Raw genomic sequence first — 107,861 nt, 5'->3', positions numbered from 1 at the left:
ACGCCTTCGTTTCACCCACTATCTTCACAAGGATCATGAGATGTGATTCTGCAAAGGCAATATGGGATTTCTTGAAGGATGAATACGAGGGAGATGAGAAGATAAGAGGCATGAAGGTGCTGAATCTCTTGAGGGAATTTGAGAGACAGCAGATGAAAGATTCATAGTCGTGAAGGAGTACTCGATAGGTTGGTTGGGATAGCTGAAAAATCAGAGTTTTAGGGACTGACTTGAAGGATGAAAGGCTTGTTCGTAAGATCCCGGTGTCTCTTCCAGAGAAGTTCGAAGCCACCATAGCGTCTCTCGGAAAATACAAGAGACTTACCGATATAAAGCTTGTAGAATTGTTAAATGCTCTGCAGCGCAGGAGCACAGAAGACTGATGAGAAGAGAAGAGTTTGTAGAGGGTGCGCTGCAAGCTAGAGTAAAGTCAAATGATGAAGGCAAAGGGAAGAAATGGATTCAGTCCAGAGAAAATGCTGGTGACTCCAAGTTTGTAGCAAAAGAAGGAAATTCTGGTGGGTCTGGCAAATGGAAGATGAACAAAAAGCCTTGTCAATACCGTGGTGGAACTAATCATCGTTTTTAGATGTTGGAGAAAGCTCGATGCTAGATGCGTAAGATATCACAAGTTGGGTCACATGGAAGCCATCTCGCAAAGAAAAAAATTACCAGCAAGCGTGAAAAGCCCTGTAGCAGTGAATGAAACCGAGGAAGAGCACTTGTTTGTAGCTTCTTTTTTCTCGAATCTTTCGTTGGGAATGATGCATGGCTGGTGGATAGTGGCCGTACCAATCATATGACTGGCAATTCGAAGTCGTTTAGGAGTCTAGACAAGTCGGTCGGGTCCGAGTCGAATTGTAACGGACAAGTATATCGAAGTGCAAGGGAAGGGTACAAAGTGGCTATTGAAGGAAATCGAGGTGAAGCGATCGGTGATGTTCTCTTTGTGCCAAATATTGACCATAATCTGTTAAGTGTTGGTCAATTAGTTGAGAAGGGCTATAAAGTGAAGTTCAAGGGAAGGAATGTCTTATTAATAATGCAAGATAGCCAAGAAGTGCTAAGAATTCCAATGGAGGACAAGAGTTTCATGTTCAAGCCACAAGAGATGCAACAAATGGCTTTAAAGTGCAAAGAAGAAAATGCAGAGATATGGCATAAAAGACTTGGGCATGTTCACGGGAAGAGCATGTTGTTTATGCAGAAAATAGCTTGCGATGACTTGCCAAGTTTGGAGGAGGAATTTCCATGCTGCGGAGTAACTTGTCTTCTTGGCAAGCAAGCGATTTCCTTTCAAAGGAGGAGGTGGAGAGCGTGTGAGAAGCTGCAATTAGTCCACACAGATTTATGTGGACCTATGTCCGAGTCTTCTTTCAATGGTAGGTGTATTTCATTACCTTCACCGATGATATGACTAGGATGAGTTGGATTTATTTTCTGCGAGCCAAGTCTGAAGTTGCTGATGTGTTTGTGAAGTTTAAAGCCTTAGTTGAGAATCGAGTGGGAAGAAAATTAAAATGCGTGTCCGATAATGGTTCTGAGTATACCGCTCACAAGTTTAAGTTGAATTGTGAGCAAGCAGAATTGTGCAGTTCATCAAGCTCCCTATTCACCTCAAATGAATGGGGTCGGTGAGAGGAAAAATGAAGTATTATGGAGATGGCCAGATGTATGATGCATGAGAAGATGTTGCCTAAGAAGTTCTGGGGCTGAAGCAGCTAATATCTTGCAGTGTTCCGTTGAACGATTGCCCACAAAGGCCTTAGAGAGGTCAACACCTTTTGAAGTTTGGTATGGTGTTAAACCTTCTGTGAAAAATTTGAAGGTTTTTGGGTGTTTGTGTTATACTCATGTTCCTCAGGTCAAGAGGGACAAGTTGGATAAAAGAGCTGAGCTTGGAATCTTCATCGGGTATAGTCTTCAATCAAAGGCTTACAGGATTTTTCACCCTATCACAGGAAATGTGACTGTAAGCAGAGATGTTGTTTTTCTAGAGGAAGATGAGTGGAATTGGATGGAAGGAAAGAGTGCAAAGAATAGTTCAAAAACAACCCGCAATGATGTAGAGGTTGATGAAGTTATAGATGGATTGGAAGACAGTGTGGATGATTTACCGGTGAGAGGCACAAGGTCACTTGCTGAAATCTATGAAAGAAGCAATGTGGCAATGCTCGAACCATCTAACTTTGTGGAAGCTAAGGAGGATCAAAGGTGGATTGCAGCAATGCAGGAGGAGATTGCAATGATCCAGAAAAACCACACATGGGAGCTTGTTGACAGACCATCTGATAAGAATGTAATTGGGGTTAAGTGGGTGTTTAGAACAAAACTTAATCCCGATGGTTCTCGTTAATAAACACAAAGCTAGACTGGTGGTGAAAGGCTATGCACAAATATGGGGAGTAGACTATCTCAAACATTTGCTCCCGTTGCACGACTTGATACAATAAGGTTACCTTGTTAGCTATTGCAAAGCAGAGAAGGGTGGCCTATATTTCAGTTAGATGTCAAGTCTGCATTTCTGAATGGAGAGCTTGAGGAGGAGATTTTTGTTGAACAACCTGAAGGTTTTAGTATCAAAGGGCAAGAAGAGAGTGTATACAGTTGAAGAAAGCTCTATATGGATCGAAGCGAGGCTCCAAGAGCTTGGTATGGGAAGATAGATCGATATTTGCAGGATTTTGGTTTTGTGAAAGCTTAAGTGAGTTCACTCTTTATGTCAAGAAGGTGAATCACGGTGTTGTAACTCTGTCACTTTATGTAGATGATCTATTAGTGACGGGAATGATATGGAATTGATAGAAAAGGTGAAGCAAGATCTATTTGCGTTTTTGAGATGTCGACTTGGGAAAGATGGCTTATTTTTTGGGTTTGGAAGTCAAACGGGCTTCATATGAGATCTTCATCGTCGAAAAAATACATGAAAGAAATTCTAAAGAAGTTTTAGATGGAAGATTGTCAAGTGTAAGCACTCCTATGGCTGCTAAAGAAAAGCTGCGAAGAATGATGGAACAGATGCAAGTAGATGCTTCTATGTATAGAAGTCCGATTGGGTGTCTCATGTATCTTACAGAACTGAGACCAGATATTCTATTTGCTGTGAGTGTTTTATCCAGGTTTATGAGTAGTCCTAGTCGTTACATTTAATTGCAGCAAAAAGGGTCTTGAGATATCTCAAAGGAACATTGTTCTTTGGTGTGAAGTTTGAAAAAGGTCGAAGTTTAATTTGGAAGGATTTTCGATAGTGATCTGGCTGGTTCAGTGGATGACATGAAAAGTACATCTGGGTATTGTTTCAGTCTTGGTTCTCGCTTGTTTCTCCCGGTGTTCTAAAAAGCAAGAAATTGTAGCTCGCCACTGGGCAGAGGCTGAGTTTATAGCAGCTACTGCAGCTGCAAATCAAGCTTTATGACTGAAGAAGATAATGAAGGATCTGTGGTTGAATTCTAGTGATTGCATTGAAGTTAATGTGGATAATCAGGCTGCTTTAGCAATATCACAGAATCCAGTTTTCCATGGCAAAACCAAGCATTTCAAAGTCAAATTTTTCTTTCTGCGTGAGGTGCAACAAAGTGGCAAAGTTAAGTTGGTCTATTGCGATCTGAAGATCAGCTTGCAGACATGTTCACAAAACCACTTCAAGCTGGAAGATTTGAAGTATTAAGAAAGAAAATTGGAGTATGCAGCAGCAATCGATCCAAGGAGGAGTTTGTTGGATTATAATGTCTCAAGTTGCTGTTTTCTGTTTTGTTTTTTTACTCTGTTTTATGCTGTTTTCTGTTCTGTTTTCTGCTCTGTTTTACTCTGTTTTTTTTATTAAAAAACAGCCAAGTTCAATTTAGTTATTTATTTAGTGTTTTTGTTATTTTCTAGGAAGTTAATAGCACGTTTGTGTGCAGTTATGTGTTGCACGTACGTGAGCAGTTTTTGCTTTGTTTAAGTTGTTCTGTACTTGACAGTTTCCTTTAGAACAGACGTATGCAAGTTTGTGTTCTGTTTCTCTGCGTTTCTCTTCCTCATCACAAAAATATAGCTTCTGGTTTTCTATTTTCTTGTTTACTGTTTTGATCAGTAACAACAGTTTCACACACAGGTGGGAAACATGAAATCTTCAGAACGTCTCTCGACGGTGACATCATTGCCTCCGTCTTCTTTGATAGGACCACATCTCTCTTGTTAATATCATAAGAAATCCTAAATTAGTATACATACAACAAATTTACCTATTTTCAAACGACAAATGGAAGGTGAAACTCCAAATTGATACACTTATCATGTCATCTAATTCAAAAATTTGATGGAAGTTAACATAGAATAAATTATCTTAGATGTATAAGTAGTTTCATGTAAATTTATCACGTGTATCAGTGTATAATTTTTTGCGATAGTAATTCTCTTTTTTCCTCTCTTTTATTTTTTGGTTTTTGTGTTCCTGGAAGTTCACGTTAAAGTCAAGGTCTAAGTCAATGAATTATTATTAATTTAGTCTGATAACATCATCGAGAATTGCTGGCAGCGATGGAACATTTTAGCTATGTAAAACAGCCACTGCAGAAACCATAGTCACTGAAAACAATCGTTTGCCGAAAGGGAGTGCATAATGGATCTTCCATACCTTGAATTCCTCAACTGAAAATTAATCTCTCCACAAATACACCCTACGCACATGCAAGTACCCAACTACGCTCTAAAAACCTAATATTCTAGAAAGGGTACTTCACTTGTTCTTGTGCTCACAAGGCATAATCAACCTTACTTAGTCAATCCTCTCCGGTGCAAAAACCAAGTCCTGATTCGGTCTGGAAGCGCAAAAAATTTCAACATATGACACAATTTGGGGTCCCTTCTGGGGGCACACAGTAATGTGTGACCGGCGTAGGACAGTATGCTTGATAGGCTTTTATGAGATTGGCGACTTGATCGTCCTTCTTGCGCTCTTCTTTCTTTCCCTCGTCTTTCTTGCCATCGTCTTCCTTGGCTGGTCCAACACTGACAATATCTGTGTGCCAGAATTCCCTCAGTTTGTTCGCAACCTTGACCAGGTTGAAATCGCCGGATACTGTTAGTTTGTTGTCCTTCGAGTCCATAGCCAGAGACCCAATCCCTGGAAAGCATAATGGGACAAAGGTTAGTGAAAAAACCGAACATTTCGAGCATAAGATGATTAGTTATTACAGTGGCGATTTGAACATTCAGTGGGAGAATGAAGGAAAAAAACAGAGACAGAGAGAGCCAATACCTCCAAAACTAGAAACTACTGGCATGGCCTTGCTCCTGTCTCTGTCATCATGTAGATCCACTCTCACCACCAACTTCTGTAGAAGTTTGAGGAAAGCAAAACCCAGTTAGATTTTGAGTAAATATCAACCTCTCGAGGTGACGACTGAACTCGACATTCACAAGTGGTGTGATAGACAGGCGTTTGAACAAGTTGGCCACAATGAATAAGAATTCAACACATCATTTGATATTGCGAGCATTATTGTTCACATAAACAGATACAATCATGCTATGCGATAAACAGTTACGATAGCAAAGAAAGAAACGTCATGAAGCTTGAGACGGAGAGAGACCAAGAGAAGTTTTCAAGAAAACCCAGCAGAGAGTAACATCAAGAACCCCATCTCACAGAAGTGAACAAGGTACACATAGTATGCGAAAAAAGAGATTGACTTCTCGAAGGACTTCGAGAAATCGCACCTACATTTCTTTTGGGTTTCGAGCACTGAGATTGGTAACTGCTCTAACTTCTGATTTTTCTTTCCTTCTTTTTCTTTTTCCTTCTATTTTGGCCGGGAAGGGCCATTGCGGCCTCACTAGTTGGGAGGGAGGGCCACGATCCTAGCTAGCGGCTGACAAGGGCTTGTTGGCCCTTGCTGTCCAAAAAAAAAAAAAAAAAAGAGAGAGAGAAATGATAATAAAAAACAAAAAGAAAAGAAAAAAATTAAAATATTATTAAAAATACTCATATTAGCGCCAGCCTAACGTGTGCCACGTAAGATGACTGTCACCCATATCAATGATATCCTACCAAAATTTGTAAATCCTAAAAAGATTTAGGAATAAATTGACACATTGTGATAGATTTCGAATTTTTTCCTCCCTTTTACCCATGAAGGTTGCAATTTGGACCACATTGCTATATCAGAATCACCGCTGTTGCCGGAAATGGTGTTGCTCATGTGATTCCTTCCATGATATGTTTACCAAGCACCAATATACATTGAGAGTGAGCCACCATTCAACCACCAGCTTTGACACCATTTATCGGGTGCGCTTCGCAGAAGCCTAGATTGCTCTTTCTGGTGGTTGACTTGAATGCTAATTAAGGCATATTATCTGCTGCTTTGGTGTCATGTTGTGTATGAAGGAATGAAGCTTAGGTAGATTTATGATCATGCACTTCAGATGAGGTCCGAATTTTGTGGGGGCTCTTTCTGGGGTTGACCTGAATGCTAATTGAGATTATGTAGTTGGGTCATTTCAGAGGCGAGAGTCAGAGGACAAGATGATCAAGACAGTTCCACTAACAAAATTCTAGAATAATGTTTTAGAAGGTCAAAGTTATTTTGGGCGTGGTATGGTCTTGATCCTTTCCCAGTTTGTTTAAAACTGCGGCTCTGTGTTGTTTTGATGTTGTGGCAATATGTAATTTCTGATTTTTCAGTTTGTTTAAAACGTCTTCTCCTTATCAAGTGTACTGGAACTGCAGATACTTCTATTGCAGGGATAGTAAGAGTTAAGAACACAGGTACTTGCCAGATAATGATCTTACAAGTGTGTAGTCTTGCCCTGCAGAGGGCTTTATATTGACGTAGGAATGGCACTAGCCAGCGGTGGCCCTTTTTGGTTACTTAGTCGCACTGCAACTTTAAGCGTCATGGGTCGATGATGAAAATCTTCACAGTTGCCCATAATCTGCTTAAAGCAAGTATTTCATTCATTGTTCATAATTACCTGTGTCATGTGGATTCAAGCACTCCTCCCTGCAGCTTCTGATAGTATAGTCAGTGTATTCCACCGCCTTGCTTTCGGTTTGTAAAGATAAGCAATTTAACCTTAACCTTGTCAATTTGTGTGATGTTACCCTCCGGTTCAGCTTGTGCATGAGGCAGGTTATGAGGTTAGAAACTCGGATGCCAACTTGATTCTCCAGAGACCAAAAGTCAGCCCATATGTGGAAGCTGTCAGGAAAAACTTAAGTGAGTTGCTCGGAGCAGATCTAACAGCTGTCAACCTTAAAGCAAAAACTCATGAGAAGGTCGACAGCCTTGGAGAACACCGGAGTATTGCAGTTCATTCTGTGGTTCTCCTTATGCGGAAGTGGAGGGTATGCAGATATCACATGCCATCGAACATCGGCAGCTCTTCATTTCTGGAGCCTCAAATGGTAAGTTGAGTCCAAGAGATTAGAATGCTAATTACACTCTCCCTAAGTGAGCAACAAAGTCCTATCTTTCCTGAACATGTGCGGTTCATCAATAGTGAGTCTGCAATATACGTCTCATCATATCTGCAGGCTGCAGCTCATGTCCAAATGTTTTAACTTATTGAGGAGAAGTCATGTGGATCCAGCATCTGGTGTTGAACCTATTACTTACATGATTTGCTGACCGACCCTGCAGACAGGCCATAGCGAGCTTGTAGCCATTCTTTCACACACCCTCTTCCTGAATGAATCTGTAATGAGGATCTAGATCATCGACCGAGGAAGTGGATACGTATCTACCAAAATTCATTGAAGTTACCTGGTAAGATAAGATTATGGTCTTACTGGCTGTGATCGTCATAAGCTTTGCTTAGTTATAAACAGGGTGAAGAATGCTAGAAGGAAAAACTTGAAAGATCCACCACTAAGCCAAAGGCTTTTGATAATCTTGGGCGTAATACGTGTACTTCTCAGCCTCTTTCCAATATACCTGGCTGGTATGACTCGTTGATGACATCCATCACTGCTGGTCCAGAGAAGATTGAGTGAAAATGATCTGCCATTATAAGTAATGTCTTCAAAGACGAACAAAAGAGAATCCCAACTGTGGCTAGCACATCGAGTCCGCAAACAATGATCATATGAGCTCCCTTTTTTACTTCAACTTTAGGAGAAAATATACGCAATCAAAGATGAGGGTGGTAGCAATGTCATCAATTACTTACAAACAATGCAAAACAGAAGTTTTCTTTTTCTTCTCATTTAATTAGATAAGAATGGCACTGATTAGTTAAATGGCTCACCTGTTGTTGACGCACATGATCAAATTTAAGAAAACAACACAAGAAAATGACAATAATGTTTGGCATGCAAGGTCCAAGGCTACACTTTCATATCTTGGTTTGGTTAAGAAGTTTTTCATGAAGTTTCAACAGAGTATGTCCCGCTTGCTTGCAGCTTGCCTGAAGTCGTTTGACCTGACCAGTCACTAGAATTTGCCATAAGCCAAAGCAATTACCGAGCCAACGAGTTCACAGCATGGATCACATTTAGAAGTTGACCTTACTCTTTCTATGAATTTTATTATCCAGCAGAATACCCTTTCACAAGACTGTGAGGCAAAATTATGACAGGAAGCTGCTAAAGAAATACCGGGTATGTTTCATCAGCTAACCGCAACTACTGCCACAGCCTAAGGACATAGGATGATAGTGCGATCGAAATGAACGATATCTGTTTTTGCCTGCAGATTGTTCAATATATCAAGCAAAAAAAGATTTAAAACATCCACTGCATCTGCATATTCCAGTCGCTGAAAACAATCGTTTGCCAAAATGGAGTACATAGTGGATCTTCCATACCTTGAGTTCCTCAAGTGAAAACCAATCTCTCTACAAATACATCCTAAACACATACAAGTACCGAATGACACACCAAAAACCTAATATTCTAGAAAGGGCACTCCACTTGTTCTTGTGTTCATAAGGCATAATCAACCTTCCTGATTCAATCCTCTCCGGTGCACAGACCGAGTCCTGATTCAGTCTGGAAGTGCAAAGAATTTCAACAAATGACACAATTTGGGGTCTCTTCTGGGGACACATGGTAATATGTGACCGGTGTAGAATAGTATGCTTGATAGGCTTTTACAAGATTGGCAACTTGATCGTCCTTCTTGCCCTCTTCTTTCTTTCCCTCGTCTTTCTTGCCATCATCTTCCTTGGCTCCTCCAACGCTCACGATTTCTGTGCGCCAAGATTTCCTCAGTTTGTTCACCACCTTGACAGGGTCGAAATCACCAGATACCGTCAGTTTGTTGTCCTTCGAGTCCATAGACAGAGACCCAATCCCTGGAAAGCATAATGTGAGAAAGATTAGTGATAAAGCCGAACATTTCGAGCATAAGATGATTTCTATCACAGTGACGATTTGAACATTCAGTGGGAGAAAGAAGGGAAAAAAACAGAGAGGGAGAGGGCCAATACCTTCAAAACTAGAAACTACTCGCATGGCCTTTCTCCTGTCTCTGTCATCATGTAGTTCCACTTTCACCACCAACTTCTGAAAAAGATTGAGCAAATAAAAAACCAGTTAGATTTCGAGTAAATGTTTATCTCTTCCAACGACGACCGAACTCGACATTCACGAGTGGTGCGACAGACCAGCGTTAAACAAGTTAGCCATATATAACCAACAATGAATAAGAATTCGAAGCATCATTTGGTATTCCGAGCATTCTTATTCACATAAACAGATACAATCATGCTATGCGATAAACAATTACAGCAGCAAAGAAGCAAGCGATAACTCATGAAGCTCGAGACGAGAGATACCAAGAGAAGTGTCCAAGAAAACCCCGGAGAGAGTAACATTGAAACCCCATCTCACAGAAGTGAACAAGATACACATAATATGCAAAAAAAGAAAAAAAGAAAAAAAGAGGGAGCTTCTCGAAGGACGGCAAGACATCTACCTTCATTTCTCTTGGGTTTCAAGAACTGAGATTCTGACTGCTCTAACTTCTGATTTGGAAGCTAAAGACACTAGAAGGACACTCGGAGCCAGTTGCAACTGAGTGTGTGCACGTATGGGGGACGAAAAGGGTTGCTAAATATAGAGTGGCGAGCAAGAGAGGAGTGCGTGAAGAGGAGCAAGTATCTTGGAGGACGCGGTGCGGAGAACAAAGGACAAATTATTGACCAGTCAATACAATAACGAGTCAAGGGAAAGAGCCACCCGGTTTCTCAGTAAAGTAACGAGTCGAGGCGATCGAAAACAGAGGATGGCCACTTTAGGAAGGAGAGAGAGGAGAGGGGGAGAGAGGCGAGTCGCCCCTCACGACTCTAGGCTTTTGAAGTGACACGGTTGAGTCGCCCCTCGCGACTCGGTGACTTTTGTTCTTGGCAACCGACTCAGTTCAGGTAGTTGACGGGTTCAAGCTTTTCATTGGATAGAATTGCATTGCGATTAAGCCGTAAATCTTTTTCACAATTTATCAATTAAATCATTCCGGTTATTTTTGGTGGGAATTCGTCAACATCCATTTTACATGGCACATCCGAAATCAATATTGACAATTCTTACAATTTTTTTAAAATATATCAATATTTTTATCTTTTTTTTTCCTTTCGTTTTGGCTGGTGAGGGCCATAGTGACCTAGCTAGCCGTGAGCAAGGGCCACGATCCAAGCTAGTGACTAGCGAGGGCTTGCTGGCCAAAAAAAAAAGGAGAAAAAAAGAGAGAAAAAATAATAATAATATGGGAAGGAAAAAGAAAAAGAAATTATTATTAAAAAATATCTACGTTAACACCAGCTTGACGTATCGTGTAGGATGACTAGCATCCATATCAATGATTTTCGATCAAAATTAGCAAAACATAAAAAAATTTAAGAATAAATTGGCAAATTACAATAGATTTAGGCTTTTTTTTTTTCTTTTTTACTTCCCCCTTTTGCGCAAGAAGGTTGCAATATAGACCGCGTTGTTATACCACAACCACTGTTGTTGCTCGGAAATGGCGTTGTTCATGTGATTCCTTCCTTGAGATGTTTACCAAGCACCAATGCACATTGAAAGTGAACCATCAATCAACCATCAGCTCTAACAATATTAATTGGGTGCACTTAGCATAAGCCTAAATTTCTCTTTGTGGCGGTTGACTTGAATGCTAATTAGGGCATATTCACTGCTGCTTTAATATCATGTGTTATGTATGAAGGAATGAGGCTTAGGCAGATTTATGATCATGCACTTAATATGGGGTCCGAATTTTGTAGGGTTCTGTCTGGGGTTGACCTGAAGGCTAATGAAGATTATGCAGTTAGGTCATTTCAGAGGTCAAGATGATCAAAACTGTTCCACTAACAAAATTCTCTCCTTTACTGCTAGAATGAGTTTCTTAGAAGGTCAAAGTTAGTTTGGGCGTGGCATGGTCTTGATCCTTTCCCAGTATCAAAGGGAATCTGTGTTGTCTCGATGTTGTGCCAATATGAAATTGCTGACCTTTCAGTTTGTTTAATTCGTCCTCTCCTTATCAAGCGCACTGGAACTTCATATACTTCTATTGTAAGGATAGTACGAATTAAGAACACAGGTAGTAGCGAGATGATGATCTTACAAATCTGTAGTCTAGCCCTGCAGAGGGCTTTGTATTGCTGTGGGAATGGCACTAGTCAGCGGTGGCAGTTTTTTGGTTACTTAGTCGCATTACGACTTTAAGCGTCATCGAAAATCTTCATATTTGCTCCTAATCTGCTTAAAGCAGACATTTCATTCATTATTCAAAATTACCTGTGTCATGTGTATTCGAGCACTCATCTCTGCAGCTTCTGATAGTGTCATAGTCAGTGTATTCCACCTCCTTGCTTTCAGTTTGTAGAGATTAGAAATGTAACCTTGTCCTTTTGCGTGATGGTACCCTCCGGTTCAGCTTATCCACAAGGCAGGTTATGAGTTTGGAAACTTGGATGCTGCCTTGATTCTCCAGAGACCAAAAGTCAGCCCAAACAGGGAAGCTATCAGGAAAAACGTGTGTGAGTTGCTCGGAGAAGATCCGACCGCTATTAAATTTAAAACAAAAACTCACGAGAAGGTCGATAGCCTTGGAGAAAACTGGAGTATCGCAGCTCATACTGTGGTTCTCCTTATGCAGAAGTGGAGGGTATGTCGACATCACATGCCATTAAACATCTGCAGCTCCTTATTTTTGGAGCATCAAATGGTAAGTTGAGTCTGAGAGAATAGAACGTTAATTACACTTCCCCAAAGTGAGCAATAAAGTCCAATCTTTCCTGACCATGTGCGGTTCACTGATAGCAAGTCATCTGGATTCAGCAACTCGTGTTGAACCAGTTACGCACACGATTTGCTGACCAGCTCTCTAGACAGGCCATAGTGAGCTTGTAGCCATTCTTTCACGCACTCTTCAAGAATGAATCTGTAACTAGGATCTAGACAATCAACCAAAGAAGTGGATGCATCTACCAAAATTCATCAAAGTTACCTCCTAAGATAAGATTATGGTCTTATTGGCTGTGATCACTGTAAACTTTGCTTAGTTATCTTTACCAAAAAAAAAAAAAAAAAAAAACTTTGCTTAGTTATAAACAACGCGAAGATCGAATTAACGGGAGAGAGGGGGGTGGGGACAAAAGACAAAAGGCGGACGATCGAACAGGAATCAAAGTGGAAATCACTGTGTGCATCATCCCTGTCAAAATGCCACCACTTGGCTATACGATATTGACATTTTTGCTCGTGCAAAGAAGCTTTTTCTTCAATCGTGAAATTTGAAAGATCGAAAAAAGCCAGAAGGGCGAGAAATATGAGAAATGTCCAGGAAAGTACGCATTACACACGAGCGCGAAACATGAAATTTCCACAACAACTCTCAACCGGCAAGTCGTCGCCTCCGTCATCTTTGATAGGACCACATCTCTCTAGTTAATACCACAAGAAATTTCAAATTAATATAAAAGTGACAAATTTATCGAAAATTAATATTTTGACCATAAAAAATTCTACACAACAAACAAGGGGTATACCCATCAATTGTTACGTGTCACTCTAAAAATTCGACGCGACATGATTGACGACCTGATCTTCGTTGCGAGGCTTTTACGCGATTGGCGACTAGAACTCCGTTCTTCTTTCCCTCTTCTTTCTTGCCATCATCTTCCTTGGCTGTTCCGAAACTCACGATTTCTGTGTCCCAAGATTCCCTCAGTTCGTTCACCACCTCGACCGGGTCCATAATGCCAGATACTGTTAGTTTGTTGTCCTTTGTGTCCATAGCCAGATAATCAAATCCTGGAAAGCATTACATGACAAAGGTTAGCGAAAACGAACATTTCGAGCACAAGGTGATTACTATCACAGTGACGACTTAAACATTCGGTGGGAGAATGAAGGGAAAAAACAGAGAGGGAGAGGGCCAATACCTGCGATACGATTAACTTCTTTCCAGGCATCTTTCCTGAACACCTTCCTGTCTTTCTCATCACGTAGATCCACTTTCACCACCAACTTCTGCAAAAGTTTGAGGAAAGCAAAACCCAGTTAGATTTTAAGTAAATATCAATCTTTTACGACTATTGAACTCAGACTTTCACAAGTGGTTTGATAGACTAGCGTTTAAACAAGTTGGCCATATGTAATCAACAATGAATAAGAATTTGAAGCATCATTTGATATTCCTAGCATTATTATTCACACGAATAGATATCATCATGCTATACGATTAACAATTACTATTGAGAAAACCAATTAATAAAATTTTGAAATTGATAAAATCTTCTTTGGCTTGTCCTGAATCTGATAAGTGCATAACAGTATCTTCTTACAGGAACTACTCAAGAAGAGAAGTTGTTTCAGATTCAATCTACTGCTATTTGAATATGGAGACCATGAAGAGAAGTCAATATCTTGACATTTTTCAGAACCTTTCCGTTGTTGTTCAAATATCTTTGGATAGCATCTCAACAACAACATGAATATTGACCATATGGATATCGGCAAATCTTATACGTGGAGATCATCAAAACCTTGAAATATTTACAGAGTCCACTACAGTGGAACAACATCAGAATCTGAAGATCAACGCCCACATAAACATTCAGACGCAACCGCCACTATTTTGAACAACACAACTAGTACTCTGTCTTGGATTTAAAATATAGAAATTGATGATTAATTTCCAATCTTAAGGACAGTTTTGCAACAAATCTTCCGATTGATAATCCTTATAAACACAAGCTACTTTCCTTAAACCAAAGAACTCTACTTCTGGAAACTGGAGATCCGTTTGTATAGGCGATTGATAATCCTTATAAACACAAGCTACTTTCCTTAAACCAAAGAACTCTACTTCTGGAAACTGGAGATCCGTTTGTATGGGCGACAAAATAAACGGAGATTCAAAATTTATCTCAGGGGCTAGTCAATCTTTTTTGCACATTTAGGATTGATTGGAGAATGATCAATGGGTAGGTTGGAAGTGGAGAAGTGAAAAAAGGAGATCAAGGTGCCGAAGAACACTGGCCTATCCAGGATAGTATGCCTGAGACGCTTTTACCTGACTGGTGACTTGATCTTCGTTCTTCTTTCCCCCTTCTTTCTTGCCACCGTCTTCCTTGGCTGCTCCGCAGCTCACCATTTCTGCGTGCAAAGATTTCCTCAGTTTGTTCACCACCTCGACCGGGTCCAGAGTGCCAGATACTGTTAGTTTGGTGTGCGTTGTGTCCACAGCCAGACGCTCAAATCCTGGAAAGCATTATGTGACAAAGGTTAGTGAAGCCGAACATTTCAAGCACAAGATGATTACTATCACAGTGACAATTTAAACATTCAGTGGGAGAATGAAGGGAAAAAACAGAGAGGGAGAGGGCCAATACCTGCAATACATTGAACTACTTGCTCGGCCCTTATCTTGTCTTCCTCATTACCTAGATCCACTTTCACCACCAACTTCTGCAAAAGTTTGAGGAAAGCAAAACCCAGTTAGATTTCGAGTAAATATCAATCTTTTACGACTATTGAACTCAGACGTTCACAAGTGGTTTGATAGACTAGCGTTTAAACAAGTTGGCCATATGTAATCAACAATGACTAAGAATTTGAAGCATCATTTGCTATACCTAGCATTATTATTCACACGAATAGATACCATCATGCTATACGATTAACAATTACTATTGAGAAAACCAATTAATAAAATTTTGAAATTGATAAAATCTTCTTTGGCTCGTCTTGAATCTGATACGTGCATAACAGTATCTTCTTACAGGAACTACTCAAGAAGAGAAGTTGTTTCAGATTCAATCTACTGCTATTTGAATATGGAGACCATGAAGAGAAGTCAATATCTTGACATTTTTCAGAACCTTTCCGTTGTTGTTCAAATATCTTTGGATAGCATCTCAACAACAACATGGATATTGACCATATGGATATCGGCAAATCTTATACGTGGAGATCGTCAAAACCTTGAAATATTTACAGAGTCCACTACAGTGGAACAACATCAGAATCTGAAGATCAACGCCCACATAAACATTCAGACGCAAGCGCCACTATTTTGAACAACACAACTAGTAATCTGCCTAGGATTTCAAATATAGAAAGTGATGATTAAATTGCCAATCTTAAGGACAGTTTTGCAAGAAAGCTTCTGATTGATAATCGTTATGAACACAAGCTACTTTCCTTAAACCGAAGAACGCTACTTCTGGAAACTGGAGATCCGTTTGTATAGGCGACAAAATCAACGGAGATTCCAAATTTATCTTCGGGAATAGTCAATCTTTTTTGCACATTTAGGATTGATTGGAGAATGATCATCGGGTAGGTTCGAAGTGTAGGAGTGAAAAAAGGAGATCAAGGAGCCGAAGAGCACTGGCCTGTCCAGGATAGTATGCTTGAGAGGCTTTTACCTGACTGGCGACTTGATCTTCGTTCTTCTTTCCCCCTTCTTTCTTGCCATCGTCTTCCTTGGCTGCTCCGAAGCTCACCATTTCTGCGTGCAGTTTCGTCAGTTTGTTCACCACCTTGACCGGGTCCATAGTGCCAGATACTGTTAGTTTATTGAGCTCTGTGTCCACAGTCAGACGCTCAAATCCTGGAAAGCATTACGTGACAAAGGTTAGCGAAGCCAAACATTTCGAGCACAGGATGATTACTATCACAGTGACGATTTCAACATTCAGTGGGAGAATGAAGGGAACAAACAGACAGGGAGAGGGCCAATACCTGCAATATGCCAAACTACTCGCTTGGCCTTTGTCCTGTCTTCCTCATCACCTAGATCCACTTTCACCACCAACTTCAGCAAAAGTTTGAGGAAAGCAAAACCCAGTTAGATTTCGAGTAAATATCAATCTTTTACGACTACTGAACTCAGACGATCAGATGTGGTGTGACAGACTAGCGTTTAAACAACTTGGCCATATGTAATCAATAATGGATAAGAATTTGAAGCATCATTTGACATTCCTACAATTATTATTCACACGAGTAGAGACCATCATGCTATACGATTAACAATTACTATTGAGAAAACCTATCAATAAAATTTTGAAATTGATAAAATCTTCTTTGTTCGTCTTGAATCTGATACGTGCATAACGGTATCATCTTACAGGAACTACTAATGAAGAGAAGTTGTTTCAGATTCAATCAACTGCTCTTTGAATATGGAGACCATGAAGAGAAGTCAATATCTTGACATTTTCAGAACCCTTCTGTTGTTGTTCAAATATCTTTGGATAGCATCTCAACAACATCATGGATATTGACCATATGGATATCGGCAAATCTGATATGCGGAGATATTCAAAACCTTGAAATATTTACAGAGTCCACTACAGTGAAACAACATCAGAATCCGAAGATCAACTCCCACATAAACATTCAGACGCAAGCGCCACTATTTTGAACAACACAACTAGTAATCTGTCTAGGATTTCAAATATAGAAAGTGATGATTAAATTGCCAATCTGAAGGACAGTTTTGCAAGAAAGCTTCTGATTGATAATCGTTGTGAACACAAGCTACTTTCCTTAAACCGAAGAACGCTACTTCTGGAAACTGGAGATCCGTTTGTATAGGCGACAAAATCAACGGAGATTCCAAATTTATCTTCGGGAATAGTCAATCTTTTTGCACATTTAGGATTGATTGGAGAATGATCATCGGGTAGGTTCGAAGTGTAGGAGTGAAAAAGGAGATCAAGGAGCCGAAGAGCACTGGCCTGTCCAGGATAGTATGCTTGAGAGGCTTTTACCTGACTGGCGACTTGATCTTCGTTCTTCTTTCCCCCTTCTTTCTTGCCATCGTCTTCCTTGGCTGCTCCGAAGATCACCATTTCTGCGTGCAGTTTCGTCAGTTTGTTCACCACCTTGACCGGGTCCATAGTGCCAGATACTGTTAGTTTATTGAGCTCTGTGTCCACAGTCAGACGCTCAAATCCTGGAAAGCATTACGTGACAAAGGTTAGCGAAGCCAAACATTTTGAGCACAGGATGATTACTATCACAGTGACGATTTCAACATTCAGTGGGAGAATGAAGGGAAAAAACAGACAGGGAGAGGGCCAATACCTGCAACATGCCAAACTACTCGCTTTCCCTTTGTCCTATCTTCCTCATCACCTATATCCACTTTCACCACCAACTTCCGCAAAAGTTTGAGGAAAGCAAAACCCAGTTAGATTTCGAGTAAATATCAATCTTTTACGACTACTGAACTCAGACGATCACATGTGGTGTGACAGACTAGCGTTTAAACAACTTGGCCATATGTAATCAATAATGGATAAGAATTTGAAGCATCATTTGATATTCCTACAATTATTATTCACACGAGTAGAGACCATCATGCTATACGATTAACAATTACTATTGAGAAAACCTATCAATAAAATTTTGAAATTGATAAAATCTTCTTTGGTTCGTCTTGAATCTGATACGTGCATAACGGTATCATCTTACAGGAACTACTCATGAAGAGAAGTTGTTTCAGATTCAATCAACTGCTCTTTGAATATGGAGACCATGAAGAGAAGTCAATATCTTGACATTTTTCAGAACCCTTCTGTTGTTGTTCAAATATCTTTGGATAGCATCTCAACAACATCATGGATATTGACCATATGGATATCGGCAAATCTCATATGCGGAGATATTCAAAACCTTGAAATATTTACAGAGTCCACTACAGTGAAACAACATCAGAATCTGAAGATCAACTCCCACATAAACATTCAGACGCAAGCGCCACTATTTTGAACAACACAACTAGTAATCTGTCTAGGATTTCAAATATAGAAAGTGATGATTAAATTGCCAATCTGAAGGACAGTTTTGCAAGAAAGCTTCTGATTGATAATCGTTGTGAACACAAGCTACTTTCCTTAAACCGAAGAACGCTACTTCTGGAAACTGGAGATCCGTTTGTATAGGCGACAAAATCAACGGAGATTCCAAATTTATCTTCGGGAATAGTCAATCTTTTTGCACATTTAGGATTGATTGGAGAATGATCATCGGGTAGGTTCGAAGTGTAGGAGTGAAAAAGGAGATCAAGGAGCCGAAGAGCACTGGCCTGTCCAGGATAGTATGCTTGAGAGGCTTTTACCTGACTGGCGACTTGATCTTCGTTCTTCTTTCCCCCTTCTTTCTTGCCATCGTCTTCCTTGGCTGCTCCGAAGCTCATCATTTCTGCGTGCAGTTTCGTCAGTTTGTTCACCACCTTGACCGGGTCCATAGTGCCAGATGCTGTTAGTTTATTGAGCTTTGTGTCCACAGTCAGACGCTCAAATCCTGGAAAGCATTACGTGACAAAGGTTAGCGAAGCCAAACATTTCGAGCACAGGATGATTACTATCACAGTGACGATTTCAACATTCAGTGGGAGAATGAAGGGAAAAAACAGAGAGGTAGAGGGCCAATACCTGCAATATGCCAAACTACTCGCTTGGCCTTTGTCCTGTCTTCCTCATCACCTTTATCCACTTTCACCACCAACTTCTGCACAAGTTTGAGGAAAGCAAAACCCAGTTAGATTTCGAGTAAATATCAATCTTTTACGACTACTGAACTCAGACGATCACATGTGGTGTGACAGACTAGCGTTTAAAAACATGGGCATATGTAATCAATAATGGATAAGAATTTGAAGCATCATTTGATATTCCTACAATTATTATTCACACGAGTAGAGACCATCATGCTATACGATTAACAATTACTATTGAGAAAACCTATTAATAAAATTTTGAAATTGTTAAAATTTTCTTTGGTTCATCTTGAATCTGATACGTGCATAACGGTATCATATTACAGGAACTACTCATGAAGAGGAGTTGTTTCAGATTCAATCAACTGCTCTTCGAATATGGAGACCATGAAGAGAAGTCAATATCTTGACATTTTTCAGAACCCTTCTGTTGTTGTTCAAATATCTTTGGATAGCATCTGAACAACATCATGGATATTGACCATATGGATATCGGCAAATCTTATACGCGGAGATCGTCAAAACCTTGAAATATTTACAGAGTCCACTATAGTGGAACAACATCACAATCTGAAGATCAACGCCCACATAAACATTCAGACGCAAGCGCCACTATTTTGAACAACACAACTAGTAATCTGTCTAGGATTTCAAATATAGAAAGTGATGATTAAATTGCCAATCTTAAGGACAGTTTTGCAAGAAAGCTTCTCATTGATAATCCTTAGGAACACAAGCTACTTTCCTTAAATTGAAGAACGCTACTTCTGGAAACTGGAGATCCGTTTGTATAGGCGACAAAATCAACGGAGATTCCAAATTTATCTTCGGGAATAGTCAATCGTTTTTGCATATTTAGGATTGATTGGAGAATGATCATCGGGTAGGTTCGAAGTGTAGGAGTGAAAAAAGGAGTTCAAGAAGCCGAAGAGCACTGGCCTGTCCAGGATAGTATGCCTGAGAGGCTTTTACCTGACTGGCGACTTGATCTTCGTTCTTCTTTCCCCTTCTTTCTTGCCATCGTCTTCCTTGGCTGCTCCGAAGCTCACCATTTCTGCGTGCAGTTTCGTCAGTTTGTTCACCACCTTGACCGGGTCCATAGTGCCAGATACTGTTAGTTTACTGTGCTTTTTGTCCACAGTCAGACGCTCAAATCCTGGAAAGCATTACGTGACAAAGGTTAGCGAAGCCAAACATTTCGAGCACAGGATGATTACTATCACAGTGACGATTTAAACATTCAGTGGGAGAATGAAGGGAAAAAATAGAGAGGGAGAGGGTCAATACCTGCAATATGCCAAACTACTCGCTTGGCCTTTGTCCTGTCTTCCTCATCACCTAGATCCACTTTCACCACCAACTTCTGCAAAAGTTTGAGGAAAGCAAAACCCAGTTAGATTTCGAGTAAATATCAATCTTTTACGCATACTGAACTCAGATGATCACATGTGGTGTGACAGACTAGCGTTTAAACAACTTGGCCATATGTAATCAATAATGGATAAGAATTTGAAGCATCATTTGATATTCCTACAATTATTATTCACACGAGTAGAGACCATCATGCTATACGATTAACAATTACTATTGAGAAAACCTATTAATAAAATTTTGAAATTGATAAAATCTTCTTTGGTTCGTCTGGAATCTGATACGTGCATAACGGTATCATCTTACAGGAACTACTCATGAAGAGAAGTTGTTTCAGATTCAATCAACTGCTCTTTGAATATGGAGACCATGAAGAGAAGTCAATATCTTGACATTTTTCAGAACCCTTCTGTTGTTGTTCAAATATATTTGGATAGCATCTCAACAACATCATGGATATTGACCATATGGATATCGGCAAATCTCATACGGGGAGATATTCAAAACCTTGAAATATTTACAGAGTCCACTACAGTGAAACAACATCAGAATCCGAAGATCAACGCCCACATAAACATTCAGACGCAATCGCCACTATTTTGAACAACGCAACTAGTAATCTGTCTAGGATTTCAAATATAGAAAGTGATGATTAAATTGCCAATCTTAAGGACAGTTTTGCAAGAAAGCTTCTGATTGATAATCGTTATGAACACAAGCTACTTTCCTTAAACCGAAGAACGCTACTTCTGGAAACTGGAGATCCGTTTGTATAGGCGACAAAATCAACGGAGATTCCAAATTTATCTTCGGGAATAGTCAATCTTTTTGCACATTTAGGATTGATTGGAGAATGATCATCGGGTAGGTTCGAAGTGTAGGAGTGAAAAAAGGAGATCAAGGAGCCGAAGAGCACTGGCCTGTCCAGGATAGTATGCTTGAGAGGCTTTTACCTGACTGGCGACTTGATCTTCGTTCTTCTTTCCCCCTTCTTTCTTGCCATCGTCTTCCTTGGCTGCTCCGAAGCTCACCATTTCTGCGTGCAGTTTCGTCAGTTTGTTCACCACCTTGACCGGGTCCATAGTGCCAGATACTGTTAGTTTATTGAGCTCTGTGTCCACAGTCAGACGCTCAAATCCTGGAAAGCATTACGTGACAAAGGTTAGCGAAGCCAAACATTTCGAGCACAGGATGATTACTATCACAGTGACGATTTAAACATCCAGTGGGAGAATGAAGGGAAAAAACAGACAGGGAGAGGGCCAATACCTGCAATATGCCAAACTACTCGCTTGGCCTTTGTCTTGGCTTCCTCATCACCTATATCCATTTTCACCACCAACTTCTGCAAAAGTTTGAGGAAAGCAAAACCCAGTTAGATTTCGAGTAAATATCAATCTTTACGACTACTGAACTCAGACGATCACATGTGGGGTGACAGACTAGCGTTTAAACAACTTGGCCATATGTAATCAATAATGGATAAGAATTTGAAGCATCATTTGATATTCCTACAATTATTATTCACACGAGTAGAGACCATCATGCTATACGATTAACAATTACTATTGAGAAAACCTATCAATAAAATTTTGAAATTGATAAAATCTTCTTTGGTTCGTCTTGAATCTGATACGTGCATAACAGTATCTTCTTACAGGAACTACTCATGAAGAGAAGTTGTTTCAGATTCAATCAACTGCTCTTTGAATATAGAGACCATGAAGAGAAGTCAATATCTTGACATTTTTCAGAACCCTTCTGTTGTTGTTCAAATATCTTTGTATAGCATCTCAACAACATCATGGATATTGACCATATGGATATCGGCAAATCTGATATGCGGAGATCGTCAAAACCTTGAAATATTTACAGAGTCCACTACAGTGGAACAACATCAGAATCTGAAGATCAACGCCCACATAAACATTCAGACGCAAGCGCCACTATTTTGAACAACACAACTAGTAATCTGTCTAGGATTTCAAATATAGAAAGTGATGATTAAATTGCCAATCTTAAGGACAGTTTTGCAAGAAAGCTTCTGATTGATAATCGTTATGAACACAAGCTACTTTCCTTAAATTGAAGAACGCTACTTCTGGAAACTGGAGATCCGTTTGTATAGGCGACAAAATCAACGGAGATTCCAAATTTATCTTCGGGAATAGTCAATCTTTTTGCACATTTGGATTGATTGGAGAATGATCATCGGGTAGGTTCGAAGAGTAGGAGTGAAAAAAGGAGATCAAGGAGCCGAAGAGCACTGGCCTGTCCAGGATAGTATGCTTGAGAGGCTTTTACCTGACTGGCGACTTGATCTTCGTTCTTCTTTCCCCCTTCTTTCTTGCCATCGTCTTCCTTGGCTGCTCCGAAGCTCACCATTTCTGCGTGCAGTTTCGTCAGTTTGTTCACCACCTTGACCGGGTCGATAGTGCCAGATACTGTTAGTTTACTGTGCTTTTTGTCCACAGTCAGACGCTCAAATCCTGGAAAGCATTACGTGACAAAGGTTAGCGAAGCCCAACATTTCGAGCACAGGATGATTACTATCACAGTGACGATTTAAACATTCAGTGGGAGAATGAAGGGAAAAAACAGACAGGGAGAGGGCCAATACCTGCAATATGCCAAACTACTCGCTTGGCCTTTGTCCTGTCTTCCTCATCACCTAGATCCACTTTCACCACCAACTTATGCAAAAGTTTGAGGAAAGCAAAACCCAGTTAGATTTCGAGTAAATATCAATCTTTTATGACTACTGAACTCAGACGATCAGATGTGGTGTGAGAGACTAGCGTTTAAACAACTTGGCCATATGTAAGCAATAATGAATAAGAATTTGAAGCATCATTTGATATTCCTACAATTATTATTCACACGAGTAGAGACCATCATGCTATACGATTAACAATTACTATTGAGAAAACCTATTAATAAAATTTTGAAATTGATAAAATCTTCTTTGGTTCGTCTTGAATCTGATACGTGCATAACGGTATCATCTTACAGGAACTACTCATGAAGAGAAGTTGTTTCAGATTCAATCAACTGCTCTTTGAATATGGAGACCATGAAGAGAAGTCAATATCTTGACATTTTCAGAACCCTTCTGTTGTTGTTCAAATATCTTTGGATAGCATCTCAACAACATCATGGATATTGACCATATGGATATCGGCAAATCTCATACGTGGAGATATTCAAAACCTTGAAATATTTACAGAGTCCACTACAGTGAAACAACATCAGAATCCGAAGATCAACGCCCACATAAACATTCAGATGCAAGCGCCACTATTTTGAACAACGCAACTAGTAATCTGTCTAGGATTTGAAATATAGAAAGTGATGATTAAATTGCCAATCTTAAGGACAGTTTTGCAAGAAAGCTTCTGATTGATAATCGTTATGAACACAAGCTACTTTCCTTAAACCGAAGAACGCTACTTCTGGAAACTGGAGATCCGTTTGTATAGGCGACAAAATCAACGGAGATTCCAAATTTATCTTCGGGAATAGTCAATCTTTTTGCACATTTAGGATTGATTGGAGAATGATCATCGGGTAGGTTCGAAGTGTAGGAGTGAAAAAGGAGATCAAGGAGCCGAAGAGCACTGGCCTGTCCAGGATAGTATGCTTGAGAGGCTTTTACCTGACTGGCGACTTGATCTTCGTTCTTCTTTCCCCCTTCTTTCTTGCCATCGTCTTCCTTGGCTGCTCCGAAGCTCACCATTTCTGCGTGCAGTTTCGTCAGTTTGTTCACCACCTTGACCGGGTCCATAGTGCCAGATACTGTTAGTTTATTGAGCTCTGTGTCCACAGTCAGACGCTCAAATCCTGGAAAGCATTACGTGACAAAGGTTAGCGAAGCCAAACATTTCGAGCACAGGATGATTACTATCACAGTGACGATTTAAACATCCAGTGGGAGAATGAAGGGAAAAAACAGACAGGGAGAGGGCCAATACCTGCAATATGCCAAACTACTCGCTTGGCCTTTGTCTTGGCTTCCTCATCACCTATATCCATTTTCACCACCAACTTCTGCAAAAGTTTGAGGAAAGCAAAACCCAGTTAGATTTCGAGTAAATATCAATCTTTTACGACTACTGAACTCAGACGATCACATGTGGGGTGACAGACTAGCGTTTAAACAACTTGGCCATATGTAATCAATAATGGATAAGAATTTGAAGCATCATTTGATATTCCTACAATTATTATTCACACGAGTAGAGACCATCATGCTATACGATTAACAATTACTATTGAGAAAACCTATCAATAAAATTTTGAAATTGATAAAATCTTCTTTGGTTCGTCTTGAATCTGATACGTGCATAACAGTATCTTCTTACAGGAACTACTCATGAAGAGAAGTTGTTTCAGATTCAATCAACTGCTCTTTGAATATAGAGACCATGAAGAGAAGTCAATATCTTGACATTTTCAGAACCCTTCTGTTGTTGTTCAAATATCTTTGTATAGCATCTCAACAACATCATGGATATTGACCATATGGATATCGGCAAATCTGATATGCGGAGATCGTCAAAACCTTGAAATATTTACAGAGTCCACTACAGTGGAACAACATCAGAATCTGAAGATCAACGCCCACATAAACATTCAGACGCAAGCGCCACTATTTTGAACAACACAACTAGTAATCTGTCTAGGATTTCAAATATAGAAAGTGATGATTAAATTGCCAATCTTAAGGACAGTTTTGCAAGAAAGCTTCTGATTGATAATCGTTATGAACACAAGCTACTTTCCTTAAATTGAAGAACGCTACTTCTGGAAACTGGAGATCCGTTTGTATAGGCGACAAAATCAACGGAGATTCCAAATTTATCTTCGGGAATAGTCAATCTTTTTTGCACATTTAGGATTGATTGGAGAATGATCATCGGGTAGGTTCGAAGAGTAGGAGTGAAAAAAGGAGATCAAGGAGCCGAAGAGCACTGGCCTGTCCAGGATAGTATGCTTGAGAGGCTTTTACCTGACTGGCGACTTGATCTTCGTTCTTCTTTCCCCCTTCTTTCTTGCCATCGTCTTCTTTGGCTGCTCCGAAGCTCACCATTTCTGCGTGCAGTTTCGTCAGTTTGTTCACCACCTTGACCGGGTCCATAGTGCCAGATACTGTTAGTTTACTGTGCTTTTTGTCCACAGTCAGACGCTCAAATCCTGGAAAGCATTACGTGACAAAGGTTAGCGAAGCCCAACATTTCGAGCACAGGATGATTACTATCACAGTGACGATTTAAACATTCAGTGGGAGAATGAAGGGAAAAACAGACAGGGAGAGGGCCAATACCTGCAATATGCCAAACTACTCGCTTGGCCTTTGTCCTGTCTTCCTCATCACCTAGATCCACTTTCACCACCAACTTATGCAAAAGTTTGAGGAAAGCAAAACCCAGTTAGATTTCGAGTAAATATCAATCTTTTATGACTACTGAACTCAGATGATCAGATGTGGTGTGAGAGACTAGCGTTTAAACAACTTGGCCATATGTAAGCAATAATGAATAAGAATTTGAAGCATCATTTGATATTCCTACAATTATTATTCACACGAGTAGAGACCATCATGCTATACGATTAACAATTACTATTGAGAAAACCTATTAATAAAATTTTGAAATTGATAAAATCTTCTTTGGTTCGTCTTGAATCTGATACGTGCATAACGGTATCATCTTACAGGAACTACTCATGAAGAGAAGTTGTTTCAGATTCAATCAACTGCTCTTTGAATATGGAGACCATGAAGAGAAGTCAATATCTTGACATTTTTCAGAACCCTTCTGTTGTTGTTCCAATATCTTTGGATAGCATCTCAACAACATCATGGATATTGACCATATGGATATCGGCAAATCTCATACGTGGAGATATTCAAAACCTTGAAATATTTACAGAGTCCACTACAGTGAAACAACATCAGAATCCGAAGATCAACGCCCACATAAACATTCAGATGCAAGCGACACTATTTTGAACAACGCAACTAGTAATCTGTCTAGGATTTGAAATATAGAAAGTGATGATTAAATTGCCAATCTTAAGGACAGTTTTGCAAGAAAGCTTCTGATTGATAATCGTTATGAACACAAGCTACTTTCCTTAAACCGAAGAACGCTACTTCTGGAAACTGGAGATCCGTTTGTATAGGCGACAAAATCAACGGAGATTCCAAATTTATCTTCGGGAATAGTCAATCTTTTTTGCACATTTAGGATTGATTGGAGAATGATCATCGGGTAGGTTCGAAGTGTAGGAGTGAAAAAAGGAGATCAAGGAGCCGAAGAGCACTGGCCTGTCCAGGATAGTATGCTTGAGAGGCTTTTACCTGACTGGCGACTTGATCTTCGTTCTTCTTTCCCCCTTCTTTCTTGCCATCGTCTTCCTTGGCTGCTCCGAAGCTCACCATTTCTGCGTGCAGTTTCGTCAGTTTGTTCACCACCTTGACCGGGTCCATAGTGCCAGATACTGTTAGTTTATTGAGCTCTGTGTCCACAGTCAGACGCTCAAATCCTGGAAAGCATTACGTGACAAAGGTTAGCGAAGCCAAACATTTCGAGCACAGGATGATTACTATCACAGTGACGATTTAAACATTCAGTGGGAGAATGAAGGAAAAAACAGACAGGGAGAGGGCCAATACCTGCAATATGCCAAACTACTCGCTTGGCCTTTGTCTTGGCTTCCTCATCACCTATATCCATTTTCACCACCAACTTCTGCAAAAGTTTGAGGAAAGCAAAACCCAGTTAGATTTCGAGTAAATATCAATCTTTTACGACTACTGAACTCAGACGATCACATGTGGGGTGACAGACTAGCGTTTAAACAACTTGGCCATATGTAATCAATAATGGATAAGAATTTGAAGCATCATTTGATATTCCTACAATTATTATTCACACGAGTAGAGACCATCATGCTATACTATTAACAATTACTATTGAGAAAACCTATCAATAAAATTTTGAAATTGATAAAATCTTCTTTGGTTCGTCTTGAATCTGATACGTGCATATGAGTATCTTTTTACAGGAACTACTCATGAAGAGAAGTTGTTTCAGATTCAATCAACTGCTCTTTGAATATAGAGACCATGAAGAGAAGTCAATATCTTGACATTTTTCAGAACCCTTCTGTTGTTGTTCAAATATCTTTGTATAGCATCTCAACAACATCATGGATATTGTGATACGCGGAGATCGTCAAAACCTTGAAATATTTACAGAGTCCACTACAGTGGAACAACATGAGAATCTGAAGATCAACTCCCACATAAACATTCAGACGCAAGCGCCACTATTTTGAACAACACAACTAGTAATCTGTCTAGGATTTCAAATATAGAAAGTGATGATTAAATTGCCAATCTTAAGGACAGTTTTGCAAGAAAGCTTCTGATTGATAATCGTTATGAACACAAGCTACTTTCCTTAAATTGAAGAACGCTACTTCTGGAAACTGGAGATCCGTTTGTATAGGCGACAAAATCAACGGAGATTCCAAATTTATCTTCGGGAATAGTCAATCTTTTTTGCACATTTAGGATTGATTGGAGAATGATCATCGGGTAGGTTCGAAGAGTAGGAGTGAAAAAAGGAGATCAAGGAGCCGAAGAGCACTGGCCTGTCCAGGATAGTATGCTTGAGAGGCTTTTACCTGACTGGCGACTTGATCTTCGTTCTTCTTTCCCCTTCTTTCTTGCCATCGTCTTCCTTGGCTGCTCCGAAGCTCACCATTTCTGTGTGCAGTTTCGTCAGTTTGTTCACCACCTTGACCGGGTCGATAGTGCCAGATACTGTTAGTTTACTGTGCTTTTGTCCACAGTCAGACGCTCAAATCCTGGAAAGCATTACGTGACAAAGGTTAGCGAAGCCCAACATTTCGAGCACAGGATGATTACTATCACAGTGACGATTTAAACATTCAGTGGGAGAATGAAGGAAAAAACAGACAGGGAGAGGGCCAATACCTGCAATATGCCAAACTACTCGCTTGGCCTTTGTCCTGTCTTCCTCATCACCTAGATCCACTTTCACCACCAACTTATGCAAAAGTTTGAGGAAAGCAAAACCCAGTTAGATTTCGAGTAAATATCAATCTTTTATGACTACTGAACTCAGACGATCAGATGTGGTGTGACAGACTAGCGTTTAAACAACTTGGCCATATGTAATCAATAATGAATAAGAATTTGAAGCATCATTTGATATTCCTACAATTATTATTCACACGAGTAGAGACCATCATGCTATACGATTAACAATTACTATTGAGAAAACCTATTAATAAAATTTTGAAATTGATAAAATCTTCTTTGGTTCGTCTTGAATCTGATACGTGCATAACAGTATCTTTTTACAGGAACTACTCATGAAGAGAAGTTGTTTCAGATTCAATCAACTGCTCTTTGAATATAGAGACCATGAAGAGAAGAGAATATCTTGACATTTTTCAGAACCCTTCTGTTGTTGTTCAAATATCTTTGGATAGCATCTCAACAACATCATGGATATTGACCATATGGAAATCGGCAAATCTTATACGCGGAGATCGTCAAAACCTTGAAATATTTACAGAGTCCACTACAGTGGAACAACATCAGAATCTGAAGATCAACGCCCACATAAACATTCAGAAGCAAGCGCCACTATTTTGAACAACACAACTAGTAATCTGTCTAGGATTTCAAATATAGAAAGTGATGATTAAATTGCCAATCTTAAGGAAAGTTTTGCAAGAAAGCTTCTGATTGATAATCGTTATGAACACAAGCTACTTTCCTTAAACCGACGAACGCTACTTCTGGAAACTGGAGATCCGTTTGTATAGGCGACAAAATCAACGGAGATTCCAAATTTATCTCAGGGGCTAGTCAATCTTTTTCGCACATTTAGGATTGATAGGAGAATGATCATCGGGTAGGTTGGAAGTGGAGGAGTGAGAAAAGGAGATCAAGGTGCCGAAGAGCACTGGGCTGTCCAGGATAGTATGCTTGAGAGGCTTTTACCTGATTGTTGACTTGATCTTCGTTCTTCTTTCCCTCTTTTTTCTTGCCATCATCTTTGTTGGCTGCCATCATGTAGTTCCACTTTCACCTCCAACTTCTGCAAAAGTTTGAGGAAATTAAAACCCAGTTACATTGTGAGTAAATATCAATCTTTTGCGACTACTAAACTCAGATGTTCACAAGTGGTGTGACAGACTAGCAAGTAAAAAACTGAGTGTGTGCGCAGGCGTATCGTGTGGCGAGCATGAGAGGAGCGCGTGAAAAGGAGAAGTTCCTCGGTGGCCTCGATGTGTTTGGAACAAAGGGACATATCATTGACCAGTACAGATTTGGGAGACGAAGAAGATCCGACTCAATATGATAACGAGTGTAGGAAAAGAGCCAACAGTTTCTCAGAAAGTTAACGAGTCGAGACGATCGAAAACAGAGGCTCATGACTTTTGAGAGAGGGAGAGACGGAGGGAGGAGGAGGAGGAGGAGGAGGAGAGAGAGAGAGAGAGGCGAGTCGCCCCACGGAGGCTGCTGATATAATAATCCGGAACAATCGCAAAAGATGAAGGATATGTTAATCCCAACGACAGCTCTCGAAAACCTCACCTTTCCGTACACTTTCCCTGCCGAATCGTTGCTTCCCTGGGATTCTTGGCCTGCATCTCCCCCACAGCTCCTCCGTCTCTGGAGCACGAAATTGAGAGTACAGGTCAATTTTCACAGCGAAACAGACGATTTTCAAGAAGAAATGGGGACGATGATCGGGCTTCTGGCAACCGGAACCGTGACGACGACAGAGAAGGTACGGTACCTGGACCGATCCCGAAGCAGCAGTCCGTCGGATCTACTGATGATGCCGACGCAACAGATGGAAGCTTGAGGAGAAGCCGGGGGCGATTTCCAGGATCTGTGTTTATTGCTGGCTGCGTCCGCCTTCGTGTGGGGCCCAGCTAGCATTAGAAAAAGAAAAAAGGAAAGAAAAGAACAAAAAGAAGTGAAAGTGGTGATCGTGCAAGTGTGCGTCCAAAAAGCGAAGAGAAGAGAAAGAAAATAAGAACTGCCAAAGCAAGGGAGGAGAATAAAGGAAAAGAGCTGCAATTTTGCGGCTCCATGAGACCGAGGGCTATAAGTATAAGCTTGAGGAGAAGCCGGGGGCGATTTCCAGGATCTGTGTTTATTGCTGGCTGGGTCCGCCTTCGTGTGGGGCCCAGCTAGCATTAGAAAAAGAAAAAAGAAAAGAAAAGAACAAAAAGAAGTGAAAGTGGTGATCGTGCAAGTGTGCGTCCAAAAAGCGAAGAGAAGAGAAAGAAAATAAGAACTGCCAAAGCAAGGGAGGAGAATAAAGGAAAAGAGCTGCAATTTTGCGGCTCCATGAGACCGAGGGCTATAAGTATAAGTTGATAGTTTTCATTCATTCGTTGAGAATTGTCTCCGAATTCTTCAGTTGCGATTAAGATTTTCTTACTTCGAAGTTATTTATTTATTTATGTAGTGAGAAAAAATGTAATTATAATATTAATGTTGAGCCTTTACTGTATGATTAGAGGAGAATATTTTGTGTATTTTACTATTTTTGGTGATTAGTGAATGTTTTTGGACGGTTCGTAATTTTTCTCATATATGATTTTCCACGTTAAATTATTAGTGTCATTATTTGCTTTCTCTACTTATTATTTCGGTATTATATTTACATATTGTGAGGTTAAGAGAATTTTAGTTGATTTAGTTTCATGGGAAAAATTGATCTTGAATTGGGTTTAATTTGTGTAGAATTGTGTTCCCAGGTTCTCCCCAATATATATGAGCTGTTCAAACCGTAGCTACCGCCATCCTCCTCTCTCTGTCCTCAAAAAGATCCGTCTCATCCATCGTTCTCACTTCACCATCGATTCATGCAGATCTAGAAAACAAAAAACATCAACTAGAAGTTTCTACTAAAAACATGGAAAATGGTTTAAAAAAAAAGTGTGCAAATGCACAGACATTTCAATGCATACGTACAGAACTATCAGATCGACGTTCCAATAAGAATTAGAATCAGTTCAGGGTAAATTTTTTTTACTGCTACACGTCCGTACATGAGAGATTAGTGCGTAAAGGAGCGAGTCTTGAATGTTGGCAACTGATTCGGTTCCCGCTGTCGACAGGTTCAAGCTTTTCGTCATAGCGTGTCGTGAAGATTCTTGCCAAATGCTCCTCCTCAGGCTTTGCTGCTGCGAAGGTTAGCAAGATGATTTGCACCTAGTGACTCGGTAGTACGGTGACACGGAAAGGGTGTTCTTCATCTTAGCGTTGTTTGCAGATATCATTAGTGTTGGGATTAACGGATCCCAAAAAACCGGATTCAACACTAAATCGAATCCCTAAATTGAATGCGGAAGACGAAGCCCGGGAAAACACATATCATCGATCCTAAAGCACACCACGGATTCGAGCGTACCTTGTTAGCCACAGATTAGACACCGATGCTGAAGTGAGGAAGAGAAATTGGCCCTGTTTGATCCGATGACGCCAAATCGCCGGCTTGAAGGGAAAAAAAACGTTACTGTTTTCTACTTTTTTTGGAGAGAGAGAGAGCGCGAGGGAGAAGACGTATGTATGTTTTGTTTTCAAAAGGGTGTCTTCTCCCTCTCTCTCATCCCTTTTATACGTCCCTCCATCTACGGGCCATATTCCTGTGGGCTGGGCTTTTAGGCCCAACATGGGCGGACGGGCCTTAAGCCCATCTCATATAAAACCATCATCTCCCACTCGCACATGGTGGGCCGAACAGAATTCTCTTTACCCCTCTTCAACATTCATACCGGTGAATAATCCATGCGACCAGCATACTTTGAGAGCTCGTTGCCATATACATTAGGAATATATAGCGACTCATAATGGGCATCACACTCCGAGTAGATTTAGTATGCAGCACCCTAGATCGATTGATCACATTTATATCTCTCTTGATCTCTTTTAAACAATGATATATATATATACAAAGACAGTCATAATTGGTTAACCGGTGAATACAAAAATTACAATGTGATTCTCCAAATTCGATCTTCCTCTTCCCTTCAAACTCTCAATTTCAGTTCAGCTTGCTTTTCTAGAAATGCCCCATTAGATCGAATCAACTCATGACCATTGGCAACATCCTAAGATAGCAAACACTAAATATAAATCTTGAAAATAAGTAAGAGTCATGAGGGGACTAAAAAATTGAGGAACTCTTTTCCTCAAGAGTCTCACACGACATAAAAGTTGAGATCAAACTTTTACCACTCTTATTGGTCGGCTTATGCATACGTAGTATGAAATACGTATTACGGTATTAACTCATTTCCCATGGAGCGTATGTCTACACCTTTCAATACCGTACAGATGATAGCTCAGACATACCCAATGTCTAACTTGAGTTCACGTATCTACTCATTTACAAAATTCATCGAACTCACATCGGCATCTTAGACGGATAAAGTAAAATATGTGGGGTATTTTACTTTCAGAACATAGTAAGTATTATGTCCTCATCTTAACACCCAGTTAAGGCGACATACGTATTTTAAGTTTGAGCTCTCGATTATCACCTAGATAATAAGCTTAAAAACAGTCTCATCTCTATTTATCACACAGTAAATAGAGACGATTATCCGTGTGAGTGGGCTAATCTTATATTTGTCCGACATACTTTCTCAACTTAAAATAATACACTAAGCATTAAGATGCATAAAGATCAAATAAAGATTCATAGGCATCAATGATGAACACTTAGGGAAATTACAATATTCAGTACATCAGCCTCTACGCAATCCTAGAGATTTCATATGGCCACAAAACACATCTCTAGGTATTGGCTTTGTCATAGGATCTGCTACCATTCTATGCGTAGTATGTACTGTAAGTTCACATCTTTTCGTGCAATCATATTCTTGATAAAATTATACTTGGTATCTATATGTTTGGTCTTGCCATGATATTTTGGATCTTTGGTGTACACTTTTGCTGCTTGGCTATCACAGTTAACCAACAATGAATCTGCAACACTTCAAATAATATCTAAATGATCCAATAATCTCTTAAGCCAAACATCTTCTTATACTGCTGCTGATAATGCCACGAACTCATTTTCCATCGTGGACAAGACTATACACATTTGTTTCTTACTGCTCCAACATATGGTGCCATTATTCGGTAAGAAAACAAACCCATAGGTAGATTTTCTTTCATCTAAATCTCTTCTCCAATCAGCATCAGAATAGCCTTTGAGTTGCAGATCCTTTCCATAATAACTCAATGTATAATCAGTAGTCCCCTTTAGATACATTAGTATTCATTTAACGGCTTTCTAACGTGCTTGACCTGGATTGGATTGGTATCTGCTCATCATTCCAACTGCAAAACATATGTCAGGTCTTGTACACATTATAGAGTACATCAAGCTCCCAACAGTACTAGCATAAGGAACATATTTCGTTTGTTCCTTCTCTTGTGGAGTCCTTGGACACAGTCTATGGCTCAATCCTTCACATTTTGCAATAGGAGTGTCTATGGGTTTACAATCCCATATCCTTCAATTCAAAATTGGAAGACAACCAACTTTTGACAAGATTGACAAGCTCCATATTGCTTCGGCAATTAGTATATCATCAACATATAATGATATGATCACAAATTGATCCTTGGATCTTTTGATATATATAATGATCCTCATCTATCATTGTAAAATCATATGCCATTATGGCATTATGAAATCGTATATACTATTGTCTTGACAACTGCTTAAGGCCATATATCGACTTCAAAAGTCAACATACATTTTTTTTTCTTGGCCTTTCATTATGAAACCAACATGTTGTTCCATATATTTTCCTTCCTCTAATTCTCCATTGAGGAAATCAGTCTTTACATCCATTTGATGTAACTCAAAATCCATACTAGCCACTATTGCCAGAATAATGCGAATTGAGATAAATCTCACTACAGGAGAAAACGTATCTTCATAATCAATTTCTTCCTGTTGATTATACCCCTTCGCCACAAGGCGAGCCTTATGCCTTTCTATCGAGCCATCAGCCTTTCGTTTTATTTTGAGAACCAACTTGTTCCCAATAACCCTGCGTTCTTTTGGAAGATCAATTAGTTCTCAGACTTGGTTTGATTTCATTGACTCCATCTCCTCTTTCATTGCATAAATCCATTTTTCCTTACTAGGGCATTTCAGAGCCTTATTAATATTTCTTGGCTCATCCTCATCTTGTGGAGCAATCATAAAAGTTTCCCCTTCAATGTCAAAACTTCGACGGGGAATACTCTGGCGACTTGTTCACCGTATGGGAGATTGTACACTTAGCACATCATTACCCTATAATGCTCCCACTAGGATTAGATAATGATGACATCGTCTCATCATATGGTTGTAATTGAGAATGAGTTGAATTCAATTCATCATTTCTCATATTACTCCCACTTGGACGAACTCCACTAATATCATTATCTTGATCCAAGGTTTCAAATATGAAGTAATCTTCTCCTATTTCGCCCCTCTTAGGAAATTCATCCACTAAGGATGTGACATCTCGTGATTCAAATTCAGTTATACTCCCACTTTCCTGCTCACCTATGAACACATACCTTTTCGAGTGTTCGGAGTATCTCATTAAAATACTCTACTTTCCTTCGGGACCCAATTTCCCAAACTTGTGAGAGGACATATGAGTATAGGCAGCACAACCCTATGGCTTAAGAAAACTTAAGTCCGGTTTTCTACCTGTCCATAACTCATATGTAGTGGAACTAACTAATTTGGAAGGCACCAGGTTAAGTATTTAGGCAGCAGTTAACTACGCATTACTACAAAAAGTGACATGTAAGTTAGCATGCGCCATCATGGACCTAACCATTTCCAGTAGGGTTCTGTTTCTTCTTTCTGCAATACCATTTTGTTGAGGAGTATATGGAATAGACAACTGTCTTTCTATTTCTTTTTCACCACATAATTTTCTGAATTCATCAGATAAATATTCTCGACCTCGATCGAATCTCAATACTTTTATTTTCTTGTCTAATTGATTTTCTTCCAAGTTCATAAACCTTTTGAAACAACTTAATGCTTCAGATTTATGAGAAATCAAATAGACATATCCGAATCGAGTATAATCATCTATAAAAGTGATGAAATAAACAGTCCCATGCCTTCCTTTCACTTTCATTGCACCACAGACGTCAAAATGGATTAAATGCAGAGGAAATTAAGCTCTTTTACCTTTTCCAAATGGTTTCCTTGTCGTTTTCCCTACTAGGCAATGCTCATATATGGGCAAATCGACTTTTTCAATGTTGCCCAACAAGCCCTCTTTGGCCAGTCTATTTATACGATGTTGGCCAATATGGCCAAGTCTAGCATGCCACACATTCACATCATTATCATATGAAGTAGATGACGTGAAACAAGGGAATAACAAACATTGACATCACCACAGTCAACATTTAGTACAATAAAACCATATAGAAAGTGACCACAACCATAGTAGTTTGTATTCAAATACAAATCTACACCGCTATTACGGAAGTTCACACTAAAACCAAGCTTAACCAACATCAAAACAGACACTTAAATTTCGATGAATCTCCAGAGCATATAGAACATCATGTAGGAACAAGGTGCGCTCACCACACATGTTCAGTTGGCAGATGCCAATCCCTTTCACTTCAGCTCTGGAGTTGTTTCCCACATAGATCCACTTAGTTCCAGTTGGTACTCATCAAAATTTCACGAAAGATTCTCTATCCTTCGCTACATGGTCTGTCGCTTCTGAATCTACAGTCCACAAAGGATTGTATTCAGTTTATAAAGCAGAACTTGACACAAAAGCAAAGTTCTCAAATGTACAAAAGGTGTATACCTTTTTTGGCTCACGACAATCGCGAGCATAGTGACCCTTCTTGTCACAATTGTAACACCTCACCCTTGACATTTTCTTCACTTGAGGACGTTTTCCTCTCTTGTGTTGGTTAACTCTTGATCTCTTGCAATAAGGACTTGATCCTTTGCATTCCCACATATTGAACGAATCAATACGCTTGCGCTTAGAGCTCAAAGCCCTTTCTGAGCTAGAACCAGCATTGCAAATATTTATTTTCGGCTCACATGCCGTCAAGCGGTCCTCTACCAGCTCAAGGTGGCGCACAACATCCTCAAGATCTTCCATAACATAGTCAAGAACTTCTAGTGCTTCTTGCTTTTCCAGTACATATTGAATCTTCATATTCAATATTTCACAATTGTTGCCGTTCACATCATCAATTGCGTTCTTAGTTGCTGAATCCATCAATCGAACACATCGGACATATATGCACGAATAATTAATGCCTATCATTTATGCATCCACTTTGCACTGAGACCCATCATATCAATGAATAATTTCAAGTAAGGTTTCAGAATCAAAAGGTCACTACGTTTCCAATCATCTTCCAAAAATCATAACTTAAAACTATTATTAATATAATTGTCTTATGCAAAATAAATTCTATGAAGTTACAAAAACTTCTATGAACTACCCACAGCTAACTACCCACATCAATCAGCAATAATAGAAAGCAACAGATAATTGACATCCAATAAAATAATAATGCTTTCAACTAATACAACAATCCATTACACTAAGTAATATATCCAAAAAGAAATATCAACATAGAAAGAGATATTCATCACTCAAAAACATCTCAAACTAATCTAAGAAATAAATAGGGAAATTCTCTTCTAATCTATCAGACAAAGTATCTGAGAAAACTGAAGGCACATTTGCCAACCATGGAAAAACTTTTGGAGAGCTTTCATGTCGCCACCAAGGCGCATTTACTCTACGCCATGTGACGCTCAATTTAAGGGTTGAAGTTTTGGCTAACTCAATCCTATAGTACTCTCTTACAAAAGCTTCCACTAGCCTCCTATAACCCGGGACCACGTTGACCTCCCATAGCCGATCTAACACTGCTTGCCATTCAGGTGGAAGAGTGTTTATTAAAGCCGGCACCTTCTCAAAATCCGGCATAAGATAACCATTCCAGATGATTTCCTGCATCATCTGATTGACCCTGACCACGTGTGATACTAAATCACCATCATGCCACTGATGATCAGCTAACTCTGTCATTAGCCTTTTAAGTCTTGCTTTTCCTTCGTCCGTTCTCGGGATTGCAGGTATCCGTGTATAACGCATCATAGTTCCTGCAACAAATGCATAACCAAAAAATGGATCACTTATAATCCACAACAAACAAAATGGAAAATACATAATTTTCCGTGATTCATGCAACAAATGCAGAATAAAAAATGGATTACCTCTAACCCACACAGACATAATTGAAAAAAAAATCATTTTTTTTTCAAGGGTCAAGGGTCAACGGTTGTCGGTCAACGGGTCAAGGGTCAGGTCGTCAGTCGTCGGACCGGATGGATTGGACGGACCGGTCGGGCCGGTTGGGCCGGGTCGGACGAACCGATCGCACGTGCCGCGCGCGTGTGCGGGATGACGTCACGCAGACGTCAGCCGGCATGTGCCGCGTGCGTGCCAGGCGTCTGCGGTCGGGTCGGGTCGGGTTGGGTTGCCGGTCGGGTTGCCGGCCGGTGACCGCCCGGCCAACCGTCGTCGGCGCTGACGTCATCCCAGTGGTTACCGACCGTTGGGTGACGTCATGCTGACGTCAGCACGTGTCGGTCCGCCGACCGGCGCGTGTGGCGCACGCGCTGGTCGATGCCAGCGCTTCGGGCGCGTCGTGCCCATGCGCAGCGGCTTCTGGCCGCGCGTGTGGGCGCGTGCGGCGTCGCCCGGTGGCGCACGACATGTCGCCGGACTCGTCTCGACGAGCGCTTTCACCTTATGTTATCAGAAATCGATTTCGACTTACAGAAACTCGAAAAAACGGATGAACAGTGCTCGGGTGTCTGGATTTCTCGCCCCGATCCGTGTTGGTTGAATACGTTCACGAAAATTCAATCAAAAAACATGAAATAGGTCGGGAAAATGTGAACTAGGGCTTTGATACCAATGTTGGGATTAACGGATCCCCAAAAATCAGATTCGACACTAAATCGAACCCTTAAACTGAATGCGGAAGACGAAGCTCGGGAAAACACGTATCACCGATCCTAAAGCACACCACGGATTCGAGCGTACCTTGTTATCTACAGATTAGACACCGATGCTGAAGTGAGGAAGAGAAATTGGCCCTGTTCAATCCGATGACGCCAAATCGCCGGCTTGAAGGGAAAAAAAAAACGTTACTGTTTTTCTACTTTTTTTGGAGAGAGAGAGAGCGCGCGGGAGAAGACGTACGTACGTTTTGGTTTCAAAACGGTGTCTTCTTCCTCTCTCTCATCCCTTTTATACGTCCCTCTATCCACGGGCCATATTCCTGTGGGTCGGGCTTTTAGACCCAACATGGGCGGACGGGCCTTAAGCCCATATCATATAAAACCATCAATTAGGATTTTGCACACACGTAGATATCGGGATAAGAAATCTTTAACCACAAGGACATTCACCAGATCTGTCCTTTGTTGATTGCGCATATATTAATTTAATTCTAAATTTTTCAATTTCGTTGCCATAATTCTAAATCTCCAAGCGAAGTTTTAGTATAGTCCTTTCACTCAATTATCTTATGAAATCGCTGATGCGGTGGCATCTAGCTGTCACCAGCCTAGACAGCTTTGCTTGAAATGACATCCTACTTGCAATTTCTGGGCGGCAACCGGCCGGAAGTGTTAGAATAATATAAACTCGATTGTTGAAGAATTGAGTATGTTGGTTATTGAGCTCAAGATTTGATTGTTAGTAAAAGAATGCCTTGATTTATTTGGGTGTCAGGGGAAGAATGAAAATGAATCGGTGAAGTATGATTTATGGTACGCACTTGATAAAAATTGAAGACAAAAAAACTACAAGCATTTAATGAAGAAAACCTTATGCACCATGAAGACAAAGAAGGCTAGAAAAGCTCACTGAAGAGTTCTCATCGCTTGTCTTCATTTATTTATTGTATTTTTTTTTTTTTTTCATTTGACTTTGTTTGAGTGGTTTCATTAGCTCTGTGGACTTTTTTTATTGCTTCATTTAATGTTGCCAAAGGAGTGTTCGAAAACTTCATGGCTCATCTATTGGGTGTGGTGTTTTGCTATTATACAAAGATAGAGGGTGAGTATTGTACATAGAGAAGACACTAGAAAAGCATTCAAAGAACATCCTCTCCCGCAAACTTGTGTACTCGTTTCAAATTTCCAAAGTTATCATTGTTCTTTTTAGTTCTAACAGAAGGGACCGCAATAGAATCCTGCGCAAAGCTTCACGACTCCATCGGCAGTAATTTGGAAAATTTACAACTGAATTTGCATAAGTATAATCAAGTTTAAACGGACTTGATAATTTTTTTCCTTTAAAGAATACGCTATAATCATGTGATGTTCCATTTAATCATATCCCCTTCTACGTACTTATTTAGACTTTACGAAATAAAATCTTTTTAGCACGGGGGACAATCGAATTAACGGGAGAGAGGGAGGGTGGGGACAAACGGCAAATGGCGGACGATCGAACAGGAATCAACGCGGACATCACCGTCTGCATCAACCCTGTTAAAATGCCCCCGCTTAGCTGTACGATCTTGACATTTTTGCTCGCGCAAAGAAGCTTTTTCTTCAATCGTGAAAAATTTGAAAGATCGACAAAAGCCAGAAGAGCGAGAAATATGAGAAAAAATGTCCAGGAAAGTACGCGTATCACCCACGGGTGGGAAACATGAAATCTTTGGAACGTCTCTCGACGGTGACATCATTGCCTCCGTTATCTTTGATAGGACCACATCTCTCTTGTTAATACCATAAGAAATCCTAAATTAGTATACATATAGCAAATTTACCTATTCTCAAACGACAAATGAAAGGTAAAACTCCAAATTGATACACTTATCATGTCATCTAATTCAAAAATTTGATGGAAGTTAACAGAGAATAAATTATCTTAGATGTATAAGTAGTTTCATGTAAATTTATCACGTGTATCAGTTTATAATTTTTTGTGATAGTAATTCTCTTTTTTTCCTCTCTTTTATTTTTTGGATTTTTGTGTTCCTGGAAGTTGACGTTGAAGTCAAGGTCTAAGTCAATGAATTATTATAAATTTAGTCTGATATCATCATCGAGAATTGCTGGCAGCGATGGAACATTTTAGCTATTTAAAACAGCCACTGCAGAAACCATAGTCACTGAAAACAATCGTTTGCCGAAAGGGAGTGCATAATGGATCTTCCATACCTTGAGTTCCTCAACTGAAAATTAATCTCTCCACAAATACACCCTACGCACGTGCAAGTACCCAACTACGCTCTAAAAACCTAATATTCTAGAAAGGGTACTTCACTTGTTCTTGTGCTCACAAGGCATAATCAACCTTACTTAGTCAATCCTCTCCGGTGCAAAAACCAAGTCCTGATTCGGTCTGGAAGCGCAAAAAATTTCAACATATGACACAATTTAGGGTCCCTTCTGGGGGCACACAGTAATGTGTGACCGGCGTAGAACAGTATGCTTGATAGGCTTTTACGAGATTGGCGACTTGATCGTCCTTCTTGCGCTCTTCTTTCTTTCCCTCGTCTTTCTTGCCATCGTCTTCCTTGGCTGGTCCAACACTGACAATATCTGTGCGCCAGAATTCCCTCAGTTTGTTCGCAACCTTGACCAGGTCGAAATCGCCGGATACTGTTAGTTTGTTGTCCTTCGAGTCCATAGCCAGAGACCCAATCCCTGGAAAGCATAATGTGACAAAGGTTAGTGAAAAAACCGAACATTTCGAGCATAAGATGATTAGTTATTACAGTGGCGATTTGAACATTCAGTGGGAGAATGAAGGAAAAAAACAGAGACAGAGAGAGCCAATACTTCCAAAACCAGAAACTACTGGCATGGCCTTGCTCATGTCTCTGTCATCATGTAGATCCACTCTCACCACCAACTTCTGCAGAAGTTTGAGGAAAGCAAAACCCAGTTAGATTTTGAGTAAATATCAACCTCTCGAGGTGACGACTGAACTCGACATTCACAAGTGGTGTGATAGACAGGCGTCTGAACAAGTTGGCCAAAATGAATAAGAATTCAACGCCTCATTTGATATTGCGAGCATTATTATTCACATAAACAGATACAATCATGCTATGCGATAAACAGTTACAACAGCAAAGAAAGAAACGATAGCTCATGAAGCTTGAGACGGAGAGAGACCAAGAGAAGTTTTCAAGAAAACCCAGCAGAGAGTAACATCAAGAACCCCATCTCACAGAAGTGAACAAGATACGCATAGCATGCAAAAAAAGAGATTTGACTTCTCGAAGGACTTCAGGAAATCGCACCGACATTTCTTTTGGGTTTCGAGAACTGAGATTGATAACTGCTCTAACTTCTGATTTTTCCTTCCATTTTAGCCGGGAAGGGCCATTGCGGCCACACTCGTTGGGAGTGAGGGCCACGATCCTCACCAGCGGCTGGCAAGGGCTTGTTGGCCCTTGCTGTCAAAAAAAAAAAAAAAAAAAAAAAAAAAGAAAGAAATGATACTAAAAAGCAAAAAAAAAAAAAAAAAAAATTTAAAATATTATTAAAAAATGCTCACATTAGCGCCAACCTAACCTGTGCTAGGTAAGATGATTGGCATTCATATCACTGATTTCTTGCCAAAATTGGTAAATCCTAAAAAGATTTAGGAATAAATTGACACATTGGAATACATTTAGAAAATTTTCCCCCCTTTCACCCATGAAGGCTGCAATTTGGATGACATTGCTATATCACAATCACCATTGTTGCCCGGAAATGGTGTTGCTCATGTGATTCCTTCCATGAGATGTTTACCAAGCACCGATACATATTGAGAGTGAGCCACCATTCAACCACCAGCTCCGACACCATTTATTGGGTGCGCTTCGCAGAAGCCTAGATAGCTCTTTGTGGTGGTTGACCTGAATGCTAATTAAGGCATATTATCTGCTGCTTAAGGCACATTATCTGCTGCTTTAGTGTCATGTTGTGTATGAAGGAATGAAGCTTAGGTAGATTTATGATCATGCACTTCAGATGAGGTACGAATTTTGTGGGGCTCTTCCTGGGTTTGACCTGAATGCTAATTAAGACTATTTAGTTAGGTCATTTCAGAGGCATGAGTCAGAGGACAAGATGATCAAGACAGTTCCACTAACAAAATTCTCTCCTTTAGTGCTAGAATGAGTGTTTTAGAAGGTCAAAGTTATTTGGGCGTGGTATGGTCTTGATCCTTTCCCAGTTTGTTTAAAACAGGGGCTCTGTGTTGTTTTGATGTTGTGGCAATATGTAATTGCTGATTTTTCAGTTTGTTTAAAACGTCTTCTCCTTATCAAGTGTACTGGAACTGCAGATACTTCTACTGTAGGGATAGTAAGAATTAAGAACACAGGTACTTGCCAGATGATGATCTTACAAGTTTGTAGTCTTGCCCTGCAGAGGGCTTTATATTGATGTAGGAATGGCACTAGCCAGCGATGGCCCTTTTTGGTTACTTAGTCGCATTGCAACTTTAAGCGTCATGGGTTGATGATGAAAATCTTCACGGTTGCCCATAATCTGCTTAAAGCAGGTATTTCATTCATTGTTCATAATTACCCTGTGTCATGTGGATTCAAGCACTCCTCCCTGCAGCTTCTGATAGTATAGTCAGTGTATTCCACCGCCTTGCTTTTGGTTTGTAAAGATAAGCAAGCTAACCTTGTCAATTTGTGTGATGTTACCCTCCGGTTCAGCTTGTGCATGAGGCAGGTTATGAGGTTAGAAACTCGGATGCCAACTTGATTCTCCAGAGACCAAAAGTCAGCCCATATGTGGAAGCTGTCAGGAAAAACTTAAGTGAGTTGCTCGGAGCAGATCCCACAGCTGTCAACCTTAAAGCAAAAACTCATGAGAAGGTCGACAGCCTTGGAGAACACCGGAGTATTGCAGTTCATTCTGTGGTTCTCCTTATGCGGAAGTGGAGGGTATGCAGATATCACATGCCATCGAACATCAGCAGCTCTTCATTTCTGGAGCCTCAAATGGTAAGTTGAGTCCAAGAGATTAGAATGTTAATTACACTCTCCCTAAGTGAGCAACAAAGTCCTATCTTTCCTGAACATGTGCGGTTCATCAAAAGTGAGTCTGCAATATACGTCTCATCATATCTGCAGGCTGCAGCTCATGTCCAAATGTTTTAACTTATTGATGGGAAGTCATGTGGATCCAGCATCTTGTGTTGAACCTATTACTTACATGATTTGCTGACCGACCCTGCAGACAGGCCATAGCGAGCTTGTAGCCATTCTTTCACACACCCTCTTCCTGAATGAATCTGTAATGAGGATCTAGATCATCGACCGAGGAAGTGGATACGTATCTACCAAAATTCATCGAAGTTACCTGGTAAGATAAGATTATGGTCTTACTGGCTGTGATTGTCATAAGCTTTGCTTAGTTATAAACAGGGTGAAGAATGGTAGAAGGAAAAACTTGAAAGATCCACCACTAAACCAAAGGCTTTTGATAATCTTGGGCGTAATACGTGTACTTCTCAGCCTCTTTCTAATATACCTGGCTGGTATGACTCATTGATGACATCCATTGCTGCTGGTCTGGAGAAGATTGAGTGAAAATGATCTGCCATTATAAGTAATGTCTTCAAAGATGAACAAAAGAGAATCCCAACTGTGGCTAGCACATCGAGTCCACAAACAATGATCATATAAGCCCCCTTTTTTACTTCAACTTTAGGAGAATATATACGCAATCAAAGATGAGGGTGGTAGCAATGTCATCAATTACTGCCAAACAAAGCAAAACAGAAGTTTTCTTTTTCTTCTCATTTAATTAGATAAGAATGGCACTGATTAGTTAAATGGCTCACCTGTCGTTGACACACGCAATCAAATTTAAGAAAACAACACAAGAAAATGACAATAATGTTTGGCATGCAAGGTCCGAGGCTACACTTTCATATCTTGGTTTGGTTAAGAAGTTTTTGGTGAAGTTTCAACAGAGTATGTCCCGCTTGCTTGCAGTTTGCCTGAAGTCGTTTGACCTGACCAGTCACTGAAATTTACCATAAGCCAAAGCAATTACCGAGTCAACGAGTTCACAGCATGGATCACATTTAGTAGTTAACCTTACTCTTTTTATGAATTTTATTATCCAGCAGAATACCCTTTCACAAGATTGTGAGGCAAAATTACGACAGGAAGCTGCTAAAGAAATACCAGGTATGTTTCATCAGCTAACCGCTACCACTGCCACAGCCTAAGGACATAGGATGATAGTGCGATCGAAATGAACGATATCTGTTTTTGCCTGCAGATTGTTCAATATATCAAGCAAAAAAAGATTTAAAACATCCACTGCATCTGCATATTCCAGTCGCTGAAAACAATCGTTTGCCAAAATGGAGTACATAGTGGATCTTCCATACCTTGAGTTCCTCAAGTGAAAACCAATCTCTCTACAAAATACATCCTAAACACATACAAGTACCGAATGACACACCAAAAACCTAATATTCTAGAAAAGGTACTTCACTTGTTCTTGTGTTCATAAGGCATAATCGACCTTATTCAATCCTCTCCAGTGCACAAACCAAGTCCTGAATTGGTCAGGAAGCATAAACAATTTCAACAAATGACACAATTCGGGGTTTCATAGCAGGGCACATGGTAATATGTGACCGGTATAGGAGAGTATGTTTGATAGGCTTCGAGATTGGCGACTTGATCGTCCTTCTTTCCCTCTTCTTTCTTTCCCTCGTCTTTCTTGCCATCATCTTCCTTGCCTGCTCCAACGCTCACGATTTCTGTGTGCCAAGATTTCCTCAGTTTGTTCACCACCTTGACAGGGTCGAAATCGCCGGATACCGTCAGTTTGTTGTCTTTCGAGTCCATAGACAGAGACCCAATCCCTGGAAAGCATAATGTGAGAAAGATTAGTGATAAAGCCGAACATTTCGAGCACAAGATGATTACTATCACAGTGACAATTTGAACATTCAGTGGGAGAAAGAAGGAAAAACACAGAGGGAGAGGGCCAATACCTTCAAAACTAGAAACTACTCGCATGGCCTTTCTCCTGTCTCTGTCATCATGTAGTTCAACTTTCACCACCAACTTCTGCAAAAGATTGAGCAAATCAAAAACCAGTTAGATTTCGAGTAAATGTTTATTTCTTACAACGACGACCGAACTCGACATTCACGAGTGGTGCGACAGACCAGCGTTAAACAAGTTAGCCATATATAACCAACAATGAATAAGAATTCGAAGCATCATTTGGTATTCCGAGCATTCTTATTCACATAAACAGATACAATCATGCTATGCGATAAACAATTACAGCAGCAAAGAAGCAAGCGATAACTCATGAAGCTCGAGACGAGAGATACCAAGAGAAGTGTCCAAGAAAACCCCGGAGAGAGTAACATTGAAACCCCATCTCACAGAAGTGAACAAGATACACATAATATGCAAAAAAGAAAAATGAAAAAAAGAGGAGCTTCTCGAAGGACGGCAAGACATCTACCTTCATTTCTCTTGGGTTTCAAGAACTGAGATTCTGACTGCTCTAACTTCTGATTTGGAAGCTAAAGACACTAGAAGGACACTCGGAGCCAGTTGCAACTGAGTGTGTGCACGTATGGGGGACGAAAAGGGTTGCTAAATATAGAGTGGCGAGCAAGAGAGGAGTGCGTGAAGAGGAGCAAGTATCTTGGAGGACGCGGTGCGGAGAACAAAGGACAAATTATTGACCAGTCAATACAATAACGAGTCAAGGGAAAGAGCCACCCGGTTTCTCAGTAAAGTAACGAGTCGAGGCGATCGAAAACAGAGGATGGCCACTTTAGGAAGGGGAGAGAGGGAGAGGGGGAGAGAGGCGAGTCGCCCCTCACGACTCTAGGCTTTTGAAGTGACACGGTTGAGTCGCCCCTCGCGACTCGGTGACTTTTGTTCTTGGCAACCGACTCAGTTCAGGTAGTTGACGGGTTCAAGCTTTTCATTGGATAGAATTGCATTGCGATTAAGCCGTAAATCTTTTTCACAATTTATCAATTAAATTATTCTGATTATTTTTGGTGGGAATTCGTCAACGTCCATTTTACATGGCACAACCGAAGTCAATATTGACAATTCTTACAATTTTTTTAAAATATATCAATATTTTTATCTTTTTTTTTTTTCCTTTCGTTTTGGCTGGTGAGGGCCATAGTGGCCTAGCTAGCTGTGAGCAAGGGCCACGACCCAAGCTAGTGACTAGCGAGGGCTTGCTGGCAAAAAAAAAAAAAAGAAAAAAGAGAGAAAAATAATAATAATATTGGAAGGAAAAAGAAAAATAAATAAATTATTATTAAAAAATGTTTACGTTAGCACCGAGCTTGACGTATCTTGTAAGATGACTAGCATTCATATCAATGATTTTTGATCAAAATTAGCAAAACATAAAAATATTTAAGAATAAATTGGCACATTGCAATAAATTTAGACTTTTTTTTTTAATTCCCCCACTTTTGCACAGGAAGGTTGCAATATAGACTGCGTTGTTATACCACAACCACTGTCGTTGCTCGGAAATGGCGTTGTTCATGTGATTCCTTCCTTGAGATGTTTACCAAGCACCAATGCGAACCATCAATCAACCATAAGCTTTGACAATATTAATCGGGTGCACTTAGCATAAGCCTAGATTGCTCTTTGTGGTGGTTGACTTGAATGCTAATTAAGGTATATTCACTGCTGCTTTAATGTCATGAGTTGTGTATGAAGGAATGAAGCTTAGGCAGATTTATGATCATGCACTTAAGATGGGGTCCGAATTTTGTAGGGCTCTCTCTGGGGTTGACCTGAACGCTAATGAAGATTTTGCAGTTAGGTCATTTCAGAGGTCAAGATGATCAAAACTGTTCCACTAACAAAATTCTCTCCTTTACTGCTAGAATGAGTGTCTTAGAAGGTCAAAGTTATTTTGGGCGTGGCATGGTCTTTTGATCCTTTCCCAGTATCAAAGGGGGTGTGTGTTGTTTCGCTGTTGTGCCAATATGAACTTGCTGACCTTTCAGTTTGTTAAATACATCATCTCCTTATCAAGCGCACTGGAACTTCAGATACTTCTATTGTAAGGATAGTAAGAATTAAGAACACAGGTAGTAGCGAGATGATGATCTTACAAATCTGTAGTCTAGCCCTGTAGAGGGCTTTGTATTGCTGTGGGAATGGCACTAGTCAGCGGTGGCAGTTTTTGGTTACTTAGTCGCATTACGACTTTAAGCGTCATTGGTTGATGATGAAAATCTTCATATTTGCTCCTAATCTGCTTAAAGCAGACATTTCATTCATTATTCATAATTACCTGTGTCATGTGTATTCGAGCACTCATCTCTGCAGCTTCTGATAGTATCATAGTCAGTGTATTCCACCTCCTTGCTTTCAGTTTGTAGAGATTAGAAATGTAACCTTGTCCATTTGCACAAGGCAGGTTATGAGTTTGGAAACTTGGATGCTCCCTTGATTCTCCAGAGACCAAAAGTCAGCCCAAACAGGGAAGCTATCAGGAAAAACGTGTGTGAGTTGCTCGGAGAAGATACGACCGCTATTAAATTTAAAACAAAAACTCACGAGAAGGTTGATAGCCTTGGAGAAAACCGGAGTATTGCAGCTCATACTGTGGTTCTCCTTATGCAGAAGTGGATATCACATGCCATTAAACATCTGCAGCTCCTTATTTTTGTAGTAAGTTGAGTCTGAGAGAATAGAATGTTAATTACACTTCCCCTAAGTGAGCAATAAAGTCCAATCTTTCCTGAACATGTGCGGTTCGCTGATGGCAAGTCATCTGGATTCAGCAACTCGTGTTGAACCAGTTAACGCACACGATTTGCTGACTAGCTCTCTAGACAGGCCATAGTGAGCTTGTAGCCATTCTTTCACACACTCTTCAAGAATGAATCTGTAACTAGGATCTAGACCATCAACCAAAGAAGTGGATATGTATCTACCAAAATTCATCAAAGTTACCTGCTAAGATAAGATTATGGTCTTATTGGCTGTGATCATTGTAAGCTTTGCTTAGTTATAAACAAGGTGAAGATCGAATTAACGGGAGGGAGGGAGGGTGAGGACAAAAGGCAGAAGGCGGACGATCGAACAGGAATCAAAGCGGACATCACTGTCTGCATCATCCCTGTCAAAATGCCACCACTTGGCTATACGATATAGACATTTTTGCTCGCGCAAAGAAGCTTTTTCTTCAATCGTGAAATTTGACAAATCGAAAAAGGCCAGAAGGGTGAGAAATTGGGAAATTTCCGGCCCAATTTCCGGGAAAGTATGCGTTTCACACACGGGCGAGAAACATGAGATCTCCATAAAATCTCTGGACGGTGACGTCGTCACCTCCTTAATCTTTGATAGGACCACATCTCTCTAGTTAATACCACAAGAAATCTTAAATTAATATACATGTAACAAATTTACTCAAAATTAATTTTTTGACCATAAAAAATTCTAAATGACAAATGAAGGTTATACCGATAAACTGTTACGTGTCACTTAATTTAAAAATTTGACGGAAATTAATAGAGAATAAACTTATCTTAGGTATATTGATAATTTTTAGATAAATTTGTCATACAATTCAGAATTTTTTATGATATTAACTTTCTATCTTTTTTTTCCCTCTTTCATTTTTTGGATTGTTGTGTTCCTTGAAGTTGATGTTGAAGTCAAGGTCTAAGTCAATGAATTATTATTAATCTAGTCTGATAACATCAGTGAGAATTGCTGGCAGCGATGGAATATTTTAGCCATGTGAAACATCCACCGCACATTCCATAGTCACTGAAAACAATCGTTTACCGAAATGGAATACATAATGGATCTTCCATACCTTGAGCTCCTCAACTAAAAACCAATCTCTCTACATATACACACTACGCACATACAAGTACCGAACGACGCAATAAAAGCTTAATATTCTCGAAAAAGTACTCCTCGTTCTTGTGTTCACAGGGCGTGATCAACCTTTCTTATTCAATCCTCCCCGGTGCACAAACCAAGTCCTGATTCGGTCTGGGAGCACAAAGAATTTTAACATATGACACAACTCGAGGGCTCTTCGTGGGGCACAGTAATATGTGATCGGCGTAGAATAGTACGTTTGCAGGGCGTTCGCAAGATCTTCGTTCTTCTTGCCCTCGTCTTTCTTGCCCTCATCTTCTTTGCCCACGCTCACGATTTCTGTGCGCCAAGATTTCCTCAGTTTGCTCACCACCTTGACCGGGTCGAATTCGCCAGATACCGTTAGTTTGTTATCCTTTGTGTCCATAGACAGAGATCCAATCCCTGGAAAGCATTATGTGACAAAGGTTGGTGATAAAGCCGAACATTTGAACCACAAGATGATTACTATCCTTACCAAAAAAAAAAAAAAAGATGATTACTATTACAGTGACGGTTTGAACATTCAGTTGGAGAACGAAGGGAAAAAAAAACAGAGAGAGAGAGAGAGCAATACCTCCAAAAGCAGAAACTAATCGCATGGCCTTGGCCCTGCCTCTGTCACTAGAGAGAGAGCCAATACCTGGCAAACAAGAAACTAATCGCATGGCTTTGGTCCTGCCTCTGTCATCATGTAGTGCCAATAACAGCACCAACTTCTGCAAAAGTTTGAGGAAATTAAAACCCAGTTACATTTGGAGTAAATATTAATCTTTTGCGACTACTAAGCTCAGACGTTCACAAGTGGCGTGATAGACTAGCAAGTAAAAAACTGAGTGTGTGCGCACGCGTATCGAGTGGCGAGCATGAGAGGAGCGCGTGAAAAGGAGAAGTTCCTCGGTGTCCTCGATGTGTGTGGAACAAAGGGACAAATCATTGACCAGTACAGATTTGGGAGACGAAGAAGATCCGACTCAATATAATAACGAGTTGAGGGAAGGAGCCACACGGTTTCTCAGAAAGTTAACGAGTCGAGACGATCGAAAACAGAGGCTCATGACTTTTTGAGAGAGGGGGGAGTCGCCCCACGGAGGCTGCTGATATAATAATCCGGAACAATCGCAAAAGATGAAGGATATGTTAATCCCGACGACAGCTCTCGAAAACCTCACCCGTCGGTACACTTTCCCTGCCGAATCGTTGCTTCCCAGGGGATTCTCGTACCGTATCTGCCCCACAGCTCCTCCGTCTCTGGAGCACGAAATTGAGAGTACAGGTCAATTTTCACAGCGAAACAGACGATTTCCAGGAAGAATTGGGGACGATAATCAGGCTTCTGGCAACCGAAACCGTGACGAAGACAGAGAAGGGACCGTACCTGGACCGATGCTGAAGCAGCAGTCCGTCGAATCTACCGAAAAAAACAGACGCAACAGATGGAAGCTTGAGGAGAAGCCGGGGGCGAAGGCGGCCAGGCCGGCGGTGAGCCAGGGCGAGTGTTGAGGTAATTATCGTCGGGCAAGAAAGTCAAGGTGTTGAACACCATCGGGAAGTGGAAAGGGAGGGAGGGAGGGAGGGAGGAAGGGGACTGTGAATGAATTGAGCGAGATGGAGATCGTTTGTTTCCTGATTTCAGCTTTCTCAAGTTCCCCGTCGACGGAGCTGGTGACTCCCCCCTCCCCATAGGGCCATATATATATATATATATTAAAGAAACAATGCTTCGCTAACAGTACCGTTAGCTTGGAAAAAAGACGATCAATCCGCGGCAACACATTCTTTACGACAGATTTGTGTTTTGCTTTGAAAATTCCACGGGTTTGTGTCGGAGAAAGGCATATTTTTCTTTGACAGCCACACCCGTGTTAGCACAACCCCATTTCAGAACCGGACAAGATTCGTTGAACGCGGCGCTGCTTTCCACGCGTTTATCTTTACGGCATCCGTCGGCTACATTTCCTAAAATCCGACAGGGGTCTTCCCAGGTCGAGTCTTCTCTGGTTAGGCAAAAGCTTGAGAATCCGGGTTCTATATTCGTTTCGGTTACGGTTCTGTTCAGGTGAAGACCCGAAAACTGAACTGAAACATAGAAGCTGTTCAAACCGTAGCTACCGCCATCCTCCTCTCTCTGTCCTCGAAGGATCCGTCTCGTCCATCGTGTCTCACTTCACCATCGATTCATGCAGATCTAGAAAACAAAAAACATCAACTAGAAGTTCCTACTAAAAACATGGAAAATGGTAAAAAAAAGAAGAAGAAGTGGATAAATACACAGATATTTCAATCCATACTTACAGAACTATCAGATCGACGTTCCAATAAGAATTAGAATCAGTTCAGGGTGAAATTTTTTTACTGCTACACGTCTATACATGAGAAATTAGTGCCTTAGTTTTTGAAGGAGTGAGTCTTGAATTAGTTTTTGAAGGAGTGAGTCTTGAATGTTGGCAACTGACTCGGTTCCCGCTGTCGACAGGTTCAAGCTTTTCGTCGTAGCGTGTCGTGAAGATTCTTGCCAAATGCTCCTCCTCAGGCTTTACCGCTGCCAAGGTTAGAAAGATGATTTGCACCGAGCGAGTGACCCGGTAGTACGGTGACACGGAAAGGGTGTTCTTCATCTTAGCATTGTTTGCAGATATCATCAGGATTTTGCACGCACGTAGATATCGGGATAAAAAATCTTTAACCACAGGGACATTCACCAGATCCGTCCTTTGTTTACTGCGCATATATTAATTTGATTTTAAAATTTAAAATTTTATCATTGTAATTCTAAATCTCTAAGGAAATTTTAGTGTAGTCCTTTACCCAATTGTCTTATGAAATCGCTGATGCGGTGGCATCTAGCTGTCATTGGCCTAGACAGCTTTGCTCGAAATGACATCCTACGGACAATTTCTGGGTGGCAACCGGCCGGAAATGTTAGAATAATATAAACTCGATTGTTGAAGATTTGAGTACGTTGGTTATTGAGCTCAAGATTTGATTGTTAGTATTCTTCAAAGCATGCCTTGATTCATTTGGGTGTCAGGCGAAGAATGAAAATGAATAGGTGAAGTATGATTTATGCTACGCACTTGATAAAAATTGAAGACAAAAAAAGCTACAAGCATTTAATGAAGAAAACCTTATGCACCATGAAGACAAAGAAGGCTAGAAAAGCTCACTGAAGAGTTCTCATCGCTTGTCTTCATTTATTTATTGTATTTTTTTTTTTCATTTGACTTTGTTTGAGTGCTTCATTAGCTCTGTGGACTTTTTTTATTGCTTCATTTAATGTTGCCAAAGGAGTGTTCGAAAACTTCATGGCTCATCTAATGGGTGTGGTGTTTTGCTATTATATAAAGATGGAGGGTGAGTATTGTACATAGAAGACACTAGAAAAGCATTCTAAGAACATTCTCAACCTCAAACTTGTGTACTCGATTCAAATTTTCAAAGTTATCATTATTTATTTTTTTAGTTCTAACAGAAGGGACCGCAATAGAATCCCGCGCAAAGCTTCACGACTTCATCGGCAATAATTCGAAAATTTTACAACTGAATTGACATAAATATAATCAAGTTCAAATTGACTTGATAATTCCTTTAAAGAGTACGCTATAATCATGTGATGTCCCATTTAATGATATCCCTTCTACTTACTTATTTAGACTTTACGAAATAAAATCTTTTTAGCACGGGGGGACAATCGAATTAACGGGAGAGAGGGAGGGTGGGGACAAACGGCAAATGGCGGACGATCGAACAGGAATCAATGCGGACATCACCGTCTGCATCAACCCTGTTAAAATGCCCCCACTTAGCTGTACGATCTTGACATTTTTGCTTGGGCAAAGAAGCTTTTTCTTCAATCGTGAAATTTGAAAGATCGACAAAAGCCAGAAGAGCGAGTAATTTGAGAAAAAATGTCCAGGAAAGTACGCGTTTCACACACGGGTGGGAAACATGAAATCTTTAGAACGTCTCTCGACGTGACATCATGGGTGACGCTAGGAGAGGATCCACCACCCAGCGCCACACTTAAGATACCAAATGCCTCTATTGGATTTTGAACCCCTCACCTTTTGGAGAAAGATTAATGGAGCTTTTATCCAGCGGAGCTACCATGGCCGGTGGTACCACATCTCTTTTGTTAATACCATAAGAAATCCTAAATTAGTATACATATAGCAAATTTACCTATTCTCAAACGACAAATGAAATGTGAAACTCCAAATTGATACACTTATTATGTCATCTAATTCAAAAATTTGATGATAGATGTATAAGTAGTTTCATGTAAATTTATCGCATGTATCACGTGTATCAGTTTATAATTTTTGTGGTAGTAATTCTCTTTTTTTTCCTCTCTTTTATTTTTTGGATTTTTGTGTTCCTGGAAGTTGACGTTAAAGTCAAGGTCTAAGTCAATGAATTATTATTAATCTAGTATGATAACATCATCGAGAATTGCTGGCAGCGATGGAACATTTTAGCTATGTAAAACAGCCACTGCAGAAACCATAGTCACTGAAAACAATCGTTTGCCGAAAGGGAGTGCATAATGGATCTTCCATACCTTGAGTTCCTCAACTGAAAATTAATCTCTCCACAAATACACCCTACGCACATGCAAGTACCCAACTACGCTCTAAAAACCTAATATTCTAGAAAGGGTACTTCACTTGTTCTTGTGCTCACAAGGCATAATCAACCTTACTTAGTCAATCCTCTCCGGTGCACAAACCAAGTCCTGATTCGGTCCGGAAGCGCAAAAAATTTCAACATATGACACAATTTAGGGTCCCTTCTAGGGGCACACAGTAATATGTGACCGGCGTAGAACATTATGCTTGATAGCTTTTACGAGATTGGCGACTTGATCGTCCTTCTTGCGCTCTTCTTTCTTTCCCTCGTCTTTCTTGCCATCGTCTTCCTTGGCTGGTCCAACACTGACAATATCTGTGTGCCAGAATTCCTTCAGTTTGTTCGCAACCTTGACCAGGTCGAAATCGCTGGATACTGTTAGTTTCTTGTCCTTCGAGTCCATAGCCAGAGACCCAATCCCTGGAAAGCATAATGTGACAAAGGTTAGTGAAAAAACCGAACATTTCGAGCATAAGATGATTAGTTATTACAGTGGCGATTTGAACATTCAGTGGGAGAATGAAGGAAAAAAAACAGAGACAGAGAGAGCCAATACCTCCAAAACCAGAAACTACTGGCATGGCCTTGCTCCTGTCTCTGTCATCATGTAGATCCACTCTCACCACCAACTTCTGCAGAAGTTTGAGGAAAGCAAAACCCAGTTAGATTTTGAGTAAATATCAACCTCTTGAGGTGACAACTGAACTCGAAATCCATATCAACCTCTTGAGGTGACGACTGAACTCGACATTCACAAGTGGTGTGATAGACAGGCGTTTGAACAAGTTGGCCACAATGAATAAGAATTTAACGCATCATTTGATATTGTGAGCATTATTATTCACATGAACAGATACAATCATGCTATGAGATAAACAGTTACAACAGCAAAGAAAGAAACGATAGCTCATGAAGCTTGAGACGGAGAGAGACCAAGAGAAGTGTTCAAGAAAACCCAGCAGAGAGTAACATCAAGAACCCCATCTCACAGAAGGGAACAAGATACACATAGTATGCAAAAAAAGAGATTGACTTCTCGAAGGACTTCAAGAAATCGCACCTACATTTCTTTTGGGAATCGAGAACTGAGATTGGTAACTGCTCTAACTTCTGATTTTTTTCCCTTCCATTTTGGCCGGGAAGGGCCATTGCGGCCTCGCTAGTTGAGTGAGGGCCACGATCCTAAGCCAGCAGCTAGCCCAAGCCCTTGCTGTCCAAAAAAAGAAAAAAGGAAAAAAAAAGAGAGAAAGAAATGATAATAAAAAACAAAAAGAAAAGAAAAACTTTAAAATATTATTAAAAATACCCACGTTAGCGCTAGCCTAACGTGTGCCACATAAGATGACTGTCATCCATATTAATGATTTCCTACCAAAATTGATAAATTCTAAAAAGATTTAGGAATAAATTGACACATTGTGATAGATTTAGAAAATTTTCCCCACTTTTACCCATGAAGGCTGCAATTTGGACCACATTGCTATATCACAATCACCGTTGTTGCCCGGAAATGGTGTTGCTCATGTGATTCCTTCCATGAGATGTTTACCAAGCACCAATAAACATTGATAGTGAGCCACCATTCAACCACCAGCTCTGACACCATTTATCGGGTGCGCTTCGCAGAAGCCTAGATTGCTCTTTGTGGTGGTTGACTTGAATGGTAATTAAGGCATATTATCTGCTGCTTTAGTGTCATGTTGTGTATGAAGGAATGAAGCTTAGGTAGATTTATGATCATGCACTTCAGATGAGGTCCGAATTTTGTGGGGCTCTTTCTGGGGTTGACCTGAATGCTAATTGAGATTATGTAGTTAGGTCATTTCAGAGGCGAGAGTCAGAGGACAAGATGATCAAGACAGTTCCACTAACAAAATTCTCTCCTTTAGTGCTAGAATGAGTGTTTTAGAAGGTCAAAGTTATTTTGGGCGTGGTATGGTCTGGATCCTATCCCAGTTTGTTTAAAACTGGGGCTCTGTGTTGTTTTGATGTTGTGGCAATATGTAATTTCTGATTTTTCAGTTTGTTTATAACGTCTTCTCCTTATCAAGTGTACTGGAACTGCAGATACTTCTATTGTAGGGATAGTAAGAATTAAGAACACAGGTACTTGCCAGATAATGATCTTACAAGTTTGTAGTCTTGCCCTGCAGAGGGCTTTATATTGATGTAGGAATGGCACCAGCCAGCGGTGGCCCTTTTTGGTTACTTAGTCGCACTGCAACTTTAAGCGTCATGGGTTGATGATGAAAATCTTCACAGTTGCCCATAATCTGCTTAAAGCAGGTATTTCATTCATTGTTCATAATTACCTGTGTCATGTGGATTCAAGCACTCCTCCCTGCAGCTTCTGATAGTATAGTCAGTGTATTCCACTGCCTTGCTTTTGGTTTGTAAAGATAAGCAATTTAACCTTGTCAATTTGTGTGATGTTACCCTCCGGTTCAGCTTGTGCATGAGGCAGGTGATGAGCTTAGAAACTCGGATGCCATTTTGATTCTCCAGAAACCAAAAGTCAGCCCATATGTGGAAGCTGTCAGGAAAAACTTAAGTGAGTTGCTCGGAGCAGATCCAACAGCTGTCAACCTTAAAGCAAAAACTCATCAGAAGGTCGATAGCCTTGGAGAACACCGGAGTATTGCAGTTCATTCTGTGGTTCTCCTTATGCGGAAGTGGAGGGTATGCAGATATCACATGCCATCGAACATCGGCAGCTCTTCATTTCTGGAGCCTCAAATGGTAAGTTGAGTCCAAGAGATTAGAATGTTAATTACACTCTCCCTAAGTGCGCAACAAAGTCCTATCTTTCCTGAATATGTGCGGTTCATCAATAGTGAGTCTGCAATATACGTCTCATCATATCTGCAGGCTGCAGCTCATGTCCAAATGTTTTAACTTATTGATGGGAAGTCATGTGGATCCAGCATCTTGTGTTGAACCTTTTACATACATGATTTGCTGACCGACCCTGCAGACAGGCCATAGCGAGCTTGTAGCCATTCTTTCACGCACCCTCTTCCTGAATGAATCTGTAACGAGGATCTAGATCATCGACCGAGGAAATGGATACGTATCTACCAAAATTCATCGAAGTTACCTGGTAAGATAAGATTATGGTCTTACTGGCTGTGATCGTCATAAGCTTTGCTTAGTTATAAACAGGGTGAAGAATGCTAGAAGGAAAAACTTGAAAGATCCACCACTAAGCCAAAGGCTTTTGATAATCTTGGGCGTAATACGTGTACTTCTCAGCCTCTTTCTAATATACCTGGCTCGTATAACTCGTTGATGACATCCATCGCTGCTGGTCTGGAGAAGATTGAGTGAAAATGATCTACCATTATAAGTAATGTCTTCAAAGATGAACAAAAGAGAATCCCAACTGTGGCTAGCACATCGAGTCCGCAAACAATGATCATATAAGCTCCCTTTTTTACTTCAACTTTAGGAGAAAATATACGCAATCAAAGATGAAGGTGGTAGCAATGTCATCAATTACTTACAAACAATGCAAAACAGAAGTTTTCTTTTTCTTCTCATTTAATTAGATAAGAATGGCACTGATTAGTTAAATGGCTCACCTGTTGTTGACGCACATGATCAAATTTAAGAAAACAACACAAGAAAATGACAATAATGTTTGGCATGCAAGGTCCAAGGCTACACTTTCATATCTTGGTTTGGTTAAGAAGTTTTTCGTGAAGTTTCAACAGAGTATGTCCCGCTTGCTTGCAGTTTGCCTGAAGTCGTTTGACCTGACCAATCACTAGAATTTGCCATAAGCCAAAGCAATTACCGAGTCAACGAGTTCACAGCATGGATCACATTTAGTAGTTGACCTTACTCTTTTTATGAATTTTATTATCCAGCAGAATACCCTTTCACAAGATTGTGAGGCAAAATTATGACAGGAAGCTGCTAAAGAAATACCAGGTATGTTTCATCAGCTAACCGCAACCACTACCACAGCCTAAGGACATAGGATGATAGTGCGATCAAAATGAACGATATCTGTTTTTGCCTGCAGATTGTTCAATATATCAAGCGAAAAAAGATTGAAAACATCCACTGCATATTCCAGTCACTGAAAACAATCGTTTGCCAAAATGGAGTACATAGTGGATCTTCCATATATTGAGTTCCTCAAGTGAAAACCAATCTCTCTATAAATACATCCTAAACACATACAAGTACCGAATGACACACCAAAAACCTAATATTCTAGAAAGGGTACTCCACTTGTTCTTGTGTTCATAAGGCATAATCAACCTTACTGATTCAATCCTCTCCGGTGCACAGACCAAGTCCTGATTCGGTCTGGAAGTGCAAAGAATTTCAACAAATGACACAATTTGGGGTCTCTTCTGGGGACACATGGTAATATGTGACCGGTGTAGAATAGTACGCTTGATAGGCTTTTACAAGATTGGCGACTTGATCGTCCTTCTTGCCCTCTTCTTTCTTTCCCTCGTCTTTCTTGCCATCATCTTCCTTGGCTGCTCCAACGCTCACGATTTCTGTGTGCCAAGATTTCCTCAGTTTGTTCACCACCTTGACAGGGTCGAAATCACCGGATACCGTCAGTTTGTTGTCCTTCGAGTCCATAGACAGAGACCCAATCCCTGGAAAGCATAATGTGAGAAAGATTAGTGATAAAGCCGAACATTTCGAGCACAAGATGATTACTATCACAGTGACAATTTGAACATTCAGTGGGAGAAAGAAGGGAAAAACAGAGAGGGAGAGGGCCAATACCTTCAAAACTAGAAACTACTCGCATGGCCTTTCTCCTGTCTCTGTCATCATGTAGTTCAACTTTCACCACCAACTTCTGCAAAAGATTGAGCAAATCAAAAACCAGTTAGATTTCGAGTAAATGTTTATCTCTTACAACGACGACTGAACTCGACATTCACGAGTGGTGTGACAGACCAGCGTTAAACAAGTTAGCCATATATAACCAACAATGAATAAGAATTCGAAGCATCATTTGGTATTCCGAGCATTCTTATTCACATAAACAGGTACAATCATGCTATGCGATAAACAATTACAGCAGCAAAGAAGCAAGCGATAACTCATGAAGCTTGAGACGAGAGAGACCAAGAGAAGTGTCCAAGAAAACCCCGGAGAGAGTAACATTGAAACCCCATCTCACAGAAGTGAACAAGATACACATAATATGCAAAAAAAGAAAAAAAGAATAAAAAAAAAGAGAGGGAACTTCTCGAAGGACGGCAAGACATCTCACCTTCATTTCTCTTGGGTTTCAAGAACTGAGATTCTGACTGCTCTAACTTTTGATTTGGAAGCTAAAGACACTCGAAGGACACTCGGAGCAAGTTGCAACTGAGTGTGTGCACGTATGGGGGACGAAAAGGGTTGCTTTATATAGAGTGGCGAGCAAGAGAGGAGTGCGTGAAGAGGAGCAAGTATCTTGGAGGACGCGGTGCGGAGAACAAAGGACAAATCATTGACCAGTCAATACAATAACGAGTCAAGGGAAAGAGCCACCCGGTTTCTCAGTAAAGTAACGAGTCGAGGCGATCGAAAACAGAGGATGGCCACTTTAGGAAGGAAGGGGAGAGGGGGGAGAGGCGAGTCGCCCCTCACGACTCGAGGCTTTTGAAGTGACTCGGTCGAGTCGCCCCTCGCGACTTGGTGACTTTTGAAGCAGTGAGTCTTGAAAGTCTTGGCAACCGACTCAGTTCAGGCAGTTGACGGGTTCAGGCTTTTCATTGGATAGAATTGCATTGCGATTTTGCACGTATGCATCTCTTCCATCTAATCTAAATGACATATTAGAATTGAAAAATCTTTATCCATGGGATAATCACCGGATTCGAGGAAAATTCCCAAAAAAGACCCAAAATACCATTATTTTCTAAAATAAAGGTCAGAAATGGACTTTATTTCAATAAGAGTTTGAAGTGACTATGTTTATCTCAAATAAGAGCCCGACTTTTCAACGATCAAATGTATTTTTGTCATTTATCATTTTTTCTTTTTTACTTTTTTTTTCTAGTTCTTCTTCTTCCTCTTCAATAGTGGCCAGCCGGCCATCGACGATGCACACATAGGGCTAGGCAAGAGTCGCCCTAGCCCTATTCAACGAGGACCACCCACACTGGCCACAGTCAAGGATGGCCTTATGACTAACCACGAGGGCTCAACGACCTCACCAGCCATTGGTATGTGCTAGCGAGGGCCTACAAGCTCTTGCCAGATTTTGGTGAGGGTCAGCCTCACTTACCCTAGGTGAGGGTTCAACAACCCTCGCTAGCTGCCAACAAGGGTGGTCGAGCCCTTGCCGACCCTCGCCCAATTTGGTAAGGGTGGCCTCATCCGCGACTGGCAAGGGCTTGTAGGCCCTTGCTTGTTGTTGGCAAGTGCTTGTCAACCCTCGCCGGTGGCTAGCTCTTCTTAGTGGCCGGCAAGGGTTGTTGAGCCCTCATTGGCCTTCCCTAGTGGCCATCGGCCAACATTGGAAAAGAAAAAGGAAGAAAAGAGAAAAAGAAATTTGGATGAAAATCAGAAAATTTAGCTGACTGGCGACCGGTGAGGTCAGGCTCTTATTTGAAACAACCAAGATCACTTCAACCCCTTATTTGAAATAAAGTCCACTTCGGGCCATTTTTGGAATTTTCCCTCAGATTCATCCTCAACTTATTTATCATTTGAATATTAATTTGATTCTAAATTTTTCAATTTCGCCGACGTAGTCCTAAATCTTCTAAGAGAAATTCCAATATAATCATTCCGACCAATTTGCCATCGAAATTGCATGCTTGTTGTCCCATGTGATAGCCTTGCTTGAAACATGACGTTAATGGGTGATAATCGTGTCAAGATTTGGTGCATGATTGCAAGGAATCGAGAATAAAAGTGTCAAATAGAATTCAAGACACAATGTTTTCATCTTAGTTCAACCTTAAATTAGGGTTACGTCTAGTAAAGTATTCCACTATAATTGGCACATCGCATGCATCTCTTAAATACAAGAGAAAGAGATTATATCACCGAAGCTTGTGGAGCCTATGCGAAGCAAGAATTGTTATTCATGTGTCCAAACCCACTACTACTAAAATATGTGCTCAAATTATAAAGTTTCCTTTGGCAACTTGGGGGTGCTTCCCTCCGACTCTTACTGGGCGGCTCCAGACCCCGCTTGCTTCTCGAGGAGCAAGATCCTCATGTTATCCTGTCAATGGAGAGAGTGGACCACACTCTAGTTAACTAGTCTCGGAAGTATGGCATTGAAATCCCCCGCACAAAGTTTATGAGACTTCGGCTCTGTTCGTTTCACGGAAAATGAAGCGTTTTTAGAAAATATTTTTCAGGAAATCATTTTCTAGAAAAATGTCACTATTTTCTTTGCGTTCGTTTGAAACCTGAAAATAAAGTGGAAAGTATTTTCCGTTGTTCAGTAAGAAAAATATTTTTATCTACGTATTTTTTTTGAATAATTTTATTTTTTTAAATCGATATTTTAATTATTTTTCTTTTCTTTTTATCTTCTTCTTCTTTGGTCGTCGCCGGCCACGCGATGGCCGTGACCGGCCGAAGGCCAGCTTCGGCTAGCTCGCTGGCCTCTAGCCTTGCTAGAAATTGGTGAGTGCTAGAGTCTAAGCGCGAAAGTGAGCCTCAAGCTCGCCGGCCTCGGCCTCATCAGATCGCCGAGGCTCACGCTCACCGCTTGCCGGAGATCGACGAGCCGGACAAGGCCTAAGGCTGTTGATGCCGTTGGTGAGCCTTAAGCTCGCGTCTGCCGGCGAGCTCGAGGCTCGCCCTGTGGCCGGTCGTCCGCCGTAGCTGTCCCGATGATCGGTCAAAGAAGAATGTGGAAAAAAAGGAAAAAAAAAAAAAAAAGAGAATAAAGAAAAGACGAGAAAGAAAAAGAATTTAAAATTCAAATTATTAAATAAGAAAATAAGAAAGAAGGAGGCTAATAGGTTATGAGATAAGAGAGAGTGAATAAGAAAAATATTTTCCTCAATTTGAAAAGTAGAAAATATTTTATCCTCTTTTAGAAATTTTTTTTTCCATTGGTGGAAAATAATTTCTGGTGGAAAATAATTTTTATGATTAGTTTATTTTTCGTGAAACGAACATTGGAAAATCTCGAAAATTTTTTTGGAAATTATTTTTCGCGAAACGAACGGATCCTTCATTAGTAAAAGAATTGAAATTAAATTGACAATTTGTGCGATAGAGAGTTCGAGCTGAATCCATAATTTTTTCTTTTCAAAATGTGCTGAGATCAACTATCAATTATCTATAGCGGCACTCCACTCTCAATTTTTTAAGAGTTAATGATAGGAAAATCTTGCAGCACGAGGGCAAATCGAAATTAACGGAAGAGGGGTCAGGACAAAAGACATCGGACCGGAGTCGAAGCAGACATCACTCCCTGCATCATCTCTGAAAATGCCATCACTGGGCATTTTTTTTTTTTTAAAGTTTCTGACAAGAAATGTGAAAGATAATAACCTTTTTGTCGCGCAAAGGTGCTATTTCTTCAATCGTGAAACATGAATCTCCAGGAAAGTGCGCGTTTCACACACCAGATCGATCCCATCCTGTCTATTTTCTTATTTTATTATTCTCTTTTGGATTCGTTGAAGTCGAGGTCTTGGTCAATGAATTATTATTTAATTCTAGCCCGATCGCATCACTAAGAATTCTGGCAGCGATGGTTCACTCAGCTAATGTAAAAGTAAGGGCCGTGATAAACCTCGCTTTAGCAGATGGAACGATCCAAGCTACGAGCTGATCTGAGGAGGGTGATATCTTTGAATAAACGCGGCCCACTCTCTTCGGCAACTATCTCGAGTTGAATCTTAGATGACATTGATATTGCGAGAAATGAATAATTTGAAAAATACTTTCTTACTAAATGATTGTCTATATTATTTAAAATGATTAATTAATAGAAGATATTTTCATATTGACTAATAATTTATGTTTCAATGTTTTCCTGTACGATGATAATATTTTCCGTTCATTCATTTCTGTGAACGATACGAGAAATCATTTTTAGAAATAAGAAGTACTGTTGATATCGTTTACAGAAATGAATGAAGGATAAGTATTTCTATCATCCATGAAAAAGTTCCAACATAAATTATTGCCAATAATGAAAACCTTTAAGCAATTAATTATTTCAAGCGATCGCTCACAGAAAAAATATATTCCAAATTATTCATTTTTAATGAAGAGTCTCTAGATACCCAATCTTTCGTTTTCTTTCTTTGGTCAGACATTAAATATTGAAATCATAATAAACCGACAGCCGATACTTAATTATACTTCTTTTCCCTTCCTTCTTCCCTCCAGCCACTTGTCGGCATTGGGCAAGCCTCATTGGATCTCGCAAGAGCCTCACCCATGGTTGATGTCGCAACCAATTTTTCGGGGGTGAACCACCTAGGGTTTGGCTAATGGATTGTTAAGCCTAAACTTAACTCGGGCTCTCCCAAGCCCATACCAATTCGCGACTTAGATTTGAATTGTTAACATGCAATTGAATTTTAACTAGGAGTCGCCACTAATCTATTTTTGGTGGGTCGATTAGAAACCCTAGTAAAGTAACAGGAGATTTACTTTACTCCTACAAACCAGAGACTAAGGGTACGGGGACTTGGTTACGTTAGATTTCTCTAACGCCCTTTCGGTACCTTTCTTTTTATTTTGAAAAATGTTTGGCAAGCAATTTGGATTGATTTTAAATCTATTTCCCTAACATGTGAGGTGTTCATGCAGGTGCCAAACCACCAATTTAACACCTAAGAAAGCAATTAAATGATGCAGAACTTACCTCAAAGCAACAAAAGCATCTGCAGTGTTAGATCAGAATTCACATCAGCAATCTTAGATATGATTTCTAATTAACACGCCATCAAGCAATTTTTTGTTTTCACTTTATTTAATGAGAATCATGCGATGCATGCTAATAATCTAATATGACATGGCAACATGACCTAAGCTATATGACATTAGTAAAGTAAATCCTAAAGATATGCAATAATTAAATGCAACCTAAATGATCTAATTCTATTGACGGGCGGTTTCTAATTAAATGGGCCTAAAAAACTAAATGACGTGCATTTGATATTTCAATTCCTAAAAATGTAAACTATCTTAGAGAATGAAATGAATCTATTCAAAGACATTTTTTTTTTTTATGAAATTCGAAATTAAGATGCAAAAATTACCTAGCTAGATTAAAATTCTATCCAATTTGTATTAGTAATTAGGTTAAGCCAAATCCTAATTTAAACTAGAATCTTATCTTAACCAAGTAATCTCTAACCTAAAATGCAATCTATCTAAAAGATTTATTTAAATAAAACTAAACATGCAATCAACCTAATATGCAATGACGTGCCAAAGATGCCCTAATTCTATATGATACATGCATGATGATTTTTTTGTATTTTTCTTTGTAAAATTCGAAATTTAAAATTGCCAAATAATTAAGCGTGCCATTTAAATTAAAGAAAACTAACATCCTAAATGAACGCATTTTTTGGATTTTTATTTATTTAAAAATTCAAAATAAGATTGCAATTTTAAACATGCAAGATAACCCTAAGACTGAGAATATTCTAAAACGAACCTAATCCTAATTCAATTTTTTTCTTTACGAAAATAAAATTGACTCAAAACAGCAAATCAAGCAAGATAAGATTGATATCTAAAAAATTGGTGAACCATATCTCGCGCATGAGATCGGGTTGACCAATTTAAAATTAAATCGCGAATTGAATCTCGGGCGTGAGATCGGATTGTCGATTTTTGCAAGAGATTGCGAGTCGGATTTCGGGCACGAAAATCGGACTGACAATCCCTAATTTGAGAGCTCCTCGAGTTGCGAATATCACGCTAGGGATTTCAATCATGTGCATCAACGAATATATCAAATAAGGAAACGGAATTTTTGGAAATCAAAATAGACAAATTTTTTACCTATTCTGAATATTGGCTCCCAAATTCCGATCCTCAAACGGCTACGGTTACTCGCGACGTGATATGGTAATGCTCAGCGAGGCTCACAGCTTGGACTTGGATGTCGGGACTGGATTTTGGTGGTGTTGAGGCTCACTGAATTGGACTTGAATTGCCCCAACAAACTGCCGAGGAAAGCCAGGACACTCAGCGAAGTGGTGGACTCGTGCCTGGTGATGTCTGTGATCACACTTCGTCAAAGGACAGCGGCAAGCCTCGTGGTGGTTCAACAAAGTGCCCCTGGGTAGCAACCAATAGACAGATCAACAAAGTCACCACAAATCAGGGGGCGGCTCAACGTCGGGGTGGCACGTCTCGGGCAACAGCGGCGTCACGAAGGACTCGAGCGAGGCAATGGAACTATGTCGGCAAGGGTGGCATCCGATTTGCGGGACTCATGGGGGTCTTGGACGCGCTGTTGCGGCGGTCACGTGAAGACGATGCAACGAAGATGGAGTCAAGGTTTTGCGGGCAGCGTCGTGGAGAGAGAAGATTTCGTTCTCTCTCTAGTGCGTGTCGATCTTCTCGCAGGTTCTCTCCTTCAAGGCTTCTTCAATTTGTAGATGTCCAACTTGCAGAAGAGGGATTCTCCCTTTTTTCCTTTTCTGACGGTGGTGGACAATTTTTCAGAGTTGAAGGATCCGGCTCCTTCTTGCACGAACAACCTCTCTATTGCCCTTCTTTTCTCTCACGTGTTCCCTCTCACGTCTTCTGAAGCTCCCCTTGGCTGAATATGTCCATTGAAGTCACGGCCATGCTTTCTATATGATAAAGCTTTGCCTTGTGGCCATGAATCTCTCTCTCTTTTCACGTGCGTGTTCTATGCGTTGTTAGGTTTTTCGCCGTGATGATCTGATAGCCCCCCTCTTGTCGCCGTATGTATCAATATGTGTGGCCTTTTATAGGGGAAGAAATTGGATTTTTAAATTCTTCCTCAAATCAACATCCGCAATATTTTTCATAAAATCCATCCCATACTGATAAGGATTCGAGATTAAGATGAAATTTTTCTCTAAATCCAAATCTTTCAAAAATCAAATCGCAATATTCTTTTACCCATCTGCCCTATCCAAAAAAGATTCATATCTCGGAAAAATTTTAAAATATTATATTCCCACGAGATAATTTTTAATTATTAAAAAAACACGGGCTTGAGCCAACTTGCTCGCTTCGTGAGCCTAATCCATCTAATTCGAACCCATCCGCACCGGTCCAATAAATAAAATGCCAATTAAAATAAAATGCACCTAAATCTATATGCTATGTAATTAATAAAATTAAGCCCTAATTTCCTATGCAATAAATAAATAAACTAAATCGTTAAAATTTAGGTGTCAACAGTTGACAAGGCTCAATATCCAAAGGTGTTCAACTAGCTAGCAAGTGATGACTAAGGAATAAGTGCTTGTGCTGCTTGACCACTCAAAGCCCTATGAGGTAGAGATGGATGTTTCCAATTATGCTATTAGTGGTGTTCTAATGCAATAAGGACACCCGATGGCGTTTGAATCAAGGAAGATGAATGAGATTGAATGGCAATACATGGTCCAAGCGATGGCAATGACGGTGATGGAGTACTACCTTCACACATGGTGATATCATCTCTTGGGATCGGGTTTGTAGTGAGTACCAACAATGTCGTCACAAGCTACTTGTAAACCCCAATGAAGCTGATTTCAAAGCAAGCTTGTTGGCAAGACTTCCTTGTGGAGCTCAACTACATGCTGTAGTTCAATAATAAGAAGGCCAATTTTGTGGCAACGCACTGAGCTAAAAGATGGAGCTGGCAACCATCAGTCAACCTAAATATCCATGGATCGAGCACATCAAGGAAGGGATACGACACAGCCCAATGGCCAAGGCACTCCTTGAGCATGCATGAGAGGGCAAGACTCGATAATTTTGATATGAGAGCGATCTACTCTACACTAAAGGGCAACGACTATACCTGCTACTTCATGGAAAGCTACGAAAAGAGGTGCTATGCGAGTATCACAATTCCAAGTGGGTAGGTTATCCAGGGATCCATCGCATGATGGCACTTGTGGTGGATCATTACTTTTGGTTGTATTTGTGCATTGATGTGGATGCTTATGTGAGGATGTCTCTTGTGTGCTAACAAGACAAGCTCAAACAATGGTCATTGGTAGGGCCCCATGAGCCACTTGTTATCTTGAAGCGTCAATGGTAGAGTGTCTCCATGGACTTTATTGTGAATTTGCATAATTCCAAAGGTTGCTGGACTCACATGGCCATGGTGGATTGGTCTTTTAAGTACACAATGTTCGTGCCAGCAACAAAGGACTTCCCAGCTGAGGAGGAGGCTTAGCTATTCCTAAAGCAAATTGTCAGGTATTGAGACATACGGTAGACAATCATGAACAATTGTGATTCTCAATTCAGTAGGAGATTCTGGACTAAGCTCTTTAAGCTGCTAGAGCTGAAGCCTGAACTTCTCCACAAGTTTACATCCCCAAATTGACAGTTAGACAAAGAGAGTGAATGTGCTCTTGTAGTTGTATTTCAAACACTACATGAGCACAATGCAAAAGGATTGTGTGAAGTCGATTGATGTAGCCCTTTTGTCCCATAACCTATAGCGAAGTGAGTTTATGAACCAAGTCCTTTCAAGATCATGATGGGGCAACAACCACTCACTCTAAGTACGGTTGCAACGGGCTATCAAGGACTACTCCCATTGACTTACAAGTTCTCTAAGGAGTGGTAGGAACAAGCAGACTCGGTAAGGACTTTTCTACACAAGACCTTAAAACGCATGAAGAACTGAGCTGACAAGAAGTGACGGCACATGGAGTACCAAGTCGAGGACTTGGTGTTGGCAAAATTTTACTTAGTTCTTTGATACTGAGATGTGCACAAGGGATTGATCCGTCAGTATGACGGGCCATCCGAGTGTTGCAACAAGTCGGGAAGGTAGCACTTACTAGAGCTCCCACCAAAACTAAAGGTACATTCGATGTTACATGTGAGTGTGCTTAAACCTTTTCATGTAGATGAAGAAGACCCAGATCGAGGAGAGTTGCAATGGGGATCTCTTGGAACTAAAACCTTATATGATCGTGATATCAATTTCTTATGGTAGATTGAGTTTGATGAAGGCGGTATTTTGCATCGAAGCAAGAATATTTTATCTAATGGAAGGGTCTATCTAAGAGTAAAACTAGTTGGGAACCTATGAAAGCTCTTTGGCGATTCAAAAAGCATCTTGATACATTCCCTATCGAAAATGCAACAAGGGTGTCGCTTGATAAGGTGGAGGAGAATATCATGGTCTATAGGTTTCCAAACATGAAGGGTCGAAAATGATCCAAGAAGACCAAGCAAGCCTTTCTAATTTTCTCGGGAATATTCTAGAGATGAGCAAAATCATAAATGTACATTATTCTGAAATGTTTTTGTAATAAATGCAGATTGTTGGTAGATGGAAAAATAGAATTTTCACCGTTAAATTGAGGAGGCGTCTATGATTGTAATCTAAAGAGTACTTGTATATTAAGAATGCATTTGGTGACATTTTTGTTCGCGGGAATATATGTATATATATATATATATATATTTTAAGAAATAGTTCTTTCCTATTTTTACTCCTCCGAACAGTTTATGAGGAAAACAATGCGTTTGATAATTACACAAAATTTCTATTTTCAAAATTATAAAAAAAAAAAAGAATATGAATTTATTTTAATTTTTTAATAATTATTTTGAGATTTTTTTTTTTTTTTTTTTTTTCCTCTCTTCTTCTTTTGCTGCTGGCCACGACAGATGGTGCAGGCGGCAAGGAAGAAGAAGAAAAGAAAAAAAGAAGATTTATTTCTAGAAATTGTTATTGGGAATAAGAAGCTACTATTTTTTATTGCTTGTTTTCATTTCAAATCTATTCCCTGACCACTTTTGTATTCCGGGAAATAGAAAAATTAATTGACATTACCAAATGAGTTTTTGTTGTTTTTCTATTCCGTGGAGCAAAAGAACAAAAAAACAGATGAATAAAAATATTACTATGTGGAGCTTAAGGAGGTCTCCTCCATTTAATTTGTATCACCTCACAAGTATTTAGAATCTAGAGATTCTCTCTCCAAAAGTATTTCTCTCTATGATCTCTATGAGTGTGTGAGAAATACTGACTTTGGAAGAAAGTAAAAAAGCCGTACAGGTAAAGGAACATTGGATCAATCAACCTGTGACATATGACTCTCATTACGAAATTCATTGCTGCTGGTTCAGAGAAGATTGAGTGAGAATGATTCAACAGTATAAGTTTGTTAACAAGGATGGTATGATGTACAAGTATATAAAAAGTCTTCAAAGAAGAACAGAAGAGCATCCCGCGAACCCATCCTCGGCCCCGTGGCAGGCACATCAAGTCCGCGAATAATAGTCATATAAGCTCCCTTTTCCCTTCAACCTAAAGGGGAATATATCCACATTCAAAGATGAGGGTTGCAGCCATGTCATCAAATTCTTCCAAACGACGCAATGAAACAGAGCTGTCTTTTTTCTTCTCATTTAATTGATAAGAATGGCACTGATTTGTTAATTGGCCTATCCGTGGTTCACGCATGCGATCGAATTTAAGCAAACAGCACAAGAAAATGACGACAGTTTCCAGCATGCAAGGTCTAAGGCCAGACTTTCTTATCTTGTTTTGGTTAAGAAGTTTTCGTGTAAATTCAGCAAGTATGACCAGCCTGCTCGCAGCTTGCGTGAAGTCACTTGACCTGATTGTTGTGTGGAAGAGCACCCTAACTAGATGAGATGTAAATATTGAAAAACAAGAATAATCAAGAATACATAGATTTACGTGGTTTGGTGAAAATCGGCCTATGTCCACGGGAGAGAGACAATTTCTTATTTCTTGAGCATATTTCTATATAAGATTCAACACTGAATAAATAGATCCTCAAATCCCCATTTCCCTAATCCTAATAGGAAAGGAATTTCACCTAAAGATCTTATAAGTTGTGAAACTAACTAATAAATCTTTCGTGATTATCCCCTAAATATTAGGGTTATCATGACATATCCCAGTTACATTGAATTTGGATTATTTCCCATGAAATCCCTTGTAGATAGGTCCAAATCTAGGAAATATATCTAGAGAGTAAAGCCTACAAGCTCCAAGCCTTCCTAGACTTCCTAGTCAACTTTTTTGGATCTCTAATCAATCAAAATTTCGTGAAATTCAAGATAACATCAATGAAACTCCACCTTTGGCTAGAATAAACCACAAGCCTCTACTCGAATCAAGAAAACGAATATATTTCTCTTTCCACTGTACCTTTGTAAAGGTACGCCCGCACCTAGACTAGTGCAGTCTCCATCAACTTTGATGATGAGTGAGAGAAATCAAGTCCTTGTAGGACTTGAACTTCTCTGTAGTAACTGTCTTCATGAGCATATTCATGGGTTTATCTTTAGTATGGATTTTCTTCAAAGTAATGCTATCATTCTCCACAAATTCTCGAATATTGTGGTAGCGAACTTCAATGTGTTTTGTTATGGAAGGAAACACTTGATTCTTCGTGAGACATATTGCGCTTTGGCTATCACAATATACTATAGCACTATCCTACTTTAAATACAACTTCGTGTCCAAATCGGTCAGCCATATTCTCTCATTCGGAGCCTCTGTTGTTGCCATATACTCAGCTTTGGTTGTAAACAATGCTATAGTAGATTGAAGCATTGCCCTCCATGAAATAGCTCCACTTCCAAGAGTAAAGACTTATCCCACAATGGACCTTCATTTATCCAAATCACTAGCGAAGTTTGAATTGACATAACCTGCTAAATCGATCAATTCTCCCTTTGAACTAAACATCAAACCCATTTTGGTAGTTCCAACCAAATAACGAAAGATCAACTTAATAGCTTCCCAATGCTCCTTACCCGGATTGCTCATGTATCGTAATAAGACTCACTGCATGAGCCAAATTTGGTCTGCTACAAACCATAGCATACATGAGGCTCCCTATTGCACTAGAATAGGGTACTCGAGACATGTTTACAACCTTCTCATGTGAACTAGGGTATTATTTCTCGGATAATTTGAAGTGATTTGCTAAGGGTGTACAGACCAACTTAGCCTTCCCCATGTTGAACCACTTTAAGATTTTCTCAACATACTTCTTCTAATTTACCCAAAAATTACTTGCACGTCTATCTCGAAAGATTTCCATGCCAAAGATCCTCTTTGCATCAACAAGATCCTTCATTTCAAACTCGTTGCGTAACTGAGACTTTAGGGAAATGATATCTCTCATTTTTCTTGCAGCAATCAACATATCATCAACATAGAGCATTAATAGAATAATTGACTTATCAACCAAAACTCTATAGTAGACACAAGAATCATGCACACTCCTCATGTAGCCAATATGAAGCATAAAAGAATCAAATCTTTTTATTCCATTGCCTCGGAGATTGCTTCAAACCATCAAGTGATCTCTTGAGCAAACAAATGTGATTCTCCTTGCCTTGCACCTTGAAGCCTTCAGGCTACTCCATGTAAATTTTCTCCTCCAAGTCACCATGAAGGAATGCCATCTTCCAATGTAGCTGCTTGGGCTCCAAGTCATAACTGGCCACCATAGCTAGTAAAACACAAATTGACGTGTGTTTTACAACTGGAGAAAATATCTTGTCATAATTAATCCCCTCCTTCTATGCATAGCCCTTAGCAACAGGTCGGGTCTTGAATCTCTCTTGCTCTTTCTCCGTTGTTGCTTCCTTTCTTTGAAGAACTCATTTACAGCCAATGACTTTCCAATCCTTGGGCTTTTTCACAAGTTTCCACGTCTCATTCTTTTGTAATGACTCCATCCCCTCAATCATTGCGGTCATCCACTTTTCTTTGTGATCACATTTCAAAGCTTCATGATAAGAGCCTGGATCATAGGAGCCTATGGTTAGAGCATAAGCAACCAAGTCCTCAAAATCGTATCTCTTTGATGCTTTGAGAGTGCACTTTCCTCGACATGTCACAATGGTACGAGGAACTTCTACCATTTTTTTTTTTTACTTCCAGAGCTTTATTGAAAGACTTGCCATTCTCTATAGATTCTTTGGCTTCAAGCTCCACCTTAAATATGGATTTATCACTCTTCTCTTCAGTAGTCGCTTGTAGCACGCTGCTTGACTTCAACATTGCAAATTCATTGAACATAACATTCCTTTTCGTCAAAACTTTTTTCTCAATATAACATGCTATGTAGATAGCTTCTACTCAAAACACCTTGCCTAATCCTGCATGCAACCTCATACTGAGCTCTCTCTAATAAGGTCTGGCTCATCCTTTCTGCTACGCCATTTTGTTGGGGTGTATCCGGAACTGAGAAGTGTTGTCTAATCCCTTCATTATTGCAAAGCTCCATTAACGGTGTCGATTTGTATTCTCATCCATTGTCTGATCTCAAGCACTTAAGCTTTTTCTCTATTGAAGTCTCAACTTTGGCTTTCCATTCTTTGAACTTGTCAAAGATCTCACTTTTGTATTGCATGAAGTAGACCCAAACTTTCTGAGAGAAATCGTCAACGAATGTCACAAAGTATTCCTTCCCACCTTTTGACTTTACCTGTGAAGGACCCATACATCCGTGTGTACATACTCGAGCATGCCCTTGCTTCTATGATTTGCAACCTTAAATCGTACTCTGCATTGTTTTCCAAACACACAAAATTTGTAGAAATTTTGCATGTTTTTATTCCTTGGAGTGCATTCCTCTTTGAAGCTCCATCAATCCTCTTTACCCCATATGCCCGAGGCACATATGCCATAGACAGGTGTTATATATCTTAGTGCTAGCATTCGTGGACACATATGCTCCACCTTGCAATGTGGTTCCTATAAGTTGATATAGGTTATTGTGCATCTATCCCTTTAGAACAACCAGACCTCCCATGATCACCTTCAAGACTCCACCTTGACCCGAGTACTTGCATCCATTGGATTCAAGTGCTCCCAATGAGATCAAATTCTTCCTTAGACCCGGTACATGACACACATCCACTAGGATTCTAATCGTGCCACCAAACATCCTAATTTTCACAGTTCGAACTCCCACAGTCTTGCACAAAGTGTCATTCCCCATGAGAATTGAACCACCATCATATGCCTTGTACTTATTGAAGCCTTCTCGATGAGGACACATATGATAAGTGCATCCGAAGTCCAAGATCCACAAATCTTTGAAGGTATCCTCCCCCAACGATATAGACAAGACGTCTCCATAATTGGCCTCAGTGCTATCAGCTACACTTGTTTCATCCGAGCTCTTCTTTTTCTCATTCTTATTTGGACAAAATCTCTTGGTATGCCCTTCCTCATTACACCCGTAGCATCTTCAAACTTTCCATTGGATTTTGATCAACCCCTACAGCTCAATCCTCGATCCATTGATCATCCTCTACCTTGACTGCTTTTCTCCTTCCTAAAGAGTCTCTCTCTCTCTCAGATTTTGAGCTACTTGCCTTTTTCTGAGTGTCGTTTGAAAGTAGGGCAGCAATCACCTCTTCAATCTCCAAGGTTTCCTTACCATAAAAGAGCGTAGTTACTAAGTGGTTAAACGAATTTGGCAACGACACCAATAGTAGAAGCGCTATGTCTTCATCCTTGAACTTTACCTCCAAGCTTGTAAGTTCTTTGATCTTTTGATGGAACACGGTGAGGTGTTCCAATAAATCTCCCCCTTCACTCATTTGAAGCGAATACAATCTCTTCTTCAAGAACAACTTGTTCGTAAGAGATTTTGTCATGTAGATGCTTTCGAGTTTGACCCATACCTCCAAAGCAAATTCAATTTCCACCACATATTGAAGGTCCTCATCCGATAGGCTCAATTGGATTGCGCTGCACACCCTCTCCTCCATGTTGGCGCAATCCTCGTCACTGATGGTGTTCGGCTTGTTCGATCTTTCCAGAAGAACCTTTGATAAACCCCGTTGAATCAACAAATCCTTCATCCTTCTCCACCATAGTGTGAAATTATTTATCTTGGTGAATCGTTCAATATCAAATTGAACAGTCGAATGTTTTACGGCTATCTAGTCAGCATTCGCAATACAAGAACGAAGAACCTGAATTGCTCTGATGCCATTGACCTGTCACCAGAATTTATCATAAGCCAAAGCAATTATTGAGTCAACGGAACATAAGCATGGAACACATTTAGCATCTCACCGTACTCTTTTCAAGAATATTATTATTCAGTAGAATACCTTTCCACAAGAATACGAGGTTAAATTATGACAAGAAGCTGCTAAAGGAATATCAGGTATGTTCATCAACTTCTCGCAACTGCTGCTATAACCTATGGATCGAATCATGATGCGATTGAAATGAACGATATCTGTTTTTGCCTGCAGATCGTGTAAGAGATCGAGCAAAAAAGAAAAATTAAGACATCCACTGCATATTCCAATCATCGAAAACAATCGTTTGCTGAAATGGAGTACATAATGGATTTTCCATACCTTGAGTTCCTCAAGTGAAAACCAATCTCTCTATATATGTACACCCTACGCACATACAAGTACCGAACGACTCAATAAAAGCCTACAATTCTAGAAAAGGTACTCCACTTGCGTACGTGAGGCATAATCAACCTTACTTCAATTGGCGACTTGATCGTCAACAAATTACACAATTTGGGGTCTCTTCTGGGGGCACGCAGTAATATGTGACCGGCGTAGAATAGTATGCTTCATAGGCTTTCACAAGATTGGCGACTTGATCGTCCTTCTTGCCCTCTTCTTTCTTGCCCTCGCCTTTCTTGCCATCATCTTCCTTGGCTGCTCCAACGCTTACGATTTCTGTGTGCCAAGATTTCCTCAGTTTGTTCACCACCTTGACAGGGTCGAAATCGCCGGATACCGTCAGTTTGTTGTCCTTCGAGTCCATAGACAGAGACCCAATCCCTGGAAAGCATTATGTGAGAAAGGTTAGTGATAAAGCCGAACATTTCAGGCACAAGATGATTAGTTATTACAGTGACATTTGAACATTCAGTGGGAGAATGAAGGGGGAAAACAGAGAGAAAGGGTGGGGGTGGGTTTGGGGCGGGGAGAGAGAGAGCCAATACCTCCGAAACCAGAAACTACTTGCATGGCCTTGCTCCTGTCTCTGTCATCATGTAGATTCACCTTCACCACCAACTTCTGCAAAAGTTTGAGGAAAGCAAAACCCAGTTAGACTTTGAGTAAATATCGATCTCTCACGAGGACGACTGAACTCGACATTCACGAGTGGTGCGACAGAGTAGCGTTTGAAAAAGTTGGCCATATATAACCAACAATGAATAAGAATTCGAAGCATCATTTGGTATTCCGAGCATTCTTATTCACATAAACAGATACAATCATGCTCTGCGATAAACAATTACAGCAGCAAAGAAGCAAACGATAACTCATGAAGCTTGAGACGAGAGATATCAAGAGAAGTGTTCAAGAAAACCCAGGAGAGAGTCACATCAAAACCCCATCTCACAGAAGTGAAGAAGATGCACATAATATGCAAAGAAAAGAGGGAATTTCGCGAAGGACTTCAAGATATCTCACCTTCATTTCTCTTGGGTTTCAAGAACTGAGATTGTGAGTGCTCTGACTTTTGATTTGGAAGCTAGAGACACTCGAAGGACAGTCGGAGCAAGTTGAAACTGAGTGTGTGCACGTATCGGGGACGAAGGGGGTTGCTTTATAAAGAGTGGCGAGCATGAGAGGAGTGCGTGAAGAGGAGAAGTTTCTTGGAGGACGCGTTGCGGAGAACAAAGGACAAATTATTGACCAGTCAATACAATAACGAGTCGAGGGAAAGAGCCACCCCGTTTCTCAGTGAAATAACGAGTCGAGGCGATCGAAAACAGAGGATCGCCACTTTAGGAAGGAGAGAGAGAGAGAGAGAGAGGCAAGTCGCCCCTCACGACTCGGGGCTTTTGGAGTGACTCGGTCGAGTCGCCCCTCGCGACTCGGTGACTTTTGAAGCAGTAAGTCTTGAATGTTGGCAACGGACACGGACTCAGTTCAGCCAGTAGACGGGTTCAAGCTTTTCGTTGGATAGAATTGCACTGCGATTTTGCACGTATGCATCCCTTCCATCTACTCTAAATGACATACTCGAATTGAAAAATCTTTACCCATAGGATAATCATTGGATCAGTCCTTAACTTATTTATCGTATGAATATTAAGTCGGTTCTAAATTTTTCAACTTTGATGATGTAGTCCTAAATCTCGCAAGCGCAATTGTAATGTTATCTTGCTGATCAATTTGCCACCGAAATTGCATGCCTATTGTCCTGCGTGGCACGCCAATGCATATAGCCTTGCTCGAAATAGGACATCATTGGGCCATTTTCGGGTGACAATCGTCTTAAGATTCAATGCACAATCACAAGGAAATCGAGAATAAAAGTGAGAAAGAAAATTCAAGACACCAGGTTTTAATCTCGGTGTACTCTTAAATTAGGGTTATGTCCAATCGAGGATTTCACTGTAATTGGCACATCGCATATATCTCTTAAACACAAAAAAAGAAGAAGATTATATATACCTAGTTGCTTATCAGGGGTTTAAGTCTAAACTATCAATAAAATATATGCACAAATTATAACAATCCTTAGGCAACTTGGGGGCGCTTCTCTCCCGAACCCCACCGAGGTGGCCTAACAAACTCTCGGTCATCTTGTCGATGAGGAGAATAACAAAAAGCCTCTGAAGGACTGCATTGAAAGCCGGCACAAAGCTTCTGGGACTTCATCAGCAAAAAATTCAAAATTGAATTACCAATTCGTACTGTAGAGATTTCAAGTTGAATCTGTAATTTTTTCTTTTAAAAATGCGCTGAGATCAACTATTGATTTTCTATAGCGACACTCCATTTCTGTCTCAATTTTTTAAGAGTTAATGACAGGAAAATCTTGCAGCACCAGGGCAAATCGAAATTAACGGGAGAGGGGTCGGGACAAAAGATGGACGATCGGACGGGAATCGAAGCAGACATCACTCTCTGCATCATCTCGTGGAAATGCCATCGCTGGGCATTTTTTTGTTGTTGTTGAAATTTTTGACAAAAAATGTGAAAGATAATAACCTTTTCGCTCACGCAGAGGAGCTCTTTCTTCAATCGTGAAACATGAAATCTCCAGGAAAGTACGCGTTTCATGCACGAGATCGATCCAATCCTGTCTATTTTCTTATTATTACTGTTATTTTTTGGATTTTTATGTTCCTTCACGTTGACGTTGAAGTCGAGGTCTTGGTCAATGAATTACTATTTAATTATAGTCCGATCACATCAATCGGATTTCCGGCAGCGATGGTTCATTCAGCTAATGAAAAAATAAGGGCCGTGATAAAACACGTTTTAGCATATCGAACGATCAATGCTACGAGCTGATATGAGGAGGGCGATATCTTTGTATAGAGGGAAAAGCGCTTAAAAAGTCTTAAACCTTTTGTATTTGTGCTAATCTAGTCTTAAACTTTTTTTTTGTACCAATTTAGTTCTAAACATTTTTACTTAGTGTCGATTTTAGTTCTTTATGGCTAATTTTGGCCGGATTTTGCTGATTGGACGTTGGCCTACCGACGTGGACAAATTTTAATAATATTTTAATATTTATTTTTTATTTTTTCCCTCCCCTCCTCCAGCCGATCGCCGGACCTCGGGCAACCAGCCGAGGCGACGGTCGGGGAGGTCGACCTCGTCGACCTTGCCGGCTACCTCACCGGCGTCGCCCGGCCACGATTCGGCGAGGTCGAGCCTCGCCGACCAAGGGCGAGGCTTGACCTCGCCAGCCCGGTGCTAGGTCGCCCTCGCGGCTTGGGTGTGGCCGGCAAGGCTCGCCCTCGCCGGATCTAGCGAGTTTGAGCCTTGTCGGCCATGGGCGGGCCTCGCCGAATTGCAGCTTGGGCAGCGTCGGTGAGGCTCGCTGCCTAGTGCAAGGTTGCCCTTGCGGCCACTATCGCGCCGGGTGGTGAGGGCGAGGTGGTGGCGAGGTCAACCTCGCCGGCCGTTGCCTTTGGCTGGTCATTGGAGGGGAAAAAAAAAAAAAAAAAAAAAAAAAAAAGAAAAAAAGAAAAAAAGAAAAAAAAAAAAAGGAAAAAAGAAAAAAAAAAAAAAAAAAAAAAAAAGGAAAAAAGAAAAAAAAAAAAAAAGAAAAAGAAAAAGAAAAAAATTTAAAATTATTAAAATAATATTTAAATTTGTCAACGTTAGCATTGATTAGGCTATATCAATCGGTCGGCGTCTAGTCAACAAAATTTGGCCAAAATTGACCAAAACAGACTAAATCGGCACTAAGTAAAAATGTTTAGGACTAAATTGGCACAAAAAAAAAAAAGGTTTAGGACTATATTGACACAAATATAAAAGGTTTATGACTTTTTAAGCACTTTTCCCTTTGTATAGATGTGGCCGCTCTCTTCGACAACTATCTCGAGCTAAACTCTAGGTGCGTTTATCTCGCGGAAATACTTAATTTTATTAAAAATGATAATCTATATCACTTGAAATAATTTATTTATGAAAAATATTTTTGTTATTAATTAATAATTTATGTTTCAACGTTTTCATGAATAATGGAAATACTTTTCATTTATTTATTTTTATGAACGATACATACAATCATTTTTAGAAAAGAGAAATATTGTTCATGTTATTTATAGAAATGAATGAAGGAAAATTGTTTTCATTGTCCATGAAAATATTCAAACATAAAATATTGCCGATAACGAAGATTTTCTCATCAGCTAATTATTTCAAGCGATCACTTACTGAAAAACATATTCCAAATTATTCATTTTCAACAAAGGTTCTTTAAATAACCAATATTTCATTTTCTTCCTCTGGTTAGACATTAAATATCGAAATCATACTACATTGATGGCCGGGACTTAATTATAATTCTCTTCCCTTCTTTCTTCCTTTGGTCAATCGCTGGCCTCGAGCAAGCCTCACCTTGGCTAGGCAAAGCTCACCGTCGCCAGATTTGGTAAGGGCCTCGCCCATGGTAAATGAGGCTCAACATCAAAAGACGTTTGATCGGCTAAAGCAAGTGATGACCAAGGAACCAGTGCTCATAGTGCCTGACCACTCAAAGCCCTATGAGGTAGAGATTGACATCTCCAATTATGCTATTGGTAGTGTTTTGACGCAAGAAGGACATTGGGTGGCGTTTGAACCAAGAAAGTTGAATGGGATCAAACGGCATTACGCAATCCAAGAGAAGGCAATGATAGCAGTGGTGTATTGCCTTTGCACATGATGACATCATCTCCAGGGATCATGGTTCGTAGCGAGTATTGACAATGTCACAACGAGCTACTTGTAAACTCAAAAGAAGCTGATTCCAAAGCAAGTTTGTTGGCAAGACTTCCTTGCGGAGCTTGACCACGTGTTGTAGTACAATCCTAAGAAGGCCAATTTTGTGACCAACGCACTTAGTTGAAAGATGGAGTTGGCAATCATTAGTCGACCTGTATATCCATGGACCGAGCACATCAAGGAAGGGCCATGACACAACCCAATTGCCAAGGCACTCCTTGAGCATGCACAAGAGGGCAAGACTCGACAATTCTGATATGAGGGCAATGATTGTACGTGCTACTTCATGGAAAGCTCTAGAAGGAGGTGCCATGCAAGTATCGCAATTCCAAGTAGGCAAGTTATCCAAGGATCCATCACATGATGGCACTTGTGGTTGATCATTACTTTTGGCCGTACTTGTGCACTGATGTTGATGCTTATGTGAGGACTTGTCTTGTGTGCTAACAAGACAAGCTTGAACAACAGTCATCAATAAGGCCCCATGAGCCACTTCCTATCCTGAAGCGTCCATGTTAGAGTGTCTCCATGGACATCATTGTGAATTTGCATAAGTCCAAAGGGTGTTGGACTCACATAGCTATGGTGGATTGGTTCTTTAAGTACGCAATGTTCGTGCCGGCAACAAATCACTTCCCAACTAAGGAGGTAGCTTGGCTATTCCTAAAGCACATTATTGAGTATTGGGGCATAACATAGACAATCATGAGCAACCGCAATCCTCAATTCACTAGGAGATTCTGGACTAAGCTCTTTCAGCTATTAGAGTCAAAGCCTCAACTTCTTTACAATTCTACATCCCCAAATCAACAGTTAGACAAAGAGAGTGAATGTGCTTTTGTAGTTGTACTTCAGACACTACATGAGCACGATGCAAGAGGATTGTGCGAAATTGATTGACGTAGCCCAGTTATCCTATAACCTGTAGCGACGTGATTTTATGAACCAAAGTCCTTTCAAGATCATAATGGGGTAGCAACCACTTACTCTGAGTACGGTTGCAACAAGCTATCAAGGGCTACCCCCATTGGCCTCAAAGCGCATGAAGAAATGAGCCAATAATAAGTGATGGCACATGGATTACCAAGTTGAGGATCTGGTGTTGGAAAAATTACAGTTAGTTATTCAATACCCATATGTGCATAGGGGATTGATCCATCGCAACAATGGGCTTGATAAAGACTTTTTTACATGAGGCCTCAAAGCACATGAAGAAATGGGCCAATAACAAGTGATGGCACATGGATTACCAAGTTGAGGATTTGGTGTTGGCAAAATTGCAGTTAGTTATTCAATACCCAGATGTGCATAAGGGATTGATCCATCACAACGATGGGCCATTTCGAGTGTTGCAACGAGTCGGGAAGGTAGCATATACTGAAGCTCCCATCGAAACTAAATGTACATTCAATGTTACATGTGAGTGTGCTTAAACCTTTTCATGTAGATGAAGAAGACCCAGCTTGAGGAGAGTCGCAATGGGTATTTTTTGGAGCTAAAACCTCATATGATCGTTATAGAAATTTCATCTGGTAGATCGAGTTAGATGAAAGCGGTATTGTGCACCGAGGCGAGAATATTTGATCTGATGGAAAGATCTATCGAAGTGTAAAACTAGTTGTGAACCTATGGAAGCTCTTAAGCGATTCAAAAAGCAAATCAATAAATTCCCTGTCGAAAATGCGACGAGGGTGTCGCCTGACAAGGTGGAGGACAATATCATGGTCTGGAGGTTTCTAGACATGAAGGATTGGAAATGATTCAAGAAGACCAGGCAAGTCTTTCTAGTTTTCTCTAGAATATTCCTAGATATGAGCAATATCGTCAATGTACATTATTTTAAAGTATTATTGTAATAAATGAGGATAGTTAGTAGATTGAAAGATAGAATTTTCATTGTTAGATTGAAGAGACATCTATGATGATAATCTAAAGAGTACTTGTATATTAAGAGTGCGTTTGGTAACATTTTCATTCCTAGGAATAATTTCTTTTCTGAAATAATTTTTTTCTATTTATACTCCTTGGAACCGTTTATGAATAAAACAACGCATTTGATAACTGTACAAAATTTGTATTATTGGAATAGAAAAAGAATAAAAAAACGTTTGGTACGAGATACAATTTTTTTTTGTGATGTAAAATTTCTTTTAATTTTTTAATAATTTTTTAATAATTTTTTTGAGATTTTCTTTTCTTTTTTCCTTTCTTATTTTTTACTCTCTTCTTCTTCTTTCGTTGTCGGCTGTGGCCGTGGTCATCGACTGCAATCCGTCGTTAGTGGGCGGCGGCGATGGGGAGGGGCTAGCAGTGGAGAACAGTGAGTAGTGGCTGATGAGGAAGAAGACGAAAAAAACGAAGAAGAAAAGAATGATTTATTTCTATAAATTGTTCTCAGGAACAAGAAGCTACATTTTTTTTTTACTTTTTATTTTTATTTCAAATTTATTCCTTGGCAACTTTTCTATTTTGGGGAATAGAAAAATTGATTGATGTTACCAAATAATTTTTTATTTTTTTATTTCGGGAAGTAAAAGAACAAAAAAGCAAAGGAATAAAAATGTTACAATGTGAAGCCCAAGGGATCTCCTCCCTTTTATTTGCATCATCTCCCAAGTATTTAGAATCAAGAAATTTTCTCTCCAAAAGAATTTCCCTCAACGATCTCTGAGTGCGTGAGAAATACTGACTTTTGAAGAAAGTAAAAAAGTCGTACGGGTAAAGGAACGCTAGATCAACCAATCCGTGACATACGACATAAGACTCTCATTAATGAAATTCATTGCTGCTGGTTCGGATACGATTGAGTGAAAATGATTTGCCATTATAAGTTTCTTAACCAGGATGGTATGATGTACAAGTACATAAAATGTCTTCAAAGATGAACAGAAGAGCATCCCACGAATCCATCATCGGCCCTTGTGGCAGGCACGTCAAGTCCGCAAATAATGGTCATGTAATCTCCCTTTTCCCTTCAACTTAAAGGGGAATATATCCACATGCAAAGATGAGGGTTGCAGCGATGTCATCGAATTCTTCCAAAAGACGCAATGAAACAGAGCTGTCTTTTTTCTTCTCGTATAGTTGATAAGAAAGGCACTGATTAGTTAATTGGCCTATCCGTGGTTCACGCATGCGATCGAATTTAAGCAAACAGCACAAGAAAATGACGACAGTTTCCAGCATGCAAGGTCTAAGGCCAGACTTTCCTATCTTGTTTTGGTTAAGAAGTTATCGTGCAAATTCATCAAGTATGACCTGCTTGCTGGCACTTTGCGGGAAGTCACTTGACCTGACCAGTCACCAGAATTTATCATAAGCCAAAGCAATTACCAAGTCAACGGAACGCATTCACGGAACAAATTTAGTATCCAACCGTACTCTTTTCAAGAATATTATTATTCAGTAGAATACCCTTCCACAAGATTGTGAGGTTAAATTATGACAAGAAGCTGATAAAGGAATATCAGGTATGTTCATCAACTACTCGCAACTGCGGCTATATCCTATGGACTGAATCATAATGAACAATATCTGTCTTTGCCTGCAGATTGTGTAAGATATCGAGCAACTAAGTCATCCACTGCATATTCCAATCACTGAAAACAATCGTTTGCTGAAATGGAGTACATAATGGATTTTCCATACCTTGAGTTCCTCAAGTGAAAACCAATCTCTCTATATGTACACCCTACGCTCATAAAAGAACTGAACGACGCAATAAAAGCCTATAATTCTAGAAAAGGTACTCAGCTTGTTCTCGTGTTCGTAAAGCATAATCAACCTTACTTATTCAATCTTCTCCGATGCACAAACCAAGTCCTGATTCGGTCTGGAAGCGCAAAGAATTTCAACAAATTACACAATTTGGGGTCTCTTCCGGGGGCACGCAGTAATATGTGACCGGCATAGAATAGTATGCTTCATAGGCTTTTACGAGATTGGCGACTTGATTGTCCTTCTTGCCATCATCTTCCTTGGCTGCTCCAACGCTCACGATTTCGGTGTGCCAAGATTTCCTCAGTTTGTTCACCACCTTGACAGGGTCGAAATTGCCGGATACCGTCAGTTTGTTGTCCTTCGAGTCCATAGACAGAGACCCAATCCCTGGAAAGCATTATGTGAGAAAGGTTAGTGATAAAGCCGAACATTTCAAGCGCAAGATGATTAGTTATTACAGTGACATTTGAACATTCAGTGGGAGAATGAAGGGGAAAACAGAGGAAGGGGTAGGGGAGGGGGGGGGGTGCGGCGGCGCGGGGGAGAGAGAGAGCCAATACCTCCAAAACCAGAAACTACTTGCATGGCCTTGCTTCTGTCTCTGTCATCGTGTAGATTCACCTTCACCACCAACTTCTGCAAAAGTTTGAGGAAAGCGAAACCCAGTTAGACTTTGAGTAAATATCTATCTCTCACGAGGACGACTGAACTCGACATTCACGAGTGGTGCGACAGAGTAGCGTTTGAAAAAGTTGGCCATATATAACCAACAATGAATAAGAATTCGAAGCATCATTTGGTATTCCGAGCATTCTTATTCACATAAACAGGTACAATCATGCTCTGCGATAAACAATTACAGCAGCAAAGAAGCAAACGATAACTCATGAAGCTTGAGACGAGAGATATCAAGAGAAGTGTTCAAGAAAACCCAGGAGAGAGTCACATCAAAACCCCATCTCACAGAGGTGAAGAAGATGCACATAATATGCAAAGAAAAGAGGGAACTTCGCGAAGGACTTCAAGATATCTCACCTTCATTTCTCTTGGGTTTCAAGAACTGAGATTGTGAGTGCTCTGACTTTTGATTTGGAAGCTAGAGACACTCGAAGGACAGTCGGAGCAAGTTGAAACTGAGTGTGTGCACGTATCGGGGACGAAAGGGGTTGCTTTATAAAGAGTGGCGAGCATGAGAGGAGTGCGTGAAGAGGAGAAGTTTCTTGGAGGACGCGGTGCGGAGAACAAAGGACAAATTATTGACCAGTCAATACAATAACGAGTCGAGGGGAAAGAGCCACCCCGTTTCTCAGTAAAATAACGAGTCGAGGCGATCGAAAACAGAGGATCGCCACTTTAGGAGAGAGAGAGAGAGAGAGAGAGAGAGAGAGAAAGAGAGGCGAGTCGCTCCTCACGACTCGGGGGCTTTTGAAGTGACTCGGTCGAGTCGCCCCTCGCGACTCGGTAACTTTTGAAGCAGTGAGTCTTGACTGTTGGCGACGGACTCAGTTCAGGCGGTTGGCGGGTTCAAGCTTTTCGTTGGATAGAATTGCATTGCGATTTTGCACGTACACATCTCTTCCATCTAATTTAAATGACATACTAGAATTGAAAACTCTTTATCGATGGGGATAATCACCAGATCCGTCCTCAACTTATTTATCATATGAATATCAATTTTGTTCTAAAATTTTCAACTTCGCTGATGTAATCCTAAATCTTGCAAGTGCAATTCTAATGTGATCATTCCAATCAATCTGCCATTGAACTCGTATGCTTGTTGTCCCAAGTGGCACGCCAATGCGGATAGCCTTGTTGGAAACATGACGTCATCAGGCAATTTCCAAGGAACAATTGTGTTAGAATTAAGTGCACAATCATAGGAAAATCAAGAATAAAAGCGAGAAAGAGAATTCGAGAGACAATTTTTTTTATCCTAATTCACTCTTAAATTAGGGTTATGTCTAATAAATGATTCCACTATAATTAACACATCGCATATATCTCTCAAATACCAAAGAAAGAGATTATATATACCTAGTTGTTCATCATGGATCAAAACCTAAACTATCAATAAAATATATGCTCAAATCATAAAAATCCTTTGGCAACTTGGGGGTGCTTCCCTCACGACCCCTACCGGGGTGGTCTCAGACTTTGCCTGCTTATCAAGGAGTAGAAATGCTGTGTCATCCTATCAATGAGGAGAATGGACCACACTCCATTAAACTAGCCTCAGAAGGACTGTATTGAAATCCCATGCAAAGCTTCCGGGACTTCATTAGCAAAAAAATCGAAATTGAATTGACAATTTGTACGATAGAGATTCCGAGCTAAATCCGTAATTTTTTCTTTTAAAAATGCGCTGAGATCAACTATCGATATATAGAGGCACTCCAAGTTCCGTCTCAACTCTTTAAGAGTTAATGATAGGGAAATCTTGCAACACGAGGGCAAATCGAAATTAACGGGAGAGGGGTCGGGACAACGGACGGACGATCGGACCGGAAGTGAAGCAGACATTACTCTCTTTCTACATCATCTCTGTGAAACGGCCATCCTTGGGTGTTTTTTATTTTTTGAAATTTTTGACAAAAAATGTGAAAGATAATAACCTTTTTGCTCGCGCAAAGGAGCTTTTTCTTGAATCGTAAAACATGAATTCTCCCGAAAAGTACGCGTTTCACACACGTGATCGATCCCATCCTCTCTATTTTCTTATTATTATTATTCTTTTTTGCATTTTTATGTTCCTTCACATTGACGTTGAAGTCGAGGTATTGGTCAATGAATTATTATTTGATCATAGTGCGATCACATCAGTCGAAATTCTGGCAGCTATAGACTATAGTCCATTCCGCTAACGTAAAAGTAAGGGCTATGATAAACTTCTTTTCAGTAGATGGAACGATCCATGCAACGAGCTGATCTGAGGAGGGCGATATCTTTGCATAGACGTGGCCCGCTCTCTTCGACGCCTATCTCTATCTGAATCTTAGGCGTGTCCGTCTCTCATGTATTACTTGACTTTAAAAAATATTTTCTTATAAAATAATCATTTGTATCATTTGAAATAATTACTTTATAAAAAATATTTTTGTTATTTACTAATAATTTATGTTATAACATTTTCGTAAATAATGAGAATACTTTTCGTTCATTCATTTTTGTGAAAGATATGAGAACGGGAAGTATTGTTCATAACATTTACAATGGAGAAAAAGTGTTTTCATTTTCCATGAAAACTTTCCAACATAAATTACAACTAATAATGAAGACTTTTTTATCAGTTAATTATTTCAAGTGATCACTTGCAAAAAATTATATTCCAAATAATTCATTTTCAACTAAGAGTCTTTGAGTACCCAATCTTTCGTTTTCTTCCTCTAGTTAGACATTAAATATCGAAATCATACTACACCTACAGGGGGACCTAATTATACTCCTCTTCCCTTCCTTCTTCCTTTGGCTGATCATTGGCCTGAAGCAAGCCTTGCCCGCGCTGGATCTGGCAAGGGCCTCACCCATGGTCTATGAGGCTCAATATCAAAAAGGCGCTTGATAAGTTAAAGCAAGTGATGACTAAGGAACTAGTGCTTGTAATGCCTAACCACTCAAAACCCTTTGAGGTAGAGATTAATGCCTCCAATTATGCTATTGGTGGTGTTTTAATGCAAGGATACCTAGTGACGTTTGAATCAAGTAAGATGAAATGGACTGAATGGCGATACATGGTCCAAGAGAAGGCAATGACGATGCTGGTGTACTGCCTTCGAACATGGCAACATTATCTCATGAGATCATGGTTTGTGGCGAGTGCTAACAACATTGCCACGACCTACTTGTAAACCCAAAAGAAGTTGATTCTAAAGCAAGCTTGTTAGTAAGACTTGCGAAGCTTCACTACGTGCAGCAAGACTCCTTGCCTGACGCACTTAGCCAAAAAATGGAGCTGGCAACCATCAGTCGATGTCCATGGACCGAGCGCATCAAGGAGGGGGCCACGACACAACCTAACCACCAAGGCACTCCTTGAGCATGCACAAGAGGCCAAGACTCGACAGTTTTAATGTGAGTGTGATCTACTTTACACCAAGGGGTGACGATTGTACATGTTGCTACATGGGAAGCTATGGAAAGAGGTGCTTTGCGAGTACCGCAATTCTAAGTGGGTGGGTTATCCAAGGATCCACCATATGATGGCACTTATGGAAAAATCATTACTTTTGGCTACACCCACACACCGATGTGGACGCTTCTATGAGGATGTGTCTTGCATGCCAACAAGACAAGGTAAGGCACTATGAGACACTTTCTATTTTGAAGCGTCCATGGTAGAGTGTCTCTATGGACTTCATTATGAATTTGCCAAGTCCAAAGGGTGTCGGACTCTCGTGATTGTGGATTTGAAAATTACTTACCTCAATTTCACTATATGAATCTGAGTCTGTATCTTTCTCAGAGTCTGAATCTGATTCTGATTTTACCATTAAACAAATATTAGCATAATGATCATCACTTCAAGTCTCTGCTTTAAGTGCCTTTCTGTATTTCTCAGCTTTTCCTTTCTTTTTCTTCACCAAGGGACAGTTGGGTCTGATGTGTCACTTTTTCTTGCATTCAAAGCAAATCACATATTTATTGGATTCGTCATCCTCAGCTGATTTGTTTTGAAATCTTTGAGAGCTTTGTTTCTTCCAATTGAATCTTCTTCCCTTTTTGTTCAGTTTTCTGAACCTTCTTATCATGAGAGCAAGCTCTTCATCGTCCATATCGTCTTCAAAATCTGTAACATCAGAATCATCATTAGATTTTAAAGCAATAGATTTTTTACCTTTAGGATCTTCATCTTCATTGATTTGCTCCACTTCATAAGACTAAAGAGTGCCAACCAATTCATCAACGGAAAGTGGCATGATCCTTTGTGTCTCCCTTATTGATGTCTTTACGTGATTCCAATCTTTGGAAAGTCCATGCAACAATTTGTTAACCTTCATGGGTCATGAGATTGGTTGACCTTGATACTCAAGACCATTCACAATTTCTGTAAAATGACTAAACATATCAGTGATAGATTCTCCTAACTTCATTTTGAAGGCTTCATATTGACCGGGCAGAATATTGATTCTGGTTTCTTTCACTCGATCAGTCCCTTCATACGTAATGTGCAGCCTATCCCAGACTTCTTTAGCTGTTTCACAAGAAGATATTATGTTATATTCAGTTGGAGATAATGCACAATATAAGGAGTAAATTGCTTTTGCATCAAGAGCTTGTCTCTTGGTTATCTCTTCTTGAGTCATCTCGCTAGCCTCTGCAACTTCTTTTCCCTTTTCTGAGACTGTTGTAACTTTAGGAATGATTCATTTGTCTACCACATCCCATTCTAGAGGATCTTTCGATCTTAGGAAAGTTTTCATCTTGTTTTTCCATATGCTGTATTCCTTTCCATCGAAATAAGGCGGTCTAGTGTTGCTTTGCCCTTCAATCAAACCTGAAGCCAACATACTAGCCATGGATCTTTAACTCTGAAGTAAAAACACTTCAATTTAAATGAGTACACATGCTCTGATAACAATTGATAGTGCTAGTACAATCATCTAAAGGGGGGTGAATACGTGCACAAACAACTTTTTCAAAATATTGTATAAGACTTTACTTTTAACCTAAATCTGGATAAAAATAGACTTTGCAGAGAAAATCAGACTCTAACAATTAAATAGAGTTACGAGTAAAATAAAATAGTTCAGGGAAGAGAATAAGAACACAAGATTTATAGTGATTCGGCTTAATCTAAGCCTACGTCCACTCTCCCGCACTGGTAGCCCATTGGCTGGATTTCACTATGAATCAAAAGAGTCGTTACAATATCACGTCCTTGATTCTACAGTGTAGAGACTCTGCTACACTTCCTCAAGGCCTCACAAATGTCTAAACTCTCTTTTGAGTACAAATTTTCGCTCAACAAATGAATCAGCAAAGGATAAGGAGCTTCAGACTTTGGAATTTATTTATCGCACACACACTTTATCGCGCACACACTCAAATAACTAGAGCATCTTCCTTATATACTCCTCTATGCCTTCATATCCATTGGCACCTTCCAAAAGAGTTCTTCCAATTTACTCGTTGGACATAATCAATTAGAGAGATCTTGAGTTACTTAAGGAATGTGAATAGAGCCCACCAATCCTACTCGCCCATACAATCAGGATCCAGGTTTCCATAAGTAGAACCTTCCGAGTATACTTCGTCAATCAACGAATCCAATTTACTCGTATTGATTTCAAAACGAATAGTAGATCTTTAGATGCTATCTCCAACTGTGAGATACTCTTCAACCAAATGGATCAAATCCTTACAAATAAACTTGCATCTAAATAAGATTTCTTTGTCGGTCTAGAAACTGTCAATGAGGGCAGACTTTAAGTCTTGAGTTTGGCGGTCTTCAAACTTTGATGGAAGGAAAAGTTTTGTCAACTTCAAAACAAATAAGGAAGTTTTCTCCAACAATAGGGGAATATATCAGCAATCATTGATAAGGGTTGTAGCGATGTCATCAAATACCAAACGATGCAATGAAATAAGCTGTATTTTTTCTTCTCGTTTAATTGATAAGAACGGCACCGGTTAGTTAAATGGCCCATTCGAGATTTACACTCGTGATTAAATTTAAGCAAGCAACACAAGAAAACGACAACAATTTTCGGCATGCAAGGTCTAAGGCCACACTTTCTTATCTTGGTTTGGTTAAGAAGTTTTTGGGTAATTTCAGCAAGTATAACCTGCTCGCTTGCAGCTTGGCTGAAGTCACTTGACCTGACCAGTCACCAGAATTTATCATCAGCCAAAGCAATTACTGAGTCAACGGAACATAAACATGGATCATATTTAGTATCTGACCATACTCTTTTCAAGAATATTATAATTCAGCAGAATAATAATATTCCAGTCACCGAAAACAATCGTTTGCTGAAATGGAGTACATAATGGATTTTCCATACCTTGAGTTCCTAAGTGAAAACCAATCTCTTTACATATACACCCAACGCACGTGCAAGTGCCGGACCACGCAATAAAAGCCTGATATTCTCGTAAAGGTACTCCTTTACTCCGCTTGTTCTTGTGTTCACAAGGCATAATCAACCTTACTTATTCATTCCTCTCCAGTGCACAAACCATGTCCTGATTCGGTCCGGAAGCACAAAGAATTTTAACATATGACACATCTTGGGGTCTCTTCAGGGGGCAGACAGTAATATGTGACCGGCATAGGATAGTATGCTTCATAGGCTTTTACGAGATTGGCGACTTGATCGTCCTTCTTGCCCTCTTCTTTCTTTCCCTCGTCTTTCTTGCCATCATCTTCCTTGGCTGCTCCAACGTTCACGATTTCTGTGTGCCAAGATTTCCTCAGTTTGTTCACCACCTTGACCGGGTCAAAATCGCCCGATACTGTTAGTTTGTTGTCCTTCGATTCCATAGCCAGAGACCCAATTCCTGGAAACCACAATGCGACAAAGGCCAGTGAAAAAGCCGAACATTTTGAGCATACGATGATTAGTTATTACAGCGGCGATTTGAACATTCCGTGGGAAAATGAAGGAAAAAACAGAGAGGGAGAGAGAGAGCCAATACCTCCAAAACCAGAAACTACTCGCATGGCCTTGCTCCTGTCTCTGTCATCATGTAAGTCCACTTTCACCACCAACTTCTGCAAAAGTTTGAGCAAGGCAAAACCCTGTTAGATTTTGAGTAAATATCAATCTCTTAAGGTGACGACTGAACTCGACATTCACAGGTGGTGTGATAAGACTAGCGTTTAAACAAAATAAGAATTCGAAGCATCATTTGATATTCCGAGCATTATTATTCACATAAACGGATAAAACCATGCTATGCGATAAACAATTACAGCAGCAAAGAAACAAACGATGACTCCTGAAGAGATGCCAAGAAAAGTGTTCAAGAAAACCCACGAGAAAATGCCATCAAGAACCCCATCTCACAGGAGTGCATAAATACCCACACCATGCCAAAAGTACAACTTCTTGAAGGACAAAAAGAATCTAACCTTCATGTCTCTTGGGTTTCAAAGACTGAGAATGATATTTGCTCTAACTTTTGATTTGGAAGCTAAAAACACTCGAAGGACACTCAGAGCAAAGTAGAAACTGAGTGTGTGTGCCCGGATCGTAGTAGACAAAAGGGATTGCTTTATATAGTGGCGAGCATGAGTGGAGTGCGCCAAAGTAAGAAGTTTCTTGGAGGACGCGATGCAGAGAACGAAGGGACAAATTATTGACCGGCACAAATTTGGGAGACCACACGGTTTCTCGGACAATTAACGAGTCGAGACTGACAGAACGTGTAATGGAGATTTGAGAAAAGCTTTTTCTCTGTATATTCATTGTGTATATTTACATTACACTGGTGAATTTATAATGTAAGAGACAAAAGAATAAAACAGGAAAAAAATAATAAATGAATCTCTATTTTCCTATTTTCCTATTTACCAAAACTAATCCACGGAATCGGAATCTTCAAGATATATTTCCAACACTCCCCCTCAAGCTGGTGGCCTGTAGATGTCAAGGATACCAAGCTTGCTCAATAGATATCTATGCTGTTTCTGACATAACGCTTTAGTAAAGACGTTTGCAGGTTGCCCCGTTGTTCCGATTCCTTTCGTCACCAGGACTCCATCTTTGATCCTATCCCGAGTGAAATGACAATCCACTTCTATGTGTTTTGTTCTTTCATGAAAGACTGGATTTGCCGCTAATTTGAGTGCATCATCATTATCACAAAACAATTCAGTCGGTCCACTGACTTGTATTCCGAGATCCAGGAGTAAAACTCGTATCCAGACTATTTCACAGGTGGCCTTTGCCATGGCCCGATACTCTGATTCTGCGGATGATAGTGAGACAGTTGACTGTTTCTTTGTCTTCCAAGAAATCAATGACTTTCCCAGCTTTATGCAGAAACCAATAATAGATCTCCTGGTCATTGGACATGTGGCATAATCTGTGTCGCAAAAAGCTGTCATCTTCATATTGCAGTCACGAGATAGAAGTATACCAAGGCCTGGACATCCCTTTAGATACTTCACAACTTTCAATGCTGCATCCATATGTGATTGCTTTGGCATATGCATGAACTGGCTGAGTATTTGTACGGCATATGATATGTCAGGTCTTGTCATTGTAAGATATATCAACTTTATGACAAGTCGCTGGTATTCTGAAGGATCTTTGAGCACTGAGTCCTTAATGTTTGAAGGAGAACTTATGTCATATTCATGCGTCGTCAACTTGACATTTTGCTCAACTGGAATGACTGCTGGTTTACATCCCGATAGACCTGCTTCAGAAACAATCTCCAAGATGAACTTCCTTTGACTGAGGCAAATTCCTTCATTGGACCAAGCAATCTCGATGCCAAGAAAATATTTTGGCGGTCCCAAATCTTTGATGTGAAAGGTGGAGTGTAAATATCTTTTGAACTTGGCAACATCAGAATCATTATTTCCCATGACAAGTATGTCATCAACATATATCAACAGATAAATTGATGATGCTTTTGTAGTACGGGTAAACAAGGCATAATGATACTTAGAATGCTCAAAACCTGCATTGGTTAGTGTAGTAGTGAATTTTGCATACTATTGTCTTGATGCCTGTTTTAATCCATATAAGGATTTGCGAAGACGACATACCCGAGACTCCCCCTGTCTGCGTAATCCTTGAGGAATATCCATGTAGATTTCTTCATTGAGATCACCGTGGAGAAAAGCATTATGCACATCCATCTGATGGAGAGACCAATTTTGTATGGCTGCAACGGATAAGAATGAACGTACAATGACTTCTTTAGCTACCGGAGAAAAGGTCTCATGGTAATCAAAACCTTCTTTTTGAGTGAATCCCTTGGCAACTAATCGAGCCTTATAGCGCTCAATAGAACCATCTGCCTTGAATTTGATTTTGTAAACCCATTTGCAGCCAATCGGTTTCCGTCTTGGCGGCAAAGGGACAATATCCCATGTGTGATTCTCCATCAAAGCAGTAAGTTTGGATTCCATCGCATGTTGCCATCTAGGGTCTCGTGCTGCCTCAGCGAAGGAGAATGGTTCTCGTTCTTCAGATATGCGACATATACAACACAAATGTCCTGGCGATAAATGATTAAATGATACGTATGAGCCAATGAGATATTGTGTACCTGAAGAACTTCTTGTAGAACATATGTAATCCTTTGTCCATGTAGGTGGACGAGTGTGCCTTCCAGATCGTCGAGGTGGCTCGAGGATTTGTGCTGGAGGATCCGATGATTAAGGGAGAATGGGTGAAGCAGCTGTTGTTATAGGAGATTGGGAAATGTCCTCAGATAATCCTGGCGAAGTTGCTTCTGAATGTGATAATTCCATTGATGCAGACGAAGGTGGTCCTGATGATATGGGTGGTCCTAGTGCAATAAGACACCCCGGTGCGAGGACAAAGAGTCATCGGACAAAAATAGTCTGTCGTGTCCTGATGGTAAAGAGGACTGTGATGAAGAAACCTTTTCCTCAAAAGGAAATATGTCTTCATGGAATACAACATCCCTGCTAATGAAAAAAGTCCCTGTAGAGATCTCCATAACTCGATATCCTTTATGAAGAGAAGAATATCCCATAAAGACGCACCGAGTGGCTCGAGGGCCCATTTTATCTCGAGGACCCACATTTGTTGTATAGCATAAACAACCAAATACTTTAAGATGATTATTATCAGGCTGTTTGTTGTAAAGCATCTCAAAAGGGGTCCTACCATTAAGAATTCGAGTTGGCATGCGATTGATCAAGTAAGCTGCTGTGACCACACAATCTCTCCAAAAATTTTATGGAATGGAAGCTTGATATTTTAGAGCACGAGCAACCTCTAACAGATGCCTATGTTTGCGCTCAACAACTCCATTTTGTTGTGGAGTGTAAGTGCAGGAACTTTCATGAAGTATACCATGGGAAGATAGAAATGTGTTGCAATCAGAAGTGAAAAATTCACGCCCATTATCTGTACGAATTTTTTGTACAGATTTACCAAACTGATTTTTAATTATGGAAATAAAGTTTGATAGATGACCAAAAGTTTGGCTTTTCGATTGCATAAGATAAACCCATGTGGCTCGAGTGTAATCATCAACTATTGTAAGGAAGAATCGAGATCCATCGCGATGAAGAGTATGATAAGGTCCCCAAATGTCCATATGAAGTAAAGAGAAGGAATCTGTTGTACGAGATGTACTTTTCGAAAAAGGTGCTCGAGATTGTTTAGCTAAAGGACATATTGGACATTTTGGATGAGGAAAAGAAGCACTGTGACCCAATCGTTGATGAGAAAGGAGATTTTTATTTGAACTGATAGCATTACAAGAAACATGCTTATTTAATAATTCTAAATCTCTTGGGGAATTGTTCCAGAAATAGAGTCCATCTACCACACTACCCAAGGCCATCACTCTGCCAGTCGAATGGTCCTGAAAAAGACAATTGTCGGAATTGAATGTGGCATGGCAAGAGTTATCCTCACATACTCTTGAGACAAACAAAAGATTGAATTCAAATTCTGGAATATATAGGACATTTTTCAGGATTAAATTTGGACCAAGATGAACGGTGCCGGTTTGGGTAACATTTGTGATGTTCCCATTTGGAAGACGCACCGTGATAGGAGATTCTGGCATTTTATATGTGTGAGAAAAAAAAATTTGTTGCATACTATGTGGTCACTAGCACCTGAATCGATAATCCATACATCAACCAAAAACGAATTCTTATTGTATAGGAAAGTACCTGAGAATCCTGCACTTTTATCGCTAGTCTTGAGTTGATCCAGCATTTGTACAATATTTTGATATTGTTCTTAAGTGATCATCTGGTGAGGTGATCCATCTGCCTTTTGTGCAAAAACTTGGGAAATAATGGATTCTCTCTTTTTGTCATTAGGCTTTCCATGCAGCTTCCAACAGGTCTCAATGGTATGATGTGGATGTTTACAATAGCTGCAATATTTATTTTTAAATCTGGAATTCTGCCCACTGACCTTTCTTGCTGACGTGGCACGATCCCAGCCGTCCGATTCTGTTGAAGCTGCGGATAGATGATGGCCGTCCGATCCAGCGCGTCGATCTCGTCCGTGTTGGAGAAATCTTCTTGAAGTGTTTTGAAGTTGACAAATCGTTTCTATCAATCTAGTCTGAAGGCTTGCAGACTCTGCTATTTAAAGTCTGAAGACCTTGGGACAGCGGACTCAAGACTCAAAGTCTATCTTCATTGTGAGTCTCTAATCCGTTGAAGAAAGGTTATCCAGAACTGGATGTTTCGTTGAGGATTTAACCTTATCAACGGAGAAGATCTCATGGCTGGAGAAGACATAAACGGAGTCCTTTGATTGATCGAAGATTGATTCGATAAATTGAAGATCCGGTGATTGCCTAAATATTATTGGAAGGTTCGCTTATGGAAACCGAGATCCGGATTGTATGGGCGAACAGGATTGATGGGCTATCAACACGTTCCATTTATAGCTTGGACAATCTTCCTAATTGATTTCGTCCAACGGGTAGATTGGAGGAATTCCTTTGGTAAGTGCCAACGGGTATGATGGCATAAAGGAGTATATAAGGAAGACTGTCTTAGTTGTTCAAGGTGTGCGCGATAGAAGAATTCCAAAGTCCGAAGCTCCTTTTTGTTTAGACAAATCCTTTGAGCGAATACTTATATACGAAAGAGAGAGTCTATATTTGTGAGAGACCTTGAGGAGGTGTGGTAGAACATCTACACTTGTGGAATCAAGGCAAAGCTGTGCTGTAACTTCTCTTTTGATCATAGTGAAATCCAGCCGGTGGGCTGTCGGTGCGGAAGAGTGGACGTAGGCTTGGAATAAGCCGAACCACTATAAATCCCGTGTTCAATTTTCTCTTCCTTACTCTCTCTACCTCAATCGTATTTCATTTTGTTAATTAAGAGAGAATTTACTTTCTATTATATGCTAAGAATCGCTTCCGTATATCGATAAATTGTTTAGGCACCTATTCACCCCCCTCTAGGTACTCATACTAGCAATATCAGTCCGTCCCTTCTAGCGCTGAGATCCCAGCCGTTCGATCTAGCGCGCCGATCTCGTCCGTCCGTTCCAGCGCTGAGATCCCAGCCGTCCGATCCAGCGCACCGATCTCGTCCGTACGTTCTAGTGCTGAGATCCCAGCCGTCAGATCCAGCGTGTCTATTTGAGCCGTCCATCTTGGATCGGCGATCCCAGCCATCCATTCCAGATCTTGGATCCGAGCCGTCAGATCGAAATGTTTTAGGGTTTCCTTCGGTTCTCCTCGCCGCAGCCGCAGCCACGATTTTTCTCTCCAGATCTGTGGAGGTTCCGCCGAGAGTTGTATCGCCGAAGGGAAGAACGGCCAAGCTCAGGCCTTCGCCTATTCGAGCGTGTCCAGCGGTGGCCATCCGATGATGCTCCTCTTGGACGGCCAACTGGTAAATGCGGCCAAGCGGTGGTGGAGGGTCCATCGTGAGGATTTGCGATCGGAAAGCCGAGAAGGATTCGTTTAAAATTAGTAAGAATCTCATCGTTTTCTCCCTTTCTTTAATTTTTCGGTACTATTGGAGGGTTTCTTCAGGACCTTCGAGTCGTTCTTCGGCGGCCTCAAGCTCATTCCATAGAGCGGAGAGGCGGTTGAAGCAGGAGGTAACCGAGAGGTTCCCCTGCTTTAACTCCGACAGGGCTTGGGTGACGGTGAACAGCTTCGCCCGGTCGAGGTGTCCGTACATCTCGCGGATGCTGTCCCAGAGAGTTCGAGAGTCTTCGGTTGGTGGGAGTCCGACAGCGATTTCCGGTGCGAGGCAGTTCCCGAGCCATGTGTGAACCAGTTGGTTGCACTTGCGCCACTGCCGTTGAAGACGTTCGTCGGCCGGAAAAGGAACGGCTCCGTTGAGGAAGCCGTCCTTGTCTTTGGTGACAAGGGCGCGCCGGATATCCCTTGCCCAGGCCGCGTAGTTTTCCGCTCCGGTAAGCTGCATCCCAAGGAGCTTCAATTCGGGTCCATTGGCCGGCGACGTGTACAGAGGGTCGCCGGGTTCAAGCCGGCCGCCGCCACCAACTGGAAAAAACAACGGCGCACATCCGGGTTGAAATCCCGGGTAGGGATTCGTCCCATGACCCGGGATAGATCCGGTTCCCTGACCCAGTGGCGCGTATCCGGGTTGAAATTCCGAGTAGGGATTCGAACCCGGGATAGATCCGGATCCCTGACCCGGCGGCGTGTATCCGGGTTGAAATCCCGGGAAGGGATTCGAACCCGGGATAGATTCGGATCCCTGACCCGGGACGGATCCGGATTCCTGAGCGAAATTCGTCTGGCCCGATGTCTCTGTGGGGCTTGTTACGGACTGCGATGGCCCAAAAGGATGCTGGGTCCATACCTGTCCTGGCAACGGGCCAAAAGGGTACTGGTTCCACACTGTCCATATCTTGGAGGAAAGGTTGGAGGCCACTGGATCGGGGCGCGAGGTCCGGCCCGACGCTGGAATCAATTGTGCGAAAGGGTTTCTTCGATGGATGAACAGAGGTTCGGTTGCCGCCAAGAGAGACAACCAGATCGAGGTAGGTGTCTCCCGTTGAGGAATTCTCAACATTTTTCGTCATGGCATCAAAAAATTGAATTCTAATCGTTTTGCTGGTCCTGCATTTCGCAGTGAAGATTATGCAACAACAGTCCAGAAAAAGAACGATGGCAATTCAAAAAAAATATGCGGAAGCTGGGTCAGGAGTATCTGCTCTGATACCATGACAGAATGTGTAATGGAGATTTGAGAAAAGCTTTTTCTCTGTATATTCATTGTGTATATTTACATTACACTGGTGAATTTATAATGTAAGAGACAAAAGAATAAAACAGGAAAAAATAATAAATGAATCTCTATTTTCCTATTTTCCTATTTACCAAAACTAATCCACGGAATCGGAATCTTCAAGATATATTTCCAACAGAGACGATGGAAAACAGAGGATCGCGACTTTATTTTTTTATTTTTTTAATTCCTTCCATGATTCCTTAATTTTATCAAATAATCAACTCTATTATTATTCCTAAAGGATGTAATAATATATATTATAATATATATACAAATTTTATATTGTTATAGAGTAGAAACAAATTCAAATATATAAATAAATATAAAAAAAAACTACCAAATATAGCTTAAGATTTTATATCCGATTTTATCCTATTTTGGACAGGAACTAAACATAAGATATAATTCGGTCCTAACTTTTATCATAAGAACCAAATGTAGCCTAAGACTTTATGATTGGAAAATCTTTCAGCATGAGGACAATCGATTAACAGGAGAAAGGGATGAGTTCAGGACAAAAGACGGACGATAACCAGAATGGAATCTGACATAACTCTATGTGCCATCTCTGTGAAAATGCCACCATTGGCTACGATCTTTTGACATCTTTGCTCGTGCAAAGGAGCTTTTTCTTCAGTAGTAAATTGTGAAAGATTGAAAAAGCAATATGAAATCTCTAGGAAAACACGCGTTTCATGCCCGGGATCAATCCCTGTCTCAAAACATCATCGTCTCCATCGTCTATGATTAGGGCCCTGTCTTTTTTTTTTTTTTTTTTTTATTATTTTATTATTCTTTTTTTGGATTTTTACGTTCCTTGACGTAGACGTTGAAGTCCAAGTCTAGGTCAATGAATTATAATTTAAATATAGTCCGATCACATCAGCCATAATTTCTGGCATCGCTGGTTCATATTTAGCTATGATAAAAATAAGGGTCATGATAAACCGCGTTTTAGCATATCAAACGATCCAAGCTACAAGCTGATTGTATCGGGGTGGCCCGCTCTCTTCGACATCTATCTCTCGCTGAATCTTAGGCCCGTCCATCTTGCATACATGATTTTGAAGAACGTTTTCTTAAAAGATAATCATTTATATTGTTTAAAATGATTAACTAATGAAAAGTATTTTCGTTATTGACAATAATTTTTTCTAAAAATTTTCATGGATAATGAAGATACTCTTTGATCATTTATTTTTGTGAGCGATACAAACAATTATTTTTAGGAACGGAAAGTATTGTGCATGTTGTTTATAGATTTGAATGAAGGAAATAGTGTTTTCATCGTCCATGAAAACGTTCAAACATAAATTGTTGTCAATAATGAAAACTTTTTTTCTCAGCTAATTTTTTTAAGCAGATGCTTAGAGAAAAAATGTTTTCTAAATCACTCATTTTTAACAAAAAAGTCTTTAAATACTCAATCCTTCATTTTCTTCCTCTAGTCAAACATTATATATCTAGATCATACTACACTGGTGGCCAAGACTTAGTTATACTTCCCTTCCATTCCTTCTTCCTCCAATCGGTCACCAGCCTCGCTGAGGCGAGGTGCGATGTGAAAAGGCGTTACATTGACTAAAGCAAATTATGACTGAAGAACCGATGCCCGTACTGCCCAACCACTCAAAGCCGTATGAGGTAGGCATTGACACCTTCAATTATGCTTTTGGTGTTGTTCTACTGCAAGAAGGACACTCGATGGCATTTGAATCAATGAAGCTAAATGAGACCGAAGGATGATTCATGGTCCAAGAGAAAGCAATGATAGCAGTGGTGTACTGCATTTGCACATGGTTGTTAAGAAAACTCCTATCAGGTTTTGAAATTGACAAAACTTTTATATTATTATTCTTATTATGAAGAATAGTAGACTTCTAAAGTTATATCATAGACTCTTGTCAAAGTTTACTCTTTCCATAAGTCTTTCTCACTCTGACATAATCCAGATTGAAATGTAGTCCAAAACGAAGATATAATCAGACTCAGATTTATTGATCTTGCAACAAGAATTCAGTATGAACATAACATGGATTTATTCTTTAATATCTGGCTCTCTGGCGAAAAATCTCACTCATATTTTATAAATACATTGATGGAATCAATCACAAATTGATAAAATCAATCTTGAAGACAAGTTCCTTTTTAGGAAGCATCTATTTATGAAACCTAAATCCTGATTGTATGCGTGACCGGAATCAACCATGAAATACATGATTTTGAAAAACATTTTCTTAAAAGATAATCGTTTGTATCGTTTAAAATGATCAGTTAATGAAAAGTATTTTCATTATTGACAATAATTTTTTTTCTAAACATTTTCGTGGATAATGAAAATACTCTTCGATCATTCATTTTTTTTTTTGAGCAATCAAAATAATCATTTTGAGGAACAGAAAGTATCGTGCATATCGTTTATAGATATGAATGAAGGAAATAGTGTTTTCATCATCCATGAAAATGTTCAAACATAAATTAATGTCGATAATAAAAACTTTTTTCATTAGCTAATCATTTTAAGCGATTGCTTAGAGAAAAATATATTCCAAATCACTCATTTTTAACAAAAAGTCTTTAAATACCAAATCCTACATTTTCTTCCTCTTGTCAAACATTAAATATCTAGATCATGCTACATCGGCGGTCGAGACTTAGTTATACTTCCCTTCCCTTCCTTCTTCCTCCAACCAGTTGCCGGCCTCGCCCATGTTCGGCGAGGCGCGATGTCAAAAGGCGTTAGATAAGCTAAAGCAAATTATGACCAAAGAACCAATGCTCATACGACCCAACAACTCAAAGCTCTATAAGGTAGAGATTGATGCCTTCAATTATGTTATTGGTGGTGCTCTAATGCAAGAAGGACACTCGATGGCGTCTGAATCAAGGAAGCTAAATGAGACTGAAGGACGATTCATGGTCCAAGAGAAGGCAATGACAATGGTGGTGTACTACATTTGCACATGGTAACATCATCTCTTAGAATTGTGGTTCACGACAGAGATTGATAATGTAACTAGGAGCTACTTCCAAATCCAAAAGAAGCTAATTCCAAAGCAAGCTCTTAGGCAAGACTTCCTTACAAAGCTCGACTATGTGCTGCAGTACATGCCTAAGAAGCCCAATTGTGTGGCCAATGCACTTAGTTGAAAGATGGAGTTAACAGCCATCAATCGACCCGAATGTCCATGGACCAAGTGCACTAAGGAGGGGCTATGACACGACCCAACAAACGAGGGCAAGACTCAACAATGTGAAGGCGATCTACTCCATACCAAGGGATGACGACTGTACATGCTACTTCATGGGAAGCTATGGTAGGAGATGCTATGCGAGTACTACAATTCCAAGCGGGCAGGTTATCCAAGGATCCATTGCTTCATGACACTTGTGGAGGATCATTATAGTTGGCCATCCTTGCACGATGATGTGGACACTTATGTGAGGACATGTCTTGTTTGTCGACAAGACGAGCTTGAACAACAGTTGCCGGCAAGGCCCCATGAGCCACTTCCTATCTTGAAGCATGCATGGTAAAGTATCTCCATGGACTTCATTGTGAATTTTCCTAAGTTTAAAGGGCGTTAGACTCTCATGGCTACGATGGATCAGTTCGCTAAGTACATAATGTTAGTGCCAGCAATAAAGGACACCAACTGAGGAGGCAGCTTGGCTATTCCTAAAACAAATTGTCAATATTGGGGCATAAGATAGACGATTGTGGGCGACCACAATCCTTGAGCCACTTTGAGATTCTAGACCGAACTCTTTAAGTTGTTGATTTGAAGCCTCAACTTTTCCACAAGTCTACATCCCTAAATCGTTGGTCAAACGGGGAGGATGGATGTGCTATTGGATTGTGCGAAGTTGGTCGACATAGCCTAGTTATCCTATAAGCTATAGTGAAGTAGGTCTATTAGCCAAAGTCCCTTTGAGATCATGATAGCACAACAACCGCTCACTCTGAGTATGGTTGCAACGGGCTATTGTGGGAGTAGCCTAGTGGCTAAGAACTTGTCTACATAAGGCCTCAAAGCAATTAAGAAATGAGTTGACAAGAAGCAACGGCACATGGAGTAGCAAGTCGAGCATTTAGTGTTGGCAAAACCACACTTTGTTCTTTGATACCAAGACGTGCATAGGGCATTGATTTGTCACTACGAAGGGCCACTTTGAGTGTTGCAACGAGTCAGAAAGGTAGCATTTATTGGAGCTCCCGCTGAAACTTAAGGTGCATTCGATTTTGCATGTGAGTATGCTTAAACCTTTTTGATGTAGATGAAGAAGATCTGGATCGAGGAGAGTTACAATGGTTACCTCCTAGACCAAAAACCTCATATGATCGTGATGTCATGAAAGAGGCATTGTGTGTTGAAGCGAGAATATTTGATATGATGAAAGGGTCTACTGGAGAGTAAAGTTAGTCGAGAACCTATGGAAGCTCTTTGGCAATTCAAAAAGCCAATCTGATGCATTCCATGCCAAAAATGCAATAGGGGTGTCACTTGATTAAGTGGAGGAGAATATCTTGGTCTGGAGGTTTCTCATGCACAGAGGACCGAGAATGATCCTAGAAGATCGGGTGATCCTCACTAGTATTCTCAAGAATATTCCTAGGACGAGCAATATTGTAAATGTCAATACTCTGAAGTGTTCCCATAATAAATGCACATAGTTAGTTTATAGGAAGATAGAATTTCCACTGTTAGATTGATGAGATATCTATGATTGTAATCTAAAGAGTACTTGTATATTAAGAGGTCTCCTCCTTTTGTTTGGATCATCTCACAAATATTTAAAATTCAAAGATTCTCTCTCCAAAAGAATTTCTGTCCACCATCTTTGTGAGTGTGTGACATATGCTGACTTGGAAAGAAATTACTCAAGCCATATGGGTAAGAGAATGCTAGATCAATCGGCCTATGACATATGACTTTCCTTAATGAAATCCATTACTTCTAGCTCGGAGAAGATTGAGTGAGAATGATTCGCCATTATAAAGTTCGTTAACTAGGATGGTATGATTTACAAGTATATATCATGTCTTCAAATATTAACAAAAGAGCACCCCGCGATCCATCCTCGGTCCTGTGGCAGGCCCATCAAGTCCGCCAATAATGGTCATAACAGCTCCCTTTTCCCTTCAACTTATAGGGAAATATACCAGCAATCATTGATGAGGGTTGTAGCGACGTCATCAGATACTTCCAAACGATGCAGTGAAATACAGCTGTCTTTTTTGTTCTCATTTAATTGATAAGAACGGCACTGGTTAGTTAAATGGCCTATCCGGGGTTCACACTCGCGATCAAATTTAAGCTAGCAACACAAGAAAACAACAACAATTTTCGGCGTGCACGGTCTAAGGTCACACTTTCTTATCTTGGTTTGGTTAAGAGTCTTCGTAAGGCATGATCAACCTTACTTACTCAATCCTCTCCGCTGCACAAACCAAGTCCTGATTCGGTCTGGAAGCGCAAAGAATTTCAACAAATGACACAATTTGGGGTCTCTCCTGGGGGCACGCAGTAATATGTGACCGGCGTAGGATAGTATTCGGATGGCTGGTTGCCGCTAGAAGAGTGCACGGCTCCCGAAGAAATTGAGGGCGGCAAAGGAACAAGCGGAGTCAACAAACCGCTTTTGTGGGATGATGGTGTTGACTCTATAAGTTTTCGAGTAATTTCAGCAAGTATAACCTGCTTGTTTGCAGCTTGCCTGAAGTCACTTGACCTAACCAGTCACCAGAATTTATTATATGCCAAAGCAATTCCTAAGTCAACGAAACATAAGCATGGATCACATTTAGTATCTGACCGTACTCTTTTCAATTATAATTCATCAGAATAATAATATTCCAGTCACGGAAAACAATCATATGCTGAAATGGAGTACATAATGGATTTTCCATAACTTGAGTTCCTCTAAGGCATGATCAACCTTACATACTCAATTCTCTCCGCTGCACAAACCAAGTCCTGATTCGGTCTGGAAGCGCAAAGAATTTCAACAAATGACGCAATTTGGGGTCTCTCCTGGGGGCACGCAGAAATATGTGACCGGCGTAGGATAGTATTTGGGGTCTCCTCTTGACCGGCGTAGGATAGTATGCTTCATAGGCTTTTACGAGATTGGCGACTTGATCGTCCTTCTTGCCCTCGTCTTTCTTGCCATCATCTTCCTCGGCTGCTCCAACGCTCACGATTTCTGTGTGCCAAGATTTCCTCAGTTTGTTCACCACCTTGACAGGGTCGAAATCACCGGATACCGTCAGTTTGTTGTCCTTCGAGTCCATAGACAGAGACCCAATCCCTGCAAAGCATTATGTGAGAAAGGTTAGTGATAAAGCCGAACATTTCAAGCACAAGATGTTTAGTTATTACAGTGACGATTTGAAGATTTAGTGGGAGACTAAGGGTAAAAACAGAGAGCGGGGGGAGAGAGAGAGAGAGAGAGAGCCAATACCTCCAAAGCCAGAAACTACTCGCATGGCCTTGCTCCTGTCTCTGTCATCATGGAGATTCACTTTCGCCACCAACTTCTGCAAAAGTTTGAGGAAAGCAAAACTCAGTTAGACTTTGAGTAAATATCAATCTCTCACGAGGACGACCGAACTCGGCATTCACGAGTGGTGCGACAGACTAGCGTTTAAGCAAGTTGGCCACATAAACCAACAACGAATAAGAATTCGAAGCATCATTCGGTATTCCGAGCATTCTTATTCACATAAACAGATACAATCATGCTATGCGATAAAAAATTACAGCAGCAAAGAAGCAAACGATAACTCATGAAGCTTGAGACGAGAGATACCAAGAGAAGTGTTCAAGAAAACCCAGGAGAGAGTAACATCTAGAACCCCATCTCACAGAAGTGAACAAGATACCCATAATATGCAAGAAAAGAGAGAACTTTTCGAAGGACTTCAAGAAATCTCACCTTCATTTCTTTTGGGTTTCAAGAACCTCAGATGAGTGACTGCTCTAACTTTTGATTTGGAAGGTAATAACACTCGAAGGACACTCGGAGCAAGCTGAAACTGAGAGTGTGCACGTATCGGGGACGAAAGGGGTTGCTTTATATAGAGTGGCGAGCTTGAGAGGAGTGCGTTAAGAGGAGAATTTTCTTGGAGGACGCGGTGCGGAAAACAAAGGACAAATTATTGACCAGTCAATACAATAACGAGTCGAGGGAAAGAGCCACCCCGTTTCGCAGTAAAATAACGAGTCGAGGCGATCGAAAACAGAGGATCGCCACTTTAGGAAGGAGAGAGAGAGAAGGAGAGAGGCGAGTCGCCCCTCACGACTCGGGGGCTTTTGAAGTGACTCGGTCGAGTCGCCCCTCGCGACTCGATGACTTTTGAAGCAGTGAGTCTTGAATGTTGGCAACCGACTCAGTTCAGGCAGTTGGCGGGTTCAAGCTTTTCGTTAGATAGAATTGCATTGCGATTTTGCACGTATGCATCTCTTCCATCTAATCTAAATGACAATATAAGAATTGAAAAATCTTCATCCATGGGGATAATCACTGGATGTATCCTCAACTTATTTATCGTATGAGCATTTATGCGGTTCTAAATTTTTCAACTTCGTCAATGTAGTCCTAAATCTCGCAAGCACAATTCTAATGTAATATTTCCAATCAATTTGCCACCGAAATCGCATGCTTGTTGTCCCGCATGGCTGGCCAATGCGGACAGCTTTGCTTGAAATACAATGTCACCAAGCGATTTTTGGGTGACAATCATGTTAGATTCAATGCACAATCACAAGGAAATCAAGCATAAAAGCAAGAAAAAGAATTCGAGACACAAGATTTTCATCCCGGTTCACTCTTAAATTAGACATTTGTCCAATAAAGGATTGCACTATAATTGGCACATCACATTTATCTCTCAAATGCATAAGAGATTATATATACCTAGTTGCTCATTGTGGATTTAAGCCTAATCTACCAATACAATACATGCTCAAATTATAAAAATCTTTTGGCAACTCGGGGGTGCTTCCCTCACAACCCCTACTAGGGTGGCCTTGGACTCCGTCTGCTTACCGAGGAGCAGGACCCCCAATTGTCATCATGTGGATGAGGAGAATGGACCACACTCCAGTAGACTAGCCTCGGAAGGACCGCATGGAAAGCCTATGCAAAGTTTCTAGGACTTCATCAGCAAAAATTCAAAGTTAAATTGATAATCTGTGCGATGGAGGTTTCAAGCTAAATCCATAATTTTTTCATTTGAAAATGCACTAAGATCAATTATTGATTCTCTACCGTCTCAATTCTTTAAGAGTTTATGATAGGAAAATCTTGCAGCACGAGAGCAAATTGAAATAAAAGGGAGAGAGTATCGGGACAAAAGACGAACGATCGGACAGGAATCGAAGCAGACATCACTCCTTGCATCATCTTTGTTGAAATACCATTACTGGGCTTTTAAAAAAAAAAATTGACAAAAAAATGAGAAAGATGATAACTTTTTTGCTCGCGTAAAGGAGCTTTTTCTTCAATCGTGATTCGTGAGATAAGAAAAGATCGAAAAAAGCCGAAGGGCCGAGTAACAAGAAATCTCCAAGAAAGCACGCGTTCATGCACGCGATCGATCCCATCCTCTCGAACGGGTCGAAATGCTACGTTGGAGATGGTGATTGTCGTCATTTCCATCGTCCGTGAAAGGGCCCTTTCTTTTTTTCTTTTTATTAATATTCTTTTCTGGATTGTTATGTTTCCTGGACGTTGGCGGTGAAGTCGAGGTCTTGGTCAATGAATTATCATTTAATTATAATCCATCACATCGATCAGAATTGCTGGCAGCGATGGTTCGTTCAGCTAATGTAAAAACAAGGGCCGTGATAAACCACGTTTTAGCAGGTCAAACGATCATTGTAGAAACGTGGTCCGCTCTCTTCGAGATCCATCTCGAACTGTATGTTAGTGGGCATTGATATTGCCGAAATGAAACTTAAAATATATTTTTTAAATAAATGATCATTTATGTCACTTAAAATAATTAGCTAATAAAAGATATTTTTGTTATCGATTAACAATTTTTGTTTCAACATTTTTGTGAACGATAATAATACTTTCCATTCATTCATTTTTGTGAACGATACAAGCAATCATTTTTAAAAACAGGAAATACCATCTATACCGTTTACAAAAATAAATGAACGAAAAGTGTTTCCATCGTCCATGAAAAGATTTGGATATAAATTATTGTCGATAATGGAAAATTTCAATAGCTAATTATTTCAAGTGATCACTTACTAAAAAATATATTGCAAATCATTCATTTTCAATAAAGAATCTCTAAATACTCAATCTTTCATTTTCTTCCTTTAGTTAGACATTAAATATCAAAATCATAATAAACCGACGACCATGACTTAATTATATTTCTCTTCCCTTCCTTCTTCCTCCAGTAGATCACTGACCTCAGGCAAGCCTTGTTGGATCTAGCAAGGGCCTTGCCCATGGTCAACAAGGCTCGATATCAAAAGGCGTTTAATTGGCCAAAGCAAGTGATGACCGAGGAACAAGTGCTCATGATGCCTTAGCACTCAAAGCCCTATAAGGTAGAGTTGATGCCTCTAATTATGCTATTGGTGGTGTTCTAATGCAAGGACACCCGATGACGTTTGAATCAAGCAAGCTGAATGAGATCAAACGGCGATACATGGTCCAAGAGAAGGCAATGGTGATGGTGGTGTACTGCCTTCGCACATGGCGGTATCATCTCCTAGGATCGTGGTTCCTGGCGAGTACTAACAATGTCACCACAAGCTACTTATAAACCCAAAAAAAGCTGATTCCAAAGCAAGCTTGGGCAAGACTTCCTTGAGAAGCTCAACTACGTGCTACAGTACAATCCTAAGAAGCCAATTTCGTGGCTAACATAGTTAGCCAAAAG

At 40.2% G+C, this 107,861-nt stretch overlaps 8 protein-coding genes and 1 long non-coding RNA gene across 56 annotated transcripts; 1 reads left to right on the top strand and 8 right to left on the bottom strand.

Annotated features, from left to right (window-relative positions):
• Positions 1 to 4,820: 4,820 nt before the first annotated feature.
• Positions 4,821 to 5,267, bottom strand: LOC104446078 (heavy metal-associated isoprenylated plant protein 12-like). The gene is made up of 2 exons (XM_018874280.2): positions 5,243 to 5,267; positions 4,821 to 5,107 (listed from the first exon to the last, which is right to left on the bottom strand). Exons 1-2 carry the CDS (start codon positions 5,265 to 5,267, stop codon positions 4,821 to 4,823), a joined length of 312 nt encoding a protein of 103 aa, XP_018729825.2.
• A 3,490-nt stretch (positions 5,268 to 8,757) lies between these two features.
• LOC104443927 lies at positions 8,758 to 30,353 on the bottom strand. Of its 40 annotated transcripts, XM_039311992.1 has the most exons (24): positions 30,164 to 30,325; positions 29,959 to 30,036; positions 28,011 to 28,092; positions 26,995 to 27,070; positions 26,680 to 26,864; positions 25,642 to 25,717; positions 25,327 to 25,511; positions 24,290 to 24,365; positions 23,974 to 24,158; positions 22,939 to 23,014; positions 22,623 to 22,807; positions 21,588 to 21,663; positions 21,272 to 21,456; positions 18,883 to 18,958; positions 18,567 to 18,751; positions 17,531 to 17,606; positions 17,215 to 17,399; positions 16,181 to 16,256; positions 15,865 to 16,049; positions 14,827 to 14,902; positions 14,508 to 14,695; positions 13,375 to 13,462; positions 12,979 to 13,243; positions 12,758 to 12,873 (listed from the first exon to the last, which is right to left on the bottom strand). In XM_039311992.1, the coding sequence occupies exons 1-23, from the start codon at positions 30,307 to 30,309 to the stop codon at positions 12,996 to 12,998; spliced, it is 2,994 nt and encodes a 997-aa protein (XP_039167926.1). In that variant the 5' UTR covers positions 30,310 to 30,325; the 3' UTR covers positions 12,758 to 12,873; positions 12,979 to 12,995. The 40 variants fall into 40 exon arrangements, with proteins under 40 accessions (XP_039167936.1, XP_039167926.1, XP_039167965.1 ...); XM_039311997.1 differs by having other exon boundaries at positions 12,794 to 13,243; positions 14,827 to 14,899; positions 30,164 to 30,328; XM_039311991.1 differs by having other exon boundaries at positions 12,794 to 13,243.
• A 10,373-nt stretch (positions 30,354 to 40,726) lies between these two features.
• Positions 40,727 to 46,344, bottom strand: LOC104443920 (heavy metal-associated isoprenylated plant protein 39-like). 4 transcript variants are annotated; one of them, XM_039312036.1, is made up of 4 exons: positions 45,947 to 46,344; positions 45,462 to 45,534; positions 45,175 to 45,329; positions 40,727 to 40,997 (listed from the first exon to the last, which is right to left on the bottom strand). In XM_039312036.1, exons 1-4 carry the CDS (start codon positions 45,950 to 45,952, stop codon positions 40,851 to 40,853), a joined length of 381 nt encoding a protein of 126 aa, XP_039167970.1. In that variant the 5' UTR covers positions 45,953 to 46,344; the 3' UTR covers positions 40,727 to 40,850. The 4 variants fall into 4 exon arrangements, 3 of the variants coding, with proteins under 3 accessions (XP_039167970.1, XP_039167969.1, XP_010055776.2); XM_039312035.1 differs by having other exon boundaries at positions 40,735 to 40,997; positions 45,462 to 45,537; XR_005550866.1 differs by lacking the exon at positions 40,727 to 40,997 and adding an exon at positions 44,554 to 44,846 and having other exon boundaries at positions 44,928 to 45,329; positions 45,462 to 45,537.
• Positions 42,950 to 43,630, top strand: LOC120293162. The gene is made up of 2 exons (XR_005550867.1): positions 42,950 to 42,992; positions 43,156 to 43,630. It is a non-coding gene; the product is annotated as an uncharacterized LOC120293162 (long non-coding RNA).
• Positions 46,345 to 49,184: 2,840 nt separating the features above from the next.
• Positions 49,185 to 50,877, bottom strand: LOC104446039 (heavy metal-associated isoprenylated plant protein 39). Its single transcript, XM_039312040.1, has 4 exons — positions 50,732 to 50,877; positions 50,526 to 50,604; positions 49,931 to 50,072; positions 49,185 to 49,758 (listed from the first exon to the last, which is right to left on the bottom strand). Exons 3-4 carry the CDS (start codon positions 50,019 to 50,021, stop codon positions 49,433 to 49,435), a joined length of 417 nt encoding a protein of 138 aa, XP_039167974.1. The 5' UTR covers positions 50,022 to 50,072; positions 50,526 to 50,604; positions 50,732 to 50,877; the 3' UTR covers positions 49,185 to 49,432.
• A 3,027-nt stretch (positions 50,878 to 53,904) lies between these two features.
• LOC104443856 (heavy metal-associated isoprenylated plant protein 39) lies at positions 53,905 to 59,527 on the bottom strand. Of its 3 annotated transcripts, XM_039312038.1 has the most exons (4): positions 59,234 to 59,527; positions 58,738 to 58,813; positions 58,450 to 58,604; positions 53,905 to 54,262 (listed from the first exon to the last, which is right to left on the bottom strand). In XM_039312038.1, the coding sequence occupies exons 1-4, from the start codon at positions 59,237 to 59,239 to the stop codon at positions 54,146 to 54,148; spliced, it is 354 nt and encodes a 117-aa protein (XP_039167972.1). In that variant the 5' UTR covers positions 59,240 to 59,527; the 3' UTR covers positions 53,905 to 54,145. The 3 variants fall into 3 exon arrangements, with proteins under 3 accessions (XP_039167972.1, XP_039167971.1, XP_010055701.1); XM_039312037.1 differs by lacking the exon at positions 53,905 to 54,262 and having other exon boundaries at positions 58,038 to 58,604; positions 58,738 to 58,810; positions 59,234 to 59,516; XM_010057399.3 differs by lacking the exon at positions 53,905 to 54,262 and having other exon boundaries at positions 58,038 to 58,604; positions 59,234 to 59,508.
• A 14,927-nt stretch (positions 59,528 to 74,454) lies between these two features.
• On the bottom strand, positions 74,455 to 75,680 carry LOC104443924 (heavy metal-associated isoprenylated plant protein 39). The gene is made up of 3 exons (XM_010057479.3): positions 75,565 to 75,680; positions 75,090 to 75,165; positions 74,455 to 74,925 (listed from the first exon to the last, which is right to left on the bottom strand). Exons 1-3 carry the CDS (start codon positions 75,568 to 75,570, stop codon positions 74,639 to 74,641), a joined length of 369 nt encoding a protein of 122 aa, XP_010055781.1. The 5' UTR covers positions 75,571 to 75,680; the 3' UTR covers positions 74,455 to 74,638.
• A 7,210-nt stretch (positions 75,681 to 82,890) lies between these two features.
• Positions 82,891 to 84,401, bottom strand: LOC104446036 (heavy metal-associated isoprenylated plant protein 39). Its single transcript, XM_039312039.1, has 3 exons — positions 84,085 to 84,401; positions 83,610 to 83,685; positions 82,891 to 83,436 (listed from the first exon to the last, which is right to left on the bottom strand). Exons 1-3 carry the CDS (start codon positions 84,088 to 84,090, stop codon positions 83,180 to 83,182), a joined length of 339 nt encoding a protein of 112 aa, XP_039167973.1. The 5' UTR covers positions 84,091 to 84,401; the 3' UTR covers positions 82,891 to 83,179.
• A 5,566-nt stretch (positions 84,402 to 89,967) lies between these two features.
• LOC108959934 (heavy metal-associated isoprenylated plant protein 39-like) lies at positions 89,968 to 105,194 on the bottom strand. Of its 4 annotated transcripts, XR_005550865.1 has the most exons (5): positions 104,891 to 105,168; positions 104,417 to 104,492; positions 104,062 to 104,263; positions 103,892 to 104,027; positions 103,350 to 103,371 (listed from the first exon to the last, which is right to left on the bottom strand). XR_005550865.1 is itself a non-coding variant. In XM_039312032.1 (4 exons), exons 1-4 carry the CDS (start codon positions 104,894 to 104,896, stop codon positions 90,260 to 90,262), a joined length of 384 nt encoding a protein of 127 aa, XP_039167966.1. In that variant the 5' UTR covers positions 104,897 to 105,194; the 3' UTR covers positions 90,062 to 90,259. The 4 variants fall into 4 exon arrangements, 3 of the variants coding, with proteins under 3 accessions (XP_018729824.2, XP_039167966.1, XP_039167967.1); XM_039312032.1 differs by lacking the exons at positions 103,350 to 103,371; positions 103,892 to 104,027 and adding an exon at positions 90,062 to 90,406 and having other exon boundaries at positions 104,109 to 104,263; positions 104,891 to 105,194; XM_039312033.1 differs by lacking the exon at positions 103,350 to 103,371 and having other exon boundaries at positions 103,883 to 104,027; positions 104,891 to 105,167.
• Positions 105,195 to 107,861: the final 2,667 nt, after the last annotated feature.

This window comes from Eucalyptus grandis, chromosome 5 (genome assembly GCF_016545825.1).
Source record: "Eucalyptus grandis isolate ANBG69807.140 chromosome 5, ASM1654582v1, whole genome shotgun sequence".
NCBI classification, from domain to species: Eukaryota; Viridiplantae; Streptophyta; class Magnoliopsida; order Myrtales; family Myrtaceae; genus Eucalyptus; species Eucalyptus grandis.
The sequence above is the reverse complement of the archived record's forward strand: the minus strand, read 5'-3'. Positions and strand labels throughout refer to the sequence as shown.

Excerpts from the sequence above, each read along its gene's own strand:
- LOC104443924 (XM_010057479.3), bottom strand. Across the intron at positions 74,926-75,089 it reads AGTAGTTTCTGGTTTCGGAG|GGATTGGGTCTCTGTCTATG; the intron begins GTATTGGCTCTC and ends AATGCTTTCCAG.
- LOC104446039 (XM_039312040.1), bottom strand. The coding sequence starts at position 50,021 with ATGCGATTAGTTTCTTGTTTGCCAGGTATTGGCTCTCTCTCTAGTGAC. Across the intron at positions 49,759-49,930 it reads ATTAGTTTCTGCTTTTGGAG|GGATTGGATCTCTGTCTATG; the intron begins GTATTGCTCTCT and ends AATGCTTTCCAG.
- LOC108959934 (XM_039312032.1), bottom strand. Across the intron at positions 104,264-104,416 it reads AGTAGTTTCTGGCTTTGGAG|GGATTGGGTCTCTGTCTATG; the intron begins GTATTGGCTCTC and ends AATGCTTTGCAG. Across the intron at positions 90,407-104,108 it reads ATGATGGCAAGAAAGACGAG|GGCAAGAAAGACGAGGGAAA; the intron begins GGCAAGAAGGAC and ends AAGGAAGATGAT.
- LOC104446078 (XM_018874280.2), bottom strand. The coding sequence starts at position 5,267 with ATGCCAGTAGTTTCTAGTTTTGGAG. Across the intron at positions 5,108-5,242 it reads AGTAGTTTCTAGTTTTGGAG|GGATTGGGTCTCTGGCTATG; the intron begins GTATTGGCTCTC and ends TATGCTTTCCAG.
- LOC104443856 (XM_010057399.3), bottom strand. Across the intron at positions 58,605-58,737 it reads AGTAGTTTCTAGTTTTGAAG|GGATTGGGTCTCTGTCTATG; the intron begins GTATTGGCCCTC and ends TATGCTTTCCAG.
- LOC104443927 (XM_039311992.1), bottom strand. The coding sequence starts at position 30,309 with ATGCTAGCTGGGCCCCACACGAAGGCGGACGCAGCCAGCAATAAACAC. Across the intron at positions 22,808-22,938 it reads AGTAGTTTGGCATATTGCAG|GATTTGAGCGTCTGACTGTG; the intron begins GTATTGGCCCTC and ends AATGCTTTCCAG. Across the intron at positions 17,607-18,566 it reads AAGATCAAGTCGCCAGTCAG|AAGTTGGTGGTGAAAGTGGA; the intron begins GTAAAAGCCTCT and ends AAACTTTTGCGG.
- LOC104443920 (XM_039312035.1), bottom strand. Across the intron at positions 45,330-45,461 it reads AGTAGTTTCTAGTTTTGAAG|GGATTGGGTCTCTGTCTATG; the intron begins GTATTGGCCCTC and ends TATGCTTTCCAG. Across the intron at positions 40,998-45,174 it reads ATGATGGCAAGAAAGACGAG|GGCAAGAAAGACGAGGGAAA; the intron begins GGAAAGAAAGAA and ends AAGGAAGACGAT.
- LOC104446036 (XM_039312039.1), bottom strand. Across the intron at positions 83,437-83,609 it reads AGTAGTTTCTGGTTTTGGAG|GGATTGGGTCTCTGTCTATG; the intron begins GTATTGGCTCTC and ends AATGCTTTCCAG.